This window comes from Pelodiscus sinensis, chromosome 3 (genome assembly GCF_052426305.1).
Source record: "Pelodiscus sinensis isolate ZL-2025 chromosome 3, ASM5242630v1, whole genome shotgun sequence".
NCBI classification, from domain to species: domain Eukaryota; kingdom Metazoa; phylum Chordata; order Testudines; family Trionychidae; genus Pelodiscus; species Pelodiscus sinensis.
Window position 1 is genome coordinate 119,571,759 of NC_143054.1, and position 121,896 is coordinate 119,693,654.

At 43.2% G+C, this 121,896-nt stretch overlaps 1 protein-coding gene and 1 long non-coding RNA gene across 9 annotated transcripts; one reads left to right on the forward strand and one right to left on the reverse strand.

Moving 5' to 3' along the window:
- The first annotated feature begins 44,707 nt into the window (after positions 1-44,707).
- LOC142827641 (uncharacterized) lies at positions 44,708-49,411 on the forward strand. The gene is made up of 2 exons (XR_012902342.1): positions 44,708-44,816; positions 49,218-49,411. It is a non-coding gene; the product is annotated as an uncharacterized LOC142827641 (long non-coding RNA).
- A 4,235-nt stretch (positions 49,412-53,646) lies between these two features.
- On the reverse strand, positions 53,647-120,053 carry C3H6orf118 (chromosome 3 C6orf118 homolog). 8 transcript variants are annotated; one of them, XM_075924604.2, is made up of 13 exons: positions 119,420-119,560; positions 118,308-118,438; positions 114,717-115,431; positions 108,811-108,933; positions 98,327-98,386; positions 95,657-95,781; positions 93,375-93,433; positions 90,532-90,615; positions 89,385-89,581; positions 86,217-86,270; positions 84,662-84,723; positions 57,511-57,643; positions 53,647-54,435 (listed from the first exon to the last, which is right to left on the reverse strand). In XM_075924604.2, exons 3-13 carry the CDS (start codon positions 115,416-115,418, stop codon positions 54,397-54,399), a joined length of 1,638 nt encoding a protein of 545 aa, XP_075780719.2. In that variant the 5' UTR covers positions 115,419-115,431; positions 118,308-118,438; positions 119,420-119,560; the 3' UTR covers positions 53,647-54,396. The 8 variants fall into 8 exon arrangements, 7 of the variants coding, with proteins under 7 accessions (XP_075780719.2, XP_075780720.2, XP_089633449.1 ...); XR_012902759.2 differs by lacking the exons at positions 57,511-57,643; positions 118,308-118,438 and adding an exon at positions 76,175-76,281 and having other exon boundaries at positions 119,420-119,559; XM_075924605.2 differs by lacking the exons at positions 118,308-118,438; positions 119,420-119,560 and adding an exon at positions 119,631-120,053.
- Between the last annotated feature and the right edge of the window lie 1,843 nt (positions 120,054-121,896).

Genomic DNA, 121,896 nt, shown 5'->3' on the forward strand with positions numbered 1-121,896 from the left:
ACAAAATAATCTAACACAGTAGACATAAAAGCAAGATTGTTTCCAGAAGAATGGAGAGCTGGAGTTGAACATGTAGCACTTTTAGAAAAGCAAATCATTGACTTGATTACTCAGTTGTGAGATTTGGCTTGTTTGCATCATCTTGATCCAGAGACATGAAATATCCCAAGGACTTGCCACTAGCTTCCACTTCCAGGAAGAGAAACAACACAATATCTACTTCAAACAGCTTCCCTAGCCTGTTAGCTGCCTTTTCAAAATTACATTATACAGTCTGACTACTCTCATTTATTAGTGGTTATGTATTTGGGGGAAGAAGCTAGCAACATTCACTGGCTGTGCATTAACTAACCTAAATATTCAAGATTATCAAGTGTAAGAGAAATTCTAGATTGGTGGGAAAGATTGGAAAAAACCAAAAAAAATCCTGAACTTTTTGGGATTTGATCTACCCATCCTTTCCTTTTGTAGAAACTGGGGGAAGGGGATAAAAGAGGAATAGGAAATGTGCCAATGAGGAGGAGGGAAGAGAGAGAGAGAGAGAGAGAGAGAGAAGCAATAAAAATATAAATTGTTGTTCTTTAGGTTGTGAACATCTCATATTTAAAAACACTGTTACTTATTAATGGGTGTGTGAGATAGATACATTCTAAGTAGGGGTTCTGTTTTAGGGGTTGTCATTTTGGGGTAACAATTTTTCACAAATTTAGGATTTTAGTACAGTTGTCCAAAAAGCAGAGGGTTTCAGGGGTCTCTTCGTATATACGGTAAGTCATGTATATTATATACATTACTCAAGACAGTATTTCCATGTTGTAATGAACAATCTCTTTGTAATGCTCCCTAATGCACTTTAATCTAGTATTGTTAGAGCACACCAGCAGGGTCTGTGTACAGACCAATTAATGTGCACCATATTTATTTGCTTTACAAATGGAACCCCCTATAGTCCACTTTACTGTTCTGTTTAGACAAGCTCATAGATACAGCTAATGATATGCATTGTTTTTCTAGTGTTTATTGGCTCAATGTTGATTTCTTTTCACCATTTTATTTTAAAATCTGTGGGCTTTATTGATGTTTATTAGCTAAAACCTTAAATCAGAAGTCTGAATTTTAACTCCTGTCCTATGCAGTGTCTAGGCAGAAAAAGCCTTCATTTGGTGGTAGGTTTCCAGTCAACATTTAGGGTACATCTAGACTACAGGCTTTTGTCGACAGAAGTTTTGTCGACACATACTGTCGACAAAGCTTCTGTCGACAAAGAGCATCTAGACGACATCCAGTTCTGTCAACAAAGCAAGGCACTTTGTCGACATGATAGTGTAGACACAAAGGACAGTGTAGATGCAAGAACGCCTTCTGTCGACAGAACTCTGTCGACAAAAGGTGTTATTCCTCATAGAATGAGGTTTACCGCCATCGACAAAACTGCTGAGAACTCGGCGGCAGTGTAGACGCAGGTATAGTTTTGTCAACAAAACCCTGTAGTCTAGACACACCCTTAGGGACATACACACATCAGCACAGCCACCCAGTAGGCACATTGTCAGAACTTAGCTACTGATATCGTTGACGACCCACAGATAAATGGTGTCTACAACTCTTATTATCACAACCCAAGCTAATGTTCACCAAACTTTTCAAACTGGCTGTGAATGAACAAATCTATGCCCTGCAAGGTGCAGCAGGCTGGTGAAAAGCAGGACAAAATTCAGATGCTGTTGCTATACTGATCTATGCAGGCAGCAGGGGTGCAACCAGTTTACAGGATAAGGAGGTGAACCTTCCAGCCAAGGGAATGTCAATGCACAATCTGCATGCCTCAGCAGGAGCAAGTGGGGGACACCATATTTGGACGATCACTGCTCTGGTTGGACACATGAGGCTATCAAGAAGAAATGAAGTTGTCTCCTTGTGCATGCAAATGACAAGGTGACCACCAAAGGAATGACTAGAAAAAGGCTCTCACCCCCAGAAGGCGGGGAGGAATAGCTTACTTAGCAGGAAGCCCAGGTCATTGCACTCAAGACCATCTATGGGAGCAGAGGTCTGGACACTTCACTGGCAAGCTGCCAAAGGCAACATCACAAAATAAGTACTTTGGGAATGAGTGTGCGTCATTTGCTGTACAGGTTAGGCCTCCCTGGTTCGACACCCGCACGACGGGAGGATGATGCCAGCTTTCCCAGTAGGCTCCTTTCCGTGGTCTCATCAGCTCCAGCAGCCAACTCTTTCTCCCCAGCCCTGCCAGCTGCGGCAGCCCTGGTGGCTTTGCTATCCCACCAGCTGTGAGCTCTGCCATCTCCATGGAGCTCCAGCAGCACTGCCAGCACCCTGGCTCCCTATGATCCATGGCCTAGTGGGCTCTAGTGGCCCTACTGGCTTTGCTGCCCTGCCAGCCCCTAAGTCCCTCTGGTCCTGCCAGCCCAACTCCCAGCCACTGGCAACCTCTGTGATCTGGGACTCCTTGGTTTGGCAACATCCATGGTCCAGCAGGACCACAGATTTAACTGGACCAGAGAGTCCCAAGACCACAGATGTTCAACCTGTAGTAGACTGCCCAGAAGTCAGGAGTGTGGGAGAAGGCATTGGTGGGAGACCATTTCCTCCAATCTGGCTCCCACTTTCCTGATCCATGGTTAAGTTAACCTGATTAGACCCAGCACTGTTCTAACAGCATCCATCACCAAAGCTCAGCCCATTTGCACCTACTCATCCTTCAGCACATACATGATCTGCCCAGATGCACCTATCTTGCTCTTGTGCCCCACGCTGAACATTTGCAGGGGTATTTGCATGCATGTGCAATTTGGGGATGTTAGCTCTGTTTTCTGGAAATGCTCGGTCTCTCGCTTGGATTCTACTTTACCAGAGTAGTAAAAATGTACTCCCAATAGAGGTTAAACAACAAATGAGTTAGATGCAAAACAAGCAAACAAATCTGAATTAGTCTGTGGAACATGCTGCAATTCATCCTCTGTTATAGACACCGATTGCTTTCTTCTTTAACAAATGCCACAACCCCTCCCCCATCTTTCATTTGAATTGCTCCAATCAGGCCCAATGACAGAGGAGGAAAGGGGGCACTTGCCCTGGTGCCCAAAGATTCCAGAGATCCAGGATGCCACTGCCACCACTACTGTAGCAGTGGCCTAGCCAAAGGCCCATCTGAATTGCTGCAGGAGCACTCAAGCTTCACTCTATATGGCTCTGAGGACTCGAGGGGGGGTTATGGTCTGGGCAGCATTCACGGCTGACTGCCCTTAACCCCACCTCTTCTGCCCACAGTCCCACCCCTTCTGAGGGTATGGAGTCGGGCCCTCACACACACCTTGCCCTCAGGCCCACAGTGGCTGCCAGCCCTGCTGACTCCAGTAACCTACTTGCCAGCATGTTGCATCGGTTTTGTTACTGCTTTTTCAGTCCTCTTGTTTAAGAATTCGGGAGGAACATATGCAGATGAAATTCTAACATCTCTTTTCCTGGGACGCACTAACTGTATATTGCTTGTTTGGCACATTAGTGGAGGATGTGGTAAGAATATCCGTTTTTTCAGCATGAACATCAGTAATCTTCCTGAACACACCATCCTGGCCACCGTGGATGTAGAAGCTCTTTCCACCAACATTCCACACAATAATGGATTACTGGCTGTAAGGAACAGTATCCCCAATGACACCACTGCACACCTGGTGACTGAGCTCTGCAACTTTGTTCTCACCCACAACTACTTCCAATTTGGGGACAATTTATATCTGTGAGTTTTCAGCATTTTGTTTAAGCTATCTTGGTGCCACTAATCTACTTCTGCACTTTAGAGAAGGAAAGTTTAAGTTGTACCCTTGAAACAGATAAAAAAAATCCCTCATTTGTACTAGACTCATAGACTTTAAGGTCAGAAGAGACCATCCTAATCATCTCTAGTCTGTCCTCCACACTGTAGGCCACCCAACCCTCGCCCACCCATTCCTATAATTGACCCCAACCTCATCTGCATTTTGTTTGAAAGGAAATGGGCCTTTATTCACAATGGAGGGTATTATATAAAAAAAAAAACAAAGAATGTATCCACAACATAGGGGAGTAAGCAAGTAGTTGAGTAGTCGACTACCCAATAAGCCTACGTTTATCAGACAGTCGAGTCAACTACTCATCTACTCACTTCCCCATCCCTTCTGCCTCGATCTCAAAAGCCGGTTCCCCCCAGCACCATTTCCATGGTGCTGCCTTCCTCCGCTCCCCGCAGGCAGAAGGGTGAGGGGAGAAGAGTCACAGTGGACTCAATTCTGGCCCGGCTCACGCCAGTCAAGGACCTACTCCCACTGCAGCTCTGCAGTTTCAGGTATCTAAAAGGGTATCACAAGGAGGAGGGAGAAAACTTGTTCATCTTGGCCTCTGAGGATAGAACAAGAAGCAATGGGCTTAAACTGCAGCAAGGGAGGTTTAGGTTGGACATTAGGAAAAAGTTCCTAACTGTCAGGGTAGTCAAACACTGGAATAAATTGCCCACGGAGGTTGTGGAATCCCCATCTCTGGAGATATTGAAGAGTAGGTTAGATAAATGTCTATCGGGGATGATCTAGACAGTATTTGGTCCTGCCATGGAGGCAGGGGACTGTACTCCATGACCTCTCGAGGTCCCTTCCAGTCCTAGTATTCTATGATTCTATGAAACGTAGTAGGAGCCAGGCTGCTTGCAGAGCTGCAGGAGGGGGTCGCTCCTTGACCGGCGCAAGCCAGGACAGAGTTCTTATCGGCTAATTATGTAGTCAATACAAATCGTATCGACTACACGATTAGTAAATTACCTGCCTCTCAACATTCTTACCACAAAACACAATACACCTTCTGCATTTTGTTGGCTATGATGTAAAACACAAACGTCTGAAACGAGTTGTCTTATTCAATCATGGCTTCTCCTGCAATGACATCCCAGTCTATTATGAAAAGTACATTGTATATGTACAGCATTTGCACCTCGTTACTAGATCCAGCAGGAACAGGAAATAATCTATTAAAAAACCCTTGTTTAAATACAATTCTCATCAAAACCTTTTTAAGGGCAATACCTTAAAATAAAAGAATACTTATTTGTTGATTAAGTGGCATTTCTTCATCTAAGTTGGTCAGTACTGAGCCAGCACTCCCATATAAATCACACTATGCTGCTAGAAATATTTTATCTTTCAGATGAGAGATAAAAATAAGTGATCATCATGGTCACTAATTACAAATCCAAATGTAATATTTTTTACAGATACAGGAATATTTAACACTAACGTACCATCCAATTGGGAACCTAGGTAGTTACTTTCTGCGTATAGGCTAACTTGAGTAGTTACTTTGCTCCCTCTACAATTTCATTGAGGTACTGTATAATCCACTTCCTGTTTTAAAACACTGTGGAGTTCTGCTGTATGGTGCCTCTTTAAAAGACGCAGCACTTAACTTGCAACTCAGGAAGAAAGGGCCTAAGCTGACTTTAAACCTCCATTGCATCCAGACTCCTGATTCTGATCTGTTCCATCGGATGGACAGGCCCCGCCATGTAACTTATATAGCCCTAGGGCCTATGTAAATTATGAAAGCCTGCCTATAGGGTTAAAGTACTGCCTGAAGTCAACTTAGCACTGAAATATCATCTTCAGCACATCCCTCCCATCCCCAGCATGTCCCCTTGCTGGAGTTTGTGAGGGGGTCCTCAGGCAGTATCCAGGGGGCTTTCTTCAAAGGCTCTGAACTTGGGGAATCCTTCTCTGGCTGGATATGGGATGTTTAACTCCCCTTTATGCTATCTTGTTCCTTTTACATGGCACTAAGGTGCAGGCGCAGGAATGAAGAGTGGGGATGTTAAATGATTAATCAGTAAGCATATCAGTAAGTGTAGCCCATCAGGGCTCACAGTGGGGCTATTTCCTCTCCGGGTCAGAGGGAAGCCACTCCGCCTTAGCCCACTGAGTCCCCATAGTCCTTGCTCTTGGGCCTGTAGTCAGACCAGAACAGGAGTTAATAAATCAAATGCCCTCCTTCAGCGCTGGCAATCTCTAGTCCTGGGGCTTGGGCTGGCACTATAATAATTATGAGGTTTACAGGTTAAATGGCTAACCGGCCCATGTCAGTTAATTCAAGCGGTGGCCAGCCACCCTGGGCTGGAGCAGCCTCAGATGCAGCAGAGCAAGCGGGCTGGATGGTAGAGCCCCACAGCCACAGAAAGATCAGCAGTGGGACCTCATGGCCACAGTGGAACCCCACAGCTGCAGCATGGCTGGGTGGTGGGCTGGGCAGGAGGCCCAAAGTTAAAATGATTAATCAGTGAAGTGCTAGCATTTTACTGATTAATTGTTTTAACATCCCTAGTGAAGACATGACTCGGGGGGGTTTTGAAGTCCACTGACATCTTTTGAAGTCAACAGCATGGTACTAGAATAAACACAACAATATCTAATAGCATTTCAGAACAGTGGCACAGAAATTGAATTTACCTTCTTCAGAGTAATACATTTCAAAGATCATTTTTAAAACCTCTCTGACTGTATGCTGCAAAAATTTGACAGAAACCCCTTTCTCCTCCAAGCACCTTTCATATATGTTCATCTCAGATACCTTTTCAAAAGGTCTGTTGCTCTGGGCGCCACCTCTCTACTTTTTATATCTGCCTCCACCATATTCCTTTTCAAATGGCTGGCCCTGAACATTTCCTGCTGTGTCTTTCCATTACAAAGACACAAACAATAGTCTCCATCATCTTGCACCCACTTCCCACTGAACAGCTATTTAATGGCCTGCAGCAATGGACCCTGATCCTCATATAGTTCCCGTGAAGCACAAAAATAAAGAGAGACAGCACGGGTGGCAAGGGAGAAAAAGATGGATAAGAATCAAGAAGGGGATGGTGCTGGATGTATCATAATCAGCTGAACTAGAGTCAGAGGGGTCATGGTCCCTGGAGGGACTTCTTATTGATGGGATACTTGTGGAATGGGGACTGTGGGGCATTAGACTGGAAGCAACTCAGCCACATGGGCAAAGCCATGCAAGTTTCACTTGTTCACTTTAACCTGCATTCAGCATCACATACTGGGAATGAAACAAAGTGGTGGCATCTGAGCTGTGAGGTCTCTGGTGCAGCAGTTGTTGCCATGAGCCATGGAACTTGGTCAGAAGCTTCTTACCTCACTGAATTTTGCAGATACAAGCCTAGCCTAGCGGTATGGACTGGTGGAAGAAGGAGTTTGAGCTGTACACAGACTTGGCCCTGCAGGCGGAGGACAACAGCAGAAAAATAAAGCTGTCACTTTACCTTACTGCAGATAAGTCAGAGGTATCTGCAGCATGCCGAAGCTCACCGCTGCCTCAAGCTTCACAGCAGCCCTAGGAGCTCTGGGGAACTATTGCTCCCTAAAGCAAAACAAAACTGTGCCCTGGGCACATTCACTGCTACCTGCATCTCTGAAGACGTGATTGATTCCTTGACTCAGAACAGGATAATCTGCAGCATTCGGAATCAACCCTCGAGCGAGCAGCTTCTCCAAAAAGCACTTTCACACAACTCAGACCCGGGCCATGCAGTGGAAGCCCTAAGAGAAAGGGGAGAGCCCTGGGAGGTACAATGTCACCAGAAGTGCAAGCACCATGACAACTAAGGAGAAGAGGTGGCCAGGGTGCCATACCCATCGTGAGATGCATTTACTGTGGGACACAGCATGAGCAGCCAAAAGGAGAAGTGCCCGGCACTCAGACAGCACTGTGAGGAATATGGTCAATTGAACCACCTTAGCATCCTGGGCAAGAGCAGAGGAAGATCCCAGAATTATTCAGTCAGACTTGCAAAAAAAAAAAGGGGGGATGGCACATCAGACAGCAATGATGATATCTTTTCTTTCTTGTGTCTATGAGGGATAACAGGAACCTTCCTGCACAGAATACAGCAATTCGATCAATACATCTATGGCTACTCAGTAACAGTGCAATCAGACTGCAATTATTTCCTTTTGTTTTTTCAAACCCCTGCAACCAAAGAGGGAAAACCTAGTGCAACAAGAAGGCTGGAGATGCTGCTGAAAAGAGATGACCAACAATCAGAGAAAGCAACCATTTGGGTTCAACAGATCAGACAAGGACCTACCATTTCTGGACACAGACGCTCCTGTGAGTATCCAACCATTATAGAGACACCAGAAGAAGTGGATTAAAGGAGCTATCAGGGGTGCAGTAGCACGTGAGTTAAACAAGGTGACCTTGCAAGAGGGGCAAATGATTCAAAAGAAAAGGAGCCAGCTTACATGACACTCAGAGGGATCCCATAGAAAGACAGAGAACCATCCAGAGGCCAATCTCACAGGAAAGAAGGAGTCTCCACAGGTAGAGGGTATTCTAGACTAGGAGTTGGGGTTGGCTTTTTCCCAGTGTGGCTACCTGTTGATAAGGCCAAACTTTCTCCTACACTATGGTACTAGTGGAGTCTGTGGTAAAGAAAAAATTCCAAATCGCCTATGTTCTAGTGACCTTAGGCAGAAAGGATGGGGAATGGGAGGCTTGGCATTAATTATTTTTTTGTTACACTTATAAGGTTAGGAAGTTGTAGAATGATACAAGTAGAACTCAAGAGAAAAAGCCAATGTTCCCTGGTAAGACTGTTATTGATGGGACACCAATAGAACAAGGGGAATTAAGCTGGAAGCAATTCAACTCCTGGATAGAACTGTGCACATTTGTTTCACTTGTTCACCTTAACCTGCATTCAGCATCACACGGAGAATGAAAAACTGGATATATATTTTGCATGGCTTCATACGGTTAGTCCAGTGAAAACAAAAAGCTTACTTCCCAAAACGTGCAATGCATGCACATGAGCTAAATTGAAGAGCAGGTATGTCACTATGTTCCTGCTGCCCATGGAAAGACCATGGGAACAGTTGATGGCCATGCATTGTTGCAATTATGCTCTCTTTCCTCTGATGGGTAATTAGTCTGCATGGGACAGTTTCAGAGCTGTACTAAGTGCTGCTGGAAAGGGAGCTGCTTCTGCAAGCTGGTAAAACTGGCTCTTTCGTTTGCTTGCTCTTTGGAATGCTCTCTCTTCTGGCAAGTTCTCCAGGATTCAACACTTGGCTAAGTACCAGATTTCGGTGAGGCTTTCTTCAGAATATGAACCTAACCCTTTGTATGGTATGTAGAAAGCCACCTGTGCATGGATCACACATCTCCACATGGGAGGAGACTCAGTGACCCCTGCGACAGTGGTCATACCCTTTCCCTGCAGGGGGCGCTCTGTAGAATTACAGAGCCAGGGAAAGGAAGAACATAGGGAAGGGGGAGAGGGGTTCACACCCTCTGCTGTCCCTGCAGAGTTCAGAGAAAAAGTACCTTCCATGCAGATAAACCTTTGAGAAGTCTCTGAGTAGCCATTAGCCTCAAAAGCCCCAGATGTCCATTAGGAACACTGCCAGGGAGAGGAATGCCAGGAACGCATGTTTCTCACGCAGGGCTTTGGTGCCCCTGCAGCCTGTCCCACAAAGTGTAAAGTTACATGCAGCGACTCCACTCTCCAGATGGAACAATCAGGACAATGCTCTGTGAGGAGAGCCTTCTGTTTACATTTCCTCCCCTTTAGCCTAAGGCAGTCGGGTTAAAATCCAAAATGCCTGTGCTTACACATGGCATGGCAATGCCATCCAGTGGAGGATTTCTTTTCTTCTCTTTTCTTTTTTTTTGGGGGGGGGGGAAGGGAGGAGTGAAGCTTTCCCTTGCTTCCTAAGATTTTGTTGGCTGGGCACAAGGCTGAATAAAAACAAATGTCTCCGCAAAAATAGGATTTGCCTACAGTCATTACTTCTCCACACTCCAACAGTAAACACTGGTGCATAATGCCAGAAGACATATTTTACCTGGCGTGGTATATTTTGCCAATCTGAATGCATCCTATGTGATATGGAACACTTTTTTAACAAGAGAAAACTCTGGAGCAAGAGGGAGAACAAGACAGCAGCAACGGGGAAAGGAAAAGAGAAATATAGAAGAAACTCAGCGATTAAAAAAAACCCGCATACACTAGACTTGAATCTGATTTTTTGTTTGAGAAATGAGCAACTGAAAGCTGTTGTATCCCATAAGCAGGCAAGTGCTGTCATCAATGACCTTAGTGGGTGATTTGTGTGCGCCTGTTGAAACACAGTCTCATACGCTGCACACTGGCAGGAGAAAGACTGTTCATCATCGTCTGGTGGATTACTGGAACGCGATAAAGCTTTTTTGTTCTTGTTCAGAAGCCAAGAGGATTGGCTGATGCCTCAGGAGCTGGCTTTGGTTGGTACTATAAAGTATTGGAAATAGCTAGGTTGTACATGCATCCATGTCCTTTACTGGATGGAATGTCAGCCCTGATCATGTGCTTATTATGCTACTCATCAAGGGCTGGCCCATAAAAAGGCTAGTAATCTAATTGACACCAGATGGACTGACTGCTCTGAAATGTCAGAGACCTGTATCTTTGGAGCTTACTATCCTGAGCTATATTTTGGTCCCTGCTCATCTTGGTTCCATTGCCCTGACAGCACATAGGACGTGGAAAGCCACCAGATCCTAACCCCAACAGATTTCTGCAGGGCATGGGAAGAGGAGTGAAGAAGAATTCTCAAAAAACATCACATGGGGTGAGCTTCCTTAATGTTGCTTGGCTTCCAGAATAACCACATGGAGCTATCATCAGCAGGGTGTAAGGTATCAGCAGCAGCCCAAAAGTTTCTCTAAATTATACTCAGAATGACCAAGTCCTTGGCTGGCCACAGGACCATTAGGATGTGGGATGTAAAAGTAGCTTAAACCTACCACTACACACACACTAAATAGCAGCAAAACTTGTTGAGCAAGAAAAAAAAAGGAACTGACTGGAGCCAAAAAACAAAAATAGCAGCACAACTTGGGGGGGGGGGGGAGGGGGAAGAGGAAGAATTGATGGAGGGACTGGGTTGCTTCACTTCCCCCCCCCCCCCCCCCATGAATTTCTTCACGCCCCTCAGTTTGGGAACCCATGATCTAACTGCTATAACAAAGCTCCTTCCCCCAAGAAGAGACAGTAACTTTTTCAAGGTAGCTAATGAGATTAAGGAGTGGTAAAGCTGAAAAGGTCACTGCTCCTGACCTTTTATACAGGCCTAACCATCTTAATGAATTCACAGGCTATGACAAGTCAGCTTCAAACATTGGATTCCAGATTCCTTTCCACTCACATGGGAAAAACATTTCAAATATATTGAAGAACTTAGTGGTGCACTTAAAAAATTCACTCCATACAGAAGTAAACCAACTGACTAAAAGACAGGCAGAGGTCTGTGTGTCTTCAGGGCAAGCAGCTATGAAAGCATGTGCACAAGATATCAGTGGAATTCAGAGAGATCTACATTTGGGACAGATAAAGACTAAACGAAGGCAAAACTAAAAATGATCATTTTCCAAAACCACAGCTTACTGAATCACCATAAAGACTCACTAGGCCTACTTCTATGCTCTGTAACATGCATCCAATCTCATGCACGTAAGTAACGGCAGAGTGCGCCCCACCATTTTTACAGCCATAGAGAATTGGAGATTAACTCTAACGCTCTTAGGGCTTCTCTACATGGTGCCTTAATCCATATGAGCAGGGATGTAAATGCTAGTGTGCGCCGTGCACTAAGTGGCTCATGCAGACACTTTCAGTACACACTAAAAGTCCTCAATAGGTGTTAACTTAGTACTTTTTGAAATGGTTGCAAAGAGAACTATATTTACCATTTGAAACCATTTTAAAAAGTACTGCATTAAGCATATTAGGGAACTTTCAGGCTATTTCTACTCAGCAGCATTGTTTTGGAATAACTGACATTATTCCGAATGTTTTAAAAATGTGTCTACATAGCAAGCCATTATTTTGAAATAACAGCGAGCTGGAAGAATTCTTACTCTGACTCTTGTAACCCTCATCTTAGAAGAAGCAAGGGAAGTTGAAGGAAGAGTGTTCTTCCTTTGACTTACTGCTGAGTAGACAGTACCAAAAGTTGAATTAAGCTAATTTGACTTTGGCTAAGCAATTGAAGTAGCTGAACTTGCGTAGCTTAATTAGACTTTTGCCTCTGTGTGCATCAGGAGTATTGGTGCAGGCCAGTTAGTGTGTGATGCATGGGTGCGTGTTAGTATTTATGCCCTTGCTGGTGGACTAAGGCACTGTGTAAACAAGCTCTTATATATGAACCAAGTTCTGGCTCCTTTCCCTCACCTCAGTAACAGAAAGAACAGAAGATAAAATATCTTCCTGGCCAACAAAAGCTCCCCATCACCTCACCTCACCTCCTGGGCACACAGTCCTTATGATACTCAGTACCCCAAAGTAGCACCCTGGAACTCCCATATTCACCACTGACCTATGACTATATGTTTTGTACAATGGGTGCCTTGTGGGGTATCTGTTTTGATTTGCTGAACATCAATGTCCCGTTGGATTATAAGTTATGTAGTAGTGCTCTATCTGCTAGTGAAATACATTGTGAGGCTGGGAGACATCCACAATTAACATTTCAGATGCAACAAAGGAGCAGCTGTCTCTGGCTAGAAAACACATTAATGATCCATCAAGAAGAATCCACTTTCCCAAATGCTTCTGAGAAAGGGCATACAAGCAATGGGGACTGCCTAAGAAAGAAGAACTGCCTGCCTTCCACATCAGGGCAAGAGTCTTTCCAGCAGCTGGAATAAAGTATAAGAGGGGCAGTGACCTCATCACTTGGCCTCTCCTTCCCCTACCCCATCTCAATACCTGGAAGATCATCTTGAAGAGAAGAGACTTGGAAATGGAGGGACAGGTCCCAGACTGGAAGGGAATTCAGTCCAAGTACAGTAAAACCTGTGTTATCCAGCACGCTCGGGGGTTAGGGCATTCCGGTTAACCAGAATTTTTAGATATCTGAGGGTCCCATTAACCTAGAAAAAAACCAATGGACAATAATAGTAAAACTCAAGTTTTTAATATTGGTAGTTGTGTAGTGCGAGGCAGTTGGTCTCACATTTCTATTTTGAATTAAAGATGATTAATACTTCTTAAATAAAAAATTGTTAAGCCAATCATGGTAAACCAAGCCAAGTTTGTGAGCCTGAAGATGTGACAGTATTGTGGCTGGGGGCAATGCCAGTTAACAAAGTTTTCTGATTAACAGAGTGCCGGATAACAAAGGTTTCACTGTATTGGGAATTATGAGCTGCCTGTAACACGTATTAGGGTTAGAGACTGCTTGATTCAAATCTTGCTTAGTCAGTGTAAAAAATATTTCTCAATATGAAAAAGACGAAAAGTAGTGTTAGAAATTGTTAAAATGTTGCATTTTGCCATTTTCACAATTAATAGGTTTAGTTTCCTGGGTCAAAAACTATTTTTTCTTTTAGGAATTCAAGCTAATTATAGTAAATAATAAAATAGTGGTCAGGACAGAGATGAAACATTTTGATTTGACTCAAACTGAAATGCTTTTCAAATGTTCAGCTTGTGAAAGTATTTGAGAAGGACTGTTCATCTCATATTGAAATTTTTTTTTCAAAACTTCAATATGGCAAATCCATTTCCCATCCAGTTCTAATCCTAAAGGTTCCTTGCTTTATTCCTGCCTCAGTCCACCCTTCTCTAGCCTTGTACTTTACATTTTTTACTTTTGGTCATTTATTGTGTTTAAAGTGCAGATGAAAAATTTGACTTTGTGTGGTATCAGTCAATCCGAAGGACTCACAATGTCAGGTGAAATTAACTCACAGACTGTTCCAACCTACCAAAGTTATTACATGTCTGTGCTGATGTAATTATCTTTATAATGTGCTCTTTCTATTATATAGCTTTTGTTAAAATATGACCTTTGACAACCTCATGCTGTATCGCTCTGTAACCAAAAAAAAAAAAAAGTTTCATTTTAAAAAACCCTTAATGCCTTCAGAATTGTTGCTGAAATGTCCACATCCATGTGTTTCCTTTCAGTAATTAAATAGGTTTAAGCCCTGACAGGGGAGACTTTTAGTGCTAAGGCCAATTGTTAGAGAGAGGCTCAGTAAAACAGTCACATTTTTCATTTTCAAGGCAAAAATATAAGAGAGAGCAACATTTGAATGAGCAGCAGAAGGAATCAGCTCTCCAGAACAACCAGAGCATCTCAGCTGGAGTAGACTGACCTGGCTCCATTAAACTCGATGGAGCTGTGCCAATTTATACTGGCTGAGCACATGACTTAGAATCTTCCAAAATAGTTTTCTCAAGTTTGGCAAACCTGTGGGCCCTCTTCTGTCACATTAGGGTACAGAGCATTAAAGTCACATTTAATTAAAAGGAAAAAGGCATAGGACAGTCCCCATTTATGGGAAAAGAACATGCACAACTGTAAAGAGAATAAAAGCTTCACAGGGGTAGCCGAGTTAGTCTGTAACAGGAAAAACTAAAAAAAAAAAACCCAACAACAGTCTGATAGAACTTTAAAGACTAGCAAAATATGTAGATGGTATCATGAGCTTTCATGGGCATAGCCCATCTACATATTTTGTTAGTCTTTAAGTGCAGCCAGACTATTTGTTGTTGTTTTTTTGTTTTTTTAGTTTTTCGTGTAAAGACAATGGCACTGCTTTAAAAAAACTTCATAATTATTTTGGATTACCAATACCACAGAAGCATGTCTTAACACACAGGTCCCAATTCCCCAAATCTTGGCATCTTTTACTTCCTCTCCCGTTCCCAAAATTCAGTTAGAGGGCCCCACCAATTTCTCTTTGTAGCAGCTACAGCACTTCTGCTACATACATTCTCAATAGGTTATTGAATACAAATTATTTTCTCAGAGACAAATAGTAAATTTGCTCAATCCTGAAAAGTGACTGTAAAAAAAAAATCTGTGCGCATCGTGGCCTATTCTTTTTATAGCAAAGTTACTTCGATATGTGTTAGCAGTGGTAAGCCTGCACATTCATCCAGGGATCTAAAAGTCAGACAGGGTTCTTTTCCACTTGTGCATTATCATCTGTAGTAAATAGCCTTCAGGACTGATTCTTCCCCTGCAGTTACACTTCAGCAGTTCCATTGCTTTTGACATTGCTGGACAGATGTGAACAGGGAAAGAATTTGGCCTCACTATTGGAACACTGTTAAAAATTCTAATGAACAGGAACAGAATGCAACTTATTCTTTCAGAGTTGTGCAGGCTTATTAGGAAAACCAGTAAAAATGTTAAATGAAATCCTGGCCCAATGAAAGTCATTAGGAAAATTTCCATAGATTTTCACACTTTGATTTTTGTTACTTAATTCAGCGGGTCAGAATCTGATGTTTAAAGAAGTTCCATTTTTACAATCACTTTTTAGTCTTATTGCATTTTAAACCGTTCTGCTTCTGCCTTTCTGGAATGGTAAGATGTATATTAACAAGTCTCCATGTCATTCCCTCTCTGCTCACATTTTTTTCTCCTCTGCACATCCTTTGATGCTTCCCACCTGCATGATTTTTGTAATAGAATAGAAATCCATTTATGTGCTTACCATTGCAATAAAAGGGAGCATTGCACACCATTTTCAAACACCTACAATATAGCTTTGCTAACAAGGGCAGAATTTGACACGAAGATTCATCACACTATGATTGCCTTTAAGTGAAAAGCAATATCTAGCTACCAGTTAAATAGTTCAGATGAGATTTGTAGTCCAGATAGGTTTTATACTTGTGTGTTTCAAACTAAGATGCTGACTCAGGAAAGCCCTTACGTGCATGCTTAAACTAAAGCATGCTGTTAAGTCACAATGATAACAATTAAATGTAAACTCATGCTTAAGTATCCTTTCTGTATATGGTGGTTTTTGTCAATCAGTGCCTAGATATTTAGACACCAGTTGCTGAGCACTGGAGTTAAAAAAAGAGAGTAAGGCCATTCTTTGTGGTGACTTGTGTAAGTAAATCCAGTAGGTACACAGGTAAAAAGTTTATGCTTTCTTTAGCAAAACTCTAAAGTGTTCTCCACACTGACGTCTTGTTTACTAGGTAGCCCTGGAAGTGCCAGGTTTCATTTATTACAGTATGAAGGCCTGAAAGGGACATGTAATTACAGGTTGAAGATGGAACAAAGCTGAGTACTTTTCTCCCTGATGGCAGTAAAAGCAGCTCAGCTCTTTCAATATCTTGTGCTCATGATGATTGGCACCCTTAGTGAACTGTACAGGAAAATGTCATAACTAGCCTGCAAACATACTACTTTCTCTAAGTATGTTTGTTCTTCTTCAGATATAATGTTAGGTGCTGAAACTTAAAAAAAAGGGGGGGGCAACAGGTTGAAAAGCCCACAAAAAGCAGCATTTTTTAAAAAAATAATCATTTAGAGCCATCCAAACTGGTACTTTAGAGCAGAAGAAAAGGGCATCCCTTGTCTTTAAAACAGACACGGCTAGGCATTACCTTTTCTACTTGTTCAATATAAGCAGATGTACAAAATGCAATCTAAATATTTTGTCCTGCAGTTGTTGGGAGGTATCAGGAAAAAATCTTCAATTACAGTGATTTGGACTGGAGATATTATAACACTGATAAAAGCAAAGAAGTTTGAGAGTAACATTCTGGCATTCAAAAGAAAGGAAAAAGAAAATGCTGCATATACAAAACATTCGACAACCAGTCATTAAACCAGGAAGTGGTGTTTTGAGCAAATGATGTCTGCAGAGCATTTGATTGTGTAGCGCTATTCAGCAGAGCCCTAATGTAACAAACCTGGAAGAATGAAATGTGATTTCAGCTCAATTCCCCCTTTCTCTTCTTAATGGGAGTGTCAGTATCTCTTCCTCTCGCCACCCTGTGGTTTCTCTCAAAATTTAAACAGATGTAGTACTCTCTACTTCCACGCACAACATCCAATTTTATTCTAAGTGTTAGAATTTTAGCTTGATGGGATTTTGAAAACAGACAAGTGTCTTTATCGTATACTCCCAGGTTATGCTAGCAAATCAGTAATGAAACGTCAATATGGCTTGTTCTGACTCGAGAATTACCAAAGCAGCATATAAGCAACAGGCACAACTCTCCTCAAAAGTGAGCTACCAATGAATTGAGGACTAGTCCCCTTCTCTAGCAAGAGGGGCCTGAGTGCCTCTGTATACATTGCACACACAACCAAAAAGCTCATGCTTCGCATTTCTTTCTGCAAGGTCCCAGAATAGCCGCCCATGACACAAGTAACAGTCCCGTTTTTCTGCAACATCCTTGCTCACATCATCTGGTGGTAATCTGAATTCCCCAGCATGTCACTCCCGCACAGAGCTGACTTTATATTATTGTTGTCTACTCTTCCCAAGTTAGACACAAAGAAGCAAACAGTCAGGATTCAGCAGATAAACACTTTGTAAATGAGATCAGTGCCTAAGGACTTGACTGGCCTTGTAGGCACAGTCCTTTATCAGAACATCATTCTGGAACTGCTCTATTGTAGGAGGCAAAATGACCTTCATAGGTACAGTGTTAAACTCTTTTATGGAACGAAGTCTGGGTCAGGGCTATGGTCTTGCTCCCTTCACACAGGTTTTGGTGAACCATGCTTCTGCAGGGCATAAGGAAAGGTGACTTCCTTGTACATCCAGAGCACAGGGGCTAGAATTCTACCTGATCTTGATAACGCACTTTGAGAATACAGAATCAGACCCTAAATTGTTTGTGATCAAGGTTTATTAACTAACTTAGCAAGCAGTCAATGCACATCATTGTTCAGAAAAAACTTCATATCCACTGCTTCAAAACATCTTTAAAAATTACAAATTATAAGCCCAAATGATCTGGAGAAAGGCGTAAACAGTGAGGTGGCAAAATTTGCAGATGATACTAAACTGCTCAAGACCAAAGCAGCACTGTTGTCTTCAGGTCGTCATTGTTAAGTCCCAAGTCGAGTCTCAAGTCTTAATTTAAAAAAATGTCAAGTCACTTTTGTACAAGCCATCAATATCGGCATTTTCGGACAATTTTTTCACCAAGTCGATTTAACAAAATTAGCAAGTCTCAAGTCACAAACAATGAACCTGAGTTGAGTCTCAAGTCGAGTCACCTCGGCAACTTAAGTCTGATTTGAGTTCAAGTCATGGGACTCGAGTCAACAACTCTGCAAAGCAGACTGTGAAGAGGTTCAAAAAGATCTCACCAAACTAACTGATTGGGCAACAAAATGACAAATGAAATATAATGTTGGTAAATGTAAAGTAATGCACATTGGAAAAAATAATCCCAACTATACATGCAAGATGATGGGAACTAATTTAGCTACAGAAAAACTCCAATAGTCCGGCATCCAATAGTCCGGCACTCCTGATAGTCCGGCATCAAAATGGCAAGACCCTAGTGAGTGAACTTCGGCAAAAATGAGTCACAAGGTAACAGCGGCGGCAGCTGAACAGAGCAAAAAGGGTAAAAAAGGCTTAAAAAAACAAAAACATTACAGTATACTGTATACAGTATGTACAATAAAAAGGGTTAAGAACACTTTATATACAGTATAACCAGTTTATAGTACCTCCTGATAGTCCGGCATATCTGATAATCCAGCACTACCTAGGTCCCATAGGTTCCGGATTATCGGAAGTCTACTGTATAATTAAAAGATCTTGGAGTCACTGTGGATAGCTCCCTGAAAATATCCAATGTGCTGCAGCAGTCAAAAAAAGGCAAACAGAATATTAGTAATCATATAAAAAGGGATAGGGAATAAAACAGAGAACATCTTATTGCCTCTATATAAAACCATGGTACTCCCACATTTTGAATACCGTGGACAAACGTGGTCGCCTCGTCTCAAAAAAAGATACATTGGCATTGGAAGAGGTTCAGAAAGGGCAACAAAAATTGATTAGGGGTTTGGAACGGGTCCCATATGAAAAGGGATTAAAAAGACTGGGACTTTTCAGCTTAGAAAAATGAAGACTAAGGGGGGGATATGATGGAGGTCTATAAAACAAGACTGGTGTGAAAAAAGTGACTAAAGAAAAGTTATTTACTTGTTCCCATAAGATAAGAACTAGGGGTCACCACATGAAATTAATAGGTAACAGGTTTAAAACAAACAAAAGGAAGTTTTTCTTCACACAGCAAACCTGTGGAACTCCTTGCCAGAGGAGGTTATGAAGACCAGGACTTTAAAAGGGTTCAAAAAAGAACCAGATAAACTCATGGAGGTTAGGTCCATCGATGGTTATTAGCCAGGATGGATAGAAATGGTGTCTCTAACCTTTATCAGAGGCTGGGAATGGGTGACCGAAGAGGGATTGCTTGAAGATTCCCTGTTCTGTTCACTCCCTCTGGGGCATCTGGCATTGGCCACTGTTGGAAGACAGGATGCTGAACTAGATGGACCTTTGGTCTGACCCAGTATGGCCGTTCTTAAGCACAATCCTGAGTCTATGTCCCATCATATGAGTCATGGAAGCCCCTTATCACCACTATCTGTACCAACTGTGCAATAAACATGAAAAACTTAAGGTGCCATCTGACACTTCTGCTTTGGGGTAGGTAGTACAAAGCCAGTCATTCTACTTCAGTTTAGGCCCATAAGAATTTCTACCCTAAAGCTACAATTCCCATGAAGCTTCTTCAGGGAAGGGGATAGAGATGACAGGGGCACTCTCACAAGTTCCACCCACGAACCACATTCCACCTACTTAAGACAACAAAATCAAGGGCCAGTTGAATGAATTTCAAATGTGAGTAGGGTAGCTAACTCCTCTAGTTGGATTTGGAAACTCAAACCTTTTGCCTCTACATTTCACAGACTAGTATGTGGAACCCTTGAACTCCATGATGAATTACAACTTTTTAACTTGTTTCCATCTACGTCAGCACAGAAATATAACAATGGTCTAAATCTGAGCCCGAAGTGAATTTATAGCAAGCAGTCTGTCCCTGTGAAGTAGTTTCAAGACAATGTTGAGAACTGTAGCAAAGCTGGAGTTTGCTATACTGTATCGTGCTCTTCATTGGGATACTTTTAATTGGTGAGCTCTACTTTTTAATATAGAAAGATTTTTTTAAAAAAAATCAGGTAAATGCCAGTTTTAAAACCTTTTCAAAACTGATTTTTGTTTGAGTAACTTCTTGTCTTAATCAAGACCACCATTGGCTTGAGATGGTTGCCATCCACTTAACAGGAACATTAGACTAATTACAAGGTTCTATTGTACTTCAATAGAGCAGGGTATAGTTCTCTAGGTCCATCCAAACTCGTGTCTGCAAGACTGGACTAGAAATTTCATGAAAACATCCTTGACTAGATCAAGGCCCCAATGATGGCCACTGCATGCCTTAAGAGCTGCCTAAACTTTCAGAGCTCTTTCCAGTTACCACAAGGTAAAGCCATCCTGGACAGCCAGCTTGGCAGTTGTCCCCAGGATCAGGTGGCAGGAGGCAGATAGAGGTTACTTTGTACCACCTGACTCGCCTCGCTATGTCCTGTGCCAATGGGTGCTTAACCAGCCAGCGATCTGGGGCCTTTTCTGCTTTCACTTAGGATCAGAACCAGGTATGTCATTATAACAAGAAAAGAAGGCTTAGCCTAATTTCTTCCCAGATGCAGCTGGGGTTAGTTCATCGGGACTGGAGAAGTTCATTTTATCTGCTCCAGCTCAATTCCCCAAGGGCCAAATTATTTTCTCAACCGCAAAGGCATAAATCCAGAGGGGCTCCTAACACGTGAACAGCTGGGCAACAGGGTAGGTTCCCCTGGAGAATAGGACACAGTGGTCTGACAGCAAGGAATGTTCAAAGTGCAAACAAGTGTGTCATTAATTACTGGAAGCACCTTTGCTGGTGAGAAATACCTCAAGCAGGGGAGACTGCATCACTTTGTCTCAGACACACACAGTGGGGACAAATAATAACCTGTTTTAATGAAAAGTATCCTGAAGTGCAGCACTGGCTGCCAGGAAAGAGTGCATGGTACCAATTTATTACCCATGCTTTTAATAAACAAAAGAATAGCTGTTTGATCATGACAAATCTGAATATCCATTTTCATGAGAGAACTGCGCCATCCTTGAAAAACGATGCTGAACCAAGCTGCAGCACTATTCATAGCCTAAACGGCTCCAGACAGATTAACGTGGCACAGTGACATAGCTTCTCTGGAGCCACTTGGAAGCATCCCCTCCAAAGCTCTATTTATGCAAATCTGCAAACAGTGGATTGACAAGACACTTTGTCTGCAAGATCCGCTTATTAATGTCTCTGTACGACTGACTGTCATCACACATTGTAAGAAATCCATCGTGAGGGCTCAGGCTTCTCTATACAAGACGTTTTGCAGCTTTATGAAGCTCCACGTGTCGGTAAGTAATGAATGATGCGAAGCAAGCTCGGGGGAGCCAGGAACACATTGACACAGATCTACGAGCCAGCTGTAAAATGGTGGATTACATGTCAGTCGCAGACGGCAGGGGCCCAATCTGCTAGCCCTGCCATTTCCAGCGCTTTCAAATTGAATGTCATTGAGACACATGAAGTGCAGCATGTGCGGAAGTGTTACCGACAATCTTCGAGCATCCCAGCACTACAGTGACATCAACATGGGCTGTAAGAATTGTGACCTGCTCCAGCATGTGATTTAACACTAATTTCCTACTCCATGATCTGTCAGCTCAGACAATGGCACCAAGAGGAATGACTGTTTTAGAAAACTAGAACACTTCATAAATTTGATTTGTATTTGTTTCTGAATACAAGTTAGTGATAGTTTTCTCTCCCTCTGCTTCTTTAATAGAGCACTTGTCTAAAGTTTTCCTGTGGTATCGATCTCCTTTGTATCCAGGCATCCAATTTTGACAAATGTAGAGTCAAATGTTGGGAACACCCCTACTTCCTCTATGTGCTCCAGGTATGGAATCTTGGGGCACTAACGCTCTTTTGATAATATTTGTGTTATGATACCACTCATCGATAAGATGCTACCTCTGTTCACTCATGTTCACGAAGGATTGGGTTTGTTTGGATGGGGTAGAATCCAACTAGTTCAGATTTCGACCACAACTGCTTGACCAACCCTAACTCCCATGAAATGCAAACAATAAGAAATACTTGCAATTTTATTATACCTGGCACTGAGAGATGGATGTGACAATGACAACTGAGTCTCATTTTGTGGTGGGAGCCATAGAAAGCTGTATGAAAATAAGATATTACATACTGTGATGATGGATAGTAAGAAAGGATACCTCTCACACACGCGCTTAGGCCCATTTCTCCATCTACAGGATATTAGCAGCGTTCCCCGTATAACAGTGGTTGCAAAATTTTTTGGCCCACGGCCCACCCCATTCAACACAAATCTTTCTGCAGGCCACCAGGCAACCACTCCTGGTGGGAAAATGCCTTTTGCTTATACTAAATTATTCATGTTAGGCTACCGGAGCATAAAAATGTCAATATGCAACTAGAACATAAAGGGGCATATATAACTGATAATAAATATTATTAAACAACTTAAGTGCTTTAACTTCATCATGTTCATTTAGTAAGCTTTGTTTTAAAGTAAAATATTAATATTATGTCCAACACAAAAGGTTTCAGTATTGTCTTGATTTACGTCACGGGAACCATGTGTGGGTCAGAGACCACTGACCCACAGAAAAAGAAAAAAATCAGTCAGGGGCCACACAAAAGTGAGAAGCAACCTCCCCAAAAGCCCCAACCTTCTTTGATGTGGCCCCCAACTGAGATATTTCACTCTCCTGGTGCTCCAGTCCCATGGGGGAGCAGAGGGAACAGGGAGGATCAAAGTTCAGGGCTTTCCATAGGCCAGATTAACTTCTCTGGGATCCTGGGGATAGTACATTTTGTGCCCCCCTAGGCTTTTTGGGGTGGGGCAAAATTGAGGGGTTTAGCATGCCAGAGGGGGCTGTCAGGGTACGGGTGTAGAGGTGCAGAGGTGTAGAATCTGAGCAAGAGGTGGGGTGCAGGAGCAGGAGATGGTACGAGGTTTGGGTGAGAGGTAGGGTGCTAGAGCAGGCTGGGGGCAGGGTGTCTAGCCAGGAAGGAGGGTGCAGGAGAAAGGTGGGGTGTTTGGCAGGAAGGGGCTCCATGGTCTTGGCATGAAATAGGTGGAGGGGTGCTTACCTGGCTTCTTGCCCCCACACCAGTCCCAGGCACCGCATCTCGCTGCTCCCATTGGCCACAATCCTGGCCAATGGAAGCATCAGGGAAAGCCTCCAGACAGCACTTCTCTGTACTGCCATTCCCCTAGCTGGGGGAGAGAGAAAAATGGCAGCACACAGAGCTGCTTGCTCCCCCTACAAGCTGGATCTGGCTCACAAGGCTCGGGGCTCTCTCCCCCGCACACACAGCGGGAAGCTGGAGCTGGTGCATAATCTTGTGGGGGTTGCAGGGCTGGAGTGCCAGCGCAGGCTCACTACTGTGGGGGAGGGAGCTGAGCCTTGAGCTGCGGCCCACCTACATGACAGCCTCGGACCACGAGTGGTCCAGGGACTGCACTTTGAAACCACAGCTGCAGAATAAATAATAAAAATAATGTTGGTTATTCAGACAAGATTATAAAGCTGTGCGCTTGGGTGGCCATACAAGAGAGATTCAGGTGCCGCCCAGATGATTAGCTGAGTGACCACTACCGGCAGAATGGTGTTTTGACTAGTGGTGCATTTCCACATGTCTCGGTGCACATGACAAAATTTATTCTGCACATGTATGGACAAATTAGAGGAAACATCCCTTCGGCTCCAATGGTAGTTATTCATATCTTAATGTTTTGGTTTGCAGTTGCAGAATCGTGCCCCAGAAGAGGGAAAAAAGACATACAAACAGAAGTGGGCGACAGCTGGCTAAATCTTCAGCCTAGTTTCAATCATTCAACAAAGATATGCTGCTTTATATCAGTTGAAATTGGGCCTTCAGTTCTCCCGACATGGAGCATTTAGAAGCAATATTTATGTTTATTCATGTATAGACTAAAGAGTTGAAGAAAGATGGCATCTGTTTATTGGTAATTTGTTAGCTTTCCTAGGACTATGCTAGTATGTACACTTTTCATTGCTTCTTGTGCATAGATAGAAGCAGAAATGCACAGTATGTACATACAAAGTACAATTTTTAATTTCTTAGGGGGGGGTGGCATTTCTGATGTCAACTAGGAATGTTGTACCTCCCTGTTAGACAGCTCTAGATCTCTATCACCTGTAACTTCTAGGATAATGTGCAATGGTAAGTCTTTCTTGATGGACTAGGGGCATGCTGACTGCAACACTGTGTGAGTGCAGTAGGGAGGAAATGATTCCATCAATTTGTACGCAGAGTTCAACTTCTTAAGTACACCCTTTGTTGCCATTAGGGTTCCTCAAAGTGTTCTTTTAATCAGAATCCATCTAGAATTTCCAAATGCTTTGAAATCTAAAAGATGTTGAAATCTTTCTGGATTTAAAGTGCTACAAATAATTATTGAATCTCTGATCAAAATCTACACTAAATTTCAGACTTTTAGATTTAGATAAGTATGTGTTAAAATGCCGATATGACAAAGATCTTAGCACCCTAACAATTAGACTTGAAACCATAAAAGATGGACACCCAAGCAGCAAAATAAATCATATTCAAACAACAAATTAACTCAGGCTGTCTCTAAATCAGAAGAACAAATTAGCCCCTTTAACCTCTCCGCAAGAGCCCTCAAGCTTTCGCCAAATCTCAATCAAATAAATGGGTTTTTTAGCATATACAGTGATGGTTCCTCCAGTTTGGGCTATTTGAACCAACTTGCTGGATATAAATTGCTAGATTGTCTTCTTTGCTAATACAATTCCTTTTTTTTCTACTCAGCTTTTTGAATCAAAGATTCCTCTCTGTGTCTTTCTTTTTTAATCTCAGTGCCTCTATTCCTTTCAGTTCTCAAAAGGGAGGGTGAAAGATCTAAAAACTCAGAAAACAATTTGTCACACAACTGAAACAAACCAAGAGCTTCTGGAAAAGAAAAAGCAAAGAATGAGGAAGAGAAAGAAAGCAGGAAGAAGAAAAAGAAAAAAATAATGTTGGTTATTCAGAAATGATTATCAACAGAGGCCCTGACCGCTGAGCTATTGAAAGAAAACTCTCTCAGGTGGCTAAGCAGAATGGAAAGTACACAAGAGAACCACCTCCCATCATCCATAAACTGTAGCAAGTATTTACAAATGATTAAGGATCAGGTCCTGGAAGATACAGGATGTCTCCTACAAGGCACTGAGAGCCTTGTGCTGCCTTTGTGCTCAGTAGGAACAGAGAGCACCCAGCATTTTGCAGCATTAAGTGCCATGTCTTTAAGCTCAATTGCCATATCTGAGATTCTGGCTGGAAGCGGCCACCTTCCAAGCAGTGATTTTTATGTTCACAGAAATATGAAAAACGTAAAAATGCTGAACAATGTAAACCTATTTTCCCTTTTGCTTTAACACTGGTCTTAAACCATCATAAACCAATCTTTAAAATTAAATGTTAAGCACCAAAGTCCATCCATTCCCTAAAATATACAAGCAGATTTATGGGGGTTCTACATACACTGCTAGTGCCATACACAATTCTGAATAGAGCCCTGTGCACTATTTAATTTTTAATCCTGCTTCTATGCATCCTTGCAATACCCACTTCCACTGCCAACCACTCCTACATTTTTATCCCAGTCCCACCCACAGAAACTTGAGATCCTGCAAATCCCACAAAAAAAGGGAGACAGATTCTCCCATACTACCAAATAAACCAACCTCTCACTCTCTCTCTCACACACACACACACACACACACACACACCAAATTTTGCTTTCATCATGTAGGAAAACACTTTAATTCTTGGTATAACTAGACAGCACGTCTTTTTCTATCGCTTGTTTAAATTTAAGAATTACAATTTGACTGTGTTTTCATGCAAATTACCTCAGTCTGTTCCCCATCCCACTATTATGGCAATGAGCAGGCTCACCATCAAAGGGGAACAAAGGGGGGCAGTTGCCCTGTGACCCAGGGATTCAAAAGGGCCTGAGGGTCCCAGCTGCTGTTCATATTCTCCAGCAGCAGCTGGAGCCCAGGACCCTTTAACTTACTGCCAGAGTTCCAAGCAGCAAGCTGTGGGCAATGCTGCAGGGCTGACTAGGGGAGACTAGGCCCCAGCCCCACCCTTTCTGCCTGTGCCCCTCCTACCCCTCTGTGGGATCCCAGTCCTGCTGCAGGGCTCTGATGTTGATATTTTGTGCAAAATGGCCACCACCAGCAATTGGTTCAGAAATATCAGCAGTAGCGAAAACCCGGGGGCTCACCTCATTGCTGAAGTAACTATGCAGAGGTCAGTGGGGCACAAAGGAAGGATCTGGCTGTCATACTGGTTTAGGGCAAATTGTCTCCAGTGGCTGAGAAAGCATCAAGGAACCAGTTACAACTCTCTGATTCTGAAAGCCAGTCTGTGCTGGAGCACATGAGTTGCTCTATTTTAGATCATTAATGCAGCATCCTTATTGCACTAGCAGAACCCATATCAGGGGAGGATATATGATGTAGTGCAGAGCTCCAAATGCCCCCTTCTCCATCTCTCCAATTCCTTGCAGTGCAGGGAGCGTGCATGTGGGACTGCAACTGCAGCAGGACCAGACTGACAGCTTTACACCCGAGGGGATTTCTTCAGCACCAGAGAAATTCCCTTCCAGTCATGAGCAGCCAGAATCCAGTCCTTTTGCACTGCCTGGGTAGAGTTGCCTTTTATCTTCACAAGATTTTATCTTCACAAGCTTTCATAATTTATTCACAGCATGAATGCCAGTCATCCTGGTGATCTTTTAGACTGTTAAGTTGAGCAAATGAAGTTGCCTTTTCCTAAAAGGTCTCATGATAATTTTCACACTTGTAAGAATTGTAGTCCGGCCTCCTAGAAAATCCCATTTTAAGAAATTATATTCTGCAGACCTGAATATTTGGTTTTAGTTTCAAATAGTTAAATCATTCTTCACATCTGTTCCTAAAATACTAATGCATAGTTTTGCTAGCACAGACTGGCCATCATGTTTCCACCTGCTCAGTGGCTCTTGAGTGCTTTGGGAGTTTTTGTAATAGAAAAATGCAACATTTTAATAACCTTTTAGCTCTGCCCACATTAACTGTGACAAACAAACAAACAAACGTTCTCCCAACACAGACTTATTTTTGGACCTCTGTTTCAGAGTACAGTTCTCTTGAAATCACCAAATGATGACGTTTTCAGATGAACTCAGCTCGTGCCCCTCTGAAAGCATAATTCACACAGGCCTCACTTTTCAGGGCTGGACATTGTGCAGGGAGAAATCAAGAGAGATCTCAGCAAACAGAAGCTAGTTATCCTGATGAAAGATCTCAAGGAATTACAGCTGTAGTAACTGCGACCGTTAACAGCTCCTTTGCACTATTCGGAAAATAAGAACATATTGTGCACTGATTCTTCTTTGCTCTGAAAGCTGAGCACCCTGCTGATATTTTTTTCCCCAACATTTCCTAGTAATAGCTTCTTCGATTTGTAGAGATAATATTGTGAGTAATTGTAAGCAGAACTCTGCATTCAAGTTAAGTTCACAATTTGATTTGGGAAGCCAGAATTCAGCAGTTCTTGGTACATTTGCATCTGAACCTGTAATCTTTGTCAGACAATATAACTTGCCTAAGAACTCATCCGGGTTTGTGATTTCAAGGGAAATAGCATCAGTACACTGTGAGAAGAGTGAGAATGGAGACATCATGAGGAATTAAATACATCTTAGAGACTTGTCAAGTAAGAAAATCCGTTAACTGGGCTGTTTTTCAGAAGATGGGCAAACAGAGCAGTGTTAAAAGGCAATGTGGCTACTCACAAAACATTCTGCTGACAAAAGAGCAAAGTTCAAGGGGACTATGGCCTAGGGGATTTGTAGTGGGTTACAGAGCCTTTTACCTCTGGATCCTTCTTGGATCCAGGCTCTGGACATTTCTCATAAGACAGCCAGCCAGTTGTAATTTCCTACATGAAATGGAGGGGTGGCCATAGGCAAGTATCTGAAGTGGACTGGAGCCTCTCACAGCAGTCACAGTGCCGGTGGCATTAATTGGTATGTCAGAGTGGGAAGGAGTCCCTGTACTATATAGAAGGCCATGGAGCAGCCATTGGGAAGCTGCTATAAATTAAATCTAATGGACACTGGGAACAGCAATGGCTATTAAATCCTCATACTGATGCTCTTAGGGGTATTTCTGTGCAGCACCTCCCAGATGTAGTAAGAATTCCAGCCTAACTAGTGTAACAACTAGAAAAGGAGAGCCCATTTCAAGGCCAGCATTAGGATTTTCATCTTCAGTCAAAAGGGTCTGGAAGAACAACTAGGGAGATGCGAGTCTCTTTGTGAAAATGAGATGTTGCTTAGATGTGCTAGTAAAAGATGGGCCTTGATTAAACAGCCCTATGGGTCAGGATTCCAAAACAGGAAACCCATGTCAGACAGCAGATGTCCAAACCCACTAATTCCAGGGACTACTGGATATTCTGAATATTCTTTGTCCCAGGTGTATACAGATGTAACTCCGCTGCTTTCAGAGAGGGCCCTTTACACCACCATAGCAGCAGAATTAGATCCTCTGTCCACAGGGAGAATAGTTGCTCTAGATATGTTCAGCAAACACAAATCTGCTAGTAGCGAGGGAAGAGCGAAACTTCAAGAATAAAATGGCAACAAAATTCAATGGGTGTTTGAAAGTCCTACAGCATCACTGGGGGGGGGGGAGGGGTGTCAGCCTAATACTCAAATATTCAGCGAGAAGAGAAGAACCCCAAACAGAGACACTTGGTCAAGGATTGAATAATTAGCTAGGTAGGCTTGCCTTATGATTCCTGGGACTCTTTTCTGTACAAAGAATATATGAAGTTTATTGATTATTTTTGTAAATACTTAGGAAATACTCACGTTGCAGTAGTAGAATGAAATTGATAGGGTTACATATAATGGATGGACAGACTCCAGTTTTAATCTCACAGTGGTTTTACTCTGGTATAATTCTGCTGACTACAACGGAGTAACTCCTGGTTTATAACAATGAGAAATGAAAATCAGGGTAGACATGCCAAAAATAGAATTCTTTTCAATCATTTCTTGAAATACAATACTGAACTCTTTTCCATTATTGTTATTTGGTTAAAGTCTAGCACAATAACTTTTAGCCACAGATGTATACATCTGAATAGTGTTACCAATGGGCAGATCATATCGTTTCTCCCAACCAATATTTGAAGTAGCTGCATAAAATGTACCTTTGAAGTTCTCTCTTTTGCAAAAGCCAAACTTGTCTATTTAGGGTTGCTCTAAGAGGGCAGATATCTTTATTGAAACTTCAATGCCCGTCATCAGGTAAGAGTGCGTAGTGGAGTGAATTAAATTGGCTTTCAGCATGCTGGTGATCAAAAGCATAAAAGCTGCAAGTTTCAGATCAGGTCAGGTGGCATCTGAGCTGTTAAAAGGCTCATTAGTTCAGTATGTTTATTAGGATTCATACTATTGGAAAAATAACTGTTTCTATATATAACATTTTTAAGAAGTTCATCAAATGCACAATCAGTGTCAGGTTCAGTATCCCAGGGTGTTAATTATTCATCAGCAGAGAAGCGTATTCCAATCAAATCCCATTGTCCAGTTCTTTTCAGTAATGAGCAGAATGGGCTGATTTTCCTTCCAGCCCATCGCCACTTCCTTCCCTGCACTGGCAGAGCTGCCTGTATCTATAGTGTGGAGAGTACTTTGTCACTCTGAAGATGATGACATCTGGAAAACCTGAAAAGGGAGGGATGAGGGGGAATATTTAACTGCAACAGCTGCATCCCATTCAGCTGGCTTGTCAAAGTACATCCTGATTGGAATAAATTACATTGAAGCCTTCTGAACACTGGAGGGGAAACAAGGTGTTTACAGCACACCACCTTGTTAGATCAGATCCAAACCATGACACATGTCACACAAAGTTTCCCTGGTGGAGCTAGACATGGGTTCCTATCCAAAAATGGAATGCAGCGCATTAGCATTAAAATTTGGAATATCATGCTGAATGACAGCAACATCACATTAGCAAAACAAGATCACAATTCTCCCATCCATAATACTAATTTTACGTGAGTGCAATTCCAGATGTATACAGTTACAACTGGTAAAGTTGATGTAATGGAGTGAATGATTGTTCCCTAAAACTAAATAACTACATTACTGGAAACTATTTTTTTTAAAATATACAATGCATTTCTACTTTGAAAAGAGATTTTTTCCTCCCAATGTGACATCATAAGGCTGCTGTTTACAGCCATTCACAGATGACAGATCAAATTTGCTCAGATTACGTGTAAAAGATGGCATTAAAAACTAATCACTAGCTCTACAGTGTCTGGGGGGAGAGGGAATGAATTTCAAGCTTTGCTGGAGGTGGGGGTTTTTTTGCATTTATCACTACTATCAAAAATTCTGCAAACTGAACTTGGTTATCAATGAGGAGGATGATGTGAGCCACCACAGAATCCAAATCTCTCTGCCAAGACTAAAAATTTGATCATCAAAAATCAACAGATACGGCTATACCTTACAGACTGGTTGCTTAAAAAGACACTGTAATTTTTAACTGGTCCCTTTCTTGACTACATAAGCACATTTCTACAATGCATGCATTTCATATAACGATATTTGACTGTAAGTCCGAAATTGCATGTCCGTAGATATCTCTTGGCCTTCATGAGTGAATTAAGGAGAGACCAACAAACTTGTAACCATAGCCAGGACTTGAACTTGTGTATCAAGTGAGTATACAAGCTCAGTGACTCGAGTTGCCTTGTAGCACACAGAGTTTTAAAGGAAGGGGCCTTTTATCTTTGCCGATGCATGGTATTGCCAATGCAATGAAACAGTCTCTCCTCCGGTTGCTCTCCATCTCAGAAGGAGATTTCATCCTCCATTCAGAGCCTATCCTCTCACTCCCAGCAACATCACAAAACAGACATGACAGATGTTAATCGTGTCACCTACTGCACTGGAAGCACTCAGCTATTACTGCGATGACGGTGATATAAGAACCTGTACAGAATAGATTAGAAAAACAATACTTCGCAGTGCCCTCAAGTAGCCAAGTGTGTTCAATACACCTAACATTTATTTTGTAATTTCTTATTCCTACCCTTTCTGATACGGTGCCGTCATCCCAGATTCCGTTCTGTGTTTGCCCTTGAAATCCACAATCCATTTTTACTTTGTATACTTAGATCCAGAACAGTACAAGAGATTTGTTAAGATTAAAACAATGATGGGTATTTTTGTGCTTACTCAAAGTCCAGGAGGCAGCTCCCAGTCCTTTCAGCCTGAAGCTCAATTACTGTAGAGGAGCGAGCATTCTCAGTTTTTCCATCATGTCAAATAGAAGATTAATGGCAATTATCCTGCCACCTCTTCCCTGCTTCCATGCTCACTAAGACCAGTGTAATATTCAGGCTCACCCTCTAACCCTTTCTGCACCCAGAGCATTGTCAAAAGTTCAAAATGTTCCCTGTCTATGTGTCCCCCCTTCCCCGCCCAGCTCTTTTGCTTCAGCTCCATCAAAGAGTTGCTTGCTTCATTTACAGATAGGCAGCTGAACAAATGTACTGAGCTGTTTGCATTTAAGCAGAAAATGACACTGATTGTCACTAAATATAATGAGTGCCGTATGTACGTTTCATTGGAAACGCAAGCTCAAATTAGCCTGTCAGAATTTCACTGTACCCTGATGTCAGCTTGTCAAATGACACAATTAGCTCAAGAGAATAAAGAAAAGGGTTGTCAAAGCCATCAAGGCTTTCCTCTTGCTCAAGTCCCATCCCTTTGCTCGCTACCTTTATTAAATCCAAATGCATTTCATATTTGCAGTTAGGTAAGACAGGTCTATGTCTCCCCTGCTCACCTCCTTCCCCTCACCCATATATACACACCATAAATCCCCTATCCCACTTCATAGTGTAAAAAAACCCATCAACTCTGTGAAGAGAGAAGGGAAATAACTTCTTTATAGGCCTTGAAGTTTGGTTTTTTAAGGGCGCAGGGGATATTTAACAATGAATGAAATCTTATCAAAGACTGAACCCTAGTGTTGTGTAAGGAAAACAAAAAGCAACTAAAATACCAGATTTAGAACCAAACTGGTGAGAGCACACAGAGCTAACATACAATAAATGATGATACTCAAATAAAATTCTCTCTTCCCCCACCAAAGCACACAGAATCTCAATACTTCTTCCATCAGAGCTGCAGAATTCTCAGACAATAAGGAATCAAGCTCAGAATTGTTAACTGCTACCTTAAAGGCATAGCAGTACCAGCATCCAGCCCCAACGGCAAACTCACTAAGCACAATCACAGGTGAAACTAGCTCAGAGGTTGGTGATGCTGGAATGGCAGTTAGATCTGCAAAGAAAGTAATACGTCTAGACACCTTCCCAGCAGCAGCACCTTCTTCCTTGCCCACGCAATCTTTGCAACACTGAACCACAGGTTCTCTATCCCCCCACATTCAGAAGTCTCCAAATAAATCACCACAATCTCTTTGGATAACTGAGCACTGAATCAGAGCTGATGTAAGTCCTCACATTGTTGCTTGGTCAAATGAAAATATATATATTTATTTATTTAAAATATTTTTACCCTGCCTCTCTATTTAAAATATTCAAGATAGCTTACAAAATTTTTAACACACACAATATATATATAAAAAATACAGGACAATTTGGGCAATATTTCAATTTCAGGAATTATTTATTCCTGTGGTCAGTATTTTCATGTTTTTCCTCTCTGATTTAGCATACGTTTATAGTGATAATCAATTTTATATCTCGTTTCCCTGAATCTAAATTACTACGGCTCATTACAGTACTAGCGTTTAAACCAAAATCTGGACTCTGTTCTGATAAACAATGTCTATGGAGCCCATGCAAGAGGCTAGTCTCAGGCAGAGTTGGTGGAAGGACACCTGCAGGGAAGCACAAGAAGTACTGAGCAAATGGATGGGAGCCTCTGGGATCCTTTCCTGTCCCTCCAAACAGCCAAGAGAGAGAGAGAGAGAGAGAGAGAGAGAGAGGAAAAGAAAAGTGTCTTGCATTCTCCGCCATTTGCCACTGGTGAAGAGAGCAAAAATATTGCATCAAAGTTGCAGAAAGGCACCAAAACAGCAGCTTCAGTGTCTTGACATGGAATTGTGATGGTCAGATTATAACGTTGCATCAACATAGGAGATCACTGTTTAGCCATGACTAGATGTCATGGTACAAGCACTGTGCCAGAGCATCGTCACAGCATCCCAGGGCTATCTGACTCTTAGGGTGTGTCTACACTGCACGGCTATTTCGAAATAAGCTATTCCGGAATAGTTATTCCAAAATAGCTTGTCTACACAATAGGGAAGCCTCAAAATTAGTCCGAGGCAGGCTTCCCTAATGTAGACGTGCTATTTTGATTTAGAGCCCCAGGAGGCACTAAGGAGGAATAACTTAGAATGGCCCTGATGCGAGCCTATTTTGAAATAGCAGCAGTAGAGCGTCTGCACACGCCTTATTTCAAAACAGCTATTTCAGAATAGGCATTATTCCTCGTAGAATGAGGTTTACAGATTTCAGAATAAATCATCCATTATTTTGAACTAACGGAATGGCTGTGTAGACGATTGCATTGTTATTTTGAAGTAACGCTTGTTATCTCGAAATAACAGTGCAGTGTAGACGCATCCTTAGAGACAGCTGTTGAAATGGCACTCCAGCTCTCTGGGAAGACCCCATTTCACGCAAACCTCCATCTAATTCAAATGTTAAAGATTGAAACTCTAAAAATCTCCTCATCCATGTGTAGTATAAGGCCCTGTCTTGCCAAGCATCTAAAGCTATGACGACTTATCTAGCTCAGTCCAATCAGTACTTTTGTACAAGCTAAAATTGAGCCAGTTAAAATCTTGGATGGCCCTTAGGTTTTCACTTGACCATTTTTTCATGTGCACACAAGCACAATTTGCCTTGTTGTGATTAGCATTTAGAAAGGCATTATTAGACAGCACTAGATAACATGATTTAGCACACACTTTTTAAACTCTAGTCGCAGTGAAGCCTAACCATCTACAGTACATTCTTAGTTTTGCTTGAAAATTGAGGCTGGAGGGTTATAATTTGCCTTAGCCTACTTACCATCCACCCCCTCAAACCTTTTTCTGGAGACACCTGTATATAAAGGTTAGAGTCAAATGAAAAACAGTTCCACACCTTGGTTCTGCTACTGGTGCATATTACTGTGTAGCAGTATCCTGTTAAAATAGTATCATCTAAGCATGGCTAAACAACAACTTCAGAAGTACAAAGTAAGAAACAAATGAACATAACTAATGCTCTAACCCTTAAATATTCATTAGACAGGAATGGAACATGGAAATGTTTAAAATAAATGCTCTTGGTGATATTATTAAATGTTAACTTTTATGCACACTAAATCATTTTGTAGCCTATTAAAACAGCTTTTTGTGGCCTAGGAAATGCATAATTAATATATTTTTTCTAGCAATTGATGTTTAATAATTAAATAGTTTGGCTAATATTTAGATGCTAAAAGAACAAAAGTCCTTTGAAAAAGCCTAACATTTAATGAAGAACATTACCAAGATAAGCTTTTTATCATCATTTATTTTAAAACAACAAGCATCAGTCTCTTTAGGCATTTTTAAAGTCCAATGAGGATAGGAAAGATGATGTTTTCTGTCAACTTCTGAATTCCAAAATATTTTCTTTTTGAATGGAAAAGCTAATTATGTGAAATAGATGAATTGATATAAAAAAACCCTCTCTTACAAAGTAGCTGTACTAATCTGATTATAATGGCAAAAAAAACCCCCCTTCAATTACATTTCGTGTTAAGCAAAAGTATGACTTATAATAATTATTTTTTAGAACTTTTCAAACTGTTCTGAGATCTATGATGAAAAGTGAGTACCTGTATGCATAAACTATTCCTGTTTTGTAACGAAGCTGAGCATCTTGAAAATGTGTGTATTTAGCAGCATATTGTATGGATGTGAAACATGGGTGATAACGAAAGATTCAAAGAAGAGGATATTGGCGTTCGAGAGGAGTTGCTATAGAAAAATCCTGAGAATAGGATGGATGCAGAATTATATAGGAAGACACAGCCAAAAGAGAACCTACTGCAAAAGGTTATACAACTGAAGCTACAGCTATTTGGGCATATCTGCAGAATGGATGATGAGAGAAAATTTAAGACCCTAGTATGCGGCATAATGGATGGTCCGAATAGGAGAGGCAGACCCCACAGAGAATGGGTAGATGATATAGTAGATTGGTGCAGAGCTAGTGTACAGAAACTAAGCCACTCTGCACTGGACAGGGAAAGATGGAAGGAAATAGCGAGGGAGACATCGGACACCAGCGGGCATTGAGCCCATGATGATGATGATGATGATGAAAGAACCGAGACTTAGATAGGTGAAGTGACTTGCTCAGGGGTACACAGCTGGCGTTAGCGATGGGAAGAGAACCCAGATTCTGTGCTAGTTATTTTTATGAAAAGTATGAGGTGATTTTGGAAACTTTGGTGATGAAGGGTGAAGAAATATCCAATCGATCCCTGCATTTCTTTGTTGTCTGTTTAAATAGCTAACTGTACACGCAATTAAACTTTTCTATCATCTTTTTCTGTTCCTAAAAATGTACTAAACAAAACAGAATTTCTGTCCCATGGAACTTACAGTCCAGCTAACGCAAACAGGAACATGACACATACTGGACAAATTGGTATGTCAGTGGTAGATATAGGTTGTCTCAAATCCTTTCTAATAATCCATTTAAAACAGGAAAGAGAGGGCAACTGAGGGAGAAAACTGAGTTTCTTTCTTGCAAAAGGTAGGACATGAAAGAAGATACCAAAGAGATGACTCAGCCCCCGTCGAAGTCAAGCTCCTATTGACTTAAAATGGTGCAAGTTTAGATAAAGAGAGAATGGAAAGAACATGCAATTCTTAGTTCCAGATTTTTTCCCCTTTGGATTTTTCTGTTTAGTTATTTTATGAAGGATGAGAGCATCACATTTCATAGAAACCCAGAAAGAAGCTATCTGAGCTTGAAAAAGTTCAGTGATGTGGTTATCTATGCTGCTTTACATTAAGCTTTTTCATCAGAAACAACAGCTACACTGATGACTGACTAATGTAATTAGTGGTGATTCATTTCCTCAAAGTTTGGTAAATAAGCATAAAGTATGTGTTACTGGGCAACATTCCTTCTAAGTAATGATGTTCTCTGTACAGGAGAAGCCTGGAATTGTGTCTGCTAATGAAAATTTCATATATGCTACACTGTTCTCCAAGCTCTCAGGAAAAAATTCTGCAGCCTCAGGGAATATGTCAGAGGGAGCTTAAAACTAAAACAATTTTTACCTATTGCAGTGTTCAGACAAATGGTATTTTGTAACCGATGTACAGAATAAGTATGAAGCTAACAAAGAACTTCGGCTCTCATTCAGCAAAGCAAGTTGAATAGTCCCACTGAAGTCAATGGACAGGCTTAGTGAATAGAACGTAAGAGAATGAGGTACATTACTTGGCATTTTTCCTTTTAATCGATAACGGTGGTTAAAAAAAAATTGACAAACAATTCTCCTAGATAGATTATTGTCAAGTGCTGAATAAGAGTAGAATCTAACTGGAGAGGACAGTTTTTACACACAGCTGTTCAACTTTATTCAGAAATTTCAATTGTCATGTTTCAATCAACCAAAACTTCAGCTTATTCTGACTGCAATCTGGAACATGGCATTTCTTCCACTGCTAAGATTTGGGCTGCACTGCCATCTAATGGAGGTTTTGAAAAAAAAACTTGGAAAGTAAGGCTATTAAGGAGGTGTTGTAACATTCCAAGAGGATGAAATGGATTTGATATGCATTTTTATACACACTGTATTACTGACCTCTGAAATGGGTGCTGCTGTATCATAATAATTGGTGAACTAAAGAGTGCAATGTACTTGGATAAAAATAAACAGGATGTCAATCATTTAATGTTCAACATCCAGTTAGTATATGAATCAAATAATTTTCCACAAAATTGTACTTAATACACTAATTTCTCAGACATCTGTACATATATGCAGTTTCATTTGTAATACAGTTTATAAACGCTGTTGTACCACTGATGATAACATAATCTTCAAACTTCCCCAAACAGCCACTCAAGTCATCTCCACAACAGGTAGTCTTAAATTAATTCATTCTTCTCCAGTATATCGAAATATTGACAAAACGTAGCAGAGTCAAAATAAAGAGAGAAAAATTAGGGTTTCATTATGTAGCACATTTCACAAATAAAACTTCCCTGAAATGCTATATAGAAGATAAAGTTTTAAAAGCTGGAAAGGATTTCAAGAAAATGTTCAAGGGATATGCAAATTTGAGGTAAAATTCCTCTGACATCAGAGGAAATTCTGCATATGGATCAAACACTGAAAACACAGGAGAGGTTCATAGGACAAATGAGAGAGGAGAATTTTTCCCTAAAACTCCATACTAAAGTTCACCATATTATTATGCAAGCAATCTGTGTGTAGATTTAACCTAACAGAAGGTTAAAAGAAACCTAACAGAATGTTAAAAGAAAAAGTGGGAAAATATTTTACGCAAGCTGGGGAACAACTGAAAATATTGACACACAGGAATATACCATAAACCAAAATCCGACACCCTTATTCATCTTGGATAAGTTATTATTTGACAAGTAGCTATAATGAACTCAATAAGAGTAAAAATAAATAAATAAATCTGTAGGATTTTGTTATTACTTTATTTTTCAAAACACCCCTCAGTCAGTAAAACAGCTTGGCTACATCTACACTGGCCCCTTTTTCGGAAGGGGCATGCTAATTTTGAAAGTGGGAATAGGGAAATCCGCGGGGGATTTAAATATCCCCTGCGGATTTAAATAAACATGTCCACCGCTTTTTTTCCGGCTTGGGGAAAAGCCGAAAAAAAAGCATCTAGACTGGCCCGATCCTCCGGAAGTAGGAATAAGAGATCCTACTTTGAAGTAGGAATAAGAGATCCTCCGGAACAGGGCTTTATTCCGGAGGATCGGGCCAGTCTAGACGCTTTTTTTCTGGCTTTTCCCCAAGCCGGAAAAAAAGCGGCGGACATGTTTATTTAAATCCCCCGCGGATTTCCCTATTCCCACTTTCAAAATTAGCATGCCCCTTCCGAAAAAGGGGCCAGTGTAGACGTAGCCCTAGGCTATGTCTACACTGGCGGGTTCTTGCGCAAGAGCGGGCCGGCAGTGTGAATGCTCTGCAGATTCTTGCGCAAGGAAATTTACAGTATGGCATGGTAAGAGAGGGCTCCTTGCACTAGAGTTACGCTCTTTTTTATCAGGTGTAAGCCCTTTTGCGCAGGAGCTCTTGCACAAGAGGGTAGTGTGGACACTCGGCATGGATTTCTTGTGCAAGACAGCCCTATGGCTAAAATGGCCATCAGAGCTTTCTTGCACAAGAGAGCATCCACACTGCCATGGGAGCTCTTGAGCAAAAGCACAGCATGCACATGGCAATGTGGACATTTTCTTGCACAAGAACCCTTGCACAAGATGTTCTTGTGCAAGAAGCTGCCAGTGTAGAGTAGCCTAGCTAGTGAGCTTTCCTTAGAAAGGAACATCTGTACCTAAATTTTTTCAGACATCTGAGTAGACTCAGACTGTTCTGAGTGCAATTGTCAGTAATACCAGCACTGTGACATCTCTCCAGACAAACCTAACTCTTGAATGCTTTACTAAACATTCCAGTCTGAGGTTTCCCTTCCAGCACCTGGCCTGAGCCCAGAACTATCATTGACTTCAATTAACAAAGCAGCTGTTGGACTCTGCTAAACCTCAGCACACCAGGCTGCCCATTTTTCCCCCCAAAGAAAACTAACAGATTATATAGCAAAGGGGAAAGAAAGGTGTCATTACTTTAACTACTTTCTAGAAAGAACAAGAATTACAGGGAATTTTCTTTTTTCTAAAGGTTATAACTAGGGCTGTATGAAATTCAGATACTTTGGGATTTCAAACCACAGTATTCTTCATAGGCCCTCCAATCTCCCAGCTTCTGCTTTGAGCATCAGAATTGAACAAATACCTAAAATTCAGTTCAGCAACTTTGATGAGAGATGGTGGGAACAGCCCTTCTTTTTCTGAGAGAGGGTTTTCAAGATCCAGATCTAACTGCAGACCAAGCCCAGATTTAGTTCAGATTCCAAAAATGTATATTTGTGCAGTGTCACTCTAAACTAGGCCCACGTTCACTCAAAAAGCTTGTGAACTTTAACAGGGAAATTTCTAGGAACCTAAAGTGAGTTTTCTGTTTGCAATAAAACACGAGAAGAGGCAAATGTCACATGGATTCAGGTTCCACTGTGACTAGTTTGCACAGTCTCATTATGTAGGATACATAATTTCTACAGACATAGGCTGTATCTACACTGCACTGTTATTTCGCAATAACTAGCGTTATTTTGAAATAGCAATGCAAGCGTCTACATAGCTATTCTGTTATTTCAAAATAATTTTGAAATAATGGACAGCTTATTCTGAAATCTGTAAACCTCATTCTATGAGGAATAATGCTTATTTTGAAATAAAGTGTATGTTGACGCGCCACTGCTGCTATTTTGAAATAGCTCCTCACCAGGGCCATTCTAAAGTTATTCCTTCTGGGGCTCTAAATTGAGATAGCACATCTACATTAGGGAAGCCTGCCTCAGACTAATTTTGAGGCATTCTTGCAGTATAGATGTGCTATTTCTAAATAGTTATTCCAAAATATCTTATTTTGAAATAAGCATGGTGTATAGACATACCCACAGACAGCAAGTCTAGTTCAAGACAAAATAGTTCCTAGACCCATGGAAACATCCCATACCTCTTCTCTCTCCTGCCCCAGGATCAATCTATCTTGCTCCTTGGGCCCCTCCCCTTTTCCATTATCCCTTTCTGTAGAGCTCTTTGGCTTCTCATAGTTGTCTCAAAGACTCTTAAGCCCAGATTCTCAAAGGTATATAAACATTCAGCAAAATCTAAGGCAAGGGATACTACTCTGACTCCTTGCATTAATCTCATTTTCCTTCTATTTTAACATTCATTGAAAACTTCTTTCAAACCAATAAATCAAGAAACCAAAATTAAACATATTAAAAAAGCTAAAAAAGGCAATAAGCTAACAGGAAAAAAAAGCATGATTTGAGTAAGATTTCAATCTTCAAAGGATCTCCATTTGAGACATGAAAAGCAGAATTAAAACTTTAAAGTATTATTTGCATAAAAGAAAACTCTCTAGCCCAACAGAGCAAACTGGCTGATTATATTCAGATCAGGTGCTATAAGCAGATGTTACATATAAGCTCATCAACCTAATGCATGGTTATTGTGATAATCATGTAGATACCAGATTCTGAAAGAACCAATATCTGCATGTAAAATAGGTGCAGTGGGTATCATTACAATTCTGGCATGTACTAGTTGTAGTAGGCATACTTACACTATTTGTAGAATTTCATTCTAAGTACATGGGGATTCTGCAGACAGTGGTAATGGTAAATACTGTGGCACAGTCGGCTCCAATGGCTTGAATGTTTTTTAATCCTAGGGTCCACTTTTACCACTCTGGCAGAGTAAAGGGGTCTTAAAGTGACTGTAAATCACACCTCAAGTGAGTGTAAGAACCCTTTACACTGCAAGAGTGGCATCAATAACACTTCATTAAAAGGCAAATCAGGCCTTGAGTTTTTAAAGAAATCCTCTGCAACAATATAACTTAAAATATAGTCTTGACCTAGCAGTAACAGCCTCAAAAGTTCAATAGTCTGCTTGATAAATATCTGAGGACAACTCGTTGAAGGAAAAAAGAAACTAGTCCATGCAAGCTACAGCGGTATTCATAATAATAGCTGCATTTGGACATGGTCAAATAGAATTTGTTTCCAGTTACATTTCTCCTCTGACATATGAACAGCTTTCCATGGTTTCATTTCCTGTATTTTCCTCATATTAGATTAAAATGAAAGTAACTGTCTCATAAATTTGTACAGCCACTAAGTCCAAAGGAAAACTGCTGTTTGACACAAGCCCCCACCTCTGATAAAGTGCTACTTAAAAACCAAGTATTGGGAACTGTGCAAAGATAGCTAGATTTCATGGATGGTGCAAACATGTCCAGATGCCAAGCCTTCTAAATATTTACTATAGCAGCCAAAGAAGAGATTGAACCCCCATGATTTCTTTTGGCAGTATGGAATCTTCCTTAAATATTTAAAGTATGTTGGAAAAAAAGCAGATACATCTCTTTGTGCTATGAAGCAATAAATCTTATGTGCTATCCTGGTCAGGGGTGCTAGAATTACAGGTGTGAGGGGTGCTGCCCCCTGGCTTGCAATGGTTTCCATCATAGGGTTTCCACTTTTATTCAATGACTTTCTGCACCCCCATCATAAAAACCTGTTTCAACCACTGGTGCTGGTTCATTTCTTTTGGCAGAACTGTGTGTATGGTTCTGAGCAGAGCTTCCACTTCTAGCTTCTTTGTCATAGGGACAAAGCCTAATCCTGTGACTCTCACTCAAGAATAATTTTTATAAACTCAATGACGTTATTCACATGTGGAAACACTACTGTGTGAATAAGGGTTATGCAGTAGCAGCCCTGGCACAGTGTTTATATTTTTGATTAAATGTGGACTGTACATATTCATGTATTTAAATGGCATTGCCCCGGTTATCCAATTCAAAATATGCTTTCAGAGTCATACATTAACAGATATAACAGATCAGAGTAATAACTTTACATGTGAAACAACATACTGATTATTCCCCTTTGTGGCATTTTGCATGCATGGATCTGAGAGAACTGAACTTCTTTTGATCCTTCAACTAAATATTGCCATCACGGAACAGTGTGCGCTTTTTGTTTAATTCAATGCTACAAAATTTTTGATAGAACCGGGGGAGGGAGAAAGATCCCACTGTAATTTCATCAAGTCCTTTAAAGTCTTCTGGGCCAGTCTGGATTCTTTTCACTCTCCTCAGATACACTGGGCAAACTCAGCACTAGTATTCACTTCCACCACTGGTAAATTCAGTTCATTAAAGAAGCAAATAAAATTCCTGTCTCTTTTCTTCAGTTAGAGCCTTCTGAACAAACTGGAATGGATTGCTTTGAAGTTTGGGTGCTCTGCTCTCAAAGTAATCACTTTTTTTTTACCCCTTTATTGACCTTAGCTTCTATTTCTCTTTATTGATAATAAGTATATGGACATGATTTATAGCGTTTGCATATGAAAACTGGATTTTGGGAACTCCTGAATAAAGCAAACTACTATCAGGCTAAGCCTCCTGAAGTGGAGTCAATTTTAAATCGTTACTGCTACTTAAATTAGTCTTTCCTTTCTTTTTGGACTTCATTTTCAGCCAACATAATGATGCTCCCCAGACTTTTGAACATTACTTTTTTGACTTGCATTTTCTATGTTAAAACCTTCATCAAGATTTAAAATGGGCATGAAGAAGAAATTAAAATGTTTTAATTGTATTCTGCTCCTGGGTCAATATTATGGACTGCTAAAGGTAGCTATATTAGAAGTAATACAGTGGACAGAGACTTTTTGTATGACCCCTTAGACAATTATACAGTAAGGCTACATCTACAGTGGCATGATATTCCGAAAATGCTTTTAACGGAAAAGTTTTCCGTTAAAAGCATTTTCGGAAAATCACATCTAGATTGGCAGGACGCTTTTCCTCAAAAGCACTTTTTGCAGAAAAGCGTCCGTAGCCAATCTAGACGCACTTTTCCGCACAAAAGCCCCGATCGCCATTTTCACGATCGGGGCTTTTTTGCAGAACAGTACTGTGCTGTTTACACTAGCCCTCTTGCGCAAATGATTTGTGCAAGAAGGCTTTTGTCCTAACGGGAGCAGCACAGTATTTCCGCAAGAACACTGACAATCTTACATAAGATCGTCAGGTGTTCTTGCGGAAATTCAAACGGCCAGTGTAGACAGCTGGCAAGTTTTTCCGCAAAATCATATGATTTTGCGGAAAAACTTGCCAGTCTAGACACAGCCTAAGTGAAATGTTATGTAGTAATTGTTCTGCTGTGATGCTTCATTTATTTTTGTTTTGTTGTTTGCTTGTTTTGGGTATCATAATACTGTTAAAATAGCAACTCAGTGAACATTATCGCTACTCAGAGCACTAGACAATCTCCACTATATGCTTCTGATTTGAATGACAGACTTATTTTGTTCCCTAAACAATGTTTGTGTACATAACAAGTCTACCTTTACAATTCTGACAGTTTTGGCTTATGTTACTGTGGTAAATGTGGTGCTATATTACTTATTTCCAAGGGCAATTAAAAAGATTTTAAATGGAGATCACTCAGTGCACACACACATGCAGTCTCTAAAGCTAGTTAGAAAGTGGCCTTTTTCCCCCCCACAAAAAATGTTGACTTTTTAATAAAAATTTAAAGCCAAAATACTTCAATTCAGAATTGCAGCTGCAGGGCCCCATAGAGGCAAGGGGAGAGGGTTTGAAATTCAAGTTCTTATGTTTCCAATCTCCTCTACAGACCGGGCTCCCTGGTCAGACTCCACAAGCTTCTCTCAGGGGGGAGAAGTTGTATCATGGGGGTCCCTGGCCATTGTGTACAGCAATTAAGAAAAATTTAGCTACATTTATTTGGATGTTTGCATTGCTCAAGTAGAGGGGTAGCTTTAAAAAGGTAGAGACATGCTTGTGATAGAAGATGAAGGGAGCCAGCTAAATGACTTTGTTTTGCATTGAAACAATATATTTGAGCAGATACAGATGGTAGAATCAAAAATACTACTTGTTTTTCAGTGCAAGAAGAACACTGAAAGCTCAGGAAAAAAACACAAATAAAATATGGTTCCTGAGCATCTGCTGAACTCTGCCCGGTTATGACGTAACAAGCCTATGTACTATTAGCATTATGTTTTATATGTAAGCTTAAATTTACTTTAAAGACTTAATTAGGTTTAAAAGGCTGCTTTCCAAAGAAAGGAAGGCATCGTTCTGCCACACCTTGCCAAGCATTTATTGCAAACTGTTTAGTTTAACAATTGGACTGCCAATGGCCTCTCAAACTGCAAGCTGCATAGCAAGCTAAAGAAAGTAAATGGCTGTCTCTAGACTGGCCGCTTTTCCGGAAAAACTTGCCAGCTGTCTACACTGGCCGCTTGAATTTCCGCAAAAGCACTGACGATCTCATGTAAAATTGTCACTGCTTTTACGGAAATACTGTGCTGCTCCCATTCGGGCAAAAATCTTTTTCCAAAAAACTTTTGCGCAAAAGGACCAGTGTAGACAGCACAGTACTGTTTTCTGCAAAAAAGCCCCGATCGCGAAAATGGCGATCGGGGCTTTTTTGCGGAAAAGCGCCTGGATTGGCCATGGACGCTTTTCTGCAAAAAGTGCTTTTGCGGAAAAGCATCCTGCCAATCTAGACACACTTTTCTGAAAATGCTTTTAACTGAAAACTTTTCCGTTAAAAGCATTTCCGGAAAATCATGCCAGTGTAGATGTAGCCAGTGTAGACGTGACCTCACACTGGCTTATGTTTGGTTGCAGCCTAGGCAGACTAGAGAGAGCTACCTCACAATGACTGATCAGCAGAATAGGTGACAGAGCGAATGCACAGAAGCTTAAGGCAATGCAGGAGCCCAGAAAGCAAAAGGAGATGAGCAGCAAGGTAACAGAAAGGTAAGAAGCCTTGAAGTCTAAATTAAGTGAAGCAAACACCTCTCAAAAACCTTTATAAAAGGGTGCTTACTGCCCTTGAAATTCAAGTGGCACAGAAAGCAAGGTGTTTACTGTCCAGTCATAGAGTTTGTTCTGTTTAATAAAAAAAAAAAGAAACTATAGCCAAATAAGTTTTAAAAACTGGTAAAAGGGGTCTTGAGAACAGTACTAGGAGACACTCTTTATAAAATCTCAAACCAAAGCTGAAACTTAATCCAGGTTGGTCAAGAGTTTTGTGGACACCTGTGAGTGAACCAGGATCTAGCTTCAAGTGAAACGAGGCCAGTTTAAGGCATAACCAAAAATTTTAAAAGTTTAAAATTTAAACAAATCATAACCAAAAATTTAAAAAACTTCACAAACCCTATCATCCAAAAGGCTAAAGTTAGAAAACAGGAAGTCCACTACCTCTCTATGAGATGGAAAGGCTTTGGTTTTGTTCCCCAACCATTCTGCCTACCAAAAAAGCTGCTGTTATAACTTCATTCTGTTATCTAGCAAGTAGACATTTAGCATTAGCTGACTCATGTATCTCTGAAAAGTTTTCTCCTCTCAATTCCATATATGACATCTGATCAAGAACATTTTTGGTTCCTATTTTCTGTTAATTTACCTTTCCCACCCTATTTTTAGCTAAGAAAAGGAAAGAAGATACAAGCTTATGCACATATTTTTTTAAATCAAACTACATACAAATATACATCTTCTATAAAAAGCTTGGGGGGGGGGTTGTCTTAAAAAGGGGTTAATTCCCCCAAATTCACATGGTTTAACTCTAATTCTGTCATATAAATACCAATTGGAACATGTTACCCTTGATTACAAATATACATTTCTCTAAACTGTTACACTTTTCCTTTTGTACCTTTTGTAGTTATCCACCATTGGACCAAATCCTCTTTCATTTCTTTCTCATATCTACCATTCCACTAGGTTTGTCCCAAACAGAAGTGTTGTCTAGCTTCATGTGGCTTATTCTGAAAAGCACTAAAGGGCTACAGCTAGCTTGCCCCAGCACCTCATTAAAATTACCATATTTCTCCTGGTGCTAGTTACCATTTATTTGACACACCTGTCCCTGCTCTCAGGGAAAGTCTCTAGTGTTAGCTCCTCACAGAACTGCTAGGAGGGCAAGGGATGTGTCCCCAGTCCCTCTGCCAGCTGTACTGCTCCAGCAATAAGGAGAGGGAGAGACAGAGCCATGCTCATGCTGCTGCTGCTGCCCTGAGCATTGATTGATGTGAGCCTGCTCTCTTATGCATTGTTGGTACTTGGAGCACTCCCATCATAGTGTCAGAGTAACCACCCCAATGGCTCTCAAAGTACCTGACCCCCCCCCCCCACACACACACACACTTCTCTCAACCAACCCACCTTCTCTTAATCCTTAGGTCACAAGGTAGCCCTTATTCTCAGGCTAAAGAGGAAGACTCCACACACTTGATTCATCTCTTCCCTACCACTTTCCTCCAAAAAAACCCATAGCGAAGTGTGAACTGTCCCTTCCCATGTCACAAAGGAACCAAAGCTGTAGGGGACCCACTTCCCACAAAAATTCAGGAAACCCAATCCCCTCCTCTCAAAACTTCGTCCTCTCAGAAGTCTCAGGGAACCAAACTGCCCCCATTCCAGGGCAAGTGTTTCCTCTAATTTTTTTCTACTCCTATGCAAAATAAGTGTTATGTGCATGGAGGCATGTGCAGATGTGCAACACCAGTAGACACACATACTGCCAGCTCTCAGCACTCTGCTAATCATCTGGGCCGCATTTTTAATCTTTCCTGGAAGGTTGCCCAAGCACTTAGCTTAGCGGGAACACTGCTCCTTCATCAACTGATCCCTTCACCCCAAGCCACAGAGAACCCAACTTACTCCATCCCTTTAGCAGCAGGTGAAACATTCCTGACATAAACTCTCCTCCCTAGTTCATCAGCAGCTGTGTGCCCCACTTTATCCCCCATAAAAGGCCTCATGAACCCACCTTCCCAGAGACATGGAATGTGCTCTTATCTCAAACCCTCCTACCCCCTCTCATATGATTCTTAAGGGACCTGACTCTCTTGCCCAGAGCACAAGGTATCTTATCCTTCCATGCTGTTCACAGGAAATCCATTATCATCTGACACCCCGCCTCCTCCATGCACAACACAACTCAGCCACTCACCTTCTAGCCACAGGGGATTGTCTCACTCAACCTTCCCATCAGTCTTAAAAGGGTCCTAGATTAGAGGGAATCCTAATTGGCCCCAGATTTACCCCCAACTTTCCTCAGTCTAGAGAGAACCATCTCCCTCTTCTTCATGAGTTAGCCAACTGGAATACAATCCCAGGGATATGTATTTGGGGATGCTAGCCTATGCTATCATGGCTACAATACATGCTAGCTCAGATGAGAGCTAGCGCAAATGTTTACTCAAGCTGAGAATCACACCCCTATAGAGTTAGCCACAGATTTTGGCCTAAAGAGCTTCCAGTCTACAAAAGCAACAAAAAAGGGGTGGAGACAGAGGGAGGGGGATATAGTCAATAACCTACAGTTTTATACCCATTATATTCTATTTTAATAAAAAATATGTCACCCATCCCTTCAGCCTTTACCTTATAAGTTGACTGATGTGTTGTAGACATCCTGGAAGCAATAGTTCTTCAGAAGGGAATGAAAGGGGAAATAGAAGTGGCCCTTTTATATATCACTTGGGGGAAGGTGATTCCAGGAATAGATGTGGAAAAAAGCATGAAGATAGTTGTGGGATAAAAGTGGATGAAAAGGCAATCAAGGCTAATATGGCTGGCAAGATGGAGGAAATAGGAAGTACTGCCCATTATTTCAGTTTTGCTACTCTGACGTCCCTGTAAACCTCATTTCATGAGGAGTAAGGGACGTTTCGGTATAGTGATTTATTTTGAAATTTGGCACTGTGTATACAGTGCCAAATTACAAAATAAGCTATTTTGAAATAAGATCAAAATAAGATACGCAATTCACGTAGTTCACATTGTATCCTACTATGAGCTCCAGTGCAGTGTAGACACACCCCAAGAAACCAGTGGATATGTTTAGAGAGCCAGCGCAAAGGGCCTGTATGCCCTTGTTTGGTAAGCTCACAAGCAGCAGGTTGGTTAGAGGAGAAGCACAGGATGTAACAGCATAAGCAGCCAGGTCAGCCTGAAGTTCACATACAGAATTAAGTTTTCAGAAGTGTTTAAATGACTCAGAATGAGATTTTTTTAATGTAATTGGAGATAGGTGCCTAAATACCTTTTAAAAATCTGGCCATCAAACACTGAAATCATCCTGAAAGTCAATGAGATGTGAGGATTTCTGAAAATTTACCCACTGTGCATATATCAAAGGCTTATAAGAGATATTAACAGAATCACACCCATATTACCATATACATAAGCTCATCTGTAAAGTCACTCCCATGATGACAATTCAATACCTAGTCTTTCATTGCATGCATAGAGTGGTTTAAATGTTGTTTTTAATTTACTTTGTTAACAATGTCCCTTCATCACATGTTTATCTTTTCCCTAATGAGACTGGTTGTTAATTACAGTTATCTTATTATTATCCACTTCATGCATTCAGTTTACTGGAAAAAAATAAAAAAGATTGAATACACCAAATGTTCTAGGTTAGATAATTTAATCACTTTGGATAATGGCTTAATTAACTAGAAAAACAACATTGGAGAAATGTGTGCCACATTTTGATTGTCTGTCAAGTGTCCAGATTTGTAATGACTTCAGATATGGCTCTTGCTTCCTGAGTGCTAATAATGGAGAATTACTCCTTGTCTTCTAATTCAACTTCTCTGAAGAGAATAGTCATGCCAGATTCTCACACTTCTGTCTCAGCCTCAAGGCGTGAGAGAGGCTGAGTGCCCCAAGATATAATGGGCTTTTTGTTCCTAATGTTAGTGAATAGGAATGTGAGCCTCTCTGACCTCCGTCACATTCCGTCTTAGAACCTTAACTGTGGAAGCTTCCATACAATTGCTGATACGAATGGGAAAGAAAGCTTCCCAAGGAAAAATAAGGCGCACACAGAAAACAAACAGACAAATGTAAAACACAAACAACAAGGTATACAAACACCAACTTCAGAGGTTCCCTCCAAACTGTGTGGGTCACCAAGAATCCTACAGAATGTATCTTCAGAGGAGGAGAATTACAAGAGAAAATAATCTCCTGTTTCTGAAGATACCCACCATGCAGGGAGGGCTTGTTCAGTCCAAATTCGTTCGTATGTGTGTGTGTGTGTGTGTGTGTGTGTTCGTTCATTCCTCAATGGATTCTGGGTGGAACTGGCCAGATACAATATGTGCCATTTCACCTGTGGATTTCTGGTTCCTCTAGTGGACTCTCCACAGTGACAGGACCCAGTGCAAAGAGGTGCTATGCTTCAGAGAAGGCTGACAAGACATGTATCCTTTCTGGTGGAGATCTGTGCACAGAGGGCCTATTTATGAGTGAGACTCTGGGAGGAGGTGAAATGGCCTTTAATTAGGAATTCGGAGTTTGACCCTGTATGATTAAAAGTTCTTCGCAGAGCCGGTCTTAGGGCCATCATTTTCAAGGTGCCACAGATAGAGCTGGTCCTAGGGGTGGGCCACGACCACATTTCGGCAGCCTGACCTCCCCCCAGGTTTCCGTGGTTACTCCCCGGCCCTTTTTTTCTTTAAACCATCTGGTAACCCTACAAGTGAGTCGAGTCGTCGCCCGGGGCCGCCAATTGGTTAGCACCAGCCCTGGTTCTTCACTTTCCAGTAAGCAGTTTGCTATATGTTGCAATCAGATAACCAAAAGCTTCCCCACATCGTCTCCAGTCAGTCAGTCTCCCATCCATAGGACCAATAGACGTGCTATTTTGAAATAAGTGTGCAGTGTAGACATACTCTTACGGAACTTCAAGAGATCATCAAGTCCAGTCCTCTGCCCTCACGGCAGGACGAAGCAATGTGTAGATCATCCCTGACAGGTGTCTTTATAACCTGCTCTTAAATATCTCCAGTGATGGAGATTTCACAACTTCCCTAGGCAATTTATTCCAGTGTTTAACCACCATGACAGTTAGGAAGTATTTCCTAATGTCCAACCTAAATCTCCCTTGCTGCAGTTTAAGCCTATTACTTCTTTTCCTCCCAACCAGTTCCTCCCTATTTGCTAAAATCAAGTCAAGAACAGCTCCCCCACAATAGATTTCTCAACCTTCTGAAATAAAAAATGGTCTCTAATGCAGTTCAAGAACTTACTGGATAATCTGTGCCCTGCTGTGTTAGTTTCCCAACATATGTCTGGATAGTTGAAGTTCCCCATCACCACCAAATCCTGCACTTTCAATGATTTTGTGACTTAACAAAAGCCTCGTCTGCCTGGTAGATGGTCTGTAGTAGACCCCCCCCCCCACCATGACACCACCCTTGTTCTTTGCCCCCTTTGGACCTAATCCAGAAACTCTCAACAAGTCTGTCTCCAACGCCCATCTGCACCTCCGTCCAAGTGTAAACATTTTTAATATATAAGGTGACACCTTCTCCCTTTTTTCCCTGCCTATGCTTCCTGAGTAAGCTGTACCCTTCTATACCAATATTCCAATTGTGTGTGTTATCCCACCACGTCTCTGTGATACCAACTATGTCATAGTTGTGTTTAATTATTAACACTTCAAGGTCTTCATGTTTATTACCCACACTTCTTGCATTTGTATACAGGAATCTAAGATACTGATTTGATTTTGCCTCCCAGTTCTGCCTTGTCACTCCTTTATATCCTATGGATGGGAGGGACCAAGGAATTAAGGGGATCTGGTGCAGCAGTAGGAGTCACCTCCTCCCCCCACTCACTACATGGGTAGCAGGAGCCAGAGCAGCCCAGCCTGTCCTGCTCCGTCATGCCACCCTCTCCCAGCCTACTGCACATGGCTTCTCAGCAGCATTGGAATGCAGTGTCCCATCCCAGGGTGCTTTGGTTCCTGCTGCCTGTGAGAAGCGAGCAACAGCAGGCTACAGGGCAATGTGGTGTGTCAGCGCAGGCTGCTGGGCCTCTCCAGCTTCTGACAACCAGATGGTGAGTGGGGGGAGATGAACGCTGCTTCAGTTCCATTAGGTTCCCATAATTCCCTGGGCAATATTGCTTGGGAAGGGGGAAAGGGAGCAAGGCAATGATGGAACGGGAAGGAGTTGTGGGATGGGTAGAACGGGGGAGAGGTGTGTTCAGCAGCAGGGTGTTGCCCCGGGGCCCGCCCCTGGATCACAGAAGGGGATTGCTCCAGGATCCGCACCTCCCTCGGGCTGCCCTGTCCCCAGTGCCGCAAGTATGAAATCTACAAGATACTAAACATCAGGGCTACGTCTACACTGGCCCCTTCTTCGGAATAGCCATGCTAATTTAGAACTTTGGAATAGGGAAATGCGCAGGGGATTTAAATATCCCCCGCGGGATTTAAATAAACATGGCCGCCGCTTTTTTTCCGGCTTGGGGAAAAGCCGGAAAAGAGCGTCCAGACTGGCGCGATCCTCCGGAATAAAGCCCTATTCCGGAGGATCTCTTATTCCTACTTGGTTGTCAGAGAGTTTGGGCCTTTTAAAGTGGTAACAGGTGTTCCCATAGCACTATTGTAGCCAGCATCACAAGATATTTATGTGCCAAATGTTCTAAAGATTCACTTGTTACTTTATGCTTCAACCACCATTCCAAAGGACATGCTGATGATGGGTTCTGCTTATTATCCAAACCAGTGCAGACTGATGCATGTTCATTTTCATTATCTGTGTCAGCATAAGATTGATTTTTTTTTCTGGTGGTTCGGGTTCTATAGTTTCTGCATTAGAGTGTTACTCTTTTAGGACACTTGAAAGCATGATCTGTACCTTGTTCTTCTTAGATTTTGGATGGCATTTCAGATTCGTAAACCTTGGTGAAGTGCTGTAGCTATCTCTAGAAGTTTAACATTGGTACCTTCTTCACGTTTTGTCAAATCTGCTGTGAAAGCATTATTAAAATTAACTTGTTTGGGTCATCTTCCGAGAGTGAAATATATGACAGAATGATGGTAAAACAGTGTTTATACAGAGTGTATCACAATGCCTTGATCAAGGTGATACTGTAATATAAAAAGAAATGTTGCTACTTCTCATTGTAAGGCCAAGAACTAAGATTCACCATCAGGTTATGGAGAAAATAACTTTGATACTCACGTTTCCATTTAATCAGTCACTCGACAAATAAAATACTGGAATGAGTGCAACAACTGAACAGTAGAAACTGAAGAACAGAAAATGCTTGTTTCCTACAGAGTTATATTGTTGCAGCACTGATTAAAAAAAAGGTTAAACATCAGAAAATATCAGCCAGTAAGATGGAAGCAACTCAGAGCCTGCCATATTTTTCTAAAAATAGAAAACAATTTAAAGCATATTGATTTTTCATTACCAGAAATATTGGGGATTTATCAACCTTCATAAACCTAGCTCTACACTACGGAATAATGCCCCTTTGATCCTTTTTATTCAAACTTCACCAGTAGTTTTCAACTTATGGTCTGCAAACCTATGGGGATCTGCCAACTATGTCTAAGGAGACTGCAAAAGGTTGTCATTACATAGATCACTGGTTTTCAACCTGTCATCCACTGTGCACTAGAGGATCTACAGGATCTGACAAATTTCCAATGGATCCACCCCTTCATTTTAAGGATCTTCAGATAAAAAAAATTGAAAATCACTGCTCTGCACAGTGTAGTCATTAGAGGTGCCAGGTAAGCTCCATGAAAATGTCACATTGAATGTGAAATATTGCAGTGCCACGCTCGGGCCACATTTATCTCACTGTACTAATGCAGTGATTTGGTGAAATAAAATTTAAAAACATATTGCTAATGAAAAATAATCTAAATAGCCTTTCATTTCTGCCAAATCAGAGATGGACTTGAACCAAACCCTATGATTCAAATACTTGTGAATTATGGTAAAGTGCAAATATCCATTTTCACTTTGTTCTTGGGCCTGTGTCCAAGGCTCACTTGTAAAAGAAAGCAGAGAGACTCTTCCAAGCTCTATCCACTGCAGGTGACAAAGGGAGAGGCTACACTCAGCAAATTTCTATGAGTCTCTTGGGCTTAGCTTTATCTCAGTGCACCCAGATGCTCTGCCAGCCAACTTGGGCTTGGTTCTCTCTCAGGGTACTTCTATGCTGCATGAAGGTTTTGAGCCTTTTCTCCCTACCGCTCATATAAAAATATTGATCCAGCTTTAAGTTCTGATTATTTTTCTCAACTGGGGGTGCAAGTTAAACTTCAGTCTGGAACCCGCACAGAGAGAATGTGGCTAAAATTGCTTAAGTTCTAACAGTTCTCCAGTATCTTTCTCAGAGTGGACAGTTCTCTACTACTGAGAGCTAACTGAGAAAGAATTTTAGAGCCTCTCTGGAGAAAAAACCATGGGATACACATATAAAAACATTTACAATGGGAGCACTGATGTCCAGGCTAAGATTACTTGGCTGCTTAGACACCTGTACCAATAAGGGGTTATTTACTTGTGCAATGTAGACATAGTCTGGGTGAAATGTGAATGTCCCTCTGGGCTATGACTCCTTTTTGATTGGGGGGAAAATTTGTGAGAGTAGTTTCCCTCTTGTTGCTTGGCAACAAAATGAGCTGTTACTTGCAGTAGTGTGTACAAATCATCATCATATGATTATTCCTTCTTTCCTCTATATTTCTAACATACTTTGATAAGCAGTAAAATAAGTAAAAATGTTGAAATTTAAAATATCATCACTGGCATTTAAATTAACATCTTTTAATATAAATGGGGCAATACACAGTTTTGAGCTATTTTTTCAGACACCTTGCAAACTCAGACAGACATTGTTGCTATACATTTACGTGGGTCGTGTTTTAAAGGTTTGGGGTTTTTTTTTTTTACCTGTAATAGCTAAATGTTTACTTTTTTAAAATGTAAGCTGAGACACTGAAGAATAAGGAGGCTGCCAGGAGAGGTGCTTGTTGGCCATACCATTGTGTACTAGTCCAAATCAAGGCCTACATGAAGTACTTGCAAGGAAGTCTTTGCACGCAGTGATACAACTAGATCTTATTAAGAAGCTGCAACTTCCATTTACTTAAATATCTTTTAGTTGTGAGTTCTATCTTGGGAGTTTAATTAATAACTTCTGCCACTTGCATATTAAAGCTTTCATCAGTAAGCGAAGGCAGCTTCTATAGAAAACAGCTTGAAAAAGACACATCTACTTAAACAATTGCTATTACTAATGCAGTGCATTTCTAGACAGTGTATAGTAATTTCTCGTGGTATATATACAAACTATCAAACCCTGATCATTTGTTTAAGAAAGCATGCATTTCTATTTTTGAAATTACATTATTATACTTAATTTTGAGACTCAACATCACTTTTTAATATTTGGATTTCATTTGCATGGTTCCAAGTATGGAGTCAAGTATACATTCAAGGCATTTACAATTTATCTCCCTACATATTCTTCTGAATTGTCTGGAGTTGATTCATTATCTTCAAGTAACAAGAATTCCTTCAGCATCTCCCATATTTGTCTAAAACAAAAAAACACAAACACACAATCAATTTACTAAGTGAGTAGAAATTACAGAATGAAAATATCACAGCAAATATCTGGGACAAAATAGCAACACCTCCCTGAGTTCTTCCAGTATCAGCAATATACAGTAGACTTCCAATAATCCAGAACCTATCGGACCTAGGTGGTGCCGGATTATCAGATATGCCAGACTACAAGGAGGTACTATAAGGTGATTATATATATACTGTATACATTATATACTGTATATAAAGTGTTCTTAACCCTTTTTATTATACATATTGTATACAGTATACTGTAATATTTTAGTTTTTTAAAGCCTTTTTTACCCTTTTTGCTCAGTTCAGCTGCTGCCGCTGTTATCTTGTGACTCATTTTTTGCTGAAGCTCACTCACTAGGCTCTTGCCATTTTGATGCCGGACTATCAGGAGTGCCGGACTATTGGATGCTGGACTATTGGAGTTTTACTGTACATGGAAAAAAATGTTATTTACCTGTAGAGTAACTAGAGTTCTTTGGTCCCTATTTTTATTTCATATGAGGGGTGCATGTGCTCTATGAACATGAGATGGAAGATTTTTGCTATCAAAGCCATTGGTCTCCATATGCAACCCCCTATGCCTCATGCTCTGAACTGAGTGGTGATGTGGCCTCTCCAATTACTTTTCTACTGATAATGGCTCTCAGATAAGGCTCCAAAGAAGAGGAGCAGGAGGATGGGCAGCAAAATATAAGTAGGGACCATACATGTTGAAGAACTCCAATTAATTAAATAATTAAGAAATCCATCTGCAAACATTTAGAAGAAGGTGATAAGTAACAGTCAGCATGGATGTGTAAAGAATACAGCATGTCAAATCAGTCTGATAATTTTCTTTGATAAGATAACAAGCTTTTTGGCTAAGAAAGAAGTGGTAGATGTGGTATACCTAGGCTTTACTAAACCATTCATATCAATAAACTAGGGAAATACAACCTAGATGGGGCTACTAGAAGGTGGGTGCATAACTGGTTGGATAATTATTCTCAGACAGTTATCAATGGTTCACAGTCATGCTTTGGAATGGCATAACAAGTAGGGTTCCACAGGGATCAGTTTGGGGATGGGTTTCATTCAGTATTTTCATCAATAATTTAGACAATGGCATAGAGCAGGCCTGGGCTAAATACGGCCCACGGGCCAGATCTAGCCTGCAAAGCCACCGGATCTGGCCCATGGACGTTGCAGGTAGCCCCAGGCAGCCTCCCCACTTGCCTCGCCCCACCCACATGCTGCTCAGAAACACTGCTGTGGGGAAATTTTTCTTTAAAAACTGTGAGTCTGGAGGGGAGGGGGAAGCTTTAGGAGCTGCTTCCTGCCCCCCCCCCAGCACAATCCCATTGGCTGGTTTCTGGCCAGAAACTGACCAATGGGAGCTGTCTGTTTCAATAACCGGCAGCCATGAAGCACAAGGGGTTCCATAGCACATGGCTGCAACCTGTGCAAGGGCAGGGAGGATGATTCAGCTGCTGGCTGGTATGTCTCCTGGAAGGGCCCAGTCCCTCCTTTCCCCAGCCCTCTGCCCCTACTCCTGCCCCCTACACCCACATACCCAAATCCTTTGCCCCCCCTCCTATACCCATATCCCCTCCCAGGTGCAGCACCCCAATCCCCTGCCCCAGATCATAATTCCCTCCTGCCCTACTTCACAACCCAAATCCCTGCACCCCAATTCCCTGCCCTGGGTCACAATCCAACCCCCTCAACCCCAGTCCAGTGCCCCAGGTCACAACTGCCTCCTTCACCCAAACTCCCTCCTGTACCCCAAGCTCCCTTCTGCACCCAACCTTCATCCCAGACCCCATACCTCCTCCATTAATATCACGGAAGAGTGTGGCCCTCGATCACTTTCCATATTAATGGAGTGCCTCCCCCATCAAAAATTATTGCCCACCCCAGCACAGAGAGTATGCTTATAAAGTGTGCAGATGATACCAATCTGGGAAGTGTTGCAAGTGCTTTGGAGAATAGGGTCATTAATCAAAATGATCTGGACAAACTAGACAGATAAATGGTTTGAGGTAAACAGGATGAGGTTCAATAAGGACAAATACAAAGTATTCCACTTAGGGAGAAACATTCTGTTTCACACATACAGAATGGGAAGTGACTCTCTAGGAAGAAGTCCTGCAGAAAGGGATCGGGGTCATAGTGCACCACAAGCTAAATATGAGTCAACAGTGTGATGCTGTTGCAAAAAAAGCGAACATGATTCTTGGACGCGTTAACAGGAGTGTTGTGAGCAAGACACAAGAAGTCATTTTTCTACTCTGCACTGGTAGGCCTCAGTTGGAGTATCGTGTCCAGTTCTGGGCACCACATTTCAGGAAAGATGTGGAGAAATTGGAGAAGATCTAGAGAAGAGCAACAACAATTATTAAAGGTCTAGAAAAAATGACCTATGAAGGACAACTGAAAGAATTTGGTTTGTTTAGTTTGGAAAAGAGACGACTGAAATGGGACATTCTAGAAGCTTTCAAGTATTTAAAAGGATGTTACAAGGAAAAGGAAGAAAAAATATTCTCCTTAACATCTGAGCAATGGGCTTAAAATGCAGCAAGGGAGGTTTAGGTTAGACATTAGGAAAAGCTTCCTGTCAGGTTGGCTAAACACTGGAATAAATTGCCTAGGGAGGTTGCGGAATCTCCATCACTGGAGATATTTAAGAGCAAGTTAGATAAACATCTATCAGTGATGATTTAGATGGTATTTGGCCTACTATGAGGGCAAGTGACTGGACTTCATGACCTCTCGAGGTCCCTTCCAGTTCTAGAATTGTACTATACAGATAAGAAGAGGTCATTTACCTTGTGCAGTAACTGGAATTATTTGAGATGTGTGGTGCTATGGGTGCTGCACTTCAGTAGTGCCTGTGGATCTGCTCCTATGCCCAGCACACCCTTGTCTGTTGTGCAAGGATACAGAGAAGGAAGTGAATCTGCTTTGGCTCCAGTTCCTTCTCAATCACAAAGTCCAGAAAGAAAAACTCTGAAGCAGAAGGGAAAGAAGGAGGGTAGTGGAGCACTCACAGGAACAAAACTTCTCGCAGAACTCCAATTATTGTGAAGGGTAAGTAACTTCTTCTCCTTCTTTGGGGCATTGTCCCTCTCGGTGCCCCACTTCAGGAAAGTCCCATGTAGTACTTCAATACTGAGGAGAATGCTGAGAAGGCAGATTCAGTACAGAATTTAAAACAGAATCACTGACAGTTGCATTGGCTCTGAAAGCAGGTCTGAGAGAATAATGCTAGAAAAAGGTACATACTGAAGACCAATTAGCAAGTGCCTGAGATGGACATGTTTTCTATTAGGGTATGTCTAGACTACATGCCTCTGGTGACAGAGGCATGTAGATTAGGCTACCCGGCATAGGGAAATGAAGCAGCAATTTAAATAATCGCTGCCTCATTTAAATTTAAATGGCTGCCACGCTGTGCGATCAGCTGTTGGTTGGCTCAGTGCGCTAGTCTGGATGCTCCGCGGTCAACATCAAAGGCATTTGTCGACCTCCCTGGTATGCCTCATGGGATGAGGTTTACCGGGGAGGTCGATAAATGCCTTTGATGTCGACTGCGGAGACTACAGCACTGTGCCAACAAACAGCTGATCGGCACACTGAGTAAGTAGGCAAGAGTGACTTGGTAAAGAATTCTTGGTAGTAACTTAGAGCCCTCCTCATCTAGTGTCCCATCTTCAGCTGTTAAGAGATTTTTACTACTGGCAGTTGCCAGTGAGATAAATGCCATCATAGACAGTCCCATCATACCATCCCCTCCATAAACATCTAGCTCAGTCTTGAAACCAGTTAGGTTTTTGTCCCCGCTGCTGCACTTGGAAGAAGCCTTCATCTAATTTAAAGCCTAAACTCGTTGATGACAAGCTTATATACATTTGTTCTTGTGTCTGGATTGGTACTTACAAGGGAGAGAGAAGAATTATTTATGTTATTTAGCCCTCTGATGTATTTATAGAGAGCAATCATATCTCTACTCAGTCTTTTTTTGGTTATGCTAAGCAAGCCAAGCTCACTGAGTCTGCTTTTATAAGGTAAGTTTTCCATTTCTCTCATCATCCTAGTGACTCTTCTCTGTTCCAGTTTGAATTCATCTTTCTTGAATGTGGGAGACCAGAGTTGCACACAGTATTCTACATGAGATCTCACCACTACTTTGTATAATTATGCTAATGCTATCCTGCCTCTCCTGAAGTTACCAAACCTGATGCATTCCACAACTGCATTAGCCTTTTTCATGGTGCATCACATTGGCAACTCACAGTAATCCTGTGATCACATACTATACCCAGGTCTCTCTCGTTCTCCATACCTCCCAACTTATAATATATTATAAGAAAAATTGTTGTTATTCCCTATGTGCATGACCTTGCACTTCACATTATTAAACTCTATGCCTGTTTCTATTAATCCAGTTTTCTAGGTCATCCAGATCTTCTTATATGATATCCTGATACTCCTCAGTACCGGCAATACCTCTTATCTGTAAATTTTATAGCACACAGTTTTTGTGCCACGGTCATTAATAAAAGTGTTAAATAAGATTGACCCCAAGATCAGTCGCTGAAGGAGTCTCCTAGTAACTTCTTGATAATCCACTTTATCACTCTAATCTCCCCTTTAACTAGCTCCTAATCCATCTTTCAATTCTTATATTAATCCCCAACTTCTCCAATTTAGCTAATAGTTTCACGTGTAGATCTGTATCAATTGGCTTACTAAAATCCAGGCATATTAGATCTACTGCATTTCCTTTGTCTAAGATAATAGTACTCTTCTTGCAGAAGGAAAACAGGTAAATCTGGCATGATCTACCTTTTATAAAGCCATGTTGTATTTTATCCCAGTTATAGTTCACCTCTATGTCCTTAACTACATTTCCTTTCAGAATTTGTTCCAAGACCTTGAGTACCACTGAAGTCAACTAATAGGCCTCTAGTTTACTGAATTACATGTTTTCTTTTTCTTAAACATGAACGATGTTAGCAATTCTCCAGTCATAGAGTGTGCTCTCTGCGTTTACAGATTCATTAAAAATCCCTGCCATTGGGTTTGCAAATTTTGTGTGCTAGTTCCATTAATATTCTTGGATGGAGATTAGCCAGCCCCATTAATTTAATCCCCATAAACTTTTTGAATTTCACTTCTACCTAGGAGGTGGTAATTTCTGTTTCCATATCCTTATTCCCATAAGCTACCCTGCCTCTATTCCTAAAGTCTTCATTAGTCTTATTAAAAGCAGAGGCAGGGTATTTGTTTAGGTATTGTTCCATGCCTACATTATCTTTAACCTTCACGATTAGCTGTCCCATAGCTGTCACAATGATTAGCTGTCCCATTTTTCCCCCTTGATTTCTTGTTCTTTACATGGCTATAGAACCTTTTACTATTGGTTTTAATTTCCATTGCAAGGTCCAATTCTGCTTGTCTGTTCTCTTTTCCCCTATCGTTTCTGACTTTTAGGAGATAGCTTTCCTTGCTGATTCATCCCATCTTCCATTCATGGATGGCGGATGAACAGCTGTCTTGGGGAGGCTAGCCACCCCAACTCCACCCCTTCTGCACCTACTAGTGCCCACCCAACACACATTGTAGCCCCTATCCTGCATAACAAGCCCCCTTCCCACTGTGGCCACTAGCTGGCCACTGCCCAAAACTAGTGTGCCCACCACTCTGGAGTGCCAGATTTCTGGGCAGTACAGCCCCAATCTCCCTTTTGCCTTCCCGCCGCATGGCTCCAGCCTTCCCAGCCTCGAAGCATCCGGTGCCCAGCCAGCTATGTGGCCTCAGCCTTCCTGGTCCCAGAGTGTTAGTCAGCCAGGCAGCTGTGTGGCCCCAGCTTTCCTGGCACTGAAACACGGAGGGGGGGGGGGGGGCGAGGGAACTCCTAGGATGACCAGATAGAAAGTGTGAAAAATCATGACAGGGTCAGGATGTAATAGATGCCTATATAAGAGAAGCCCTGAATATCGGGACTGTCCCAATACCATCAGGACATCTGGTCACTCTAAGCCCTCCTTTAGAGAAACTAGCTCCTGGCTCCACTCTTTCACCCATCCATCCATGGTGAGAGCCAAAATACCACTTTCCTGCCCAGAGAAGGCCCAACTACCTCTCACCCTCTGCTAGAGGAGCATCCAGCTGGACAAAGCTCCGTGCCAACTGAAGCCCTGAGCCTCCCATCTGTTCAGGATCCCCCACTCCTGGAGCAGCCTCGGGCTAGCAGCAGTTGCATCTCCCCTCCCCAGAGTCGACCAAAACTGTTCCCGGAAAAAGCACCTCTTAAAAGATGATTTTGCTATGACCCAGGCAGGCTCCAGAGGTGAGGGGGTGGAGGAGGAGGCAGTATTTGCTAATCAGTGTCCTGGGTTCATCAGTCATCTCCCTGAACTCCAAGAAGAAGACTGACGAACCCAGGAAGCTGAATAACAAATATCACATCCTCAGCCAGCCCAGAATCTGCATGGGGCATAACAGAATTTTCCCCCAGAGCCCTGAAACTCAAGGTCTAGCAGCCACAGCAGTGCTGGGAGGCGAAGTCTCCCCTGGCCTATTATACCTGCCACTCATGCTTCCACCAGAAAACATGCAGCAGTATAACTGAGTGTGATAAGAGGAAAAATGTAACAGTTCAGTATGAAGCCTGATTACCTCAGAGAAACCAGCAAGAAAAACCTTAAGGAGATAATGCAAACTGTTGAAGAGCATTTGGCACCCATCTGATTATAGCACAAAGATTCAGGTTTCATAGCAGAATCAACTTGACGGTGAATCTATTTCTGCCTTTGTGACAGAGTTTAAAAGATTATCAGAATATGGTGCTTTTAAAAATGGACTTAACAATGCCCTAACAGACAGATTTGTGTATGTACTGTTGAATGTAAGCATACAGAAGTGGTTCTTAATGAGGAAAATCTTATCTTTGAACATGCAGTAGAAATTGGAGTAATGAAAACTGCAGCAAGGAATGCAATAGAATCACCTATGGCAGCTAAAATGGAGATAGGAATGCATAAACTATCTGCAACTTAAGGCAAGATCTGGACTACTCATCAAACAGACATTTATTATTGGTGTAGAAAAGGGTTCCACTCTCCCTCTGATTGCTGATTCAAAGATACATATTGCAGAAATTGTACCAAAAAGGTCACATCCAAGTGATTTGTCACACTAAGATAAAAAAGGAACAGACCAAATCAGGATATAGGAAAGGAATATTAATGTACAGTCTGTAGACAGAAACAGCAGTGACAGACTGTGAGAGTGGAGTCACCAGCCTATATAAATGACAACCAGACATGTCATTTTTTTACTGAGGCGGTGTCTATATCTATCTATATCTATACAGTCTGAGCAAAAATGACAAGTTGGGGTGACACCCAGGGTATGTCTAGACTGCATCCCTCTGTTAGCAGAGGGATGCAGATTAGGCAGGTCGCCATTGCAAATGAGGCAGGGATTGAAATATCCCGCGCCTAATTTGCATAAAAATGGCTGCTGCATTTTGCCGACTCAGCACTTTGTCGGCAAAAAGCGGCAGTCTAGAGGGGGATCTGTCGAGAAAGAAAGCCTTTTTCGACAGATCCTGTAAACCTCCTTGTGGGAGGCATAAGGGATCTGTCGAAAAAGGCTTGCTTTCTCAACAGATCCCCCTCTAGACTGCCACTTTTTGTTGACAAAGTGCTGAGTCGGCAAAAAGTGGTGGCCATTTTTATGCAAATTAGGCGCAGAATATTTCAATCTCTGCCTCATTTGCAATGTCAACCTGCCTAATCTGCATCCCTCTGCCGACAGAGGGATGCAGTCCAGACATACCCACAGTGTGGTGGGAAAATGCTCACAACAGAATTGGATGTAGGGACTATCATCTCATGTATGGAATATGAAAACTTTTAAAAATACCAAATTGATGGGGATATTAATGTTGCTCAGAAGATGGTGCCAATTATCCTGAGGCAAGTGAACATGGAGTACAATAAGCACTGTTTATTAGACTTGTATGTCATTGAGAAGGGGGGACTGGCTCTATGAGGCAGTGAATGGTTACATAAAGATTCCTCTAGATTCCTCTGTGTGGACTGAGTTGGCACCCGAGCTGATTGCAGGGGTGGGTGTGACAGACCCCTCCACCGCCCCCACATGCTTTATGAAATAGACTTATGGACACAAATGCACATAACTCAAAAGTGCTTGGGACAAATTGCTTCATGTAACCTATCAATCTTCATGTCATAATCTACTGGATCTGTTTACAAAGGTTACTCACCTTGTGCAGTAACTGGAGTTCTTCAAGATGGTGTCCCCATGGATGCTCCACACTTGGTCTTGGTGCCGTCCCGGCGCCTGGATTGGAGATTTTGAAGCAGTCCCTGCTGGGCTGCGCATGCACAGCATGAACCAGCGCATGCCGTGCTAGTAGGCACCGTGCATGTGTGGCCCGATCCCTCCAGTTCCTCCTCTACCCTGGAGGCCTCCAGGTCCAATGCAGAGAGGAGGAGCATGAGTCATGAAGCATTGCTGGGGACACCATCTCAAAGAACTGCAGTTACTGCACAAGGTGACAAGTATCAGAGGAGTAGCCGTGTTAGTCTGGATCTGCAAAAGCAACAAGGAGTCGTGTAGCACCTTATAGACTAACAGATGTATTGGAGCACAAGCTTTCGTGGGCAAAGACCCATATGCATCTGACGAAGTGGGTCTTTGCCCACGAAAGCTTATGCTCCAATACATCTGTTAGTCTATAAGGTGCTACAGGACTCCTTGTCGCTTGCACAAGGGGAGTAACCTTCATTTCTTCTTTGAGAGGTCCCCCTGGATTCTCCATACTTGGTGATTAACAAGCAGTTTCGCCCCGTGGTAGTTGGGGCTTCAGAATGTTACAGTAAGTGGAGGATAACACCACAGAGCCCACTGCAGTGTCAACCATGTAGGAAAGTGCATAGTGCTTAGCAAAGGTAAGTTGTGATGCCCAGGTGGCTGCAAATGTCCATCAGTGGCACGCTGCATAGATACACAGTAGAAGCGGATACAGCCCACATGGAACGAGCTGTCAAATGTAATGGTGATTGTAGGCCCTTGAGCGTGTAATTAATTTTTATACAATCTCTAATCCATTTCGACAGCCTCTGTTTTGATATGGGCCATCCCCTAACTCGATTGGCAAATGTGGGGAATAGGCGAGGTGACTATCTGAAGGGCCTTGTTCTTTCTAGATAAAAAGCCAATGCTTGTCGAACATCAAGGGTATGCATGGCAGACTCAAATGCATTTGCATGTGGCTTTGGGAAGAATACCGGTAGATTTACAGGTTTGTTTATGTGAAATGATGAAGGAACTGTAGGTAAGTATTTTGGATGTGTGTGCAAAGGGTAACCCTATAAGACTGAAATACTGTAAAAGGTGGGTTGGCCATGAGTGTTGTTATGTCTCCAAATCAGCGGGCTGATGCGATGACAACCAGGAATGCAACTTTCATGGAGAGGTGTGAATGGGAGAAGAGATGAAGGGCTTGAAAGGTGGCCTAGTTAAGGCTTGCAGTACTAACCCAAGAGCTCAGGCAGGCACTGGTTGTATGATATCAGGATGTAAAAGATGCAATCTTTTGAGAAACCTTTTGGCTGTAGGATGAGTAACCATGGAGCAGCCATCAATTTTTCAATGAAAGACTGTAATGGCCTCTAGGTGTACCTTGATGGAACTAAACGAGAGAGCTGATTGCTTTAAGGCGAGTAGATAATCAAGGATAAAAGACAGGGGTGTTGACATTGGGTTCTGCTCTTTTGATGTACACCATGCTGAGAATCACTTCCACTTGTAAGTGTAGGAGGCATGGGTAGAGTCTTACCACTGGGGATGAGGATTGTCTAAATCTGTTCCAGGAGGTCTAGTTCTAAGTGGGAGAGCCACAGAATAGTTGTGCTGTTAGCTGTAGCTTGCATAGATTCAGGTAGGTTTGGGTTGTCTGCCCCACAGTGATTAGGTTGTATTGGAGAGAGAGAGTGATGGGTGTGTGAATTGACTTCCTGAGCAGGAAGGGATAACACAGTTGTCTTGGCCAGGTGGGAGCTATCAGAATGACTGTGGAGCCATCTGTCCTGATCTTCTGAACAACCTTTGTCAGAAGTGGTATGGGGGGGAAGGCTTAAGTGAGGTCGTGACTCCACTGGATGAGGAAGGCATCCCCAAGAGATTCTGTCCCTATGCCTGTTCTTGAACAAAACAGTGATTTGGTATTGTGCAGCATTGCAAATACATCTATTTATGGTCGGCCCCATTTTTGAAAAAGGGAGTGTGCTACCGAAGGGTGGAGCACCCATTCGTGATGTTGAGGAAAGCATCTGCTGAGAGCATCCTCCGTCATGTAGGAGACATCTTGTATGTGAAATGCGGAAAAGTGGATGTTGTGGCTGATGCAAAAATTCCACAGTTTTATGGCTTCGGTGCAAAGGGATAGAGATCTGGCCCTGACCTGTCTGTTAATATAGAAGAAACAGACAATGTTGTCCGAGAGGACATGGACATGTTTGTTGGCAATGGAAGGCAGGAAATGTCTGCAAGCATTGTGTACGGTGTGCAGTTCTAAGAGATTTATGTGTAAAGACATCTCTGGAGTTGACCAGAGCCCTTGGGCAGTCAGATCTGGGAGATGAGCACCCCAGCTGGTGAGCGAAGCATCTGTTGTAATCATGCACAAGGGGGAAGGCTGGAGAAACAGGACATCCGTGCAAAGATTGGCTGGTTTGGTCCACCAAAGGAGCGATGTTTTGACCTCATGCGGTGTTGTGAGTGGGAGTGACATGGGGTGTTTCCAAGGCTTGTGCTCTGGAAAACCAAACTTGTAGGCAGCGCATATGAAGTCAAACATTTGATACTATGAATGTTGTGGCAGACGTGGTCAAGAAGTTGCAGACAATCCCTGGCTATAGTGTGAGAGGCAAGGTAAATCATCGTGGCCAGTGTCTGACTGATGAGGAAACCCTCATGAGGTAGATAGGCTCGAGCCGCGGGGAAACTAGGTGGGCACCAACTAATTGTATGTTCTGGGAAGGGTGAATAGAACACTTTTCCCAGTTTGTTCGAAGGCCTAAATTTTGAAAGTACTTTATGGTCATTGCTGTCATGCGTGCTGATTCCGTCTGGGACAATTTCTTGAGAAGGCAGTCATTGAGATAGGGGAATATGATTATTCCCATGGAGTGAAGATGCACTGTGACTACGGAAGTACTCTGGAGAAAACCCCAGAGGCCATGGAAAGATCAAAGGGTAGGATTCTGCATTAGTAGTGGTCACAGCCTACCATGAATCTCAAGAATTTTCTGTGGGCAGGATGAATCAGGATATGAAAATAGACATCCTGGAGGTCAAAGGCTGAAAACCAATCCCCTTGTTGCAATTCCGGGATAATGGTGGTTAGAGTGACCATGTGAAAGTGTTGCATCTCTTCAGGGGCCCCTGAAGAGGGATGGGGTAGGAGGGTGGATAGGAGGCTTGGGGAAAAATGGGATGATGATAGAATCATAGAACTGGAAGAGACCTCAGAAGGTCATCAAGTCCAGCCCCATTCTCTAGGCAGGACCAATCCCAACTTAATCAACCGGGCCAGGGCTTTGTCAAGCCAAGACTTAAAAACACCTCTAGGGATGGAGACTCCACTACTTCCCTAGGTAACCCATTCCAGTACTTCACTACCCTCCTAGTGAAATAGTTTTTCCTAATATCCAACCTGGACCTCTCCCACCACAACTTGAGACCATTGCTCCTTGTTCTGCCATCTGTCACTACTGAGAACAGCCTCTCTCCATCCTCTTTGGAACCTCCCTTCAGGAAGTTGAAGGCTGCTATCAAATCCTCCCTCGCTCTTCGTTTCTGTAGACTAAACAGACCCAAGTCCCTCAGCCTCTCCTCATCATGTAACTGGACATAATAATATTGAGCACCCATGTGTCTGAGATGATGTAAGCCCTCTGGTGGTAGAATGGACAGAGCCAATTGTGGAAAGTTTGTATGGTCGTTCTCAGCATTGAAATTTGTAAGGGTTTTTCGAGGCCCTTGACCAAGCGTTCAAATTTGCTTGTTGGCCAGTGGCAGTTGAGGGGCTGAGCCCGATGACGGTCTTCGCCTCTGAGGCTGGGTTTGGTTTCTGTTGGGGTTGTTATCCTGCCATTGGTTAAGACAGGCAGGGTAGCATGGCCACTGATAGAGCTGATATCACTATTGTCTAGGCCTGCTGGCGGGTGGATATATCACTAATGTACAAAGAGTGGCACACGAGTCCTTCATAGTGTTCAGAACTTCACTGGTCTTAGCTGCAAATAGCTTCTCTCGATCAAATGGCAGGTCTTCTGCTGTGGTCTGGCTCTCATGTGGGAACGTGGCTAGGGAGAACCAGGAGGCTCTATGCATTACAATGGCGGTGGCCATGGTTCTAGCAGCAGCGTCAGCGGCATCAAGTGCTGCCTGGAGGGCATCTCAGGAAATGGCGTGTCCTTCAGATAGTATAGTGGTGAATTGAGGTCTCTACGCCTCGGGGACATTGTCAGCAAACTCCATGAGTTTGGAGTAATTGCAAAAGTCATATTTTGCTAGCAAGCCTGACCAGTTTGAAATTCTGAACTGTAAAGTTGCAGAAGTGTATGTCCTGCAACCAAATAGGTCAAGCCTCTTAGTGTCTTTATCTGGTGGAGTAGTGCGAAAGTGACGTTGTTTTACCTGCTAATGTGCAGCTTCCATCACTAAAGAGTTCAGTGTGGGATGAATGAAGAGAAATTCCAAAGTATTGGCAGGTACATAGTCTGTGTCTGCACACTTGCACGTATGTGGGATCAATGCAGGAGTTTGACAAATTGTGTTGGCAAGATCCAAAATGGTGGAACTGTGGGGGAAGAGCAATTTTATAAGATGGAGCAGCTTGGAGTATAACAGTGAACTCATGCTAGGGTTGCAACACTTCTTCCATGGCAATTTTGAGTTCAGCCACAACTCTCTTAAAGAGCTTGTTAAAGTGCTCAAAGTCATCCATGGCTGAAGGTGGAAGCGGCATCATGGCCTTGTCCAGTGAAACACTGCTGATGAATGGACAGTACAGTGACCCGTACCAGTGCGTTCCTAGGGTGGTGTTTGGGCCCTTTGGAGTTGGCGCCACTGGCTGCCTACAGTGCCTGAACACCTGAGGTACCCAGAGTGTCGTAAGTGCTGAGGCAGGACCTCTGTGCCGATGATCTGGGCAGAGACCAATTTCTGGAGGAGAGCTGACAATGAGGCACTGAAGAATGCCTCTTTTTTGGTGCCTTCTTCCCTGAGGGGACTCTGAGGGTGAGCGTACCACCCTAGGCTGCCTTCCCAGATCTGAAGCAGGATGTGCATTTTTTTCCAGCAGGATCAGTTTTAGATGAAGGTCCCAGTCTCCACAAGTCCTGGTCTTGAGTTTGGCACAGTGGGGACAATCTTGCAATGAATGGTGCTCCCCTAAACATCTGACGCATTGCAAGTGCCAGTCGGAGATGGGGATTGCATCTCTGCAGGAGGCACATAGTTTAAAGCCTGAAGAGCTGGGCATGATGAAAATCTTTTTTTTAAACTACAATTAAATATGGAACAAGAATAATCCTAACTAACTACTAACAATTAAAGGCTAAGAACTACTTGAAGAGTGTCAATAAGGCAGAGAACTGCAGCACTCCATTTCAGGCCAAGGGCGGTTGAGAAGGAACTGCAGGGATTGGGCCATGCATGCGTGGTGCCTACTAGCATGGTGTGCAGTGGTTCATGCTGGGCATGTGTGGCCTGACAGAGACTGCCTTTCCCTGATATGAAGGTGCAGCTGGAACAGAAACAGTTTTAGGGTGAGTTTGTAATAAGTTCGTATTGAGGACTTAAGTGTTAGCATTAGCTAAGCATTTTCTGTTACTTTTAATTTGTAATCTACTTTGCTCTGCCTGTTCTCACTTATAACCACTTAAATCCTACTGCTTGTAACTTAATAAAATCACTTTTACTTACTATCAAGCCCAGTGTAAATAATTGTTACTCAGGGGAACAATCATTATGTACATTCCCCCTTTCATTATTAAAGGGAGTTTACCCAAATAATTCACTGGTGTTTTGATCAGATTTGGGAAGCTGGACCCAAAACTGCACCCTCCTTGGACTTGAAAAGGTTCAGCATCTGTACTGCTTCTGGCAGAGGGGAGGAGGGGGAAGTGATCTCAGCTTGGTGCCTTGGTTGGGGGAGACCAGAGGAGCCAGCCCAGCTGGACCAAGTGGTAAGAAGTCCTAGAGAGTGGGACGGTGAGTGGCAGTGGCCATGTCAGCACCCTGGGAATCGTCTCTGACCTCACCCCATCATAGTGGGTTCCTGGGTGAGGGTGCAGACAACCCCCTAAATTTTTTTTCCAGCAACCACGCAGTACATCTCCATCATAGTCACCCAGGGTATGTCTACACTACCCCGCTAGTTCGAACCTGGTTTAAAAACCTCGAGGTGTTCCACGAGGTGTACCGGTAGTTCGGAATAGGAAGCCTAGTCCGAACTACCTAGTTCGAGCCCCGTGTAGCCGCGCTGCACGGGGTTCGAACCAGCGGGGTTTTAAAAATGGCGGCTCCCCGCTTATGCAAATGAAGCCCGGGAAATTCAAATCCCGGGCTTCATTTGCAAGTGCGGTATGCCTACATTACCCTCCTAGTTCGAACTAGGAGGGTAGTGTAGACATACCCCCAGGAAGGCACCCCTGCAATCAACTTGGGGGCCAACTCTGTCAACACAACTATACAAGCAACATCATTACAGCACTTAACCTAAGCCACCACATCAGAGGCTCATACAACTGCACACCCACTAATTCGATCTATGCCATCAAGTGCCAGCAATGCCCCTCTGCTATATATATTTGCCAAACTATACAGTCTCTATGACAAAGGATTAATGGATACAAGTCAGATATCTGAAATGGTAACACACAGAAACCTGCTGGAAAACATTTTAACTTGCCTGGGCACTCACTAATGGATATGCAGACCATCCTGCTTGAATTTTCTGGGCTAGTCCAATTTTTAATGTCCTGCCCCAGTGCCCCATCTCAGAAAGTCCCCAAGCTCCAAATGCAGCTAGAAGTTGCTGTGCAGATGATTCTCTTCCCCTTCCTCCAGCTGGGGGAATAGAGGAGTCAAGGACACTTCCTAGGTTTCCCTGCTGCTGGGGAATCCAGCCAATAGCAGCTTCAGGAGGTGTTGCCTGTTGGGAGCACGCTAAAGCAAGTAAACAGCTGGGGTCTGGGAGGGGTGAAGACAAGAGGTGCACACCTTATCTGGGCCAGGTGGAGAGAATAAGAGGTGCGCAGCTCAGCTGGGCTGAGGGGTGCAGAAAAGTGGCGTATGGCTCAGCTGGGCTAGAGGAGCAGAAAAGTGGTACATAGCTCAGCTGGGCTGGAGGAGGCTCAGGGAACCAAAACGCTGTTCAACTGGGCTTCGAGGGAAAGAGGGTGACAGGAAGCCCAATATGGTGGGCAGCAGCAGGAGGCCTGAAATGACCTCCCCTGATTCAGAAAAATCCCTCATCCAGGACCAGTCAGTTCCAGAGGGTGCTGGACCAGGGAGGTCCAACTGCTACGCCAAGTCTGCTCCTATATCCTCCCTCCTGACCAGACTTTGCATCCTCCTCCTAGCCAGACACCTACCCCCAGTCCGCTCCTGCACAGCCCCCCTTGGCCAGACACCCTCCCTCCTAGCCAGACATTCACCCCCAGTCCGCTCCTGCACAATCCCCCTTGGCCTGACACCCTCCCTCCTAGCCAGACATTCACCCCCAGTCCGCTCCTGCACAGTCCCCCTTGGCCAGACACCCTCCCTTCTAGCCAGACATTCACCCCCCGTCAGCTCCTGCACACTCCCCCTTGGCCAGAAACCCTCCCTTCTGGTTGAGCACCACACCCCCAGTCCGCTTCTAAATCCATCATTGCTCCTGCACTCTCCCTCCTGGCCACCCACTACTACACCCTCCCTTGCTCTTGCTCCCTTCCCCTGGCCATACACCCTACTCCCAATCTGCTTCTGTACCTACCTCCCACCCAGATCTCTCAACCTCTCCCTCTTCTGCATCCCAACTTCTCCCAGATCCTGCACTCCATCCCTATCCCACTCACCGGCAGCCCTGTCAAATACACTGAACTCCTCATTTTTGTCCCCACCCCAGAACCTATGGGGGGGTCCATAAAATCCACCAGAAAAGTAAATCTGACCAATGGAAAGACCTGAACATCAGTTCTCCCTATCCCTTTTCCTCACCCCTTGGGGCTAGAATGTCAGAAGCATGAAGTGTCTCAGTTGGGAGCCAATTTAGTGAGGGTTGGGGGTTTGGGGAGGAGTGCTTTTGCTTCTCACCTGTGTAGTCCCCAACTGATTTTTCTGTAGATCAATGCCCCCTGACCTAAAAAAGGTTCTCCACCCCTGCCATAAATAAAGAAAACATTGAAACGTTTTGTGTTGGACATAAATTAATATTTTATTTGATTTAAAATGAAGTTTGATCAACTAACATGAGAAAGTTAAAATGCTTAATCTGTTTAATAATTTAAATTAAAGCATTCTCCCTAGCTGCAGCACTAGAAAAATGGCTCAGGTGTAATTATGTAATTAATGGTGAGTTTCCATTAGCGACTGGTGATCCACGGAAAGGTTTACATTGAGCCAGTAGGTCCACAGGCCAAAAAGATTGAGAATCACTAAAATAGAGGTACCCCTAGATTTTACCCACAAAATACCGCCCCCGGCTCCCTGTTGCTTCAGAAGAGTCAGAGAGAGATGAGGTATGTTACCACAGTGGTGAAATCACCATGTCACTCCAGCGTGGATGACGGACAGACTCTTTGTGAGTCTTCCTCATCTAAGCAGTTGATTATTTAAATGAGTTAATATGCCACATGAAAACAATTGGTGCATCTACAGAGAGGCAGGATGTATCATCTCTCTCCAGAGAGGGTTGTCATGACTTGCGTGTCTGGGAAAATAAGCTCTTTGCGAGCTTTGTGAAGAGGTGAGATGTTCTGACTTCCACCTTCAAGGAATTTGTTCTTCTGTCTTTGGGCTGCATGTTGCCTAGACCTGAATGGAGTTAGCTGTGACAATGCATTTCTGAGTTATTCTGACACAAAGTGAAACCTGTGCTAAAGACTGCACACCAAGTGAGAGAAAACGCTGCTGTCAGAATAAGTAAATTCAAAGTCTCTCCAATTTTCTTCAAAGATCGCCTCTATCAGGCAGTGGGGCTGTGACTGATTGGTCCCTTAAATTTCTGAAGGGTGAGTAAACGTTAACTGGGTCTTCTTGGGTAATATTGACAGATTACTTTGGGCCCAATCCTAGCTTAAAATTTAAATTGGATCAGGAGCTTTGTACGCAGGTTGGGAAGTGGTCTCATTTGGCAATTATTATTAGGTATTCTTTACTTAACATAGGCATTGCCATCATGGTTTGACATATACATTTCTCAGTAGTTTTACACATAAAATAGCCTACCCCCATTTATCTCCATGGGAAATGTACCCTTGAAAGAGCAGTGGCAAGGGTTAGTGACATGGTTTCTCCACCTTGTACTTCTCATTGTTAGTTCAGTATTGTCATTCTGGCTTGTGGAAACAGAGGACACTTGATAGTTTTGCAGTAACTTCAAAAAATGCAGTTTTAATACATCTCATTAGGGATGTAAATTTGCATTAATCAGTTAACTGGTTAATGTTAGGTCATACTGGGGCTGCCGCCAGCTCCCAGCCCCCTCTGGAAAAGCCCCTGTCGGACACCTCATGGAGAGAGGCTGCTCTGGACACTGGTTCAGTCAATGCCTGCAGGGCCTCCCAGCTCCCCATTGACAGGGGCTGCTCCAGTCAAGAAAAACCTCTGTCTATAGTGGGGCTGGAGCAGTCCCCTGCCCACAGCAGATTGGGAGCTGCTCAAGCCCCCCTTTGATTACCAGTTAATTAGAACCAGTAAGCATCATCCGTTAAGAGGACTAAGGATGTTGTCCCATGAAATTGTGGAATAGTTCTGGATGATTCCCAGGCCCTCATGAGTCAAATGGGGCTGCATCAAAACTGTAAACTAATAAGTCTTGGATCCTCGATCTCATCTTGAATCAAGGTTGGACCCCTAGTGCTGAAGTGTCATGGAACCCTAGGTCTGGAGCCTGGGTTAATGCAATTGCACTATAGTTACATGGGGGGCTCCTATAGTGCCCAAACCCATCCCTACTGGGAGAAGACAGTGGAAGGAGTTCTTAGGGGGGGTCACATGGCACCCTTTCTGTCATGTGTCCATTTTGACCCTATAAGTACTACCCCAGGGGTGGTATTTCCTGTGGCAGGTGGATAGGGCCTAAGGGGTAAGGGGCATGGTTAATGTGTAATTATTTTTGGTTCAGAAAATATGGTCACTGTACTAATGGTTCTAAAAGTGACTATACTATTACAAAGCAATTTAAAAAATGAGCTGGAGAGAAAAGCTGAGGAACTTGGTTTCATTTACAAGTTTGACACCTGTAATCAAGATTTGAACAAAGACCTCACCTGGATGGGCTGCTACTTCCACATCCTAATGACATAAAAAGCTACTTAGTGCTCCCTGTACTAGCCTAATTTAGTACGGACACTCTAATTGACATTTTCTTTTCCTATTTGTTTTCTTCTCTTTCCCTCCCCCTCTTCTGTCTTTCTCTGCTATTAATTTGTACTCTGGATCCCTTACTCCATTCATCTGAAGAAGAGGGTTGTGCCCACGAAAGCTCATGATACTATCTACATCTTTTGTTTGTCTCTAAGGGTGTGCCTAGACAACATGCCTCCGTCAACGGAGGCATGTAGATTAGCCAGATCGGCAGAGGGAAATGAAGCCGCGATTAAAATAATCGCGGCTTCATTTAAATTTAAATGGCTGCCCCGCTCTGCCGATCAGCTGTTTGTCGGCAGATCGGGGCAGTCTGGACGCGACGCGCCGACAAAGAAGCCTTTCTTGATCGGCACAGGTAAACCTGGTTTCATGAGGCATACCTGTGCCGATCAAGAAAGGCTTCTTTGTCGGCGCAGCGCGTCCAGACTGCTCCGATCTGCCAACAAACAGCTGATCGGCAGAGCGGGGCAGCCATTTAAATTTAAATGAAGCCGCGATTATTTTAATCGCGGCTTCATTTCCCTCTGCCGATCTGGCTAATCTACATGCCTCCGTCGACGGAGGCATGTAGTTTAGACGTACCCTAAGGTGCTGCAGAACTATTTGTTGTTTTTTAAGTTTTTTCAGTTACAGGCTAAAATGGCTACCCTTCAGACTTTTAAACACCCTTATGTGGTACCTGTGAGGCTCAAGGGGGTTCTAAAAGGTCAGGCAATATAGACATGAGCTGTGGTCAACCCTGATCAGAAAAGCCCAAGGGAGCAAGCCATGCACTTTTTAAATTCAGGGATACCGGGCATATCAGACAGTCCACAGAAGGGGCTGTTCTTCTTGAGAGGGACCCCAAGTTTCCACAACTACTATACTGCACTATTAACTATCTAAAAAAACAAGTGGTTTATAACTACTGGAAACTAATTACAAAGTTTAAAAGAAGTAGCTAACTAACACTGCAGACACAAAAAAGATTCTGTCTCAGATGGTAGAGAGGAACTCGAGAGGCAGTTAGTCCAAACTGCATAAGCAGTGGTGAGGTGCATGAGGAGAAGAAAACACAGGCACACCACCAATAGATATTGCTACAAAAATCTTTCAGTGAATGGAGCTGTAACAGGTTCACTCTCTCTCATAGGCGTGTGCACGGGATGTGCCAGGTGTGCCCAGGCACACCCTAATGTCTCGGGCCAGCTAGCCTGAACCATTTTTGTGCCCTGCGCCCCACCCGGCCCGGCAGCACCGCGTGGCCCAGCAGCATGGCGCGGCGCCCCTGAGGCGCCTCGGAACACCCCCGCCCAGCACTGCAGCACGGCATGGTGCCCGGCCCTGCACCACTGTGCAGCGCCCCAGGGGCACCTTCGCCCATCCTGGTAGCACCACGCGGCGCCCCAGGGGCATCCCCGCCCCACCCTACAGCACCGCACGGTCTCCCCATGGCGCCCCCACCTGTCCTGATAGCACCACGCCGTGACCGGCCCTGCAGCACTGTGCGGCACCCTGGGGGCGTCCCTGACCTGCCCTAGAGCACCGCACGGGGGAGGAGGAAGAAAAGGGAAGGAGTGGAAGGGGCTTGTATGGAGGGGGAGGGGAGAGGGGGGGAAAAAGAGGAAGGCACCAAAGGAACAGGGTAGAGGAGACACAAATGCTAGGGGGAAGTGGAGACAATGAGAAAAAGGGCAGGAGGGGAGATGTCAGTGGGTGGGGGGACAGGGTGATGCTGGAAGAGGAGAGGGTAAGGAAGATTGAGGGGGAGGTGCTGGGAGAAGGCTTGACAGAAGGGGTGGGCATAAGGAAGGTGAGGTTGGAGCAAGTCATGTGTGAAGGCACAGGGGCATGAAGGGAATGGGGGCAGAGGGTGGTGAGGGGTTGGGCATCAGGGGAAAAAGGGCAAAGGGGGCAGGGACAGTGAGGGAAGGGGGAGGCACCAGGAGGGTGCAGGGGGAAGGGAAAGTGTAGGTGCCAGAGTATTCTGGGGGTGAAGCAGAAGGGCAGACACTTGCAGGGGAGGGACCAGCACCAGAGGAGAAAGGTGAGGGAGGTGTTAGACCAAGGGATGAGGAGGAGTAGCTCACATGATCAGAGTGGGGCTACTGGAGGAGTGGGCACAGGAGGGAGAGGAGGGCTGGTGGCGGGGGGCAGGTCTCAGGACGGCTGAGGGCAGTGAGAAGGGCAGGAGTCATGACAGCAGAGGAGGGTGAGGGGCTGGGGGGCAGCAGGCACCAGGGGAGTTGATGGAGCAAGGGGAGGAGACATGGCAGCAGAGGGGAAAGGTAGATATTTATTAATAATTTGGGTGCCACAATGGCAGATCCAAACAAGCCACATGAATTCGGTACTGGTGCACAACACAAAATTCATTCTGCTCATGGGAGGAAACTCTTAGAGGGAACACTTCCCCCCGTCCCCAGCCTCTCCACCCCTGCATTAATGTCATACACATTAGATGAATGCAATTACAGGATAGCTGCATGGGGGGGGGCAGTTGGTGGGGGCCAAACTAATCCCTAGTGGTAAGAGGATGGTGGGAAAAGTCCTTGGGTCGGGGGTCACATAACACTTTTTACTTTTGGTCATGGAGAGGGTTACCTCCAGGGGCATGGCTAATGGGGGTCAGGGGCGTGGTTAACAGGGGTCAGGAGTGTAGCTAATGGGGGGGGGGTCAAAGTGCATTTAAAAAAAATTCTTTGGGTTCACACCCTAATGAAATGTGCTGTGCACGCCTATGCCCTCTCTCGTGAGCACCTCTTTTGACCAAAGGCATGTGTCTACATGCTCTTACTCCTTTTCCTGGCTCCAGGAGTGGACGGTGTCCCAGATACCCCTTCTTCTGGAACCAAGACCAGATTTCTCTCTCAGACTCCCTCAGTAGCTAATAGGGAGGGTTGGAGAGAATTAGGCCTGCCTACTCCACTGGGTCCTGGCTCAGGACACAGTAAGAAACAGTTGTTTGCCGAGTGCCAGTCCCTGAGGTCTCACTGCTATCCACCCTCCTTGGGCCACTTCCCAATGGGTCTGCACTGTCCTCGCCCTCACCTTGGGACTATGTGCCAAAGTTCCAGCAGCACCCTGTCCAGGATTCTGCAACTCTTCCTACCAGCCACACCCAGTCTTCAGTAGCCAACCCTGGGCTTCAGCATGATCTAAGATAAGGATGTTAAAATGTGTTTAATTAATTAATTGTGTAACTGCTGAAACATTCAACCGTTACATGGTTATACACTGGGTGGAAGGGGGAGGCAGCTGCTCGGAAGCCAGTGCTTTTAAGCCAGCTCCCTGCACATATCAGCTCCTGCCTGTTGCTCTCCCCTGGGCAGGAGGGAGCAGGTGGCTCCCTGGGAGCTGGTGTGTGCAGGGAGCCAGATTTTAAGCTGGTCCCTTGCATATACCAGGAGCCTGCATATAACCTTGAAGGTAAACCAATGAGCAGTTAACCGTGTACATGGTTACACATTCACATCCCTAGTCTGCAATAAGCTCCCCACATTGAGCTTTCTTAGTCAGCCAATCCCTCAGTCTGAATAGCTTGAGCTCTAAAGAGGAAGTGCCTGGCTTTGGTCCAGCAGCTTGGCAGCTTCTGCTGCAGCTACTCTAGCCTGCCTGGAGAACTTCTTTCCTATTCTTTTCCTGGGGTGGGGTATGGCAAGGTGACAAACTTCCAGATGGGGACTTCGAGGCCTAGTCCACACTGTCACTGGAGCACATGCATTCCTCAAATGGAATATACAGTGCAACCATCACTCGAAGAACTAAGGCACAATTGATTTATTGCTGACTTCATGGTACCTGCCCTTCCCCCACCCCAAAGACTGGAGGAAACTGCTTTGGAAATTCAAACTCCAGCTGCTCCCTGCAAGTCCTTGCTAGGAGAAAAGACCAAAGAGTGTAATTTCTACATCTTGTATCTTTGGAGAATAATAAATCTGTGAAAACAGATAATGGTTTACATTAATGGTCACAGATCTGTGCATCTTTTATAATGCCAAATGCAGGCATCTTTAAATCCTCCTAAATCCACATTCATGTTGCTTTCCTACTGAAAGAAGAATAAGCCATGGATCAGGTGTTACTGACGCTAGGAGCAACATTAACTTATACCATTAACTGCCCAATGTGCTATCAGGTCTGAATTTGAGGGCAGAAAATATTCATATTTTAAACACACTTTTCTTCAAATATTCAATGGATCTCTAACTGTGACAATCACTCATTTTTTCAGGTTGTTGGCCTAACTGAAAAAGGGTTTCAGAGAGAAAATTTCTAAGATTGTTTCAGGTCAAGTGAAACATGTTGCATTTTTGAGGTTTTTAAAGGGGGCTATTCATTTTTTAAGATAAAATTGAAAATATAACCAAAAACAAAACAAAAATATTTTTAATTGAAAAGTAAAAACAATTTTTTTTTTGCTGGGGGAGGGAGTGAGAATTATTGCCCAAAACACTTAATTGAATATGACACAAATTTGCAAAATGTTTCATTCTTCCTAAAGATACATTTTTCTGGCAAAAAAAAGTTGAATCTCACATAGTTCACCCATCTTCAGAAAAATCCAGATTACTATCATAAATTACCTCAGAAAGCTAGTTGTGAAAGGAATATTTACTTCCTGTGCTGCAAATTCGTGCATAGTCATCCAACCAGAGAAAGAAAGAATACAATGTGATTTAATCTGACCAATTACAACTTCACGACACAACTTGAGTTTAGAATATTTACAAATAATCAATGGAGCAAAACTATTGTAAAACTATTCATCAAATAAAAAAAATCTGAGGAAACCACAGTAATCTTGCAAAAAACTTAATAAATAACTGCAAAAGATTTTCTCAGCTCTCAACACAAGGATGCATGTTTCACCCCTAATTCACTGAACAATCCCACAGCACCTTGGGGAAGCTGCTACTGTAGAGATTAAATAATTAAATTGCTAATCTATACCTTGTCTGTAATTAAATTCCATATTAATAAAGTTTTGTGCTTTGAGGGCAAAGGATGATAAAGTTCTGACATCAGACAATTAGACATTCTCCTTCACTTGTGCCTCAAGACAGGCTTTGATTCAGAAATCTCATGCAATTGCTAATGTTTTAGTTTTCCTGCTGTATTCTGAATAGAGAGAGTACTATCAGCTCCAGAACTGATAGTCATATTAGGAGGGCAGAATTTGGAGAGATCTCATTTATAAAATGCCTTATTATGCAAATATCCTGAGGCACTGCATATTTTTCAAGGGTTTATACTTGAGCTCTGCTGCTAGCAAAATTTAAGTCTTTATGTTACATTGAAAACATTTAGTGTGGGCACTTTCTTAAGTACCTCAGGGCTAATTACTTTTAATTATTAACGCCTAGAAATGAAACTAATTAACCTTGTATTCAAGTATATCTGCTACTAATTGCCTTGATATTTTATTTCTAATAACCTCGTGGCTAACCAAGCACTGCATCTGAATGATTTTAAAACAATGCTACTGAAATTTTATTTTTTACAAAATAATTCTCATTCTTTTTTCAGGTAAAGTGTCATTACATTTTCTTCCAAATTTCCTTTGTCATATGCCACCGAGTTTGGTTTGTGAAGTTCCCCTCTTGTTCTGTGGGGCACGCAGTTCTAATCTAAAATGTTGTTCTGCCTCAGAGAATCAAAGGAATATCAGAAACTAAGATCACACGCAGCCCTGTAATTCTGACCCTCGCTCTGACCAGATTTAAGTCATCACAGTGCCTCAGGTCTGTCTTCTCCAGTTGTTCCCACTTTGTATCAATAATCAGTGGGTCAGCAATTGACTCTATAGTCAGAGCACTGAACTGGAATATAAAAGATCCAATTCTGAACTCCAAATCAGGCACAGCAGGGATTTGAAAAAGGTCCCCTACACCCCCAGATGAGTGCCCTAACCATCAGCCTTTTGGCTGTAATGACATAGGAGCTATTTTTCTCTCTTCTCCCTCCCCATTTCTTTTTCTTTTTCCTTCCCCCTCCTTCTCTCTCCATTTCTCTCACACACACACAAAAGTAAAGTTTCAGGGGGTAGCCAAGTTAGTCTGTACAGGATAAACGTAAAAAACAACAAATGGCCTGGTAGCACTTTATAGACTAACAAAATATGTAGATGGAATCATGAGCATTCAAGGGCACAGCCCACTTCTTCAGATGACTCCGGTCATATGAAGAAGTGGACTGTGCCCACGAAAGCTCATGATTCCATCTACAAGTTTTGTTAGTCTATAAAGTGCTACTAGACCATTTGTTGTTTTTTAAGTTTACAAAAAAAAAGTAGTGAGCAGTTTAAGTGCCAAATTCCAGGAGAGGCTTCACAGATGTGAATTCCAAGTAAAGATAGGCACCTCCTCCCAGCCCAATGTTAGAGCAAAGACACAGTTCAGGCTTTGCCTCTCTCTTTGGCATTTTCTATTGATTATTTCAGTTAACTCCCCACTCATATGCTCACTTCTATAAATCCCATTCTTAGGCATCAACTCTCCCCATGTATTGTATAGGAAGCTTGAGAGCCTAAATCAGATTTGTTAAATCCACAGGGCAACAACTAATTCCTTTTGTGGATTTAGGCCTTTGTAACTGTGTATAGCCTTTGATCTAAATTAAATTAATGGAGATTGACTATCTCCTAGAGTTGGAAGGGACCTTGAAAGGTCATTAAGACTAGTCTGCTGCCTTCACAGCAGGACCAAGTACCATCCCTGACAAATTTTTGCCCCAAATAGCCTCTGCAAGGATTGAACTCACAACCCTAGGTTTAGCAGGCCAATGCTCAAACCACTGAGCTATCCCTCCCCGCTGTTACAGTATGTCTACACTTGCTCCCTATCTCGCGTCCGGCTGCCATTTTGAAATTGTATTATTGCGAAATAAACGCCCCGTATAGCAGCATTATTTCGAGAGAAAACCCTTCTCTCAACATACCTGTTATTCCTCATACAATGAGGTTTAACAATTATTTCGAGAGAAGAGTTTTCTCTCGAAATAATGCTGCTACATGGGGCATTTTATTTTGCAATAATGCGATTTCAAAATGGTGGCCGGACACACTTATGATAATTAAGGATGGGATATTTAAACCCTGTGCTTCATTAGCAATTTCAGTACACTACATTTGCATCCCTATCTCAAGATAGGGAGCAAGTGTAGACATACCCTTAGTTCCCAGTCCTGGGAAGAAGGTCATTGTCTGAGCTAAATATTGGCTGAGAGATTGCTTATCTAGATCCACTGTGTTGCTTTCCTACCAGTTTTTCCCAACAGTCTCCTATCAATCCAATTAAAAAATACAGCCATTTCACTTTACTGACCCGGTCACGTAAGTTTTTATAGCATTACTACAGATCAGTATTTTTAGATAATTACACGCTGCTGTTCGTCCATCGAGGTTGATGAGGACCACCCAGTGTCATCAGTTTAGTTGGGGGTGGGTTCAGAGATGGCTGATTAGTCCAATCTGAGCCCTAAATTGACGGTTACAGTGGGGACATGAAAGATCGGACTGCCAACCGGAGGAAGAGAAGAAACTTAATATGACCAGTCCTGGTGCTTTCTTGTGGTGATGCCAATTAACTTGGAGGCAGTGGAGTACACCAGCTGTTTGAAAGCTACCCAGCTGGTCTCTATATCAGCGTCAGTTCCAGTGGCTTCCAGCTTACATGCCAGAGCGTCAGCAAGTGATTGTTGGACGCCGCTGTCTTTCAGTCTAGAGATGTTTAGGCGCTTTGGGACCATGATGCCTTGTGGACGTCTGGGGGGACCAAATCCTAAGGTTCATCTTTGAGATGAGCAGTCTGTGGTCCGTCCAGCAGTCGGCACCACACATAGCATTGGTCACACGGACATCCTGTTGGTCTTTCCTATGGACTATTATATAGTCGATTAGATGCCAATGCTTTGAGCGAGGGTGCATCCAAGTTGTTCTGTTACGTTTGGACAGGCGGAACACGGTATTAGTTATTAGGAGATCATTTGTTGCACATGTCCTCAAGAACAGATGTCCATTGCTATTACAGCTACCAATGCCATATCTATCACTGACTCCCTTCCAGGAATCATGATCAGTACCAACTCTGGCATTGAAGTCGCCTAAGACAATCAGCTTGTCTGACTTTGGTATTGTAGCAATCAGCTCTTCCAGGTCTTGGTAGAATTTGTCCTTGATGTCTTCTGGGTTAGTCATCATTGGTGCATAAGCATTAATAAATGTGACTTGCTTTTTCCCAGACAGAGGTAACTTCAGCACCATCAGCCGGTCATTGATTCCTCTTGGTAGGTTGGATAGCTTATTCACCAGATTTGTCTGCACAGCAAATCCAACTCCCGACTCGCGGCTTTCGTCTATCCTTCACACACTCCAGAAGAAGGTGTAACCTGCTCCAATTTCAGTCAGCTGTCCTTCCTCTGCCAGCCGGGTCTCACTCAGAGCTGCTATATCGATCTTGTAGCGAGCAAGCTCCTTGGCAATCAGGGCAGTTCTCCTTTCAGGTCTGTCGGCATCCGTATGATCCATGAGGGTACGTATGTTCCACGCTCCAAGAATGAGTGGAGTGTTACTGGTTTTCTTTGTATTTCGACCGCATAAGTGGGATTCCCACCAGCTGCGGTAAGCTGGTCAGGATTGGTGAAGCAGGCAATTTTAGGGCACCTTTTCTAGCCCCTTCCTCAGACTACGGAGGTAAGCAGCGCTATCCTAAAAAGGACTGCTTAGTTGCCCAGGTGGCTGCCGAAAACCACTGCTGCTTCAGATCAGTGGATGACGACCCTATAGCCTGAGCCGCCTGTGTGCAGGTTCGCCACAGCTAGCCCATCGCCGCAGGACATAGGGTGAAGGAATGGATGATAACATGGGTGACATGCGAGTAAATTTGATTAAAGTGAGGGAGAGTTGTGCATTGTCAACCTCACTCTCTCGTCCAAGCTCCATTGCTCCAGTGGCAAGACATAGTCAAGACGGCTGGAATGGAAGCTGGATGCAGTGGATGACCAGGGTGTTCTACGTGTCTTGCCGTGCTCTATGCTGTCCACAAAGCATTGCTGGAAATCGCCTTTCTGCCCGTTGACCACATGGTGATTCCTCCGCACAGTCCACCGAATCCAGTCTTCACGTGCATTGGGTGACAAGCCCAAAACTCACCGATGGTTCAGAGCCCAATCAGCTACCCTCACCTGGTTCAGCCGACCAGTCGAAGCCATTGCCCGTGGTGTGGCTGCTGTGCATGCTACAGCTACTTGGAGCCACAGGTGAGAGCTGAGTGTCAAGTGGGGACCAAAGGTGGACGAACTACTCCCGAGGGAGTACGGCGTGTCCTCTGACAAGAGGTGCTACCCCTCCATGAACACCCCATTACACAGCAGCTATGCATCTCCCACATGAGTTGTGAGCCATTTGCACTATGGTCATCCAAACCCAAAACCTGTGATGCCAGAGGCTGACAATCCACAACTGAGTTAAAGAGCATAAAGCAGATTCTGAAATCTTGTGTTAAGTTTAATTCTACACTGAAAAGCTATGTGCCAAGATTTGAGGTTCCAGTTCTTTATTTGCCAAAAGAGTTCATTAAAATTCCCAAAAGAATGATGTGACTTTTCTACATTCCAGCTGTTGATTTAAAAGTTGGAGATTCTTTCAATGCAAATAAAACATAGACCCCCTTTAAACTCAAGTCTGGCAGGTGTGAAAAGAAAGAAACAGTATTCCACTAACCTGTATTAATTTGCCATTTTAATCTGAGTCTACACATACATACAGATTCAGATTTGCATTACTAGTTACTTAACTGGATGTGTACATTTGGGAATGTTGTAGACCATGGCCCAGTTTATATAGACACACCATTGCTATTTATGAGGAATGAACTGGAGACTTTTGCCACCAGAAGCACACAGTCCTACCATGGGCTCATCTAGACTATGCTAAAATGTCGAAAGCTCTGCTTTCTAAAGTGAGATTGGAAGAAGATATGCAAATTCCTGCAGAATTTGCATATCCTCTTTCAACACTTTATTGTAGTCTAGATGAGCCCCATATGAGCTCAGGAAATAATGTTGATAGCTATGGTTAAATAGCAAAATGTTAAATTACCATAGGAACAGACAGAAGAAGGAGAGAGAGGCTTTTCATTCAGTGGGCAAAGGATTAGTTCCTATACCAGTATATGAAGTGTGTCTTATTGGAATGTAAAACACATAATATAAAGCAAATTAGGTATTTGTAGGTCACATATGGCAAGGTAAGAAATCTAACTGGTCATGGGCCTGCAATATTTCTGATTTGTTTGTGTGTAATGGTTGCTTGCACACATCATTTATGCACATGCGAAAACATGCATGGTACCGTAGGTGCTTAACTTTAAAAATCTAGTCCAAATTGTACCATTGTACTTTTAAAACTCTTTATGTATCTTTTGGTCTGCTGTTAACCTCTTTCTGCTTACAGAAGTTTGCAAGTTAGGTTTTCACAAAATTATACTGCAAACCTGTAATGCATACCCAAATATGATGTTATACCACATATTTTGATATCTACTCTAATCTGAATGCAGACAATTAACAGAGAGAACAGTACATGATGAAGTGAAAATATCTTCTGTAGGCATGAGAAGCAAAGTGTTGGGCTAAATCTTTGCACATAATTGAAACAATAATAACAAATACATTCTTTACTTAACGTTGTAATGAGCATAGATGTCAAGAGTGTAGTTTTATAATGCAGGCTTAGCTGCATGCTCTTTTTTTCCCCATTACATCTTGATACTAACAAGGTGTACTGTAGGAAGGTGAGGAAGATGCCTGAGGGGAGTAGTAATGGAGTGTACAGTCTTCTGCCTGTGGCAACTAATTCATATCCAGCATGGCTCAGTAGTGACTAAAACTTTCTAACTCATTACTTTACAAAGCACTGTGAAATATCTTGAATACAAACAGCACTATGTAAACCCAGAGTGCCACTGAAAAGAAGCTCTGCATGTGAAATAAGTTTGGTTGTCTGAATTCAGTTCCTATGGACATAAGTCCACTTCATAAAAAACACTGCTACAGCTGGCACTGGACGAAGTTCTCAGAACAGAGGTCAAAGACTGGATGGGCCTGGAGTCTGTACTACTATCTCATGCTTAGAGGTCACCTCTCTGGGGCAAGTCTGAAGCATATTGGCAGGGTAGCGTGGAGAAGATTTATACCCCTTCTGCAATGTATCTGCTTTGTAGCTGAATAGACAACTGCAGCAATTGGGGGTGTCAATCAAACACCATGCATAAGCACTCATATTCCATTTTTCACATTAGCTTACTCTAGATTTCAGGGCCTTATTTAAATTGAGTCCTTACCTTAATCCCTACAGTGCTACTGTGTATGTCGTACTAATACCGAAATCTAGCAGCTATAAATAAATGATCTTTCTTCCTCTGCTCTGGGAAGTTGTTAAGATGGGTATTTCAATCATCCTTCTGTAACATGTAACATTTATAATATAAACCTAAAACAATATAATAATCCAAAATATGTGCTAAGATTCATACTCACCGCTGATTTTCCTGGGTGACCTTTTGTCTATTTAAGATGCATGTAATGTTGTTTTGAACTTCCTAAAAAAAAAAAGCAAAATCAACTTCTCTATATATAAATGCAGAGAAATATTTTTCAGTTGTTAATAAAAATTTGTGATATTAATTGGCAGTGTCTATGATAAGTAATCGGTGGTGCTGCAATCTTTTTTAACTTCTTAACCTTCATCTTTGGACATTATGTAGTGCTATACCTTCTGTTGAGTCTCACAGTCTCTTAGGGTACGTCTAGACTACATGCCTCTGGCGACAGAGGCATGTAGATTAGGGTACCGGACATAGTAAAATGAAGCGGCGATTTAAATAATCGCCGCTTCATTTAAATTTACATGGCTGCCGCGCTGAGCCGACAAACAGCTGATCAGCTGTTTGTCGGCTCAGCGCGATAGTCTGGACGCTCCCCTGCCGACATCAAAGTTATTTGTCGACCAACCAGCTATGCCTCATTCCAGGAGGCATACCTGGGTGGTCGACAAATACCTTTGATGTCGGCAGGGGAGCGTCCAGACTATCGCGCTGAGCTGACAAACAGCTGATCAGCTGTTTGTCGGCTCAGCGCGGCAGCCATGTAAATTTAAATGAAGCGGCGATTATTTAAATCGCCGCTTCATTTTACTATGTCCGGTATCCTAATCTACATGCCTCTGTTGCCAGAGGCATGTAGTCTAGACGTACCCTTACAAAGACTGACAGGACCTAACTGCAGAGCTTAAAACAGAAAATAAAGCTAAGCAAGATTACAGAGGCATCAGTATTGCATGTATATTATTTCTTGTGGTTACTTAAATTATTCTAAAATTGTCATAGCCATCAGTGAACTACTATAGCTCCCACCTGTGCAACTGATACTCTTGTGATTTTCTATTCTTTAAATATAGTGGCTGGACAAAACCTTCATTTTGGGCTAGTTAACTTTATAACTTCATATTTTATCAAAATCAGAAATGACGACTAATAGTTTGGGTACTGACACACAGCATCATATTCTTGAGTGTGTAGTAGATTATCTGCATGTAACATTATTTTATGTTCCTTTCCAAATTGCCGGTTATCTACTTGGCTTTTCTCTCCAAAGATCTTCAAGTCCATTTATTTTTTTACACAAGCCTCTCAATGTTCTCTGAACCATCCATTGTGTGGATATGTTAAATCCATCTAGCATAGGAACCCTTCCTTCGTGCTGGTTCCCTCGTTATACTAGGAGCTTTAGCATCTTTGACTTACGGATTTTAAAGCTTTGATAAGTTCTTGTAAAAAATAATTCAAAGATAACCAGAAAAAACTTCTGACCAAAGTAATATAATAGCTCTCCTAAACAGAATTTTAAACAGAATAAAGAGACAAACACCTTTCTATTCTCTAGTTAGTAGGTGGTCACCTTGGGCCTGATGCAGAGCCCACAGCAATTTCCTATTACTTCAGTGGACTCTGGATCAGACCTAGTGAAGATTACTGGAGTAAAAGGTTTATAACGGGGCTCTGAACCATATCACAGTTGTAAAGATGGAGCTTACTTTGATTTGGTGTTGAAAGAAGCTGTTTGCTGTATTGAGTTTGAAGGCTTCAGCCTGTAAAATAATAGCACAGATCTGCTAAACTGTAGCATATTTACAAAAAAACAAATTATTGAGCTGAGCTATTTTTAACCTGTAATATATGTACACAGCACATATTACTGTCATTATGAAACCTAACTGTTAGGAGAAATATAGAGAGGAGCTACTTCAATTAGGTTGCTCTTCTTGTCCTTTGCCTAAATATCCATTGGATGGGAGGTTTAGATTATAGATTTATTATTATGAATCATAATCTGAAATCATATACACCTTCCGCATTCAGGCCCAGATTAACCATTTGCTTGGGAGCTAACGTCTAAGAGTGTGTAGAGCAGGGCTGTCAACCAGGAGTACATGTACCCCTGGAAATACACAGATGTCTACATCTAGACATTTCCCTATTTTTAGAAAAGGCAACATATAAGGACTAACAAAATTAGTACAATTTAAAATGGTGTAAAGACTTGTTTATGCTGCTTTATACACTATACACTCAAATCTATGCACAATATTTATATTCCAATTAATTTATCTTATAATTATATAATACAAATTAGAAATTAAGCAATATGTCAGTAACAGTGTGCTGTGACATTTTTGTATTTTCATGCCTGATTTTGTAAGCAGGCAGGTTTTAAGTAAGGTGAAACTTGGAAGTAGGCAAGACCAATCAGACCCCTGAAAGGGGTACAGTAGTCTGGAAGGATTGAGAGCCACTGATGTAGAGGTTCCATTCACTCTCAGAGATCATCTAGTTGCTCAGAGTGCCTGGAGTGGCTGTACTTCAAGTATCCTGCTGGTCTGCCTCAAGCAGCTGCTGAATCTCTCAAGCTGAGAGTGCTGTGCAATATTGCCCTCTGCTGGCTATTCTTCTTCATTCCAGCTCAGGTAAAGTCAAAAAATGAAATAAAAAAATAACATGAATAGAAAGTTTAAACCATTAGAACTTGTGGATACTCATATCACTTAATAGGTATATCTGGAACAGAGAAAATAATTTAGTGTCTAAGGTGCTTCACATTTTGTCCAGAAATTGTTTTATCATCTGTGAAGGGCACAACTCATGCATTGTTGATCAGTTTGCAAAAGAAATGTTTCAGAAAACATCTTGGGCTTACACCGTTTTTTTTTCTTCCAGTGCAAGAATAGAAGACTATGGTGGATTATTGTTGTTTTTTTCTCTGATCTAATATATTAACACTATATAAATTCTTCTGAGACAGGACTTTCTCTCTAACTGAGTGGTTGCCATTTGTGGGTAGCATGTTTTTTGTTTTATTTTTAAAAGTGAACTACAGGTTTCTGTCTTGTACAGTTTGACATAAAGACAAGATTGAAAAAAGACAAAGAACTGAAATGTAGTCAGTTTAAAGGCACCCAAGTGAAACTCAGTAACACGATGGTCTGTGTGCTTGATGTGGAAAAGACAAGTGGTGTGGAGTGTGCATGATTTTTTATTTGTGTTTTTGTTTTTATATTTTTTTCTGGATGTCTCAAAGTTGCACAACTACTCTGTTTTATTGACAGTAAAACTAACTGGAAAAATCTGATGTACTGAAGGAAGGTTACATTCAGTCAGAGGTTAAAAGGTTTGGAGAAATATCTGAATGTTAGAAATGCATTTAAATAATTTAAACCCATCATTAACTGTGCCACATTGCATTTGGGGAATATTCAAATTTTATTTGATTCCAGAAAATTACTTCATTTAATGCATCTTGGATTCCTATTCACTTGACCAGAGACAGGGATAGGCAAGGATGGCTCTAATGAGAGCTCATTGTATTTCTAGCAGCACAACATCCAAAGGAAAGTAAATGCTATTTTTAATGTTTTGGTACAAATCCTGCAGGCACTTATACACAGTTAACTGTTCATACTCTCAATGGTCCCAAGTTTCCAATGGGACTACTCGCAAAGTTCATGGTAGCTCCTTGAATAAGTCTCTGCAAGATCAGAGCCTTAACTGTACTCTCTGGGGCAGGGGCTGTCTCTTATGCCCAACACAGTGAGGCTTCAATCCTGACTGGGACCTCTGGATGCTACTAAAATACAACTAAATAGCTGATAATTTTGTAAAATATATGAACATATATGTATGGTTTTATTCCTCTGCTTGGCTTTATTAAATAATTATTAGATATTTACAATATATTATAGACTTAATACTTTCAGTTTTGACTTAACCAGGCCTTCTTTTCTATATCTGAAATATGGTGCTCTCAGGTAAATTCATTTAGATATCTAAGAAACTGATTTGCAGGCACATTCATATATTTAGATGTCTAAGGATGAGATTTTTAAGATGTGCTCAGTGCTGGACCAACATTGCTCAATTTAAAATCAGCGGGAGTTTTACTATTATCTCCAACAGGAGAAGAGGCAACCAACTGAGTGCTTTTGAAAATCCCACCCATTATATAACGGTACTGGGGCACACAGTTATTACCACCCTCCAAGTACAGGAGCAATAGCAGACAATATCAGTTTAAACATTCTGACCCTTCACCTGTATCACTTACATATTTTCACATGTGTACTTTACAAAATATATGGCTCTAAAGCAGGGGTGCAGAACCTCAAGCCCAGGGGTCAAATGCAGCCCCAGACCTGCCTGGATTTGGCCCCTGATGCTCAGGGCCCCCACTGCATTGGGGAGCCTGTGCTGGTGCTCCAGCCTCCCTGCTGCCCTACTATGGTGCTAGAGCACCCAAAATCTACTAGGCTGGGGAATATGTCTTTTTCCTCAGTCGGGTGCCACATCAGTGAGGGTTTTTTGTGTGCAGCCCTCGAGTGATTTTTCTGGGGGTCTGTGGCCTCCTACCCAAAACAGGTTCCGAAACCCTGCTCTAAAACCTCAATCATGCAATGTGGTGTATGCAGAAAGACCCCCTGTGGCTGTAGAACTCCATTTAATTCAATGGGGGTCCATCCACATGCAGCACATTGCAGGATCAGAGCCTAAACACCATGGTGAATAGGCCATATAAGTACCTGTAGAGATGTGTTCTCAGAGGAGAAAATAACGGCAACTGAGTAGCTATCTGTCTCGTTTTAAAGAGCCCATCATCAAAGTAGCTAAGCACCAATAAACTTGACAGGAAATGTTTAGAAATAATGTCATGCCTCTATGTCTTTAACCGTCTTCTCTGTAGTATTTGCCATCCCAGCATGAGTCATGGTTTCTCTAATCTCTTTCTCCATTGCTTGCATTTCCTCCCATTTAGCGAGAATTTGGCACCTCATAGATTCAATCTGTTCAGCAACAGAGAGATGTTTCTCTTCAGGCAGTTTTGCAGCATGGTCACTGGAGGTCTCTGGAACTATAAAAAGGCAGGCATGGTTAATTGGACAGTGTTGCCAGAGAGTTATTTGACTACTTTGTGTTAAACTGTTGCAATCTCAGTTTGAAGACCAAGTGAAAATGGCAAAATGTCTACAGAGAGACCAATGAGAAATTAGATTACATGCTCTTTTCTCTGAAATTGTCAGATGATGAATCAGCTTGCAGGCATACACAGTACCTAGGAATTACATCTTGTCTGGCAGCCCAATGAGCATGAATCTGGTAGTGTCTGTTTCATTCCTAGTAGATAATAAAGTTGATGGGGTGTTAAAAAAAAACAAAGGAAAAATCTGTCCAGTTAGCGAGTATCTGGTAAAATATTTAGCAATACATCTTCATAAATTATTAGGGTGTTGTTATGGTAATGCTCTACTGCTCTTTTCAAGCTACGGATCCTTCTCTATCCTGATGACCCTCCCCAACTGCACACATGCTTGCCGTCCCGTCATGTTTCTAACTTAGTTTCCAGTTCTAAGCAGTAAGCATCATCTTCTTCCAATCATCCCTCACCAAGAAACCAGTGGCATCACATTTCTGCCTTTGGTTTCAATATTCCTGCCAGTGATCATACTTGGTATCATAAATAGGTGTCACAGCATACTACTATACTATATATACTATACTATAGGTAATCTTCACAGCAGACACAAGTTTTTAGAAGGGATTTGCTAAAAAAAATGCCATAATTTGTACAAATATTCCACTATTTGATCTGAGGAAGTGGGTCTGGCCCACGAAAGCTCATCATCTAATAAACCATCTTGTTAGTCTTTAAAGTGCTACATTGTCCTGCATTTTGCTTCAGCTACCCCAGACTAACACGGCTGCATTTCTATCACTATTCATAATTTGTACTGTTTGTAAAAGTTTTGAAGGTATGAACTATTAAACATTATCATTGGGCCTAAGGTTCTACATTCCGGAGACCTGTGCTCTGTTCTTGCCTATGCCGCAGACTTCCTGTGTGACTTTTGCCAGAAATCTTAATCTTTCTGTGCTTCATTTTTCCATCTGTAAAATAGGAATAATAATAAATAAATAAATATTTCCTGTATTTGACTCGTCTTTTTAGACTATAGGCTTACAGAACAAGGACTTAAAAAACAACGAATAGTCTAGCAGCACCTTAAAGATTAACAAAACATGTAGATGGTATCACGAGTTTCGTGGGTACAACCCACTTATACTAACAAAAGCTCATGATACCATCTACATGTTTGTTAGTCTTTAAGGTGCTGCTAGACTATTCGTTGCTTTTTAAGTTTTTCCAGTTACAGACTAACTCGGCTACCCCTCTGAAGATTTAGAACAAAGACTGTCTCTTACTATGTACTTGTATATTGGCTAGCACTTTGGATTTTTAAGCATAGTATGATTTTATTCTTTGTAATTCTTTTTCATCTGAAGTTTCCCACATATAGTTGTCTAATAAATTGAAAATGCTGGGGAGGGGAGCTTGAGATTAATTGGTCCAGAATTTTTGAGATGCAAGACTTTGAAAAAGGAAATGTTTTGCACAATTCATAAAATGTCAAACTTATTTCATGCACAGCCATCTCAGAAATATCTTGGAATAGAAACTTCAAATTCATTAGTTTTATAAGAGATCTGCTAAAGCCAATGTTAATTTCTAAGAGGGACAGCTGTAAAGCTTTGAAATTCAAAGCCTAAGCCATCTGCAGAATAAAGCATACCAAGGTAAATGCAAACCTTACTAAGTCCACCTAAGTGTATGGAGTGACATCAGGGAGGAATTTGGTCCAGCACATTTCCCAAGTGACAAAAAGGTAGACGTTGGTTTGATGATGCAGCATTTTTCATACACAATATGCATTCAGAATAATGAGTAAGATATTGACGGTAGTGCCCAAAATATGGTGCTGATAACAGATCACCTGCAGCCTTAGGTATGATGCTATATTTAATTAAGACAGCGAGTATGGGCCAAAACAGAGTCACACCTTCCCTTTAAGAATCTGCCATTTAACATATGCGTGGAGCAGCTATCAGAGCCAGACAGAAAACATCGTAGTCTAACAACTCATGTGGCTATTTATTCTATTTACAGTGTAGAAGCTTACAGTTTCATATGAACACAGACTATGTGAAGAAGCCATGTTTTGCATCTGCTATACACACAGAAATTTAACATATGCATGAAATATAGATGAACTATGCAGTCAGATTTGGCACACTGTATTCTAGCCCGATGACATTTTACAGAATTTCGGAAATGGCCCAGTTCATCAGAAAACAAAGTCTCTTCCCTTTTTGCCCTTTCATGAGCTTCCAGCTTTACATGCTCTTTGCTTTACTTAATCAAATGAAAGACCCTTATCCAATGCCCATCGAAGACAAATTCAAAACTCATCAAAGGAGATAATTATTCATGCAGCAGACAATTAGATTGTGGAACTCGCTCCCGTTGGATGTAGTTGAGGCAGATAATTTAAAAGAGATCATACATTTACATTGAATAACAAGATTACCCAGAGTTATAGTATCTTATAATAAAAGAGTTGTTGAAAGGACTACGAAAGCTCATATGCTCCACAACTTAAGCTGCTCTCTGACTCAGAGATCACAACAAGAGTCAGATTACTTCACATCTTCATGAAGAGTCAGATTATTTCACATCTGCTGACTATATGATACTAGATAACCCAGGGATCTTCTCTGGTATGGCATGCCCCATATTTCCTTAATGAATTCAAATTCTTCTGTTAATTTCAGTGGGCTTTAGAACAGGCCAGGAATGAGAGAAAGGTAAGAAAAATATTATGTTGCCTTATCATGCAAGATGTTCAGCACCCCTGAGATATATTTCTTTGCTTTTCATCAGAAGCTGTTCATGCTTTAAGGCTATGTCTACACTATAGGCTTCTTGCGCAAGAACTGTTTTGCGCAAGAGTTCTTGCACAAAAGGTCTTGAACAAGAGCGCTTCCACACTGCCATGTGCTTTTGCACAAGAGATGTGCTTTTGCACAAGAGCGTCCATGGCAGCGTGGACACTCTCTTGCGCAAGAAAGCTCTGACGGCCATTTTAGCCATAGGGGTTTCTTGCACAAGTAACCCCTGTTGCCCATCCACACTGCCTTCTTGTGCAAGAGCTCTTGCGCAAAAGGGCTTATTCCTCATGAGGAGAGGAATAACTCTTGTGCAAGAAGCCCTGTTCCGATGCTTTACTGTAAATTTTGTTCTTGCACAAAAAGCCTGCAGTGTAGACGTAGCCTAAGTGTTTCAGTACCCTGATTCACAACATATAGGCTGTGTCTACATTGGCACCCTTTTCCGGAAAAGGGATGCTAATGAGACACTTCGGAATTGCAAATGCCGCGGGGGATTTAAATATCCCCCGTGGCATTTGCATGAACATGGCTGCCGCTTTTTTCCAGCTCGGGGTTTTGCCGGAGAAAAGCGCCAGTCTAGATGGGATCTTTTGGAAAATAAAGCCTTTTCCAGAAGATCCCTTATTCCTGAATTTAAGAGGAATAAGGGATCTTCCAGAAAGGGCTTTATTTTCCGAAAGATCCCGTCTAGACTGGCGCTTTTCTCCGGCAAGGCCCCGAGCCGGAAAAAAGCGGCAGCCATGTTCATGCAAATGCCGCGGGGGATATTTAAATCCCCCGCGGCATTTGCAATTCTGAAGTGTCTCATTAGCATCCCTTTTCCGGAAAAGGGTGCCAATGTAGACACAGCCATAGGGTTTACTTGATTTGTTTTTTTGCAAGACACCCATTCTGTAAACCCACAATATATTTTTACTTACGAGTTTTACACTCAGGAGACTGGCTCACCCACAATTGAATTTCTAATTCATTTCTGAGTCTAGAGTAGTAAAAAAGAGAACATTGTGTTAATATGATCACAGCCATATTATGAGTATCATCACACTGCAGATTAGACAGAGTCAAGGAAACTCAGACACTCCTGTGGCTCTTATCCATGTGAAGATTTCCCCTGGCATTCATAGGCCAAATTTTAATCTCAGGTATACTAATGTAAATGCAGAATAATGGCAAATTCAGTGAAATTTTGGAGTTACACTGCATTTGAGTGATGCAACTCACAGAATAATTTGGTCCATGATCCCTGCTATGAGAAATTTACAGATTTGAGATATCAACACACTGAGCCCTTGTTTCATGAAGGAAATAGAATTAAAACAGCAACAGAGAGAAAATAGCTTTTTTGCTAAATGGAAATACTGAAACAACTGCATGTTATTTAAACACATGGTAGGATACATAGCCAAGAAACACATGTAGCATGTTCTCCACATATTCCACTGGAGAGTAACATGATGATCAGCTGACCATGTACTTCACCTTCCTTATCTACACTCTGCTGATTAATCCATCTCCCATGGATTTGTTTTAAAATTGAAAGTAGCTTCAAACAGATGCCATTTTGAAAAGATATCAACCAAGAAACATTTCTTTTCACCCCATTCTTTGCCAACAATTACATGAGTCCAAGGCTCAGGGACAAGCCAAATTCAGACCTGCTCTAGTAACAACTTTGGTCTACTGAAAAGTTATTTAAATTCAGGTTACTGGGCTAGGTGGATGAGTGGTCTGCCCCAGTATGACCATTCTTATGAACCATCCCCGGCTATATCTAGACTCCAGACATCTTTCGGAAGAAGCTTTTCCGGAAGAGCTCTTCCGAAAGAGAGCGTCCACACTGCCAAACGGCACTGAAAAAACTATTTGCTTTTTCAAAAGATAGCATCCACACTGAACAGACGCTATCTCACATTTCAGATGTAACTACTATGGGCAGAGTGCCTACCAGGGCACCTGTGCTTTTTCCTCTTCTCTCTTAGGAACTCCCTCTCCCCCATCCACACACACCTTTTTCCAAAAAGAGCTCCTTCGGAAAAAGGCTTCTTCCTCATAGAAAGAGGTTTACCAATGTCGGAAAAAAACCCTCTGTTCTTTCAATGTGTTTTCAAAAGAACGCAATTGCAGTATGGACATAAGTGAAGTTTTTTCGAAAAAACTCTGCAGTGTAGACATACCACCAAACTCATATCAATAAAACCCTTTTCCCATATCACTCTGTGACACAATCTTTCTCCAGAGATCCATACATACATGTAAAATTGTTTGGCCAGTGTTAATTAGCTACTAATTTTTGGTATAATTTCTTTTTAGTGTAAACAATGCCGTGTCACATAACAACATCTTAATGATCATAAAATCATACAAAATAAGTTGGGAAAGCACAGTGTTAATGCTATTATGGACACAATTTTGTTCAAATAAAAACAACTACAAGCAAATTAAATAAACCTATTGAGTCATCTAATCCAGCGGTTCCCAACCGGCCATTAGTGAACCCCTGCCAGGGCACAGCACATTGCCAGGCCACGCCCCCAACTTTTAATTAGCCCTGTCCGCTGAGGTTCCCCATAAGGTATGTGCCTGTGCGCTCACAAAAAATTTACTTCCCACCCATTTCCCCACGCAGCAGCAGGGTGAGTGGCGCAACTGTCAACGGGGTGTGCTGCAACTGTGGCGGCTGGCCCGGGCCAACCACCATGTGCAGAGTGGCTGCCCCAGCTGCAGGGGCTAAGCACTGCATGAAGATGGCTGCCCCAGCAATGCGTGATGGGAGGCTGCCCCGGCCACCAGGGACAAGCACTGAGTGATGCCCCTGCAATCCTGTTCTCCTCCGTCCCTGCTCAGCTGGAACCTTTCCATGACCTCCACTGCTCCCAGCCAGTATGCATTATTAAGTGCACAGGAAAATATGAATGTGCAGAATGTGTCAGCATTGTAAGACCTGTTAACTACTGCCTCTTTAATTCTGGAGCAATTGAGGTGAAAGGTTTCCCTGAGGAAGAACGGCTCTTGTGCAAAAGGGGGGTTTTGCGCAAAAAGGCGCCATCTACACAGCACTTTTGCGCAAAAACCTCTTGCGCAGAAGAGAAAGGAAGAGGAAATACAAATGAGAGCATGACCTATGCAAATGAGTGCTCTATTTGCATTTGCTCTTCCACAAGATGCTTGTAGTATAGACATCCCTTACACTTACAACACTTACTCTTCATTTCTCTCCAAGACACTTTTGACTTTTTTCACAAGGCTCTGTACTTCTCGCCTGATCTCTTCTATTTCTTGTGTTTTCACGGGTCTTTTTTCCATACCTTTCACCTGAGCCATCAGTGTCTGTGAAATTAAATAAACAGGAATGAAGTAAGAAGACATGCACATTTATAACAGGCATATGGGAGAAACATGCAAGGACTTGTACAAATTTTCCTCATTGGATATGTAGGACCTATAGCAACTCCCACCCCTTTTTATTTTTAGATGTAACCCTTCCCGTGATGAACCAGAAAAACTATATGTTGAACAACCATCTCTGTAAACAGACAATTCATTCAATTTCCAGAGATATTGGAAACAGAGTAAAGGTTGTTACCTACAGAAAGAGGGCTGACAATGTTGTGTGCCTCTCCCAGCCAATTACCCTTCTCTTTCCTACCTATCTGAAGGCTTTGCTGATCTACTAAGTGGCTGGTTATGCTAGAGAAAGCACACTTCCCCTTCTGTCAGCTGTGCCAGATTCATCATTAATTTACACAGTGATATCAGCAGATCATCATAGTACACAGTTGCCCCAGCACAGAGTGCAAAAAGGAAGGGAGGTGATAACCAGGGTGAAATCCTCACCCCGTCCAAGTAAATTGTCAGCTCCCATAGGGCCAGGATTTTCACCATGAGACTACAATGAAAGCCTGTATGTGTGGGTTAGCTGGAGACCATTGACTATCTTAAATGATTACTTTTGTATTTCAAAACGGAAAATACACAATAAAAGCAAAATTAAAGTATGTCATACAGTATCCTTGTATTACAAGCTACCTAATAGCAATATAACACTGTGGAAAACAGAGTCAGAATAAAAAAAAATTACAAGCAGAGAATGAGATGTGCCAACAGAAAGATTGAGAACATGCTTCCCAGTGTAGATTGACAGATCATACCCTAGCTTTCCTTGAACTAGAGTGCCAAAAATAGCAGCATGGCCACAACGATACATGTGGCAGTTTGGGTTAGCCCCCAGAGAACCAGATTACCTGACTACCTGCGGCTGTACTCAGGCAGCAAGGTGACGCTGTCACCACAGCCACACAACTATTTTTAATGTGCTAGAACGTGTCTGTCTACCCACACTGGGAAGCATGCTCATGACTACTGTGTATTCATACCCTCAGAGAGCCAATTTCTGCTCCCTGATTCAAAGCCACATAGTCCTGACCCAAAGAACTTCATGCTGGTGGAGAATCAGCTGAATCATGGCAACTTCTCTCACTGTCCTGCCTGCGCTCCACCCCACAACATCCCGTGATATGCTTTCTACTTCCCTTTCATGCTGAGGTGAATGGAGAGCAAGCAACAGATGTAGGAGGTGTGGAAAGCTAACTTTACTGGCTTCATTCCAATGGTGAGTTCACCTTTTAAGGGAACAATATACCACAAAGTTGTCTTAGAATGAAGATTCTGGCTTGAAATGTTTACACAGTTCTGTGTAAATTTCAGTACAAATACCAAAGTTTAAATTCAGATTTTGTGTTCCCACAAAACCATGGTGCAGAATATTTTTCTAGGGCACCCTCCCTACTACCTGAGCTTTTAAACTTTGGAGGTTAGCCCTTATTCAGAATGTTTTCTTTGCCAATTGTGAGGGTGTTTTTTCTGTGATGCATATATATGTCCACTAGGAATTGAAGTGAAATCACTAGCTCATTCAACAAAGACCAACAAAACAGATGTCAGTTGTAGTGACTGAAAGTCACTACCAATCTGGGTTTGCTTCAAGCCAGTGACTTAAAGATAAACGACACTGAATTTAAAATATGACTCCCTTGAGCACTCACAGTCTACTCAAATTCTTCCTCCTGACCACAAAAAAAACTGGAACATATCTTAATACAGAATGAACAGTGTGAAGATGTATTCATCAATGAAGCCAAAGTCCCCAACAATGTATATTGCATAGCTGAAGTTCATGGTTGGGTGAACTGCTTCAACACATTCAATTCATGCTGTTCCTGCCAACTCTGTTCTAATGTCCTGAAATCTGCTGCCTGTTTAGCCATTTGCTGTTGGTGTTCCCACAGAAGTCCTCGTGAACAGTGAAATAAAAGGCAGACTCTGGACCTTTTATCAAAGGTAAGTGCACATCCACTTTTAGTGGTCCCAAATATGCTTAAATCACAGGACTAAATAATCAAGGGCTGTTCAATTTCACATAACTGGTGTGTCTGGGTGCACACCTGTCTGTCTAGGGAGGCATGCATCTGAAGGAAACTTTAAACCAGGGGTGGGGAACCTTTTGTGGGTTGGGGGCTGCTGACCCACAAAAAAAAAAAATCAGTCAGGCACTAAACACAAATGAGAAGCAAAAAAAACCAACAACAACAAAAAAAACCCAACCCCAACCCCTCACTGATGTGCCTCCTCCCCCAACTGAGAAGGAGAAAGACACTACCTCCACATTCACTTCACACACCAGAGCCTAGGGAGGCTAGTAGATTTTGTGTCTTCCTGCCCCAGGCAGAAACGCACCTGGCTCCTGAGCCTTAGGTTCCCCACCCCTGCTTTAAACTCATGCATGTGGCTCCTCCCACTGTTTTCTAAGCTTTGAATGCAAGTAACATTGATCTTATGAACTCATTCTGCTCTGCCACTAGAAAATTACTATTACCTTGTATTGTGTTGTAGGCAGAGAATCCAGAAGTATCACCATGTAGAGCTCATATTCATTCTAAACAAAGAGGAACAGGGAACATTACAGAATAATTATCAACTGTGTTCAGATATTATAGAGGTGGGATTCACTTCCACACCAGCAACCACATATAGTATGTGCTCACAAGAGCCTTTTCTGGTAGAGCTAGGAATGAGTTTAGTCTTAATCTCACTAAAATAATTTGAAGGAGTTGGATCATGTCATTTGCTCATAAATATACCAATTCCTAGTGCATTCTTTCTACCACCACCCCCAGTTTCTTTTAATGTACACTGCTTTGTTCTCCAACCCTCTTCTAACCAGCCACTATTTCTCTTCTTGCTGCCATTAATCCTGGGTAGTACTCTATGTCCTACCCTTTGCCATTACCAACTACTGGAAGGCATTGGGGTGTGTTCACTTTCTTAACAAAATGTGAAATGTTGCCATTTCTCTCCCTCTCAAATATCAAACAGTATGTCAACCTGGTATTGTCGAATATCAATGGCATAACTCATCTGTGTACAGGACCTGAAAGACTGAAAGTGAGTCATCACAGAGTATTTAGGTTCTGTTTCTTATTAGAGTCACTATCACAGGAGTACAGCTTGAAGGACAAAGAGATGTGATGTCCAGAGAGTTTTGAATGTTATCCTTTGACATGACGGCACTTCAAAACTAGAGGCAGGTGGGATACCAAACACTGAATAATGTAACTATTTGGTAATAATCAGCATTTTTCATATGTAGATCTCTAAGAACTTTAAATGGGAAAGTATTATCCTCCCCATTTAACAGAGAGGGATATGAAGGCACAATAAGTTTAAGTCCTGATTTTTCTAGAAAACTGAGGCCAGATTTTCAAGACAGCAATACACTGACATCATTTTTGTGAAAATCTGGCTTTTATTTATGTGATTAAATGGGAGCTGAATATTTCTGAAACTCTGACATCAGCTGGTAGGACTGATTACTTGAAAATCTGAAAAAATAGAGTACCAGCCCAAGGACACACAGTAAGTCAGTGGTAGGCCAGTAATAAGACCCAAGCCTCCAAACTCTGAGACCTCTTGCTTATTCACTACATCCCTACAGGCGAGTCTTATCAAATATAGCATGTATGTAGCCCATGGTAATTAGCTCCCTACAATTTGTTGTACAGTACAGCAAAAAGGAGAATTGTGGCTAAGTAGCATTGTTACATCATTCTTAATTAAACAGCACACAATTGCAATGGGAACATTAGACAGGCTTGTAATCTGACCAGTAGGGGAAGCAGAGGAGTTAAAAAAATAATCCCTAAAACACATTCTCTCTCTCTCTCTCTCTCATCCTTTTCTCCCAAAATGTTTGCAGCCCTAATTAGAATTAAATAGAAAGTGAGACTCCCAGTATCACTGACAGACTTCTCTGCTGCAGCTCATAGTAAAGAACGGAACTGTCAGACACATCGATAAACATAATTTGTTGGGGGGAAAAGTCAACATGGCTTCGTAAAGGGAAATCATGCCTTACTAATCTGCTAGAGTTCTTTGAGGGGCTCATCATGTATGTGGACAATGGGGATCCAGTGGATATAGTGTACTTAGAATCCAGAAAGCCTTTGACAAGGTCATTCACCAAAGGCTTTTAAGTAAAGTAAGTTGTCATGGGATAAGAGGGAAGGTCCTTTCATTGACAGATAACTGGTTAAATGACAGGAAACAAAGAGTAGGAATAAATGGTAAGTTTTCAGAATGAAAAGAGGTAACTAGTGGTATCCTCCAAGGGTCTGTACTGGGACCAATCCTATTCAACATATTTATGAATGATCGAGAGAAAGGGGTAACCAGTGAAATGGCAAAAATTGCAAATGACACTAAACTGCTCAAGACAGTTTAGAACAAAGCAGACTGTGAAGAGCTTCAAAAGCATCTCACAAAACTAGGTGACTAGGCAACAAAATGGCAAATGAAATTTAATGCTGATAAATGTAAAGTAATGCACATCAGAAAAAATAATGCCAACTATAGATACAAATAGATGGGGACTAATTTACCGATAACCACTCAAGCGAGATCTTGGAGTCATTGTGGATAGTTCTCTGAAAACATCCACTCAATGTGCAGCAGCAGTAAAAAAAGCAAACAGAATGTTAGGATAGAGAATAAGACATTCTTATTGCCTCTATATAAAGCCATGGTACACCCATATCTTGAATACTGTGTACAGATGTGGTCACTTCATTAATAAAAGATATATTAGCATTATAAAAGATTTGGAAAAGGGAAACAAAAATGATTAGGGATTTGAAATGGGTCCCATATAAAGAGAAATTAAAAAGCCTGGGACTTTTCAATTTAGAAAAGAGGAGACTAAAGGGGAATATGATAGAGGTCTATAAAATCATGAAAGGTATGGAGAAAATGAATAAGGAAAAGTTATTTACTTTTTCCCATAACATAACAGCTGGGGTTCACCAAATGAAATTAAATATGTAGCAGGTTTAAAACAAACAAAAGGAAGTTTTTCTTCACACAGCACACGATCAACCTGTGGAACTCCTTGCCAGAGGATGTTGTGAAGATTAGGACTTTACCAGGGTTCAAAAAAGAACTAGATAAATTAATGGAGGATAAGTCCATCAATGGCAATGAGCCAGGATGGGTAGGAATGGTGTCCCTAGCCTCTGTTTGTCAGAGGTTGGAAATAGGTGACGGGGTGGGATCATTTGATGATTCCCTCTTCTGTTCACTCCCTCTGGGGCATCTGGCATTGGTCACTGTTGGACGACATGATACTGGGCTAGATGGACTGTTGGTCTGACCCAGTATGGCTATTCTTATGTTCATGTAAAAAAGCAAGGGCATTTAGAAACCAGAGAACAGCAGCCTAAATAAAGATGAAAAGCAAGTACTGTAAATACAGAGTATGTGGGAATAATACAGTCACAGTTAAAGACCCCTTATGAAACTTAGGATTTAGTATATTTTAATGGCATGGACTTCATACTTATTAAGGGTGAAGATTTTGCCAAATTACGTTAAGAGAACTACAGTAGACTTCCGATAATCCGGCACCTTTTGGACCTAGGTGGTGACGGATTATCGATTTGCCAGAGAATCAGGAAGTCCGGTACAGCTGCACAGCTTAACAGCTGGCCAGGACACAATCTCCCTCCCTCTCCCCTCCCCTTTCCTCTTCCCGTCTCTCTCCTTCGTGCTGTAACCTGATCCTTCTCCCCCTCCCCTCCCGTTTCCCCTTCGCTGAAGCAAAACGCTCTTCTCCATATTGTAACACGATCCCCCTCCCCACCTCCCCCAACCTTATGCTCTGTCTGGTTACAGCCATCACCTGTGCTGAGCTGCAGGCTTTTTAATCAGCTGGTCAGGAGCGCTTGGTATTTTGATGCTGGAGCATTGGGAGTGCCGAACAGTTGGATGCCGGACTATCAGAGTTTTACTGTAGTAAATTGCTGTAAGCCTTCAAGTCTAACCTTTGATTTATGTATTTCAAAGTTGCAGTTTAAAAATAAGGGATAAAACCAAACTGAATTTAAGGTTTGAGTCTTCAAGGTGACTATAGATAATTTAATTTAGTGGAGGACTGTGAATGGCAAATTAAGTGCTTAAAATTAAAAACTTTATTTAATATAAAATAGTTAAGCAAATAGGCATTACAAATATAACCATATGCTGCAGTTATACTTGCATTTTAAGGTGAAATGAGGCATTTAAAGATGATTAGTTTCTAACTGAAGAAAATGGGGTATAGTCCTTTTCCAAATTGTTCCTTGATGGTAGATAGGCATCTCTAAGCTAAAATTAGTAGGCTACCCTTTCTATAATCAACTATAACACCCCTTAAATTAAAATTGCATTAACCTTTTACCATATCTCTATTTCTGTTTCCATCATTAAACATGTTTTTACTTTTTCATTGACTATCTAATATTAAATATAATCTTCAGAGGGGTAGCCGAGTTAGTCTGTAACAGGAAAAACTTAAAAAAACAACAAATACAGGCAGTCCCCGGGTTACGTACAAGATAGGGACTGTAGGTTTGTTCTTAAGTTGAATTTGTATGTAAGTCGGAACTGGCGTCCAGATTCAGCCGCTGCTGAAACTGACCAGTGGCTGACTACAGGGAGCCCGAGGCAGAGTTGCTCTGCCCCGGCTTCCTGGAATCAGCCGCTGATCAGTTTCAACAGCGGCTGACTTGGGGACACCTGGGGTAGAGCAGCTGGGGCGCTGCCGGGTAGGTCCCCGCAGAGCCGCACCTCAGTGCTGCGGGGACCAACCCGGCAGCACTCCAGCTGCTCTACCTCAGGTGTCCCCAAGTCAGCCGCTGCTGAAACTGATCAGCGGCTGATTCCAGGAAGCCGGGGCAGAGCAACTCTGCTTCGGGCTCCCTGTAGTCAGCCGCTGGTCAGTTTCAGCAGCGGCTGACTTGGGGATGCCTGGGGCAGAGCAGCTGGGGTGCTGCCGGGTTGGTCCAGTAGCGACGAGGAGCGGCGCTGCGGGACCAACCCGGCAGCGCCCCAGCTGCTCTACCCCAGGCGTCGTCGGTGAGAAAAGCCTGGTCTGCTGGGGGGGAGGTGCACTAGCTGCGCCGCCCGCCCCAGCAGACCAGGGAGACGCGGGTGGCGGGACCGCCGAGACATGCCGCGGTCCCACCCGCATCCTCCGCGGCTTTGCTCCGAGTCTCCCTGGTCTTCGGGAGGGGGGGGGGCGCCACGGCGCGTCTGGGCTGTCCCGCTGCCCGCGTGCTCCGTGGCTTTGTTCCACGTCTCCCTGGTCTGCTGGGAGGGGCTCCAGCAGACCAGGGAGATGCGGAGCAGCTTTTCTCGCTCCGGAGGACGCGGGCGGCGGGACCGCGGTGCATCTAGGCGTCCCGCCGCTCCCGTCCTCTGGGGCGAGAAAAGCCCCGTTCGTAACTGCGGATCCGATGTAAGTCGGATACGCATAACTCGGGGACTGACTGTAGTCTAGTAGCACTGAATTAAGATGCTACTAGGCTATTTGTTGTTTTTTTAAGTTTTTCCTATTAAACATAATTTTAATTAACATTTGTGTAAATACCTTACCACTAACTATTAATATAGACAGCAATTTTCAAAAAATTAACACATTATTTAGAATGTGTAAAAAAACAGTAAAGAGCAAAATATGTTTCCAGTGACCACACTGCAACTTAAGTGGGGGATAGGATGACCATTTTGGCTGGGACTGTCCCTTTTGTAAACTTTGTCCCATCTGTTCTGATACTTTTGGCAAAAGTAGACGTTTGTCCCATTTGCTTTTGTTGACTTGACCAGTTGGCAAGAACAAATGTGACAAATGCCCACTTTTGTCAAAAAAAGCAGGATGTGTAGGAATGTTCAGGGGGAGGGTGGAGCAATACTAGAGCTCACCAGGGACATGAAAGGGTGAGGTGAGTGACTTGGGTCATCCTGGCGCAGTGGGGGAAGGGGAATTATGGCTCAAGCTAGCCCCACACCATGTTCCACTCTTCCTTTGAGAAATATGGTCACCCTAGCGAGCGGGGTGAGGAGGAAGAGAACAGCACTTTAGAGAGGGAGTGCAAAAGTGAGAGGGAGTGCAAAAGCTGCTGAAAAAGTGGGCCTGCATCAGCATAATGATGCTGAGACTCATCCTCTGGGACCAGACGGGCTGGGGAGTTGAAAAAGGCAAGCCTGGCTGCAGAAGCCCTTTTTCACTGTAGCAGAAAGAGCAGCAGCAGGCAGAGAGGACCGCAGCATACAAGTTGGCACAGTGCCATGTGTACACAGAATGATGAGAGCAGGGAAATCTCTCCGGGTATGTCTACACTACAAAGTTAATTCGAACTAACATCCGTTAGTTCGAATTAACTTTGATAGGCGCTACAGTAGCGCTCTGCTAGTTCGAACTTAATTCGAACTAGCGGAGCGCTTAGGTCGAACTTGGTAAACCTCCTTCTACGAGGACTAAGCCTAGTTCAAACTTACTAGTTCGAATTAAGGGGTGTGTAGCCCCTTAATTCGAACTAGTGGGAGGCTAGCCCTTCCCAGCTTTCCCTGGTGGACACTCTGGCCAACACCAGGGAAACTCGTCTGCCCCCCTCCCGGCCCCGGACCCCTTAAAGGGACACGGGCTGGCTACGGTGCCCGTGCCAGGTGCAAGCCTGCCAGCACCCAGCCAGCAGACCCTGCACCTGGCACGGCTCAAGCTAGCCACCCAATGCCCCCCAGCCCTTCCCCTCTTCCCGGGACCAGGCTGGCGGCTCCTGGGAGCTTGCCCGGGACCGCAAGAGGTGGGTACCCGCCTGTCCAGTGCAGACATCGTGGACCTTGTCCACGACCTCCGCACTAGGCACAGGAAAGCGGCCGTCTAGGGCAGGAGAGCTGCCAGCCTGGCCACCCAGGAGCAGGTTTGCATGAAAATCAAGGTGGTCCACTGAGACCCCCGACCCTGAGCTTAGAATGGCCGTCCTGGGTCAGACCAAAGGTCCATCTAGCCCAGTAGCCTGTCTGCCGACAGCGGCCAACACTAGGGACCCTGGAGGGGATGGACCAAAGACAGTGACCAAGCCATTTGTCTCGTGCCATCCATCTCCAGCCTTCCACAAACTTCGGGCAGGGACACCGCTCCTACCCCCTGGCTAATACCACTCCATGGACCCAACCTCCATGAATTGATCTCACTTCTCTTTAAACTCTGTTCTAGTTGTAGCCTTCACAGCCTCCTGCAGCAAGGAGTTCCACAGGTTGACTCTTTGCTTTGTGAAGAAGAACTTTCTTTTATTAGTTTGAAGCCTGCTACCCATTCATTTCATTTGGTGTCCTCTAGTCATTCTATTATGGGAACTAATGAAGAACTTTTCTGTATGCACCCTCTCCACCCCACTCGTGCTTTTATAGACCTCTATCATATCCCCCCTCCATCTCCTCTTTTCTAAGCTGAAAAGTCCCAGTCTCTTTAGCCTCTCTTCATATGGGACCTGCTCCAAACCCCTCATCATTGTAGTTGCCCTCCCCTTTCCCACCCTCTCTCTTCCCCTCTCCCACCCCCTTTTCCCAGTCTCCCCCAGTTTTGTTCAATAAAGAGAGATTCCATTTTTGAACACAATTGTCCTTTATTTTGTACTTCATGAAGGGGGGCTAGGGAGGGGAAAGTGGAAGGAGGTGAGGGAGGAATGGGGTACGAGCCCCCGATGGGGAGGACTGGGCTGGCTCTGCGGGCTTCTGGGGGTGGAACCTCTCCTGCAGCTTCCCAATTGCCCCCCCTCCCCAGATGGCAGCCTGCGGTAAGTGCAGCCGGTCTGATGGCCGAGTGCTGTGATGTACCCAGTGTGGGCACTCAGGGCACTCCAAGCAAGGACTGCTTTGCAAGCAGGGTACCCCTGAGAACTGTCTGTCCGGGGTGGGGGATGGGTCCCTTTAAGCACAGCCGTCGGCTAGCCTGAGACAGCAGCTCCACGCTCTAAGTCCTCATCTGATGCCCTGCCGGCACTGCTTCCGGCCATCCTTAACCCCGGTTCAGGGTCCACTCTGTGTGGACATGCTAGTTCGAATTAGCAAAACGCTAATTCGAACTAGTTTTTTAGTCTGGATCCATTAGTTCGAATTAACTAATTCGAACTACGTTAGTTCGAATTAGCACTGTAGTGTAGACATACCCTCCCTTTGAATAAGTTCCTAGAGCAGGAGTGGGCTAAAGGGCCTCCGCAGACCAGATCTGGCCCACCAAGCAGGTTGATCTGGCCCATGGAGACTCTGTCACTCCCCCGCCTCCAGGCCAATTAGGACCTAGGGCCGGGGGGAAGCACATAAAGTTTCATCCGCCCTGCCAGGAGCCACCACACACTCCCGGCAGGGCAGGAGGAGGTTTCGCACCTTTCCTTGCCCCCAGGTCCCGATTGGCCTGGGGGTGAGGGAGCACTGAAAGTCTCCTCCCACTGCCAGGGACACGGGTGCTTAGTGGGAAAGGAAAGTTTTTGAAGTGGCCCCTGGCAAAAAATTATTGCCCACCCCTGTCCTAGATGGAGAAACAGAGGCAGGAGAAAGAAACGAATTAGAGAGGAGAGGGAACATAGCCCCCCTTCTAAAAGCAACAGAGGTGTGGGATGAGGTTGAGGTGATTGGGTTTCAAGTTTTTCCTACTGTGGGAAGGGTGAGTGCAGGGGAGAATGTAGCTTCCCTTTTCCTGATGGGCTCAGCACCAGAACTGGGCCAGGGGGAGCAGTTTTAAATGCAGCACAGGGCAGATAAAGTGAGATTGCTGGGATCAATGGTAAGCCAGAGATAGGATCTTCCCAACAGGGGTGAGAGGCTGGTCCCAGGACAGGGGCCGGTTGAGCCCAGGGTTGTGTGTCTGACTACCAAAGATAGTGCCTGAAGCAGGGGTGCTGGCTGCATTTGTCCGTCAGCAGCAAACTGATGCAAATGGTCAGGGCAGTTGCTTCTGATCTTGGAAGCCCTGGAATGTTGTGCAAACTGGGTCACCCAGAACCAATACATATGATTCGCCTGATTGCTGGAGACAAGGGTGATGCTGATGGCAGGGGTTCCCCAACATCTTCTAATGCCCTCTTTTATATCAGCCAAAACATGTCTGTGCCCAAGACTGACAGGTGAATCCCATCTCCCTGAAATAGATGCTGAATTCATCAGTATTCTCATGGACATGGATGGAAAAGTGAGAGTGAAGGGGCTGGCAGAAAACCCTAAGCAGATATTAAATGATCATGGAGTTTCCTGCACTGTCCACTTTTATCTGCCAGTTAGACCAGACAGCTAATAAAGTTGCAGCTTGATTAAAACAATATCAAGTCTCTCACATCCTTTCAGTATAACTGGCCAGTATGACTTGGGGTTATACCCTTATTTCCAACTTGCATCTGAACTGTTTTATTTACTTTACTTTACTTATATTTTACCAAGCCTTGCTTGGCTTTTGTCAAGCCTATTTTTAAGAAGAAGGAGATTTTTGGGCCTATTTGCCTTTGAACATGAACATAAGCAAACATTATCTTTAAAGGCTACATAATCCCCCACATCCCATTGTGTGTATGTTCACGGCTGCTATGGTGCCATCCCATTATGGATCTATAGAAGACCCTCCCAATTAGCACATTGATACCTGGAAATGGTAGGGGTGTAGAGCAAGCTTTTATCACCTCAAATTGCTGGCAGGCTGTCATGATTATAAGGCTTAGCCAGCAGCCTGGAACTAAGGGGTTAACCTTACCTAAGTCCAGTAGATTCAGCCAATAGGAATGTAGGTAGGAATTTCAAACTAGGACAAAGGAATGTTTGGGTCTTCCCTCCCCTCTCTCTGGGAATTCCCTCCAGCTTCTGAGGGAGACAGACATATCTCTGTCTCCAAGAACCAATTCTTCACTTCTGTAAGTAGGGTAAAATTTAGATAAATCTGTTAGGTTTTATTGTTTTATGGTTTGGGTATGGGATCTGCTGTCTGTGCACTTTTAAAAAAATGTTTTGGCTTTCCTTTATAACCAAGTTCTAGGGCCATTATATAGTTTCTCCATGAGCAGGGCTCACCAAGCGGCGGCGAGCCCCGCTCGCCAGCCGCGCGGTTCTGCGCTCTGTGCATACGCAGTGGTTCTGTGCATGTGCAGATCGCTCTGCGCCAACTCTTCTGGGTTGTAATCTGCTTGCCACAGGCAAGTAGATTACATTATTTGTCGAGCCCTGTCCATGAGTATTACTTTGTTACTTTTTCATCTGGTCACTATCCTTGCAACAGGAATATTGTGGTGATAATAAAAGTTTTCTCTTTTATTTTTAGTAACCTGGTAGTGGTTAATGGTTGTGTCCTGGTTTGTACTTTAGGGGTGAGATTTCCCAAGTAGTCTCTCCCCTGATTTTCTTTATTCATATTTGGGTGGTGGCAATGGAGATTTTATTCCCAAAATCTAGGTTGTTAAGATTTTGGGGGGGGGGAGTTTTATACCAAAGCCTGGTAGATAAGGTTTTGGGGTACTTTTGCTGGTCCCCACTTCTGCATTTATTCTGCCAGAGTGGGGAAGGAGCCATGACACAGGCAGACAAACATTTTCTACAATTGCTCTCTCTCAGCACTTCAAATCTCTGGTCTTGTACGTTTAGCTAAAAAGAGCAGAGGAGCCATGGGAGAGCACAAATGAGAAAAGTATCATACAACCCCTGTGGGAGCACAGCAATTACATACAAGTTAGGAGATTCTCTGAGTACGTCAAGAGCACAGGAAGGATTAACAGGTGTGTCTGATTTTAATGTGCGGCCAAGAGGTCAGGGAGAAATAAAATGTAAGTATATACGTAACTTCATTTACTGAAGCAAGGAAGAGGTGGACATGCTGACTGCATAGAGCACTATTAGCTTATTCACATTTTGTGAATAGCCCCTAGGTGCATAGTAAGGTATACAAAGTAACATAAAACCACAGCTGAAGAACCTTTAGATCATGAAGTGCCAAGCCCAATTGGTGTCTCTTACCTTAACTTCCTTCAGAATATCACCAAATATCAAAGAGCTGTTGCAAATATCTTCAAACACATCCCCAAAGACCTGTAGCCGTTTGAAATGAGGGCGATTACAATCACAGATCTTCTGGAGCTCCTGCAATAAAAAAAAAATTCAGAATGAACAACCACATGCAGGTGTGTGTTGGATGCATTATCCCCACTTGACTCTAAGGGATACAGGTAACACAGCATAGGCTTGAGACTCAGGAATATGCTTTAAAGCAGAGGTTCTCAATAAAGATGTTAAGAGGCAGGTAATTGGCTAATCGTGCAGCTGATAGAATTTTTATCAACTGCACGATTAGCTAATAAAGGAAGGTGCTCAGTCCTGGCTTGTGCTAGGTTCAGAAGCTATCCCCACTGCAGCTCTGCAATTTAAATGTAGTAGGAGCTGGGCACGCAAGCAGCCCCAGACTGGGCCGCAACTGCAGGCAGAGGCTGCTTCACAACAGCCTCCCCTACCCCCATCTAGTAGAGGCAGCAGCCAGGGGGAAAGCAGGAGGGAAGGGACAGGTGGCACCATGGAGACAATGCTGGGAGGAACCAGCTCCTCCCCCTCTCCCCTGCCCCAAAACTGCCTCTGATATAGAGGCAGCAAGGGGCGAGGGAGCAGAAATGTGAATAGTCGACTCAACTACCCAATAAGTCTAGGCTTATCAGATATTTGACTACCCACTTACATCCCTAGTTCTCAAACAGCAGCCCTTCACCACTCTATGAATCTGTGGAGCCCTTCCTGATGCTGTATGGAATTAAATATTATGAGAACCAAGCAATGAAGTTAAAGGGTCAGGAGGAGATTACTCAAGGAAAGATCTTCTCTCATTCATAATATGGTTCATAGGATGAAAAATACAATGGAAAATCCTCCTCAGCAGTAAGAAAGGCTCTGATTGAAAATGAAAAACATGTGTTGCTTGTAATGACCAAGAGAAAGTAAAGAGAAGCCTAGTGAAGAGTATTATAGATTAGTATATGAGGCCTAAATATATGAAGTATAATTTTTAGATGTTTGAGGCCAATACCTCAGCTGTTATAAATGAGCATAACACTATAGGCTTCCATCCAGATGAGGGTCTTGCCTTTGGAGTCCATACTCTCAATCCTGTTATCATGGACACTGAGAAATATAAGGCAATCTTGGTTAAGTGCAGTGGGGCAGCTGGTGCTCACTGACCAAAAGGGGTTAAAGCAGGCTGGAGGGAGCCTGCACAGAGCCCCCAGCCAATCAGAGATAGTCTTATAAGGAGCCAATGAGAAGGCAGCTTGCTGGGACAGTCCTGGCTACAAGAGCTACACAGCAAAGTAGTGAGCAGTTGGGTCCTGACCAGCAAGTGGCCTTTATAGACCGTGGCTTGACATGGAGGAGACGAGCTAGACTGGGGCTGCTGCCTGAGGCTATCTGAGGTCTGTGCTTAAAGGGACCCCCCTTCCTTCCCCCCAAACAGCCAGTTCTCAGGTTTCCCTGCTTGCTTGTCTACCTCGATGAGGGACAGCAAAGCATTTTTTCTCTGTATGCTCTGATTGCCCTCACTTGGGACACCACAGCACTCTGCAACATGGAGCCAGAGCTGCCCCTGGGCACTCTGGTGCTTGTCTTGGACATGTTGCTGTGAGCCTGGCTGCACTTTCTGCAGGCTGCCATCCGGAAGGTCCATCAGGGGGGCTGTCAGTATCCAGGAGGCCTTGGGAGAGCTTCCACCCTGAGGAGCACTAAGAACCTCCCTAGTCTGCCCCACGGGGGGCTTGTGCCTCGTTCATCCCTCATGTCCTTCCAATTACCCCTCCCCAACTCCCCTTCCTGATGTCAAATAAAATACATGTATTTTCATGAACACAAACTCTCTTTATTTAACAAAACTGGGGGGCGGGGAATGAAACTCTGGTGAGACTGGGGAAAGGAGGCAGGAGAGGGGAGAAGAGAGGGTGGGAGAGGGGAGGAGGGAACTGGAAGGGGGAAGCAAGGGGAAGAAGGGGGAGGGGAAGCTCAGGGCTCAGGGTTGGGGGTCTCACCGGACCAACTTGATTGTCATGCAAACCTGCTCCTGGGTTCGCCTGTGGCCTTTGGTAGCCAGGCTGGCAGCTATCCTGCCATAGACGGCTGTGTTCCTCTGTCTAGTACGGAGATCATGGACGTTGGGGGCATCCCCTCCAAACCTGAATAAGGTCCATGATCTCCACTCTGGACCAGGAAGGCGCCTTACTTCTCTGGGTCCTGGTAGGCTCCTGGGAGCTGGTAGACTGCTCCTGAGGAGCAGTGGAGGGCTGGCTGCCAGTGACTTGCTGGCTCATGCTTTGGGGCCACTGGGTCAGGAGCAGTGACTGCTGGCTCTGGGCTTGCAGGCTTGGAGCTGGCACAGGCACTGTGGCCAGAGTCTACCCCTTTAAGGGCTCCGAGGAGTGGGGGAGGAAGAGAAGTGTTCTTGGTTAAGGCTGGAGCGGCCACCAGGGCACCCTGGGAAGGCTGGAGGCCCCCTATTTAAAAATAAGTGTCTACACAGCACTTATTTCGAAATAGCTATTTCGAATTTGGCATTATTCCTTGTAGAATGAGGTTTACCAAATTCAAAATAAGTGCTCCGCTATTTCGTATTTATTTCGAAATAGCAGTTTGGCTGTGTAGATGCTAGGAAAGTTATTTCGAAATAAGGGCTGTTATTGCGAAATAACTTTGCCATGTAGACATACCCTCAGTCTGTTCCTGGGAGGGCTCTTTTAGGTAGATGTTTACTCTTTTGCCTACTCTCCTCTTGTTCTCCCTGGTACCCTAGCTGGGATGCACCCTGGGACCAATTGGAGAAAGTTCCTCTAGGAAAATATATTGCTGGTAGAAGTAACCAACTTTTTAGCCCGTTCCCTCCAAATTAGGGATGTAAAAGAGTAGTCGATTAGTTGACTACCCAATAAGCCTAGGTTTATCAGGTAATTGAGTTGACTACTCACATTCCCTCCCCACTCTATATCAGAGGCAGCAAGGAGCAGGGGAAGCAGGAGCTGGGGGGGAAATGGCTTAAAAGCTGGTTTCCTCCCCAGCACAGTCTCTACAGTGAGCGGTAGGGGGGTGAGGGCAGCGAAGGTAAAGACACAACAGCGCTCTAGCTCTGCCTTTTAAATGTAGTTGTCACGAATCATGGGTAGTGTGAATGGTTAGTATGAGTGATTCAACAGTAAGTGAACTGAAGAGAGGCCATGCTGAGGTTCAGGCAAGAGAGCCCTGGAGGATTATGGACTTGTTTACAACTTTAAGAAAAAGGACTGTGTGAAATAAAAGAACTGTGTATGCATGCTGTGGCAGTATTTTCAGATAAGAAAAAGTAACAAGGGAAGAATCTAACCAAGCACAGACCATTGTTTCTCACTCGTGGTGAGACAAGCAACATTGGATGGTGCAAAAACTGGGTGTTTCTGGATCGGTCGGTCATGTACACAACCAGTAAGAAGAAGGAGGTGTCACTAACAGACATCACCCCACCTAGACTGTATGCAACCAGTGGATGGCATCCCACCGGACTGGCACCTGCCAAGGGGATATATACCACACCATTTTTCCCCACGAGTTGGAGTCCGTTGATTTGGCATATTGGGGTGACGTGCATGTTGGACCTCCGCCTCAACCAAATTAACCAACATTACCTGGGGTCTGACAAGCCCCAGAGGGTGGGTGAGAGAGAGAGAGAGAGAGAGAGAGAGAGAGAGAGAGAGAAAGTGTGTGTGTGAAATTGTATTAAGAATTAGGCTTCTAAATTGGGCTAAGAATTAGATTTAGATTGTTAAGTATTCCATTTAATTATTGCTGTTAATGCCTTTTTTTGCTTGTAATGCCTTTTAATGTCTTTCACTTTTGTTTTAATTGTTTAAGTACTAAATATACATATACATACAGTGCTTTTAAAGTTTGCTCCTGAATTGCTTGCAATAAACTTGTTAAAGGTACAGATTGTCTACTGTGGGTCTCTTGTTCTGTGAGCCAGTTATAATACACAGTCAGGAGCTCTGCTTGCATGGCTTAATCACCGGAGCAGCAGCAGCGCCCTCTTGTGACATAGTGATAGAAATGTAGCCGTGTTAGTCTGGGGTAGCTGAAGCAAAATACAGGACAATGTAGCACTTTAAAGACTAACAAGATGGTTTAGTAAGAGCAACACAGCTCTTATGACATTTAAAAGGCAACGGCACAACCTGGGACCCAGCAAGAGCCGGGATTAAAGCAGTCCCAGCTCGCACTGGATACCGAACCTACTCCTGCATGCATGCCCAGCTCCTGCTGCATTTAAACTGCAGAGCTGCAGTAGCCGCTTACCAACTAATTGTGCACTCAATACAAACTGTACTGAGTACATGATTAGTCATTTACTCGCTACTTAACATCCTTACTCCAAATGGCAGCTTGTATTCAGATGAGCTGAAAGTGGACAGCCTTCCTCAAGCATTCAGCCCCCTTATCAGAGCTATACACTTCGTCTTAGTGCAGCTGCTGCAGTATGTTGGTGGCATATAAGAAGGGGAGGCACTCCTTTCTGAGCTGTTCTTCCCCCATTTCATCGCCAACAGCCGGTTTGCCCAGTATTTGCATTGAGGTTGGCAGCTGCATCTTTCAAGCCTGGGTATCAGTCTCCCTTCTCTGGTGAACAGGCATCTTTCTCAGGGCCCTGCTAAGACTCAACTCTGTCTGCCAATATTGCTGATCACCTCTCTACTGCACTCTTACAAAATAGCTAGTATGTAAATTGGAGGACCCTTTTGCCTCTTGCACTGCCACAGGATAACATTTCTAAAATCTTTTAGGCTGCAGTCACAGATTTCTATTTCTGTCATCAGTACTCTTAGCTCTCTATCTCCCTGCCTACAGCATGATTCACAAGGCTACTGGGTACCATGATGACATAGGCAGACAACTGGCAGAGGACTAGTGGAAGCGAATGTATCAATGGTCAAGAACAAATAAGCTTCTAAGGTCCCCTGGCGATCAGTAGAGTCGTTCATCATCAAAGCAGCATCCTCCAATAAAGCCCTCTGAAACCTGGTGGGTTCCAAGAATACTCAGCAATTAGTGTTGGTGACTCAAATGCTGTAGTGCAAGCAGGGATTCTATGGTGCACCAGAGAAGCTTTGCTAGTAGCACCTTCATCCCATTCTGAGAATCACATCCAAGCAGCATCAAAGCCAGTTTCAGAGCAAGAAACCACTTGAACTCAAGGATGGAGCAAAAACCTTGGCTACATTGCCTCCCAGACTCTCTTGATTCAATCTGAACAGAATATACCACTGGAGTCATCCAGTATGCAAAGTCCAGTGCCTCATCCTAAATCAAATCATGTTTAATGATCACTGGTAGCCTGTATTCTTAAACTTATCAGGAACAGATAGCAATCAGATCAGCCAATATTCTGTGCTTCTGAGAGAGACCCAATGTTATGAATGGTCAGTGGGACTAATATTGACACACTGTCAACCTGTGCTATGACTCTCTCTTGACCTTGAACACTTTTGTTCACACAGCCACCCACCCTTGCACACCACAACATAGGCCAAGCGACTCAAGCTCTTACAAAAATGATTTTCTCAAATGCCCAGTCTGAAATACATTTCCCTGCTCACAGCAATATTAATCAGCTGTTTGGAGATCAACGTGAGACCCAGCAACAGCAGCTGGGTGTCCAAATGAGAACTTAACAAGTCTTTTCTATCTCTAATTCCTACTAAATGAAGGTCTTACTGTAACGCCTTCCTATGAGAGAGCCCCACTTGTAGCCAATGATGAGATTTATCATTTCTTACCCTGTCCAGTTTAGAAAGTTTGCAATATCTGGGGGTGAGGGAAGAGTTGGGAGGAAGATGTATTATTTCTGTAATCATTATTGACATGCTTTTTCTTACCTCAGCCAATTTCTTTTCATGCCGCTCTGATGCTTTGCTCCCAGTGACGTCATTCTCTAGCAGATCATGCTTGGCTATAAAATTCCTCTCAAAATGTAAAAACTTGTTTAACTGATCAGTTTTAGTCACTCCAGCTAAATATGAAGGCATAAATTGGTATTCATCCTTAGTAACTTCAGCAGCACAACGTCGGCTGTTTTTAACTGACTTGTACTTCAACACCTTCATCTGTGGCACATCTAACTCCTCTCTTTTAAGTGGCTTTTTGTGTCTTTCAGTCTCCTCTTCTATTTTATTTTTAAGTTCTTTCAACTGATTTTCTAAAGGAGTAGACGTGAGTGGGCCTTTCACTGGGAGAGGAACACTGGACGTAGGTGCCTGAGTATGTCTGAAGAAAGGAGAGGCCGTTCCGGCACGTACTGGAACCAGTGTGGAGGTGGGGGTGAAATCAGACGAAGTATTTCTCATCTTCTGAGCTGTCTCATTGCAAATATTTTGAGTTGGGAATTGCTTTCTTTCTGTTGTGAAATGGGTTAGTTCCTTGGCGCTGTCCCAGTATCCTAGCTTTATATTCTTTTGGGGCTTATAAAGCTTGTTATGGTTCAAATGTCCAGAGGTGTAAAGTTGAACATCAGTTCTGTGGGCATTTTCCAAGCCATCTAAAAGATGAGACAGGCTCCTCTCTTGCTTGCTTTCTTCCATGGTAAAGTGATGACTGTATCACAGAAAAACAAAGCTTTTTAAAAGTAGCATAGTTCTACTTGAGAAAAACATTGAACATATGCCTCACCCCTTTGAGTTTCATAACAGAATATTTTAAGTGAAATTCTCAGCCCCGTATAGACAAACCCATGAAGCATCAAACCCAAACAGCATTGGAAACAGTCATGTCAATTTCAATATGGCTTCCCTTCAATGTGCCCCATTCAGAACCTCAACCTTGAGTGGGGAGTAAGTGCAAATCCATTCACCATGCCTAGTAAATTGCTGATCTCACACCTACAATTATATCAATAGATGCCAGTTGTGATGAGAAATTTTGTAGGCACATAAAATAGGCTACCCGATATAGTCAATGAAGCCAGGATTTAAATATCCCGGCTTCATTAAAATAAAAATGGCCACCGCGCTGTGCCAGCTCAGCTGATCATTGGCACAGCACGCGAGTCAAGTCGCGGATCGGTCGACAAGGGAAGTCTTTGTCGACTGCTCCCTTATGCCTTGTGAAACGAGGTTTACAGGAGCGGTCGACAAAGGCTTCCCTTGTAGAGCAATCCACGTCTTGACTCGCATGCTGTGCCAATGGTCAGCTGAGCTGGCACAGCGCGGTGGCCATTTTTATTTTAATGAAGCCGGGGATATTTAAATCCCGATTTCATTGACTATGTCGGGTAGCCTATTTTACATGTCTCTGTTGGCAGAGGCATGTAATCTAGACATACCCTGGGTGCGTCTAGACTGGCAAGATTTTGCACAAAAGCGGACACTTTTGCGCAAAAACTTGCCAGCTGTCTACACTGGCTGCTTGAATTTGCGCAAGAGCACTGACTTTGTAATGTACAAAATCAGTGCTTCTTGCGCAAATACTTTCACGGTCCCACTCGGGAAAAAGCCCTCTTGCGCAAGAATACTCAAGTGATCACTCCTGTTACCCATTCTCAGCCTCTGACAAACAGAGGCTAGGGACACCATTTCTACCCATCATGGCTAATAAATGTATGGATGATAGGTCCATCAATGCTTATCTAGTTCTATTTTTTAAGTCTTTCTTGAATGCTCTTATGAGATTATGATTTTGTTGTAAAAGCATGTGTGAGAGAAAAGCTCATGCTAAGGATGTTAACTAGCAGTTAATTGATTAGTCCATAGGAACTTTCACATTCCTCCTTTGAAATATGCACCGGGGTGCCAGTTTTGAAATACACAAGAGTCTCCAGCACTGACCCCGGGCTCCATGCTGCGCTGCTGCTTTGAAATGCCACACCCCAGGCTCCACACGTGCAACGCCGCACAGCTGAGCCCGAACTCAGCTGTGCGGCACTGCCGCTTTCAAATACCCACTCTTTCCCCACCTCCCCTTACTGCCTCTATCTTATAGTGGACTAGTCTTTAACATCCCTAGCGCATACTGAGAGGTTTAGGGAAGGGGAAAGGCTATAACAATTGGAAACAAAGGGGTTAATGGAGTTATACATCTTCAATTAAATTCCATCTTGTGTTATTAGGTAAAGAAAACAAAGCCCCTTTGTAGAAGATGCTTTTATTTTCTCTCATAGTACAATAGAGTGACCAGTAGGATGTGTGCATGTAGAGAGGCAAAAAGGGTCTGGTAGTGTCTGGCCATTACAGTGAGGTACGCAGTCAGGGGAAGGCCTGAGGACAGCTCTGCCCTCAATAGAGGGTATAGAGCTGGGCTGAGATTAAAGCATGCTTACAACTTGTCTTTTTTGTACCCTGTGGGGCAGAATCATGGCAGCCCACAGCTCTCTGGCAGCTGTGGAGACTGAATTAACCCTAGACTCGTCTCCTGCAGATTGGATTTGAGGTGCAATAGAAGGGCAGTGTGTGGAAGTGTTCATTACTCTGCTGCCGGTATTGCACTTGTTCCATGGATTTTTTTAAAAAGGGGCTTCAGTTTTTCAAGATCAGTAAATTCACACAGTTAAAACCAGAAGAGACGTACTGGCCTCTTTAACCAATCCAGCAACTTGATTAAGTTAACACCAGGTTTTCTATTAAATATAGCAATTAAATCCACTTGTTAGACCAGACTCTAAGGAAAATAAAAACGTTTAGAAGCCTAAGCAGAAGAAAACATATGCTTTCATATTGATTCTTCAAAGTACATTGTATGCACTCCTAGATTTCTTCTACAGTCTTTCTAAACTTATGTATTTAGAGTATTATAGACTCAAAGGGTTACATTCAATCATGAAATAAGTTAGATTTCCTTACACTTAACAGGGCACCCACTGAGCTACTTACACCCACTCTCCTGGTGTCTAGTCTATATTATTGTAACTTGCACATCAAAGAGCTGAAAATTGGAAATTAGCTTCCCCCTTACTTTAGTTTACATCTTTTGCATCTCATTACAGGCTCCATGGTATACATATTACATCAATTTATAATCCTTTACATATTACAATGTGTATACATATTGACGGAACCTAAACTAGAGGGGGGGGATCTAATTTACATAACCAATCTGAATTTGGCCCATTCCCTTATCATACCAGGAGACGAGTTTTAGATTCTAATCTGATTTTAGATTCTAAATGCTCTGAAGCAGGAACTATGTTTTTGAATATGCTTGTATAAAACTTAGCACAAAGGGATATAGATTGGGGTCTCTGAGTACTGATATAGGAAATTACACACAACAAACTATGTTAAAAATGATTAAGGCTGCAAATTCAAGCACACAAAAGTTAAGAAATGCCAGAATGTCAGAAAGCCTGCACCAACTTAATTTGCTCCGCCCTTGTGAGTCCAGCTTGTACACTGAATGAGGCAGGGGCCCAACAAGAAAATGTAATGAAGCATTAAAAGTGAGTGGCAGCATAGTTCATCTTCCTTGACCATCCCTACCTGGGAATTGATGGCACTCTTGCCTCAGATGGTGCCCCAGAGGATATAGTCTGCTAAGACCTTCTGCTGAGTAGGCAGATTTATAGGGGAGCCTGGACTGATTCTTTTTCTTGCCTATCCAGAAGCAGGAACTATGTATTTGCCAGGAGATGTAAGGAAAAAAAAAGGACTGTCCAGGTAGTCCAGCCTGGCTCTCTCCTTTTCCCTACCCCAGTGCTACTACTAACAGCTCCTAGGTATTCCCAGTGCAGCAGAGACTGTTGCTATGGGAGCAACAAGGCATCAGAATGTTTAGCCTGTACTCTTTGGAGTGGGACCTGCTCAAAGTACATCAACAAATGGTGCATGTGCATCAGCAGAGTACTGAAGGACAAGTAGCCCACAGCAGGCTTGTTAGTGCAGGGCAGATTCACAGCCCCTTGTGCCAGGAATTATTTGTGCCCGTAGACAAGCCCTTAGCTAACTCTCACTACCAGTAGTGAGCAACCTTCAGCCCATCAGGGATCTGTTTGTGGCCCACGAGGCATTGTGTTTACTGTGTATCTGCACAGGGGTGTTGTTTTTCCCTACTGGCAGTGCTATAGTGACATGCACTTAACGCAAGGGGAGTACTGACCGCACATAACACTGACGGGGAGGTCCCTGCGCTCCCTCTGCATTCAGAGCACCGCTATGATTCAATCCGCACATCCTGGACATTTGAGGTACTCAAGCGCAATCAGCAAAACTATTTGCGACAATCCTGTGGCCTCCTGAGGTGAAGGAGGCCACCCATGCAGCCCACTCACTAGCCTAGGCTGCCCGGGGCTGCGCTTCGCTGTCACCAGACACGGACAAGGCATTTTTGTAGGGGGCCAAACACACACTGGCGGCGCTAATGCTCCTGAGAGGAAAGGTCCCGAGGACCCCTATTATGGGAAGTCTTTGGAAACAATGGGGGGGGGGGGGGTACCCCGCCCTACAGTGAAACAGGCGCACACACGAGCGTGGCAATGCACGCGCGTGACACGACTCTCCAGCCCTGGCACACACCAGGGCACCGCGCAGCACTGCGGGACCGCTGCGCCCTGCAGCGCTGGGGGCTTCCCCGGCCCGCGCTTGGGAGCTGCTACCTCCGCGCCCTGCAGCGGCGCCTGCGCGTCCAGCTTGGTCCCGTTTCGGCCCGTGCGGACAGAGCGCGAGCGGCGCCTCTAGCGTTACTCCGCCGCCAGCTCAGCGGACCCGCGCTGGTTTCCCCTAGCGCGCGCGCCTCGAGTTTCACAAACGGTTCTTCCACCTCCCGCGCCACACACACCCCGCAGCAGCCGGGCCAGAATCGCTTACGTCAGGGCCGCGCAGTCCGCGCTCCCGCCCCGCCGGGTGCTCAACGTCACTGCGGCTCCGCGGCTACGACGCGGCTGTTACCGAGGAAACCAGCTAAACATTCTGCGTTCCACTGGCCCCGCCCCCGCTGCTGCTGGGAAGCCAGGCAGGCTGCTCCCAGGGGATCCTAGCCAGCCTGGGGGGCAGGGGTGGGCTAGGCTATAATTTTAGAGGGGGGGGGGGTATTTCACAATTTTTTTAAGTGGCTCTGCCAGCCTTGGAAGGAGCAGGACCTCAAACAGAAGGGGCGGGGCTCGGACGCACCAAAGCTCCCGCACCCCCAGACCCTGCCCCTAGACTCCTAGAGAGAACCACCAGCTGTTTTGAACAGCTGGCACTTCCCTCTAGGCCTGGGCCCCGGATGGCAGGAAACTTTGGGAGCTCCTCACCCCCAGGGCCTGATTGTCTCTCGCCCTCGCTCTGCAAGGCCCATGCAGCGCCTAAAGTAAACCACCAACTGTTCAAAACAGCACGTTCACACTAAGTGCAAAGTCCCTTTGTGGGAGGAGACTTCACTTCCTCCAACCCCCAGTATTGATTGGCCGGGGGTAGGGAGGGGTAGCGGTAGGGCAGCGTCAAGCCAGAGCAAATAACTTGGCAGCTGGATCCAGCCCACAGATGCTCTCTTGCCCATCCCTGCTGTGAAGTCAAACCAACCTGCTTCCTGGCTAGGGCTCCCTCATCACCAGCTGAGGACTGGTACTTTAACTCCCAAACTGAGTGTTTTGTTTTATGTACAGTGTAACACTCTCTGTACAGTAGGACATGCTCCCAGGATCCATTCTAAATCCCAAGGAGCTAAAGTTTGCCCTTTATTGTACACTGAATATACACTTCTCCTCCTGCAAAGGTGCCAGCCTATTTCTTGCTGCTGTCAGAGTTCAATATTTGCAAATAGATAATACCTCTGAAAGTAGTAAGGAGTCTGGTGGCACTTCAGAGATTAACAAATTTATTGCAACACAAGCTTTTGTGAGCTACAGCTCATTTTCTCACATGCTGAAGAGAAAAATCAGAAAAGGAACGGAAATTACCTATTGTAATGTGAGAATAGACGTATGGAGTGTCTTATTAAACCTTAAAAAAACCTTAAACTTCTTCGATGAAATGGCTTGTGCCCACAAAAGCTCATGCCACTATTTATATTTTTTGTTAGTCTGTAAGGTGCTACAAGATCACTCATTTTTTAAGTTATAGACTAACACAGCTACCCATCTGAGTCATTTAAACCTTATTTCAGCATGTTCAAATTTGCAGATGAATTTCACCTCAGCAGTCTGTTCTTGGCGGTTTGTTTTTTGTTTTTGCTTGAGAATGGCAACTTTCAAGTCAGAAACTGTGTGTCCAGCTAGGATAAAGTGCTCCCCCACTGGGTTTTGTATGTTTCTATTTTGAATGTCTGATTTGTGTCCCTTTATTCTTTTGTGTAGAGATAGTCTGGTTTGTCCAATGTGGATGGCAGAGGGGCACTGTTGGCACATGATGGCATACATTACATTAGTAGATGTGCACATGAATGGACCGTTGCTGGTATAGATGATGTGGTTAGACCCTGTGATGGTGGCAGGAGGGTAGATGTGTCCATAGAGTTGGCAACAGGGCTTGTTACAGGGCTAAATTCCTGGATTAGTGTTTCTGTTGTAGGGTGTGAAGTTGATGGAGAACTTTTTGTAAGCAAGGACTGGCTTGCCTCCCAAGGTCTGTGGGAGTGATCATCTATGATAGATTGTAGATCCCTGATGTGTAAAAGATGTTTTAGCCAGGAGCAATAGGTAGTTTTTTTGTTGCTTTCTTTGTTGGGCCTGTCCTGTAGTAGGTGACATGTGGGTATCCACCTGATGTTATTAATGTGTCTCTTCTCTTCTCTATCGGGGTGTTTTGTAGACAATGGATAGTGTGATATGTTCCAGATGTAAGCCAGATGCATATAAATAAGTATAGTAGTCAGTAAGTTTCCGGTACAGTGTGGTATTTTTATGTGACCATCACTTATTTGCACTGTAGTGTCCAGGAAGTGGATCTCCTGTGTGGACTGGTCTAGATAGCGTAGGCAGGGAATTGTTTGAGTCCTGGGGCCTCCTTCTCATGGGTCCAAATGGTGAGGTCATCAATATAGTGTAAGTAGAAGAGGGGCATTTGAGGACAGGAGCTGAGGAAGCATTTGTCATGGCTCCTTCCCCACTCTGGCACAATAAACGCAAAAGTGGGGGCCAGCAAAAGTACCCCA

Bases quoted from the DNA above. Each gene is read 5' to 3' on its own strand.
- C3H6orf118 (XM_075924605.2), bottom strand. From the start codon at position 115,418: ATGGAAGAAAGCAAGCAAGAGAGGAGCCTGTCTCATCTTTTAGATGGC. The intron at 108,934-114,716 runs GTAAGAAAAAGC...TTTTTATTGCAG, and splicing joins ATGAAAAGAAATTGGCTGAG to GAGCTCCAGAAGATCTGTGA. The intron at 95,782-98,326 runs GTAATAGTAATT...TTAATTTCACAG, and splicing joins TGCCTACAACACAATACAAG to ACACTGATGGCTCAGGTGAA.